The sequence below is a fragment of the Schistocerca cancellata genome, chromosome 4 (assembly GCF_023864275.1).
Source record: "Schistocerca cancellata isolate TAMUIC-IGC-003103 chromosome 4, iqSchCanc2.1, whole genome shotgun sequence".
NCBI lineage: Eukaryota > Metazoa > Arthropoda > Insecta > Orthoptera > Acrididae > Schistocerca > Schistocerca cancellata.
The window spans coordinates 787478200-787622378 of NC_064629.1; positions in this window are offsets into that span (position 1 = coordinate 787478200).

A 144179-nucleotide genomic window follows, 5' to 3' on the forward strand; every position below is an offset into this window, starting at 1 on the left:
TCGGTAGCGATTGTTCAAATGAACAATTATGTTATTCACGTGGTGCGTTTCTGATTATATGACGAGGATATGATGAGCACGTAACAATAAAAATACCGAAATTCTGTTGACAGTACGTCAGATTTACTTTTGTATTAGTAACTTCATAGCTTAATGAACACTAACATCTCGTTTCCCCAAGTGGAAGCATCCGATATACAGCTAAACCCAAAATGTATGTGTCAAATATGCTGAAAATCAGATTACGTGTAGAGCGCAAGGATCACTATTTATAATAAAAAATACAAGGCAGAGATCTGTTTGAATTCAAGCAATACTTGGAATGAATGATAATATGAAAACTCCATTCAGACAAACCCGAATACTGTAGTGTCCACGCACTGAAACTGCCTTAACTGACATGTGACCCATGAAATCTGTTTAACGATAGTCGTCAAAGCAGACAACGTTTTCTATCACAAGAGAAGTTACATGTCTCTCTCTTGTGATATGATCACAAACCCCGTTACCCCTGCTTTGGACAGATTTTTAATTTAAGTAAGCTACTGTCTACTTGTGTCTACAGTCAGAATTTTGTTAAAAGTGTCACAGGTGCCTCGATGTCGTTATTAGATTAGAATAATTATACCACCTTAGACTGAACATTCCTGACGTTATATAACATTAGGTTTTCATTTTCACTGAGTTTGGTGTAGGTCCAACAATTTTCAGCAGCATCCGAGCAAGGGTAGCACGTGTGTTTTGCAGGCAAACTCCCTTGGGGACAAATCACGTTGCTCCAGCATCCTACCAATGAACGAAAATCCACGACTGGCTTTACCTACAATACATATAATATGACCATTCCACTAAGTATCCCAATAAACAGTCAGAGACTGATATTTTGTGAGTCAATGAGTTGACTCATTCTAATTATCATTCACTGATATTGTATTGATATGACAAATTAACATTATTGCATTTTGTGAAATGCATAACCAGCAATGAACAACTACAGCAGTTTGACAATCAGTGCACCACTTTTAAATCCTATCGAGATCTGTTTAAATATGTATGCAGACTTATTCGGTCAGCACTTCATAACTGATAACCGCTACATCTGCTGAAATCCAGGTCACTGAAGTACAACATGAACGGCAAGGGTCCCAATACACTTCCCTGGCGTACGTCTGAAATTACGTCTGCCTAAGTCGATCAGTTTCCATCCAAGAAAACATACTGCGTCCTCTCTATCACGAAATGATCACTGCAGTCATAAATTTTTCTCATCGGTAGTTACGAAACACTCCATCCACCTTTTTCACTTTATCGAAGTCTTTCAGAATGTGTAATGAGAAATTGAGTTTCGCATAACCGTTGTTCCCGCATTCCATACTAGATGGCATGTTGGACACCTTTCTGCTCGAGATGCATCATCGGCGGTTGACAGTGACGTCTGTGGGCTATGCCCCCCTTTTAGACGGATGTGACATGTGTTTTGTTCTAAGTACCGGGAACAGTTTTTGATAGAGGGATGTTATATTAAAAGAAGGAGGAAACACAGTCGCAAATTTTGTAAAATATCTTATAGGAATTATTTATAGCCCTGAGACATCTTTAAATTTTAGTAATTTCAGTTGTTTCTCAGCATTGCTGTTACTAATATCTATATAACTTATCCGAGAAATTGTAATGGGACAGTTCTCGTGAAGACAGGAGTCAGCCCTAAAGTTGACGTAAAAGATTGCGAGCTGCGCTTCCACCTACTGGTGGAGTTAGCGAAATTAATCATTTTAGTCAGTCGCAGAGTGTAGGCGAGGGAAGTAAATAAGAAACGTAAGTAAAGCATCTTTGATTTTGTAATTTATGATGTAATAACTACTACATTTCTTTTTCAAGTGACTTCTAGCAACCGTTACATATTTGACAAATACATGAGACAAAGCTGTATTAATCTTTCTTTATTATGAAAACCGGTTTTGGTTAAGCATCACCAACACAATTTGAAAGAAGTCTAGTATTATTCACCTTTCATATCATATATTGACATGGAAATCCGCGTGAACTATACATTCATCATCATGGTGCATCCTTAGCATACTTGAATAACCAGTAACGATATCAGACTATCCTTCATGATATCGAACACATAATGACCTTGAATATCTCTGTCAACCAGTTTTTAGAAATATTTCACTGCAGTCGAACATACACTGAATTGCCAAAGAAACTGGTACACCTGCCTAATATCGTGTAGGGCCCCCGCGAGCACACAGAAGTGGCGCAACATGACGTGGCATGGAGTTGACTAATGTCAGAAGAAGTGCTGGAGGGAACTGACACCATGAATCCTTCACGACTGACCATAAATCAGGTAGAGTACGACGGGATGGAGATCTCTTCTGAACAGCACGTTGCAAGGCATCCCAGATATGCTAAATAATGTTTACGCCTGTGGAGTTTGGTGGCAAGCGGAAATGTTTAATCACAGAAGAGTGTTCCTGGAGCCATTCTGGAAGTGTGGGGTTTCACATTGTCCTGCTGGAACTGCCGAAGTCCTGCCGAATGCACAATGGACATGAATGGATGCAGGTGATCACTCAGAACGCTTACGTTCGTGTCACCTGTCAGAATCGTATCTAGAAGCACAGGGGTCCCATATCACTTCAACTGCACAAGTTCCACGCCATTACAGAGACTCCAACAGCTTGAACAGTCCCCTGCTGACATGCAGGGTTCGTGGATTCATGAGGTTGTCTCCATACCCGTACACACCCATCCGCTTGATACAATTTGAAACGAGACACGTCCTACCAGGCAACATGTTTCTGTTACCAACAGTCCTATCTCAGTGTTTACGCGCCTAGGCGAGGAGTAAAGCTTTGTGTCGTGCAGTCATCAAGGGTACACAAGTTGGCCTTCGGCATCGAAAGACCATATCGATCATGTTTCGTTGCATGGTTCGCACGCTGGTACTTGTTGATGGTTCAGCATTGAAATCTACAGCACTTTGCGGAAGGGTTGCACCTCTGTCACGATGAACGATACTCTTGAGTCGTCTTGGTCTCGTTCATGCGGGATCTCTTTTCTGCCGCAGCGATGTCGGAGATCTGATGTTTTACTGGATTCCTGATATTCGCGGTACACTCGTGAAATGGCAGTACGGGAAAATTCCCACTTCGTCGCTAACTCGGAGATGTTGTGTCCCATCACTCGTCCGCCGACTCTAACACCAAGCTCAAACTCACTTAAATTTTAATAACCCGCCTTTGTAGCAGCAGTAACCGATCGAACAACTGCGCCAGACACGCGTTGTCTTGTATAGTCGATTCTGACCGCACCGCCGTATTCTGCTGTTTACGTATCTCTGTATTTGAATATGGATGCCTATACCAGTTTCTTTGGCGATTCAGTGTATTTCAGTGTACTACAACTAACAGGCTTGTACAATTTTTCCCAGACTGCATGAATGGTCGTTCAACAAATGAAGACTTCCTGCATAAGGGCTCTTGTTGAAGGAATCATACAGGTATCCGGCAGGATTTGATTTAGAAAGCCTGTGGAAGCCTGTAAGTTGGCAAATAAACCTCTGACTACCCCGACAACCGACTATGAAAATGTTTCACGGATCGGCCACTTCCTCACATGCCAAAACTGTCACGATTTACAAATCCGCCGTTAATGACTGATGTCCTACGTGCAACGACGTGTGGGGAGACCCTTAAAAATTACTTAAAAATGTTATGATATCCTGTGCTTTGGATCACTTTCTGTTTATACGAAGACTGATCGCAGTTTAATGTTTCATCCATATCGATAGCAAATTGCCATCACACCAAGCCATACTTACAGAGAAAACCAATGCTGATTAAAAAACAATACCACCACCAATCAAAAGGGGTAGGGGTAATTGCTGGTACAGCTAGTTGATAGTGAATTTAATTTGAACTGAATATGGCTGAATTTAAATTTAATTTGCACTGAATAGAATTTGAACTCAGTGCGGAATTTAGTTTTACTTAAGTAATACTTACGTCACCTCATCAAAAGCGTTGTTGTCAATGTGGTGCAGCTAGTTGAGAATCTATGTTTATCCCTTTGTTTCCTGACATAAGAAAAAATTTACTTTTTGACATTTTCTTTGCAGAATTTATGCTATTGTGGCCTCAAATGACGGTAGGATTTTTTGTAAAATTTTATTTTATTTTTCACAACTTTTTTCTCTCCTGGTACTCAGAAGTACCGTCAGACTCCATGGACAGAATCACAACATGCGCAGAAAAATGCTCCAATTTTTATAAGTTGTACTTTATTCCACATAATTATTAAATATTTTTACATTATAAAATTAATTAACAGAAATATGATATTTCTGATTTTTTTTAAATTTCACATAGATTTAATCTAGAGCAACTTCACAATACATTGTAACTTAGCTACACATTTTTGACAGTATATGCATATCACATATTTAGTGATACCTCATGAAATTGTAGGAAACAGTTCTTTTTCTCATTGCAGCACAAATACACTTTACATGTACTACATTGTGAATGTGGTCTCGACTGAATTTTATTTTTCGCACACATTTCGCATCGTCCTCTTTTACAACTGAACACTACAAAATGGTTTCCTCTGTTGCCAAGACGTTCATCCTTCGGAACAGGAAAGTTATCCTTCCTTCTCTTTGGGAGAATTATTTCATCTTTACCAGAGTTTCTCTTTTTGAGATTTGGCACTTGCTGTTCATTCATTAGCCCCAGTGCCACAGCACGCCTGAATTCCAGCAGTGGCAGTGCCCTATGTAGATCACTGAAAATGACGTAAGCATTGACAAAAGCAATTTCTATTGCTCCCCAGAAGAGACGGTGCCACCATTTCTTTGATCGCTTGTCAAGACCATAAGTTGAACGTAATCTGTCTGCGTGATCCACATCACCCATGTTTTTATTGTAATCACATACAATATCTGGACATGGTATAGTCATACTAGTTCCATCTTTCTGTTTTCTTGTCACTACGCTCTGTTCAGTGCCATGGAAGTTTGACGCAAAATACACTACTTTATTTTCCTTCCATTGAAATATTGTTAGGTCTAAAGATGACTCTCTGTGATTTGATTTAGACATTTTTCTTTAGGTAAATTGCCTGGCAAACCTTTCCTGTTTGTTCTAATTGTTCCACAGGCAAAGGTATTTACCGGTTTCTATGTGAGAAAAAGTGGACAGAACAACTAGTGAGAGGTAACGCATTGTTGCTACAATAAAGTGTTCACACAACCTGACGGTACTAATAAGTCCGCCTTATATTTTCCACTTTATCTCATTCACATGTAACGTAATGCTTTAAACTATTATAAAAAAACAAAGAAGATAAGTACGTGCAATGGAAAACTCAACGGAAGTTTCAATAAATTGCGCACAAATTCAGGCAACACCATGGAAACAAGCACATACAATCTTCTGTTTTCACAGCAGCGCGCGAAAAACAATTTCAAGCTCTGATCGCCAGAGAGGTCTATGTATTGCACAATAACATCTATGAAACAGTAGAGCAGAGTTACTGTTACGTACCGACAGGCTCTCAGATCACGAAACTGCACCACGAGAAAATAATGAGAGTCAAAACTTACTGGTACTTTTAAGTACCGTCAGGCAACAAAGGGTTATTAATCTACTACTACTACTACCGTACTACCTACGTGGGAACTCATACTGGAAACTGTAGTATGAATCGCCATCTCATCTTTAAGAACTACTGTAGTGCTTTTTCTCACACACGAATCCTCATAATTTGCTGTGGTACAAGACTGAATCATGCTATAGTAGCTTGAGGACCAACCATATTGATGTTTCAGCCATCACTTTAGTTTGATCTGAATGCATAACCTGTCAGCTCATAACCTGTTATTTACGGGAGCTATGTTTAAACATACTAAGGCAGATACTTCTTGGGAAGACCGCTGTAGAACTGGTTCGTCTGCATGCTCGAACTGTCAACAGCACTAAACTTCTATGTGGAATGTCGTGTAAATCAGACCACTGTAGCATGTCCATCTGCTACTTTAGCCAGAAAATGATTTCCAATACATTTGTGTTGTAGGAGGAATCACACCTACATTTATCAAAAATGATTTAGAAATCCAACGGAAAGGTTTGATGTCTATGTGTGTGGCTTGTGTATATTGGGATGTGGGAGATCTGCAGTTTAGTGTCTGACACATGCAGTCATGAAAATCCTACTAGCCAATGCGTTAACTGTATACCACTTGGTGTAAGGGGCTGCGGTAATCTATACACGAGTTGCAGGGAATGCTCTACTGTGAGTATCTTCATGAAACCCATAAAAAGAATGTTCCACGTCACATCAAGTATACATCACAAATTCGACAAGCAAAAGTCTTCTAACGCTATCATGTTGTTGAAGTAATGACATCCACATTCATCAGAAATGATTGAGAATTTAGAAGGAAAAATGCGACACTTAATTCGCTACACATCGACTGCAACGCTTCCGAATGGATTTACAACGCTACCATCTATCAGCGATCTCAAATCAGTGACAGTTATCGTTGTTCATCAAGTATGTAGCTGGACGAGCCTTTTATCGATCGAAGGGGATACTGTTCCACATCTAGAGCTATTTGCAGCACTTGCGACGACAAGACTTTCATGCTACTTTGGTTAGCTTACGAACTGTGATCTTAGACATATTGAGTGACTGAAAGAACAAAAAGGACATCTCAATACTTCCACTGTCCTACTCCTTATGACAATATCACAGATCTACTCTCGCGAGGTCTATACATAAAGTACCTGTGTTCATCTCCCTTATAATGACATTAAGGTAATTGGCTCTCAATTAAACCTCGATGGATAGTACCACTATAAATCTGCTGAAGATGTTAGATGTTCTATGTACAATGCAAAACACAATTTAATTAAGGCATCGCTGAAGAGTTACGATGTTACCCTGAACTTTAGATCGCTTTCTGTTTATAGGAGATAACTGGATTTTAACGTACTTCTAAACGTGAGAAATTGTCGCATTATTCCAAAATAAATACATTCAGGCTGCTTCTGGTAACTAAAGACCTCAAAAAGCTACTACATGTACTCTGCAAGCCTTCACACACCATGTAGTGGAGTACATCGTATATCAATGCTAGTTCTTCCTTTGACAATTCCAGTCGCTAATGAAGCACTCGCGGAACGATTATGTGCTTCTGTACATTAGGTATTCTCTGTCAAGTAGTTCCATCTATGATGCGTGTGAAATGTATAGAGCGCTTATACTTGCAATTCCCAAACATTTGTGTAGTGCTCTCTGAATGATTTTACTTTAAAATATGAACACAAGGAGTGAGAGATGATGTTGAATTACGGTATCGTGTAAATTGTGAGTTCTGCATTCTCGTCTTATGAGCACACTAATGATTCGCCAGGAAATGTTTAAACCTGGATATATTTCACCCAAGAAAGATATAGAATGGCCTAACAGTTCAGAACATCATAGTTTCACTCACTTTCAGCCTGCCATAGACTTGTTCAATCCATGTCACGCTGTTTTGTGTGCGAAAGCTCGCAATATTTCGACAACTGTTTTCTTCTTAAAATGCTAAGGCTTCCGGCAATGGACTCTAGCATGCAGACAGGGCCATCAATGCCACGAGGCAGGACAAGCTTTCATCAGACAATACAACAGACATCCACCCTGTCCCGATTGACACTACTGAAGTCACAAATGGCTGTGGTGTGAGGTCAGTGGAATGTGTGCCACGTGGCCGCCCGGACCTCGGTACATTGGTACATTGAGTGCCAGTAATCATGTACATTGGCTACATTCCTACCAACGCTCTATGCAGTATCGCCGAAGGAAGATACAACTTCTTGTATCCCTATTACATAACGTCGATCAAACTCGGTGACGTGCTGATACTGACGTCTGAGTTCCCTTAAAGGGATTCTTCACAAACATCAACTCACCTCGTTCTATCTCAAAGGTAACTGAAGCTCACAACCGTTACAGTGTGTATTTAATATAAACCCGATTTGAATCTTCACAGTTGTGCTACTAGTGCCACTCTTAAGCTACTGGCGTGAAATCTTGCAGATGAAGAAAGATGCCTACTAACTATCGTTTATGTTGCACAACTTCTTCTTGGCGCTGAGATTTTTTTCCGTCAAGGTATATACTTCACAGTTGTATTTTAAACTTACTACAGTTTCTTCTCACATTCAGTTACTATATATACAATGAACTCGTCAACTAGGCAGAAATCACAACTGGGAGAGGGAATTAATTTTAACAAATATCTCGTTTCATCGGTATTCACGTGACCTTCTCTTGATCTGTTAACAGGTACTGGTATTGTGAGCGCCCATAACTGGTGAGAAGCAGAGTTACTAAACACAGCCTTCTGAAATGCCTTCACAAAAGAAGACGAAGTAAATATTCCAGACTTCGAATAGAGAACAGCTGCCAACATGAGTAACGTAGAAGTAAATATCCTCGGAGTAGCGAAGCAACTTAAATCACATAATAAAAGCAAGTGTTCTGGTCCAGACTGTATACCAATTAGGTTCCTTTCGGAGTATGCCGATGCATTAGCTTAACTTAACAATCATATACAACCGTTCGCTCGACGAAGGATCCGTACCCAAAGACTGGAAAGTTGCACAGGTCACACCAGTATTCAAGAAAGGTAGTAGGAGTAATCCACTAAATTACTGGCCCATATCATTAACGTCGATATGCAGTAGGATTTTAGAACATATATTGTGGTCGAACATTATGAATTACCTCGAAGAAAACTGTCTATTGACACACATAGGTTTAGAAAACATTGTTCCTGTGAAACGCAACTAGCTCTTTATTCACATGAAGTGTTGAGTGCTATAGACAAGAGATTTCAGATCGATTCCGTATTTCTGGGTTTCCGGAAGGCCTTTGACACTGTACCACACAAGCGGCTCGTACTGAAATTGCGTGCTTACGGAATATCGTCTTAGTTATGTGACTGAATTTGTGATTTCCTGTCAGAGAGGTCACAGTTCGTAGTAACTGACGGAGAGTCATCGAGTAAAACAAGTCATTTCTGGCGTTCCCAATACTAGTGTTATAGGCCCTTTGCTATTCCTTATCTCTATTAACGATTTGGGAGACAATCTGAGCAGCCGTCTTCGGTTGTTTGGAGATGACGCTGTCGTTTATCACCTAATAAAGTCATCAGAAGATCAAAACATACTGCAAAACGATTTAGAGGAAATATCGGAATGGTGCGAAAAGTGGCAGTTGACCAAAATAACGGAAAGTGTGAGGTCGTCCACATGAGTGCAGAAAGGAACTCGTTAAACTTCGGTTACATGATAAATCAGTCTAAACTAAAAGCCGTAATTTCAACTAAATACATAGGTATTACAATTACGATCAAGTTAAATTGGAAGGAACACATAGAAAATGTTGTGGGGAAGGCTAACCAAAGACTTCGTTTTAGAAAATGAAACAGACCTACTAAGGAGAGTGCCTACACTACACTTGTCCGTCGTCTTCAAGAGTACTGCTACGCGGTGTGTGATCCTTACCAGATAGAACTGACGGAGTACATCGAAAAAGTTCAGAGAAAGGCAGCTCGTTTTGTATTATCGCGAAATATGGGAGAGAGTGTCACAAAAATCAAAAAGGATTCGGGCTGGAAATCATTAAAAGAAAGGCGTTTTTCGTTGCGACGGAATCTTCTCTCAAAATTCCAATCATCAACTTTCTCCTCAGAATGAGAAAATATTTTGTTCACACCGACCTACATAGGGAGGAACGATCACCACGATAAAATAAGGGAAATCAGAGCTCGTACGGAAAGCTATAGGTGTTCGTTCTTTCCGCGCGCTGTACGAGATTGGAATAATAGAGAATTGTGAAGGTGGTTCGATGAACCCTCTGCCAAGAGCTTAAATATGATTTGCAGAGTATATATGTAGATGTAGTTGTAGAACTTGTACTTTCCCCAGAGATCATAAATGATTTCAGACCGTCTTTGCTCTTCTCTCTGCTCGGCGCTGCGAATATTAACGAAAAATTTTGCATAGTTGCTAAGTACTTAACAGATGCAAGCCGTGTGTTCAGCGTTAAGGCTATTCCATCTAGGAAGATGGTGGCCAAATGTATAGGGACTGTTGCCCCAACAGGTTAATTCTTCGGCGTAAAATTTCCTAGTGGCACACTGTCTTTGCTTATTCTGCTACTGTATTGGTCTGGACTGCTAACTGAGCTGTTGGGATTTCAAGCCACAGCGTTTGGGACACTGCGTTCTGTCTAAGGTACTGCCAGCGAGTGATTTCCCAGGTCTCGGGTGGAAAGCTGCCGATAGCACTCCCACTAGTCGCGAGGCTGTCGGAATTCGTTGAAATGCTGTGTGTTAATTTGTACATGCATGAGCGCTCAGTCTGGTGCGGTGTGGCGAATCTCGTATGCAGATGTCGGTGTGTGGCGAAGTTTGCATACAGATGAAAGGGATGAGGTCTGAATCACTGGATACTGTCGATTATTGTACTGCTCCCTATCGCGGAATTTTGATGTTTCGATCTGTGGGTCGTGATCTGACTAGTTGTCTGGTGGCGCTTGCTATACAAATACTTCTTTTTGTTTCTCTTCATGTAACCCACTGTATTTCACCATCATTACGTGTTAAGAGGAGAAAATAAATTTTCTTTGCTCGCTGAGATCCATGATCCGTGATTCACTTGAGTAGATCACCTCTAGGCGGGACAGTAACACAATACAATAATTATACACAGTTAAAATCATAGTAGAAGAATAATTCATCAGACCAAATATAATATAGGAACAGAAGATAACATTCTTCAGACATGGACAATTTATATTGCCGCCATAGATATCCAATACATTATTCGATTCGTGTAATGGAAGCAAACGTCCTTTAATTTCGTCATAAGACTTCGCACTCTGATGTATGACTTACGATATCCTCTAGCAGAACAGAAGTTTAACATTACTTAAGGAAACAATGGGAGACAGAATACAGAAAGAGAAACAATACAGTATACAGGGTGAAGAAAAATTCGTGCATTGCGACTTCGCAACGCGATTCCTCACATAGTGATAATACAAAAACATCTCTCACTAAATTTCGTCCTGTGCATATTTCGGGCGGTATATGGAAGTTAAAGACTGGCAAACTGGCAACACTGTAGTCACATGTTCTCTAACTAACTGATACAGCAGTCTTCGCAGTTGATGCAGTTGATAGCGTTTTGGGTTAGGGTGCTGGAGGTCGATGGTTTGATTCTAGGTAGATGCTTTTCTGTTTTTATTTGCTAAAAGTCGTCTGTGTGGTACGGAATTGGCTTTTTAATCGCCATACAGCGATTAAAGTGGGTCTTCTACAAAATATTTGCAGTTACGTACTACGAGCACAGAAATGGAGTGGAATCGTTTTCATTGATCAGCTTTTATAAAAAACTTTTGCACGTCATGGAGGCTAATTGTTTCGCGCCACTGCTTCTACTAGATTGCAAACCTGTTCTATGCGTACCCTTCCCGAATGAGCCCATCGAAATTATTTGCAAAGCACTTTGCTAGCCCCACTGATGACGTAACACCCAAACGAAGTGTAATGAATCTCAACGTGGCAAGAATAAATGTTCGTATTAATCGATGGGACCTTTGGGGGAGGGTACATACAAAACAAGTTTGACATCTAGTAGATGCAGTCGTGTGAAACTGATCGTGTCCACGATGTAGAAAACGTTTCTTTAAAAGCTGACCTAAGAAAAGGATTGTTTTTCGATTTCTTTGTTCGTAGTACATAACTGCAAATGTTTTGTAGAAGACCCACTGTTATCGCTGTATAAAGATTAAGACGCCAGATATCGTACAAAGCAGCCTACTTTTAGCAAATAAAAACAAATGAGCGTTGGTTCAGAATCGAAACCTCGACCTCCTGTAACCTAACCCAAAACGCTATCCACTGCACCAACTGCACAGCATCACTGCAGTTTCCTGACAAAGGTAGTTATCGCACACGTGATTACAATGTTGTCAGATTGCCAGTCTTTACTGACCGAAATATGCGGAGGCCGAAATTTTGTGAGAGAAATTTTTGTATTACTAGTATGTGAGGAATCGCGAGGCGAAGTCTGAGTGCGCGAATTTTGGTTCAAAATGGTTCAAATGGCTCTGAGCACTATGTGACTTAACTTCTGACGCCATCAGTAGCCTAGAACTTAGAACTAATTAAACCTAACTAACCTAAGGACATCACACACATCCATGCGCGAGGCAGGATTCGAACCTGCGACCGTAGCGGTCGCTCGGTTCCAGACTGTAGCGCCTAGAACCGCACGGCCACTCTGGCCGGCATGCGCGAATTTTCTTTACCGTGTGTATTCGGGTGACAACGGCGAGGATTGGCACATATTAACGCGGACACGTATATCGGCTGATCAGTGTACAGTGACAAAAAAGTGGTTCAAATGGCTCTGAGCACTATGGGACTCAACTGCTGTGGTCATAAGTCCCCTAGAACTTAGAACTACTTAAACCTAACTATCCTAAGGACATCACACATAGCCATGCCCGAGGCAGGATTCGAACCTGCGACCGTAGCGGTCGTGCGGTTCCAGACTGTAGCGCCTTTAACCGCTCGGCCACTCCGGACAGATGTGGATTTTATAACATAAGTAATATAAGAACAATAGAAACGACTATATAATCGTGAGTACGGGTTGTCGTCACCTACGTGCACCTCGTTTTGACATCAGTCACATCATGATCAGAGAATTTTACGTTTATAGTGGACCTATATGCTACGTGTAACTGTGATGAATACGAAATACGTTTTGTAGTGTGCAGCTGCTTGTTGACACAGCGTTAGGAACCTGTTTAGTACAGTATCACCTATGTTAGGCGCACATGAGGAAACTTTCAGTTGTGAGAGTAATTAACATTAATTGGAGATATTAAATGTAAACGATCCTCTTAGTGAGAGATTTTCCATCAGTACAAATAAAAGTGATAAATGCTCCAGTGGCATCAGTGAGATTAAAATACGTTATTGTAATCTTTATTTAAAGAAAGTTTGTGGTTTTTGGGCCACTGTGCATTGTTATCAATATGAAGACAACATTATGACCACTGTTTACAAGAAATTTCAGTGTTGCTTTTCTGAGTGTTAATTGTTATTATGCGGTCAATGAAACTTTTGGCAGATGGGCTTCTACTGGGAGCCAGTGTGACCCACTTTACCTCTTTTGGGGAAACCTGCTTTCTCCGGTGTCAGGAGGCAAGTGCATAAGGGTAGGCTTATCGATATATCAATCGTCGGCAGTTCGAACGTACGTCGAATGATGGTACTCCTGAGGAAAATGGCAGCAAGTGACAGGAAAGGACACAAGGTGCACTCAGTGTGTATACCTGGGGCTCTCATTCAGCATGTTGAATAGGCTATCCCGGCAACCATTGAGGGAACATGGTGTAACCATCTGCAGACTGTGGCGCACTTTGGAACAAATGATGCAGGTCGTCTGGTCACTGAGGTCATTCTTGGGTTATTCCAGCGACTGGTATAGATGGCTGAGAAGACCAACCTTGCACGTGGCGTTTCACCGAAGCTGACAATTTGCAGCATTGTCCCCAGAACTCATCGTGGCACTTTGATTCTGAGTCGAGTGGAAAGATTGAACCAAAGACATCGAAGGTTTTTTAACGAGCTAGGCTGCGACTTCCTGGACTTGAATCATAGGGTTGAGAACTGTAGGGTCCCCCTAAATAGGTTAGGAGCGCAGTACATATCAGAGGCTGCTACTCAGGTAGCTGACTTTGTGTGGTGTGCACACAAGGGTGTTTTAGATTAGGCGACTCTCTATCAAATCCAGATAATGACCGCTGCAGGAAACCCGGAAGAATCAGTGTAAGATCAAAGAAGTGCATCCCATAGGTGAGAGTATTAAAATCCTAACGGTAAACTCCCCAAGCATTCTAAGCAAAGTTACAGAGTTTGAGGCACCCATTAAAAGCCGTGAAGATCACATAGTACTATGTACAGAAAACTAGTTGAAACCTAAAAGTGATATCAGTGAGATTTTTGGGGAAACTTTACGTGTATATCGAAAGGAAAGGTAAATGGGAAATGAGATGGTGTATTCGTAGCAGTAGACAAGAAACTCAAATCAACCGAGACAGAAATTGAAACTCAATGTGAGATTATTTGGGCAAGGCCCAGTATCAGGTACGGACATAAAATGATAACTGGATCCTTCTATCGCCCAACAGACCCGTATCCTGATGAAATCGAAAACTTTAGAGGAAACCTAAATTCACTTGTATGTAAGTTCCCTAATCGTACTGTAAGCATCGGTGGAGACTTCAATCATCCAACAATTTATTGGGAAAATTAATTTTGTTAGTGGTGGGCGTGATAAGACAGTTTGTGAAACTGTTCTAAATGCGTGCCCTTAAAACTAACTAGAAGAGATAATTTGGAACCCCACTCATGAAGGAAATATGTTGGATGGCAACAAATATAGCTGACCTCTTTGAGGATGTCCACACCGAAATTGGTCTCAGTGACCGTGACGCGGTTGTGACAACAATGATTACCAAAGTACAATGGAAAACTAAAACAAGCAGAAAGATATGTATGTTCAGTAAATTAGATAAAATATCTGTAGTGCCATATTTCAGTAAGGAACTTGAAACTTTCAGTACAGGGCAGAAGCATGTACAGGAACTCTGGCTCAAGTTTAAAAAAATGGTTGACCATGCACTACATAGATAAGTATCCGGTAGTACAGTTTATAATGGGAAGTAACATCCATGGTATACAGCCACTGTAAAGGAAATTGTAAGGAAACAGAGATTACTGGGCAATAGATGTAAAACAAAGCAGATGGCTATAGATAGGGAGATGTTGAATGAAACGCGCTTGCGTATCAAGAGAGTAATGCATGATGCCTTCAATGACTACCGTAGCAGAATACCGTCAAGTCAACTTTCAAGGAGCCCAAAGAAGTTCTGGTCGTATATAGAGGCTGTTAGTGGCACCAAAGTTAGTGTCCAGTCCCTAGCGAATAAGACAGGAAGTGAAATTGATAGTAGCAAAGCAAAAGCTGAAATTCTTAACTCCGTTCTTCTCAAAAGTTCCTTTACAAAGCTAAGCTCCGGAGAATTGCCCCAATTTAATCTTCGCATCACTGAAAAGATGAATCAAATAATTATTACTCCCAGCCGTGTTGAATAACATTTGAAATCGTTTAAATTGCTCAGAGCTCCAGAAACCGATGGAATCCCTATCGGATTCTATGCTGAGTTTGTGGCTGGGCTAGTCCCTTTTCTAACTATCATGTGTCGTAGATCCCGCGAACAAAAATCCGTTCCCAGTTCTTGGAAAAATACGCAGGTCACACCCATCTACAAGAAGGGTAGTAGAAGTGATCCACAAAACTACAACATTCTTGATATCTGTTTGTTGTAGAATCTTAGAACATATTATGAGCCCAAACATAATGAGATATCTTGAACAGAACAACCTCCTCAGTGCCAGCCAGCATGGATTTCAAAACATCGATTACGTGAAGCCCAACTCGCGCTTTTCTCACAGGACATACTGAAAGCTTTGTTTCAAGGCAATCAGATAGATACAGTATTTCTTGATTTCCGAAAAGCATTTGACTCAGTACCACACCTACCCTTATTGTCAAAAGTACGATGATATGGGGTATGATGGCAAGGATTGAGGACTTTTTAGTAGGGAGGATACAGCATATTATCTTGGATTGAGAGTCATCATCAGATGTAGAAGTAACTTCAGGTGTGGCCCAAGAAAGTGTGTTGGGATCTTTGCTGTTGATGTTGTACATTAATGACCTTACAGACAATATTAATAGGAGAATCAGGGTTTTTGCAGATGGTGCAGTAATCTGTAATGAAGTACTGTCTGAAAGAATATGGGTAAATATTCAAACAAATCTTGATAAGATTTCATAGAGTTGCAAACATTGGCAACCTGATTTAAATGTTAAGAAATGTAAAATTTTGCATTTCAAAAAAGAAACGTAATATTCTCTGATTATAATATCAATGAGGCACTGCTGGAGTTCGCCACCTCGTGCAAATACCTGGGTGTAACACTTTCTAGGGACATGAAATGGAATGATCTCATAGGTTAAGTCGTGGGTAAAGCAGGTTCAAAATGGTTCAAATGGCTCTGAGCACTATGGGACTCAACTGCTGTGGTCATAAGTCCCCTAGAACCTAGAACTACTTAAACCTAACTAACCTAAGGACAGCACACAACACCCAGCCATCACGAGGCAGAGAAAATCCCTGACTCCGCCGGGAATCGAACCCGGGAACCCGGGCGTGGGAAGCGAGAACGCTACCGCACGACCACGAGATGCGGGCGGTAAAGCAGGTGGTAGAATTCGGTTTATTAATATAATACTGGGGAACTGCAATCAGTCTATAAAGGAGATTGCATAAAAATAACTCGTGCAACCGGTTCTCGGATATTGCTGAAGTGTGTGGGACCCGTACCAAGTAGAACTAACAGGGAAAAGTGAACGTACACAGAGGAGGGCAGCACGAATGATCAAAGGTTTGTTTGATCCGTGGGAGAGTGCCACAGAGATACTGAAGGAAATGGACTCGAAGACTCTTGAAGATAGACGGAAGCTATCCCGAGAGACACTGTTAAAAAGTTTCAAAAACCGGCTTTAAATGATCACTCTAGGAATATATTAAAACTCCCGCAGTACCCCTGACATAGTGGTCGTAAGGATAAGATTAGAATAATTACTGCACGGACACAAGCATTCAAATAATCATTCTTCCCGCGCTTCACACGTGAATGTACCAGGAAGACTCCTAATTACTGGTACAATGGGAGATACCCTCTCCCATCCACCTCACGATGCTTTTTCAGAGTATATATATAGATGCAGATGTAGACGTAGATGTAGATATTTTCCTTACCAATCATCTTATAGACGAGGAGATGACGCGGAGAAACTCGTAGACCTACATCAGAAGCTGTCAGCATTTGCAGGTGGTAATCATTGCTTGCGACTTGCTGAAACTGGCAGTTTACATCAACTAGTAACATATGGTTATCAGATACACTAATGACATATGTTTTAAGTGACGTCGCAGCATACGATGAACTGCCTCACATCACATGTAATAACAAAGTGATCCACTATTGTGGTGAGTCTTTGTCTTCTCTTCCTCCCACCATTCTGAATAATTTTCCATGACTTGGTTTAATCAGTTTCAATTTTTTGTCCCAACGATCGAATTAGTTGTTCAACTTCTTTCCTGTTAAAATCAATGCTGAGTAAGGTTAAGTTTACCAAATCTCTATGAAAAATCTGTAAACTCATGTTTTGTATATTTATATGCCTTAAAGTGTTTTTTCTCTGTCACAGTTGTCCATAGTGCAATATTTTTATGGAAGCGCCATCTCACGAACTGAGGCCTTGTCGTCAAGCTAGTTGCTTTTTTCGGTTTCCTGTGGAATCCTTTCTGCCATAACACCTAGTACTAAGAAAAGTAGAGCTTTGGAAAGAGGTGAGTAGTTGGGATGATTTAGTAGAAGGAATAAATAATGTCATTACCATTAAAAACTGTTTACTTAAGAAAATGAATAATTCGCTGGTGAGTTCATTACTGGCCCTCTGTCGCTGTTCTGGTAATTAAAGGGCAGATAAAAGGAAAATTGTCAGGAAATTTTGACCGAAATATAATAATAAATTCACCGGAAGCTAATAACAGAAAATACTGTATAATGTTTGGTGTCTGACATTGTACGAAGGACCGAAAAATATGACAAGACTGCAAAGCGAATAAGAACTTACTAGCGAAAATGGAAGTGCAAAGGTTTTGGATTCACACATGGACCAATCAGTATAGGAAAGTCGATCTAATATGTAGGAGCAAACAATTGCCCACAGTCAAATCAAATGGCTCTGAGCACTATGGGACTTAACTTCTAAGGTCATCAGTCCCCTAGAGCTTAGAACTACTTAAACTTAACTAACCTAAGGACATCACACACATCCATGCCCGAGGCAGGATTCGAACCTGCGACCGTAGCGGCCGCGCGGTTCCAGACTGTAGCGGCTTTAACCGCTTGGCCACCACGGCCGGCTGCCCACAGTCCAAAGGTTCATTTGAGTATCGCTTTGATTCACTATGTTTCTGCCAACAAGACATAGTACGCATTTACATTCCGTCGACTTTGGAACTGACATAACGTGGACTCCAAATCACGGTACAGCGTTGACATTTTCAAATTAATAGATCATTGCCAGAGGTGAAAGAAGGGATAAGAGACAGAGAAGATCCTAGGATCGATCGAGGATTGAACTCCAAAATTTCTACATCTACATGTACGGGATTACTCTGCTATTCACAATAAAGTGTCTGGCAGAGGGTTCAATTAACCACCTTCATTCTGTCTCTCTACCGTCCCACTCTCGAACGGCGATCGGGAAAAACAGATTTGTGTGACTTATCGTGTACTCGAAATTTAGCGGATTTCTTTTAGTACACATGTGAATAACTTCACACTTTTCTTTATTCAGGGTCAAATGCCACTTTTCGCAAAACTTCGGAATTTTTGTCACACAATTAGACTCGTAGCCACTGAGAGATGCAGACAGCTACAGCAAACAATTTCCAGAATTAACGGTCTACTTTGACACTACGTTCGTAACTGAGCTACAGTCGGAACTATCTCACGGAATTAAAGAACGACTAGTGTCTTTGCCAACCCATCTGTTCAATTAATGTTTGATTCACGGCAGAGTACGTACTATCTGGAAGGCAGCTGAGATGATTATTATCAAAAAAGGAAAAGACAGAGATCCCACAACCGCTCAATAGTACATACTATTTGCCGTCTCAAAACTCCGTGCAAAATACAGGAAGATCTCTTATGCGACCGGCTAATGGCACACAGAGACATAACTGGTCTAAATCGAACACTCCTGCATACCCAAAGCTAGTACCCTGGAACTGCACGGTCCTTCTGGTGCTTCCTTTCTAACATTCTGCGTGGTGTCTGTTTGTTCTAAGTCGTGTCTCCATACCACTTTCGCGCAACGACGCTCTGAACGTGTTTTTTAGGGAATTGACTAGTTTGAACCTGGGACCTGTTGCTGGTAAGGAGACGTCAGACCACACATGACATGTAGAGTTCAGAAGAGTTCAGTGAGACTAGCGATTATATAACCAAATACTTAACGATTTCAGCATCAGTTCCACTGCACTCCATGTAAAAGAATCTTAATACTAACTAAATTTAGTGAAAGGGGTTCAAGGCTTTCCTATTTTTAGTTAGCTGGTAAAATAACGTCGAAAAAGCAGTTAAATTTACCATTGAAAATTTTATTCTACTCACAAAACATTGTCTATAAATTCCACTATTGATAAAAGGAGATATATTAATACAGGATGGTAAAAACCAAGTGCGTTAAACAAAAATGTGAACGAATATTCCCTGAATGGGTTTCCAAGTTCTACAATGGATCGAAGGATGACCTATGCCATATCACATCTATAATCTACGTTTAAATTAAGTTTCACAAAAGAGAAAACTATCAAAATGGTCAACAGTGACCCTTAATTATCTTTAATTACTTATCTAACTTGTCGTAAATTACAGTGGCTGATGTGGCTTCTCAATAACTATATAACAGAAAAATCATCGCAAGTGGCAAATGTGAACACCATGAGCTTTAATTGACGATCGACTCTCGTATTACGCAAAAAGGGGGTGTAACAGATGAGACTTCTGCAGTTCTGAGTGAAGCTTTATGCCTGTTATGCGGCATCGCTTGCATTCATTACCTTGCCGGTGTTCGTCAGGGTGCGGCTGGCAGTACAGCTCCGCTTACCTCGTCGTCTCGGAAGCAACCCTCTCCTAACTTCTTCTTACTACAATTTACCGAAGTTGGTTTCAAAAAAAAGAAATTAGAACTACTTAAACCTAACTAACCTAAGGACGTCACACACATCCATGCCCGAGGCAGGATTCGAACCTGCGACAGTAGCGGTTGCGCGGTTCCAGACTGTAGCGCCTAGAACCGCTCGGCGACCCCGGCCGGCTTTGCTCATGGGTTGGCAATGTTTTTCGAAGGAGACTGTTAGCAGAGGAGACGTATAATCTACAATCATACTTATAACAAACAGCACACTAGACCGCTTTCTGGTAGAAAACGGCACTTGGACTGCAGACTTAGAAGTAACTAGACTGAGTTCACTTGCGGAGCGGATTGAGGCTAGCCTATGACGGAGAGATTCAGACTGCAGTGAGCTTTCCCACTGCTGTTGACGAGGCTGATTTGGCGGACAAGCTTCGGCGACATTCGTCTACAACCCTCAATCTACTCGTCCACAAGCACATAATGGTGACATTACCTAGCAGCATCAGCTGGTTAGGGCGGAATCGTGTTAAATGTTTCCTAATGCTTCATTAAATTTACGGTGGCTTTCCATGAGTTGGCGGACAGGAACAGTTGCACGTAATCTCATTTTCTCATTCGGACATTACCTTGGAATTGCGGCTATGTTGTACGTAATTAACACATCAAGAAGTTGACTTGCATCGACCCCGTATCCCTGTTAAATTATTATCTTCGCCAACAGTGCCACTTCTTGCTACTACTTAGCATCATGTCTCATTTTTAATATTTTTCTTTTTCGCTCCTTTAAAAAATCTGGTTGTCATCTTTATAAATTTGTGTATACGAATAATGTGAAATATATATAGAGGTACACCTGAGTTAGGCTTTGATTTTATAATTAGCACATCCCTTTCATAAAGTTAGTTAAAGGTAAATTATGGGAATACCAGTACCTGGAATTCGATGCTAGGGCCACCCTTTTCATTAATTGCGTTAATTAGATCCATTGCGTAACTATATTAAGCGTTTGAGTTTCTGATAGTGATCTGCTGCTGCCCTAGAATGGCATTGATTGGAATAAACTTGTCTTCAGTGATCAGTTCCACTTCGAACTGAGACCTGAGGTCCAGCGAAGACGTGCATGGAGACGCACCGGAAAGCGAAGGAATATCACGGTGTCTGTTGCCCGCTATAGGGCCCGACAGCCATGAGTGAACATCTGGGGTGCCATTTCTTCACATAGCAGGTCCCGTTTGGTTGACACCCGCGGCAGCCTCACAGCTCAACGGTAGATCGACGATACTCCACGCCCCGTTCTGTTGTCCTCCATGGCAAACCATCCTCGGCTTACATTTCAGCAATATAATGTCCGCCGGCACAAGCAAGAGATTCCACTAGTTGCCGAACCCTACCTTGGCCAGCATGGTCGCCGTATCTCTCCCCAGTTGAGAACGTTCGGAACATTATGGGCAGGGACCTCCAACCATTTCGGAATTTCGACGATCTAATGTGCCAGATGGACAGAATTTGGCAGAATATCCCTCAGGAGGACATTGAACAACTCTAGCAGTCAATACCAAATCGAATCAATACTTGCATGAAGGTCAAATGTGGACCAACGTGTTATTGAATTGCTCAATTTGTGGTGCCCTTTCTCTTAAATAAATCATACAAATTCTGAAATTATAATCGTGTGTTTGTATATGTACATCACATTTATCGAATTCCGTCCTATTCAGATAATTCCTTCGTGGTGTGTCGTTTTTCTCTGTCTTAGGGCTTCTATGACTTCAGTCAGGAATTATATTTTAATTGCAATTATAATTCAGCATATTGTATCGAGATTTCCTTTCAGAATGGTTACAGTTCGTAGTGGTTGACGGATAGTCATCGTGTAAAACAGGAGCGATGCCTGTTGTTCCCCAAGTAATTGTTATAGGCTCTCCACTGTCCCTAATCCATATAAATGATTTACGAGACAATCTGAGCATCCCTTCTAGATTATCTGCATCATTTACCACCTAGTGACGTCATCAGTAGAATAAATCCAATTGCAAAATAATTTAGACAACATATCTTTATAGTGTGAGAAGTACCAATTGACCATAAACTACGAAAAGCGTGGAGTCATCCACTTTACGACGTAAAGTCACCCACCGTTACGCCAGTCCGGAACAACAAAGAAGAGAAGACCGTGAGAAGTCAGCCAGTCACACGTTGACCGGACCTCCCTCCAGGACGACAACGCGACAGCAGCGGTCCCTATGTGAAGAGGTGTATCCCCCGCGACCGACTGGTGGCGGCCAAGTTCAAGAGCAGCTTCAAGGTTACCGACTTCGATAGCAGCGTCAACGCTAGTCACTTGGCTTGTGCTCTCTATGTAGCACAGACTTGGGATTGTCTATATTGAAGAAGACTGATTATTTTGTATGTCGTCCTTTGCGTGTGACACATCTGTGTAAGTTAAGTATTGTATCTTTTCTTATTGTAACAAAACTCATTAATATGAGTTGTTTGACTGTTCGTCTAGCAAACTGAGTATGCAGGCTTCCTAGACAATACAATCCACATGAGTACTAAAAGCAATCCGTTAAATTTCTGTTACGCGATAAACCACACAGCTGTCAATTCAACTAAACACCTAAGAATTGCTTTTACGAACACCTGTAGTTGGAAAGATCACATAAGTAAATTTACACTAAAGCGAATCAAAGGCTGCGTTTAAAAATTGGCAGTCAGAAGACCAAACAAATCGATTAAAGAGGCTGCCTACACGGCGGTTGTCCGTCCCCTGCTGGAAAATTGCTATGCGGTACCGTATCCATACCAGATACGACTGAAGGAGGACATTGAAAAAGTAGAAGGAAGCCAGCTCGGTTTGTATTATCGCGAAATGGAGGAGAGAGTGTCACGGACATGATATTCCAGTTGGTACCGGAACCATTAAGACAAAGGCAATTTTCGTTGCGGTGAGATTTTTCAACAAAATTTCAGTCACCACTTTCTTATCTGCAGGCGAAAATATTTTGTTTACGTCTGCCTACATATGGAGACACGAACATCGTAATAAAAATAAGAGATATCAGAGGTCTCTCGGAATGCTTCAGATGTTCGCCTTTCTCACGCACTCTACTAGATTGGAAGGACAGAAATTGTCAGAAAGTGGTTTGATGAACCCTCTGTCAGGCACTTAAGTGTGAATAGCAGAGTAGACATGTAGCTGCTGATACAGATGTGGATCGTCAGTGTTGCCAATGAAATAAATATGAGCATTATGAGTCCAAGGCGCTGCAGTCATGGACTGTGCGGCTGATCACGGCGGAGGTTCGAGTCCTCCCTCGGATATGGGTGTGTCTGTTTGTCCTTAGGCTAATTTAGGTTAAGTAGTGTGTAAGTTTAGGGACTGATGACCTTAGCAGGTAATTCCCATAAGATTTCACACACATTTGAATATTTTGATTTCTGAGCATTATGAAATTTGTGTATTAAGTAGTATACTCAGGAGCCAAAGAAATTGATATACCTGCTAAATATCGTGTAGGACCCCCGCGAGGACGCAGAAGTGCCACAACACAACTTGGCATGGACTCGACTAATGTCTGAAGTAGTGCTGGAGGGAACTGATGCCATGAATCCTGCAGGGCTATCCATAAATCCCTAAAAGTACGAGGGGCTGGAGATCTGTTTTAAACAGCACATTGCAAGGCGTCCCAGGTACGCTAAATAATGTTCATTTCTGGAGCGTTTGGTTTTCAGTGGAAGTGTTAAAACGCAGCACGGTGTTCCTGAAGCCATTCTGTAGCAATTCTGGACGTGTGGGGCGTCGCATCGTCCTGCTGGAAATTGCTTAAGTCCGTCGGAATGCACAATGGACATGAATGGATGCAGGCCATCAGACAGAATATTTACGTCCGTGTCACTTGACACAGTCGTATCTAGACGTATCAGGGATCCCATATCACTCCAACTACTCACGCCCCACACCATTACAGAGCCTACACCAGCTTGAACTGTCACCTGCTCACATGTAGGGTCCATGGTTTCATGAGGTTTTCTTCATACCCTTACACATCCATCCGCTCGATACAATTTCAAACGACACTCGTCCGACCAGGCAACACGTTTCCAGTCACTAGCAGTTCATTGTCAGTGTAGACGGATCCTGGCGAGGTTTAAAGCTTTGTGTCGTGCAGTCAACAAGAGTACCTGAGTTGGCTTTCGTCTCCGAAAGCCCATATCGATGATGTTTCGTCGAATTGTTCGCACGCTGACACTCGTGGATGGTCCAGCTTTCAAACCTGCTGCAGTTTGCGGAATGATTGCACTTCTGCCAAGTTGAATGATTCTCTTCAGTTGTCGTTGGTCTCGTTCATGCGGGATCTTCTTCCAGCCGCAGTAACGTTGGAGATTTGATGTTTCACTGGATTCCTGATATTCACGTTACATTCGTGAAATGGCAGTATGGGAAAATCCCCACTTCATCGCTACCTCGGGGATGCTGTGTCCCATCACTCGCACGCCGACTATTACACCAGGTTGAAACTGACTTAAATTTTGATAACCTGCCATTGTAGCAGCAATAACCGATCTAAAAACTGCGCCAGACCTTTGCTGTCTTATGTAGGTGTCGCCGACCGCAGCGCCGTATTCTGTCTGTTTACGTATTTCTGTATTTGAATACGCCTGCCTATACCAGTTTTTTGGCGGTTCAGTGTATATACATTAAAGGGACAGTGTATGAATCATAAAATATCTTACTTAATAGAAAAGAAAAAGAGTTTTATGATGGGAGTGCATCATGACATGATTTTTCATTTTAAAGAAAAAAAAACAAGAATTTAAACTTTAAAACGGCTAGATCAAATGTAATACGCTTTTGAAGGAGGTCGTATTGTAGAGCGTTAGAACATTGGTAGCGCTCTTCTTCCGGCAGAAGGATGTTAACGCTACTTATCATTTGCATGACGTCGTCAAAGTGGCTGCGACAGTGCGGCCATCGCCTCACTGCGGACACTAATCGACTCCAACAGATATAAACCGGAGTACGTGGCTCAGCGGAGCCGATCATCATAAATCTTAAAGTACGCGTTTGCAGCAAATCAGTTTTTCTCCTTTCCTTTTGCAACGTAGATTTCCATCGTAGAGATGTCTGCCTTTTTCCGTTTTGTGCATCATTTCCATTTGCTGTTTAATGCTACCTATGTTAAATTTCTCCTTGTCCAAATGTAAACCTAATGTCCTTTTACTGCTACAGTAAGTATTTCCTATAAATCGTATCTGGGATTACTATGATTACCCTGACCTTTTAATTAGTATCAAGGAATAAAAAGAATTCCTGCGATCTTGGCTACCAGTTTATTGTTTGACAACGTATATTATGTACTTTACATTAAATGTAGCCTACCATAACAGATATGAAACATATTTTATCTTATATTTATTTAAAAAAATACTTTTGTCAAGCTAAATAGATATGATTTTTAAATTAAATGTTTGTAATTTGGTTTTTATTTTTTTCGTTCTTTCTGAAGATCATAAGTAAAAGTTCGTGACTGCGTCAGAGAGAAAATTAAATATATTGTCAAAGACTCAGTCACGGTACACCGTACATCAAATGTCGTTTTATCCAGGAAGTGATCATGTTCTGTCTACGGATTTTTTATAATTAACCGAATCCCCTCAAAGTTTATCCACGCTTCGCAGTGACTAAATAGCAAACGTAAATTGACATGCGGGTGTGTTTAAAACCAGCTAATAAGCATGTCAATAGTTTACTTTTTTAATAAGTGAGTTACAATTTACATTTTGTACATTTTTCAAATACATCACGTAACACTCGGCCATTGAATTTATTCTAATTTTTGGCGATTGCTTTCAAATAAGCCCTGATGTCGCCTTTCCATACATTTTTACTACTTTTTCCAGCCTTCCATTAAGTTTCTAGTAGGTGGTTTTCTTTTTTTCGCTTTCCACACTTTACTCTGCCCTCATTATTGCACACGCCGAGTTCTCTGCTTTTGTGGTGCTATATTCAAACATGTCTTTAATTTTAGGATTCCGTTTTTGAAGCAAATTATTAAGCAACTGCTTTTTTGTGAATTTTGTGCACTGTTACATACTTACATTTATTCATTACTATCCAGCCACGTCCCATTCTGGATATCCCTTCCTCCTTTACCTACCACCTAATCTTCTGTTTGTACAATTCCTCTTGACAATCTCCCACTCGCACTGCTTTAGACAGTGGCACTTATCATCGATCCGCTGGAACCAGTTAGTAATCCTTGACAACTCACTTTTGCATGTTGCGTCATTATTTAAATTGTTGTCACTGGTTTCTTCCTCTCTTATGAATATGTCACGCTTTCTATAGTTACGGCATCGTTATCTAACGAAGCAGGTTCATTACAGTCTTCTATGGTGTTTTCATTTTTTTCTGCTGTCGTAACTACAGCTTCCATAAGGTCAGCTGGTTGATCGGATTTATTCTTTGGTGGTGGGCACTCTGTAGGCAAGGTAATACTCGTTCATTGCCTGCCTGCCGTACTCATTCCTGAACACACCTATCACTTCACTTGCAGCGGCCTGCGATGCTACGCAGTCTCTCTCTCGTGTACTTACTTCATTATGTCTACGCCGGTTCTGTTTCTTACGTTCAGGTCGCAAAAATATGTCCACGTTAGTTTGGCCAGCAACATACGCGGTCCTCAGTTTTCCATGTTGTTGGTGTTGTGGTATCGTCGTGGTGCAAATCCCCTTCTGCGAGTGGCTGAAGTACACCGGCCTTTACCCCTACCTCGTTGAACCACATTAACGTGATATCTATAGTCGCAGTTCTGATCACTGTCACTGTCTTTACCTCTGTCGTTCTTAGTATTGTGAAGGTAATCGCGATTTCCTCGCCGACAGTTTTCATGTTCTCTTTCTAGAAACGCATAAAAGTTTTTATGGTTGCTTCCTACGTACCTCTTCGAATCTTCTGGAAGTGTCTTCCATAGCTTCGATATAATTTCGAATTCCAATGTTCTATTCGTTAAGTGTGTCACTTTTCGGAACCATGATTCGCAAAACTTTTCCATGGTGTTTCTGATTGTCATACAATCTGGCCATTGTGAATTGCTCTGACCAATGTTTTTCGGTAAATTTTTGCTTAAATTCAATGAAAGTCATCTGATCTTTTTCCAGATGTAGTCCCCATCGTTTACCATCATCGGCTAATGCACCGATGATTACGTTAATCTTTTCGTGATGGGTTCGATATCCAGGATGAAATCATTTTGCAATTTTCCAAGGAATCCAGTGGTTACCAGCAAGTCTACAGAGTTAGGCTTGTCTCTAATTTTTTGTTCGAGGTCATAGACATTGCCGGGAATATGCGAAATGTTCTCAAATTGTTGTTTGTTTACCTTTTCAGAATCAGGTACTGCCATTCTCAAATGTGATATTTCATTTCTACAGTCGTCAGCAATCCAACTGTTCGTTGGATCTTTATGGTTTCTGTAACGAACCTTTCAGTTATATGATTGATCTGTCCTAAATAGTGCGGGCCGGGGTGGCCGAGCGATTCTACACTCTGGAACCGCGCGACTGCTACGGTCGCAGGCTCGAATCCTGCCTCGGGCATGGATGTGTGTGATGTCCTTAGGTTAGTTATGTTTTAGTTGTTCTAAGTTCTAGGGGACTGATGACCTTAGAAGTTAAGTCCCATAGAGCTCACAGACATTTGAACCATTAGTCCTAAATAGTAGCAACATTAGTATTTATGTTGTCTAGTTCGGTTTTAATGTCCTTAATTTTGTTACTCAAAACGCCTGCTTTTTTCCTACTTTGTCAATCTCTTGACTGATTTTAAGACCGTGTGCTTTCATTCGATCCTCAACTTTTGCCTTAATCTAGCAGCTAATTCCTAATTTATTCTCATGGCTATTATTTTAAGTTTAGATGCTGTTATCTTGTGCTTTAATTTGTGTAGATAAAAATTTTTGCCGATCATTCATGTTAATAGGTCTCTCACTGTCCTGCTCAACAGTATCTTCATGTACTGATTATACGTACTGTGCTTCGATTGGTTATTTCCCTATGTGTGCGTCTACCTGAACATGTTAACCGATTCATTCACCTAACCACTAACTTCCACCCAGTTCTTCTCATTTATTCCGTCCTTCAATTCCTGTTTTCTTTGTGACAACCTCGGTATCTGAATCTGATCATTTACGTCAGCGTGGTATTCCAAGTAAGCCAACTGCCGTTCTGTATCGCCACCTGTGTATTCATTTCGGTAACTGCTACCGTCTTCCATGATGTTTCTCGGTTCGCCCTGTACTCTCTCGTTTCGCTCGCTTCGATCTACTACTGCTCTTGTATCTATTTTAACGCTGAATGTGAATTACAGTTCATGCTCTAAACTCCCATATTATTCGCTATTATTTGTCTTATTGAATTTACTGCCAGTCATGACACTGGATATCCGTTGTTCGTAATATGTTTCTTTCACGCTTAGTACTTCTGCTGTGATCTGTATTTAACTGAACAAAATCTTAAAGGCTCTCCTGTCATGCGGCGCCAAGTATGACGACGTCCTGTCACGTCGGCAAGTGTAACACTACCGATTTTTGCTGCTAAATTAGCAATACACCAATAATGTTACTCCTTTGAAAGAAATGAGATTTGACCGTGACTGTGTACTAAACGTTAAGTCATTGGAAGAATTTTTTCGTTTCTCTAAAAGTATCTATGGAAATGTTATATTTGTAATAAATAGAGTAAACTGCAAAACGAAACGATCGCCAGCCTGATAAGGCAATGTTCTACCAATTACTGGTGCCGTTCATAAAGAAAGACAACTGTTGATATTTACTTTACCTAATACTGAAACGCTGTTTCTGCGTATAGGACATGAGACAGTAGCACACTTTAAGAAGCAGTATACGAGTGTTTAGCCATGAATAACACAGAAGACATATTAAAACGCTTTAGCAACAACCGGCTCTCAGTTACGCTTACAATCTTTATTATTCAATCAGAAAGCTAATAATCATTGCAAGTAAACGAATATTAATGGTTGAGCATAACTAACTTGGGCATGAGGTTTTGATATTGGCTTAATGATTGGGAAATACCATCAAGGAAATGGTTTTCTGATGATTTTATTCTCTATTCTGAACACCTTTTGCTCTCTCAAGCAGCATTACCCTCTTTATACTATATAGCTGAAACGGAATATGTGGTTCCTAGGTCTGTTACGGTTTGAACCGTGGTAGCCAGTTAATTACCATAGCACACACAAGTTATAAGAATCACTGCACATCTTTGCACTGTAATTGTAATATGTACAGCAAAAATGTCTCAGAAAATGGCGTGAGGTCCCCGAAACGGTTCTATAAACTGACTCATCATTGTTAATCACAAAACTGTAAGGTAATTATACCTTGTACTGGCTCTTAAAGTTCATTAGCTAGAATACCATTCCGAATAGCCCGTTTTATAAATTGGCTCTGAACACTATGGGACTTAACAGCTGAAGTCATCAGTCCCCTAGAACTTAGAAATACTTAAACCTAACTAACCTAAGGACGTCACACACATCCATGCCCGAGGCAGGATTCGAACCTGCGACCGTAGCGGCCACGCAGTTCCAGACTGAAGCGCCTAGAGCCGCTCGCCCACTCCGGCCGGCCCCAGTTATATAAATGTAGCTTTAATACTGTACTGGGATTTCCATAAGAAAAGCATTTAAGCAAAACAATTTAGATCATCTCCTTGAAGTTGTACTGTGGTGAAATTTTAACTGTACTTTTAGAAAAAAACGTGGAGTATGTAAGGAACTAGGCAAATGAATAATTATAAAATTTACTACTGCACGAAAGTTTTTAAATTGTTATAGACAATAATTATTTTTCAGTTCACTATCACATTACCTAACGCTTCTGAACATGAATTGCCAGCCTGTGTGGCCGAGCGGTTCTAGGCGCTTCAGTCTGGAACGTCACGACTGCTACGGTCGCAGGTTCGAATCCTGCCTCGGGTATGGATGTGTGTGCCGTCCTTAGGTTAGTTAAGTTTCAGTAGTTCTAAGTTCTAGGGGACTCACGACCTCCCATAGTGCTTAGAACCATTTGAACATGAATCACTATTAATAATAACGTACTGATTTACGTTTGCTGTAAACTCTTCATTCCAATCGTGTATATGCTCGGTTATTTCTTTTTCTCATGCTTAGTTTTTCTATCATCAGCGTAGAATTATGCAGAAGGCTTTCTGAAAGTCAAGATATATCGACTCAAAATGACTACGATATCTGCAGGCTATGGATCTCATGAACAAACTGAGGCCGCTGGCTTTGCTAGCGTAAATCATATTGATTCCTATAGAGGAGCTATTCAGACTCCATAAAAATCATCATATTGAAGTTTTCAACGTATTCCATAATTGTACAACGTATTTACGTCAGTGTAATAGGTTTATAGCTATGCTCAGCTATCCAGCGACTTTCCTTATAAACATGAATGACCTACGCCTACGTCATAGTGTGCTTAACGTTTTGCAAAACAGGGTCCAGTTCTTACAGATACTCCATAAAGAATGAAATAGATAACCTTGTCTCTTCTCTATTGAGCGACTTGAGTTAGATTTCATTTTCGCATTTGTATATATATTTCATACTACATATTTATGAGGTCGCTTTTTTGTCGATACAAATTTTGCGATTGATTTTAAACTATCCTCCTGGCGTGTGACTGAGGGTTCTTAGTTTACCACTGTCAATTTCCGATGAGCTGGAAACATTATACATTAAACTTAGCTCAGAACTGTATGAAAATGCGATATTAACCTGGTTTCTTGTCCGGTGTGAGGAAGAGGGTACTTTGTGTACCACTGCTATTTCGGTTCCAGACGCAAATGGTTTGCCGAAAGAATAATTGCTGGTAAGCTTCTATGTAAGCCCAAAATACTCTATTTTTTCCATCGAGGTCGGCTCCGGAGATGTATGTACGAAGGAGCAATATATAGGTTTAGTCAAGTAAAGAGAAACTCAAATAAACCTGAAATTTAACGCATCTCTTTGTTGGAATCTCATCACAATGTTTGAAATTGATTGAAATATTTCACTCACTCAAGACTAAAAAGAGGAAAATAACTGTTTAAACTATAAGACGTTTTAACATCACATTTAAAAAGTATTAAATGATTTCTCCTAGCCCCATACTGATTTCTAACCAGATAGAGATCGTTCGTTTGTAACTGTCAATTTTAATAGCTATGAAAAGACTTGTAAGATTTAAAACGAAAAACGTTGGGCATATGAAGTACATAATGTATGCATGAATAATTAAGCCTCGTTACTGGTATCTGTTGCATGTGCCCCAAATTTTTCGTTTTAAACCTTACAGTATATTCATACCTATTAAAAATTCGCAATCATAATTTCCCATTCCTATACTTGTGGGTTTAGGTACCTTTATGGAGCTAGGAGAATTGATTTTATACGTTTCACTTTGATTTAAACACGTGTTATATAAATTTGATATTTATGTTCTATTTATTTGTTCTGTTTCCCATTTTTTCGACGGACACAAGCAGGAGTGGCATCGTGATCTTTGGTGACGGAATTTCGGAAGACAGAATTTAGTATTTTGGCCTTCACTTTTTAATCTTCCTTTTGGAAGCCATCTTTTCTGTTCAGTATGTGGAAATAATGCTTTGTCATAGTGACTCGTGTTATATACAAAGAAAAAAAGTTTTAATTTTGGGCAGTAAAGTATATCGGATCCCGCTTTCAGACTCAGTGAACTCTCCTTACGTAGCTTTGCTAACCGACACGAATGTATCAAGGACGTGGCTTGTAATACATCTAAAATAACACCACAAATTTTCAGTTGACTGTTCAGGTTATTTTCTGATTACTTTCATGCTGCAATCCTTAAGGAGGGATGTCTTCTAAATTCTTAACAATTTTCTTGATGTTGGTGATCAGTAATTGTTATAACTACATTTACTGAACTGAAAAGTGTGAGCATCTTTGTTGCTCACAGAACCAAACAGGTCCATGTTATCAACAGCTCAACATAAATTTCGCAAGACAGGTTCAATACATAATCATATGCACTCGTGAACTGTCCCTGTCTTCTGGTCTTAATGCATGGGTATCCAAATTTGCAGGTTGCCGACTGGAATATTTCATAATCACTATGAAGTGGTCGAGAATATGTAAGCAACCCAATTCTTTACTAGATGTGAGTAGGAAGAAACAAGAATTCGATTTCATCCGAAGGCTCTATCTGAGTAGTCGTCTTCACCCAGACTATCTTGGTTTTGTTATTGTATCTCATTAGACGTTTCTGAGTTTTTAAGTCATTTAAATCTGTAGCCACAGTTGGATCCAATTTTTCCTTGTGGCCTGTATTTCATTCAGATTGTAACATTTAAATGGTGTTTACTTCCGGTTTCATCCTAGTGTCTGTTCCAGCTATTAGAAATCTTTGCTACTGTTTATGAGGTATAGTAATTTTGGGAAGTAATCCTAGACTATCCGGTATAGTTGGAATTGTTTGTATATGTCGGTTCCTTGTAATTTATCTTTCGTGTGTGCTGAGTTTCTTTACATGAACTTGACTACCATCGGCTTATGAGATCTGTTGTACAAGTACAGGAGAACTACTCAAGTCCCTTCTGTGTTGTATAAGTAGCAGTCAAATGATAACGGGTGGGACGGAGTAAGTAAGTAAACTGTTTATTAATTCAATGGAGAAGTTTTAAATTAAATATTGTACCGTTTTACTCATAAGCTAAATACAGTAGGTGTTACAGCACGGTGTTAGTCTATACGCTTGTTTCACTACTTACGTAACGACTTTCGCATGTGTGTTTGCTGTTCTTGTGTTGAATATAACCATGTGCTTATACCATTAAGAAATGTTGTCAGCATAGCAAACAAACTGCACACACCTTTCCATCACGATGCTATGTGTAGTGGTGCAAATTTGGAACATATTTATATGGTGACTGTTAAAGGTTTCATTTGTGTGTGTGTGTGTTTGGTAATTATTTCATACCTTTCGTGTGTCGTGAGTTACCATAAATGTGTATGTCATTATTTATTAGTTGCTTGCTCTCTGCTACGACCGTTTAAATGTGATTGTTCTCATACAGTGGAATGAAATATTTGTTTTGATGATTTATTTTGACAATTTTCGTCCCATGATCTACACTTGTTCTGCAAACAAGAACTGATTAGTGCTGTACTCACAACATCTCGTTCTAAAATTTCTAACGGTGATTCTTTTATACTCTGTATAGCAATCTCCCTTGGGTGTTGAGTTAATTAAATTTTCTGACAGAGTGTTTGTTACTTTATTTCCTATATAGGGACCTACTTATCGTAGAGTGTTTCCTAATTCATGTAGGTCTGTCACTGTATATCATTTCCTTTTCTTCTCAGCAGCGTATTCAGTGTGTGTGTGTGTGTGTGTGTGTGTGAGTGTGTGTGTGTGTATGTGTGTGTATGTGTGTGTGTGTGTGAGTGTGTGTGTGTGTGTATGTGTGTGTGTTCTATTTGTTCATGATCTATTTCTCTTTTTTGTATTTTCCTTAAATACGACTGTGTACCTCTCGCTCTAAAATGTCTGCTAGCAAATTTCTTTATATCGCTTGGATATCCTTCTCGTAATTTGTCTTTTTGAGGGGGATCTTACTTATTTTATTCAACATGTTTTCCAATGCAGCTCGTTAGTGGTTGTAGGGATGATTGCCGCGCGGGATCAGCCGAGCGGTCTCAGGCGCTGCAGTCATGGACTGTGCTGCTGATTCCGGCGGAGATTCGAGTCCTCCCTCGGGCATGGGTGTGTGCGTTCGTCCTTAGGATAATTTAGGTTAAGTAGTGTGTAAGCTTAGGGACTGATGACCTTAGAAGTTACGTCCCATAAGATTTCACACACATTTGAACAATTTGTAGGGATGATTGGATGTTTAGTGCAGTTCTGTGTCTGGGGCTGCAAATTTTCTGTACGTGTAATATGTGTGTACATGTTTTCTCTCTCTTACTTTTAAGTTGAGAAAGTTTGTCTCTCAGTTTCCTTTTAGAATGTGTACTTTATGTTTCTGTAGGTGCTTTTTGGATTAAAGTTCTAAATTTCCTTAGTGTTTTTTCTGTTTCATCTAGTAGACTGATTCTTTTAAAACGCTTATGATGATATTGGATAACGTTGCTGATAATGGAGAACCCGTGCAAGCCGGCCGAAGAGGCCGTGCGGTTCTAGGCGCTGCAGTCTGGAACTGCAAGACCACTACGGTCGCAGGTTCGAATCCTGCCTCGGGCATGGATGAGTGTGATGTCATTAGTTTAGTTAGGTTTAACTAGTTCTAAGTTCTAGGGCAGAAGTTGAGTCCCATAGTGCTCAGAGCCATTTGAACCATTTTTTGAACCCGTGGAAAGAGCTTTATTTTCCAGATAACATCCGATATCAAACCGAGAGTAATTCTGTTCTGCTGTGATGGCCACGAGTGGCAAGAAAGTGAATGCTATGCTTCCTAAGCAAACTTAATGCAAGTGAGGTGCAACAGGTGTCCTGAGATTTTGGAGCTAACGACTGTTTCGTCCAAACAGCCAGCCTAGCACGTAATTCAGTTTTAGAATGAGACTTGTTTCTTTATTTAGAAAGATATGTGCAATCTCCGAACTAATTGCGTCACAAAACTTTCTGCATTCATGTCCAACGATGGACACTGAGGCACACCCAGCGTTAACGGTAATAGAGAACTTGTGGCTCTAACCAGCCACAGGTTTGCTAAAACAGGGCCCAGACGGGTCTGACAATAATCATTGAGCTGGTGGTACTCCCCGACCACACCACCTGGGTAGTACATGTAGCTCAGTAAATTCTGCGGAAGTATGAAGCTTATCTCCCCAGTCTCAATAACAGTCACGTAATTCATGATTCACATCGATGAGGAATGTACATCATAATGATTTATTCTAGTCTAGCATTCTATTACAACCACATTATTTTAATAATTTGGCTTTTTAATTTGAAGAGATCTTAGGAAACTATTATGTGTGCGACTGTTGTTGTAAACTTCGTTTCCAGAATTATATATCGCTCTGGGAGTGACTGTAAACGAAGCTCTTCGTTAAGTAATTGGGTACTAACAATCAATTTAAATGAGTAAGGTATGATGGAAAATATAATATTTGAGACTGATGTCATATACTTTGTTGTCAGAAATAAATATCGCCCAAAAATGTAAATACACGCCACTCGTACTACGTGCGTCCTTTTGAACAGGATGCCGTACAGTACAAACATATCGACCGACACCGTTTCCTGGCTTCCCTTAGGATTTTCGCTTTGCGGCGCAGCTCGTGTTGCACGGTATTCACAGCGACAGTTCTTTGTTTGCGTGCAGACATTATTGAGCGTCTAACGCATTTGACGGGATTGTTTGCAGGCGGAAGTCCTCCGGGATGCGGCAGCCGTCCTAAAGTAAACATAGGGTGAAGCTCGGCGCAGCTCCCGCCCAGATGCGAAATGGACCGTAAAACTGGCAGCGGCGCGCAGCTGCGCGTGGTCACCCGTAAACCGAAGCTGGATAAGCACCCGTGCTATCATCCGGCCGCACACCGCGCCGCCAGCTGAATTTGTGAAACGCACGCAAGTGTTTGAACGGCGAGGAGCGGCATTTTCGCAGCTCGGCGACTCGGCCGGCTGTTCCGCAGAGACACGCTGTACACGTGCCTCTGACAGACCGCTGTCGGAACGGTATCTTGTATGTGCTTTCGCAAGCTTTTGTCCGCAGAGTGTTTAAATCTGAAGTTAAATACCCCAGCGTTCCCTGTCCACGCGAAATGGCTGTGTGTACATTTCGTAAATATTCACCAACACTGACGCCACGGTGTAGCCATTCAAGGTAAACGTCTAAACGGGGGAAAAGTTGTGTTGCTGGGAGACATGGTAAACTTCTGTAGCACGTACAACAACTATAACATAATCACTCACTCCACATAGTCGAAGGCCACATTTAGCATCCAAACTATTTTTATCTTTGCTTGCAAATTCGCTTAAAAACTGTGTTATACGTAATTTTATCAAGCCTCTCCAGATCATTCTCTGTAACATTATATTCTATCTTTTCACTGATTTAGAAATTGCCGGCCGCGGTGGTCGTGCGGTTCTAGGCGCTCCAGTCCGGAGCCGCGCTGCTGCTACGGTCGCAGGTTCGAATCATGCCTCGGGCATGGATGTCTGTGATGTCCTTAGATTAGTTAGGTTTAAGTAGTTCTAAGTTTAGGGGACTGATGACCCTAGCTGTTGAGTCCCATAGTGCTTAGAGCCATTTGAACCATTTTCGATTTTGAAATTACTTAAATCACACATCTATATGAGGAATTCCTTCATTTGTAATAACATTTGTTACTCATTTTTCCTAATTAAACTGTTTAACGCAAAGTGATTTAGTTTCAGTTTCAATCCGAATAGATTAATTGACTTTTACTAGAATAAGTTCATCGCAAAATTAAATAGTGCATTTCCAATAATGTCTAAATGATTTTTTTAACTTAGCGTAAACTAATCTGCAGTTACTGCAGAAACATTAACTAACTATTCCATACCTTATTTTAATTCTCTGCCTTCCGGCGACACCACAGTGGTGTCGTGCGCAAAATAGCGATCAGCGGCCGCCAACACCACAGTGGTGTGTGCATAGTACCGCTCAGTGGCCGGCGCCACCACAGTCGTGTCGTGAGCACAACATCGAGCAGTGGCCGGCGACAGCACTTTAGTATATTTTGCATTCTGTTGGTCTTTTGTTGAGGTAACAATAAGTTACTCACGTCAACAAGGTTTTTTTGTTTTGTTTTTATACGTACTTGTGCCCTTTCACCATAGCAGACGAAAGGGACGATACGATTATTTACGATGAAAGCGCGGAGCAAAACTTGGAGGTTGCCACTTCATCGCGTACGTCTCATTATGATCCGGTTGACAGACTTTCCGGTCACGTAAAACAACACCAACTAATAGGCCTAAGTAACTTCCTGACAGATTAAAACTGTGTGCCGGACCGAGACTCGATCTTGGGACCTGTGCCTTTCGCGGACAAGTGCTCTACCATCTGAGCTACCCAAGCACGACTCACGCTCCCTCCTCACAGCTTCACTTCTGCTACTAACTCATCTCCTACCTCCTTCGTGCTTGGGTAGCTCAGATGGTAGAGCACTTGCCCGCGAAAGGCAAAGGTCCTGAGTTCGAGTCCCGGTCCGACACACAGTTTAGATGTGTCAGGAAGTTTCATATCAGCGTACACTCCGCTGCAGAGTGAAAATCTCATTCTGGGTCTACGTATTTCCAAAACCAATAAACGTAAACGAAGAAACTGCCACGTATGTTACAAAAACAAGAAAAAGAACAATAAACTTAATTTGTAAGTCTTGTGAAGTTGCGTTACATCAGGGAGACTCTTTTGCTGCATATCATACTAAAGAGAAATACTAAGTACCAAAGACAATGCAAATAAACAATTATATGAAACAGACAAATTTTGTATTTATTTACGTATGTATATCTTAGAAATTTCGTGAAAGTAGGGGAGCGGGGTTGAGAACTTATGAGATTAGTAAAACATAACAATTTATAATCTCCCGATAAAGTCAAGAACCGCCAGCGACAAGCCAAGTAATCCATATTAGCGCTGCCTGCGCCAAGCGAGTAAATTTGTACGAGACGTGCGGACGGCAGAGTGTTTATTTATGGACATTATCAAGAATGGTGTAGAAACTACAAAAACACCTTCACGCCTCTTCAGTCCCCACCATTGTATCTTTCTCTTTAGGTACTCACCGACGTTTGTCAAATGAGGTGTGGTTAAACACGAGGGATGTTCAAGTGATGCAATATATTACTTTTCTCGGTCAGCTTCGGTTGAATAAATGCGGAATTTTTTAAGGGACATCGTGAAATATACCTGCTTCAGACACCATTTTTTCATGAAGTTCCAATAGGTTGCGGCTCCGTGACGGAGGTGCGTTCGAAGCAGAGAGCTGTCATTGAGTTCCTTTTGGAGGAAAACCAGAGCATTGCAAATATTCATAAGGGCTTCCAGATATCCTGCGGAGACCTAGCTGTGCACAAAAGCATGGTGACTCGTTGGGTGAGACGTCTGTCAGCATCACTGCAACGTCGGGCAAACCTCTCCGATCTCCCACGTGCCGACCGCCAACTCACAGCTGCGACTCTTTCAATCTTGCAACGTGCGGACACTCTCATTCTAGGTGATCAACGGATTACAGTCAAACACGTTGCTGCACAACTGGACGTCTCTGATGATAGTGCTGTTGACACTGGTTCCACTGGATGAGCGTGTGCCCGCCTGGTTACTCGCACCGGCCGTTGTGGTCGAGCGATTCTATTAGATACAGTCTGGAACCCCACGACAACTACGGTCGCAGGTTCGAATCCTGGCGATGAAACATAGCGTCATCTCTTCGCACCGGAAACAAAAGGGCAATCGATGGAGTTGCGCCACACCACCTCTCCTCCGAAGAAAAAGGTCAAAGCCGCACCCTCAGTCAGTGAAGTCTTGGCGACGGCCTTCTGTGAGTCTGAGGGGTTATTCTGATTGATGTTCTCCATCTTGGTGCGAGCATCAACTCTAAAGTGTATTGTGCTACCCTCAGGAACTGAAGAAACGACTTCAGCGTGTTGGTGACCACAAAAATGTAAATGAAACTCTCCTTCTCCAAAAAAAAAACGTAAGGCCTCACGCTCAAAATAATTCACTGGACAGTTTTCCTTCATATACCCTACACCCTACAGCCCTCCCAATGAAGGATGCACTGCGTGGGAAGCAGTGCGTGGATGATGGGGAGATTATGGCTGCAGCAGGACGTTGGCTGCTACGTCGACCAGTGGAGTGGTACCATGCGGGCATACAAGGCCCTTTCGGTTAAAATGGAATAAGGCGCTCGCATTGAAAGAAAATTAATTACAAAAATAGGTCTTTGTACCCAAAAAGAGTGAAGAACAATATGGTGTACTGGAATCCTGAATATAGCCATCCTACTTGCAGAAATAAATATGTGGCATTTCTTATTGAACGGCCATCGTATTACACATAAAGTGTCAGTATTCTTTTATTCATTTTTTAAATATTTATTGGACAAACTCTCGGTTCAAAAGAGAACGAGAAAATGACGAAAAGTAAAAGCTGGTAGAGATTCGTTCGTCTGTGAAAAGATCTATGACAGAAGCATACAACTACTATCACCGTCATAGCATAGAAAAAGATGTGGCAGAGAACCTCAGAAAATTATTGTTCTATGTAAAATCACTAAGTGGGTCTAAGGCTTCCATCCAGTCATTTGTTGAGCAGTCTGGTGTGGCAGCTGACGATAACAAAACAAAAGTCAGTTTTTAATATCACGTTCAAGAAATCGTTCTCGCAGGAGAATCGTACAAACGTATCATCGTTTGACAGTCGAACATACTCCCATATGGACGACGTAGTAATAAGCACCTCTGGCATAGAGAAACCACTGTAAGATTTGAATGCAATTAAATCACCAAATCCGGATAGAATGCCAATTCGGTTTTACAAGATTGGCCCCTTACTTAGCTCGTATTTATAGCGCATCTCTCGCCCAGCGCAAAGTCCCAAGCGACAGGAAAAAAAAGCGTAGATGGCTTCTGTATATAACAAGGGCAAAAGAACTGACTCGCAAAATTACTGACTAATATCCGTAACATCGTTTCGCTGCATAATCCTTGAACATATTCTCAGCTGTAATATAACAGATTTTCTTGAGACCGAGTAGCTTATGTGCCGGCCGTTGTGGCCGAGCGGTTCTAGGCTCTTCAGTCCGGAACCGTGATGCTGCTACGGTCGCAGGGTCGAATCCTGCTTCGGGCATGGATGTGTGTGATGTCCGTAGATTAGTTAGGTTTAAGTAGTTCTAAGTCTAGGGGACTGATGACCTCTGATGTTGCCGCGCGGGATTAGCCGAGCGGTCTAGGGCGCAGCAGTCATGGACTGTTCGGCTGGTCCCGGCGGAGGTTCGAGTCCTCCCTCAGGCATGGGTGTGTGTGTGTTTGTCCTTAGGATAATTTAGGTTAAGTAGTGTGTAAGCTTAGGGACTGATAACCTTAGCAGTTAAGTCCCATAAGATTTCACACACATAAGAACATAAGAACCTCAGATGTTAAGTCTCGTATGCTCAGAGCCATTTGAACCATTTTGAACCGCATAGCTTATGTCCGCGAATCAGCATGGTTTTAGAAACCATCGCTCGTGCGAAACTCAACTTGCCCTTTTCTCACATGATATGTTGTGAACTATGGATGAACGGCAAAAGGCAGATTCCATATTTCTAGATTTCCGGAGAGCGATTGACACGATGTCCCATTACAGCCTGTTAAAGAACCTAAGACCACATGGAATAGGTTCACAGATATGTGAGTGGCTCGAAGTCTTCCTTAAATTATAGAACCCAGTATGTTACCCTCGACGGCGAAGTGTTCATCAGAGACAAGAGTGCCGCGCGGAGTGGCCGCGCGGTTAGAGGCGTCATGTCACTGATTGCACTGCCACTCCAGCCGGAGATCGAGTCCTCCCTCGGGCATGGGTGTGTGTGTTGTTCTTAGCATAAGTTAGTTTAAGTAGCGTGTAAGTCTAGGGACCGATGACCTCAGCAGTTTGGACCCTTAGTAATCCACCCACATTTGAACAGAGACAAGAGTACCGTCAACAGTATCCCATGAAAGTGTAATAGAGCCGCTTGCTTTGATGCTGTGGTGTACGACAAGGTGTCAAAGCTGAGTGACTGTCGGAGACTGCAAAATGACTAAGACAGAAAATCTAGTTGGTGTGACAAATGACAGCTAGCTCCAAGTGTATAAAAATGTAAGGTAATGCAGATGAAAAGGAGAAACAAACCCGTAATGTTCGGATACTGTAGTAACCATGTAATACACTAAACCGATCAGTGTAACACAAATTAGGATTTATTCATAAACCTCTGAACAGTAACGAAAGTAAACCTCTCGCAGCTCCACACGTAACAAGACAAATGAATCATACGGAATGTGCAACGTAAGTAATACACAGAACAACTGATGTGAGCGGTGCAAACTAACGCAAGAGAACACCGTGACGCTGTTGCAGCCCTGCTCCGCGCGCGGTAGCGTTCTCGCTTCCCACGCCCGGGTTCCCGGGTTCGATTCCCGGCGGGGTCAGGGATTTTCTCTGCCTCGTGATGACTGGATGTTGTGTGATGTCCTTAGGTTAGTTAGGTTTAAGTAGTTCTAAGTTCTAGGGGACTGATGACCATAGCTGTTAAGTCCCATAGTGCTCAGAGCCATTTGAACCATTTTTTGGCTCCGCGCGTATACAGGCGCGGGTCGGCAATTGACGGCGCGGCGGAGATCGTGCTCTGTGCACGCTTGCTACAGGAGACCTCTAAGGACGGCCCACGCTGACAGAGTTGGCGGTCGATTTAAGTACTCACGCGCGGTGACACTATGCTCGGTGCACTCTCTCTCACACGCACTAGCAGCAGGATACAGCCGATACAGCATTAGTATTGTCCTGCTTGACACAGTCACGTCGTTTAAATGTTGTGCGCAACGGTGCAAAGCGATATGAAATGGAACGAGCACGTGACGATTGTGGTAGGAAAGGCGAGTGATCGACTTAGGTTTATTGAGAGAACTCTACGAATGTGTGGTTTATTTGTAAAGGAGACCGCTTATAGGACGCCAGTGGTACTTTTTCTTGAGCACTCCTCGAGTGTTTGAGACTCGTACCAGGTCAAATTAAAGGAAGACGTCGAGGAAATTCAGAGACCGGCTCCTAGATTTGTTACTGGTAGTTTGGAACTACACGTAAGTGTTACGGAGATGCTTCGGGAAGTGAAATAGGAGTCCCTGGAAGCAAAATGACGTTCTTTTCGAAGAACGCTATCGAGAAAATTTAAGGAACCGCCATTTGAAGCTGACTGCAGAAAAATTCTGTTATCTTCAACATACATTGCACGTAAGGACCACGAAGATCTGATATGAATAATCAGGACTCATACGCAGTCATACTGACAGTTGTTTCTTCCTCGTTCTATTTGCGAGTGGAACAGGAACGGTAGTGGTACGAGATACCCTCCGCCATGCGACGTAAGATGGTTCAAAAAAATGGCTCTGAGCACTATGGGACTTAACATCTGAGGTCATCATTCCCCTAGAACGTAGAACTACTTAAACCTAACTAACCTAAGGAAATTACACACATCCATGCCCGAGGCAGGATTCGAACCTGCGACCGTAGTGGTAGCGCGGTTCCAGACTGAAGCGCCTTGAAACGCTCGGCCACACCGGCCGGCGACGTAAGATGGATTGCGGAGTACATATGCAGATGTAGATGATAAAGAACGAATGAATTACACTATTCTTTACGCTAACACGACTGCAATATCCAGGGAGGACGCACTTCACGGGGTGAGTTGTGTCTCACTGGGGCTGTTCTGATGGTTGTGAACCATGCTGTGCTATCTTACAGCTTTGTTAACCACGACTTAATACCCTGAGCCACACAAATTAATATGTGATCAGCGAATCTTATGATGGGCATCCTCTCATCCTAAATTTTAGTCTCTCTCTTAGGTGTTGCGAAACAACTCAAATCTCTTAAGACAGGCAAGTCTTCTGGTCCAGATGGTATACCAATCAGGTTACTTTCAGAATATGCAGACACAATAGCGCCTTTCTTAGCAGTCATATACAACCGCTCACTTCACGAAAGGTCTGTACCTAAAGACTGGAAAGTAGCACAGGTCACACCAATATTCAAGAAGGGAAATAGGAGTAACCAATTGAATTACAGACCCACATCACTGATCTCAATTTGCAGTAGGATTCTGGAGCATATACAGGGCTATTAAAAATGATTGAAGCGATTTCATAAATTCACTGTAGCTCCATTCATTGACATATGGTCACGACACACTACAGATACGTAGAAAAACTCATGAAGTTTTGTTCGGCTGAATCGGCACTTCAGGTTTCTGCCGCCAGAGCGCTCGAGGGCGCAGTGAGACAAAATGACGACAGGAGCCGCGAAAGCGTATGTCGTGCTTGAAATGCACTCACATCAGTCAGTCATAACAGTGCAACGACAGTTCAGGACGAAATTCAACAAAGATCCACCAACTGCTAACTCCATTCGGCGATGGTATGCGCAGTTTAAAGCTTCTGGATGCCTCTGTAAGGGGAAATCAACGGGTCGGCCTGCAGTGAGCGAAGAAACGGTTGAACACGTGCGAACAAGTTTCACGCGTAGCCTGCGGAAGTCGGCTGGAGACCGACAGCGCCGACTTCATCTTTCAACAGGATGGTGCTCCACCGCACTTCCATCGTGATGTTCGGCATTTCTTAAACAGGAGATTGGAAAACCGATGGATCGGTTGTGGTGGAGATCATAATCAGCAATTCATGTCATGGCCTCCACGCTCTCCCGACTTAACCCCATGCGATTTCTTTCTGTGAGGTTATGTGAAAGATTCAGTGTTTAAACCTCCTCTACCAAGAAACGTGCCAGAACTGCGAGCTCGCATCAACGATGCTTTCGAACTCATTGATGGGGACATGCTGCGCCGAGTGTGGGAGGAACTTGATTATCGGCTTGATGTCTGCCGAATCACTAAAGGGGCACATATCGAACATTTGTGAATGCCCAAAAAAACTTTTTGAGTTTTTGTATGTGTGTGCAAAGCATTGTGAAAATATCTCAAATAATAAAGTTATTGTAGAGCTGTGAAATCGCTTCAATCATTTGTAATAACCCTGTACTGTACTCTAACATTATGAATCACCTTGAAGAAAATGACTTATTGATACATAACCAACACGGATTCCGAAAATATCGTTCTTGTGCAACCCAGCTAGCTCTTTATTCCAATGAAGTAATGGGTGCTGTCGACAAGGGATCTCAGATCGATTTCTTATTCCTAGATTTCCAGAAGGCTTATGATACCGTTCCTTAGAAGCGACTATACTATAATCAAATTACGTGCATATGGAGTATAGTCTCAGTTGTGTGGCTGGATTCATGATTTCCTCTCCGAGAGGTCACATTTCGTAGTGACGGTAAATCGTCGAGTAGAACAGAAGTGATATCTGGCGTTCAGCAAGATAGTGTCATTGGCCCACTGCTGTTCCTTATTTACATATTGATGTAGGTGATAATCTGAGCAGCCCCATTAGATTGTTTGCAGATGACGCTGTAATTTACCGTCTAGTAAAATAATCAGACGATGAATTCCAATTACAAAGTGAACTAGAGAGAATTTCTGTATAACGCGAAAAGTGGCAATTGGCACTAAACAAAGAAAAGTGCGTGGTCATCTACATGGGTACTGAAAGAAATCTGATAACTTTTGGGTATACGATAAATCGCTCAAATTTAAGGTCTGTCAAATCGACTAAATACCTAGGAATTACAATTATGAGCAACTTTTATTGGAAAGACCACATAGATAATATTGTGGGGAAGGCAAAACAAAGACAGCGCTTTGTTGGCCGAACACTTAGAAGATGCGACAAACACTCTAAAGAGAGAGCCTACATTACACTTGTCCGACCTCTGCTGGAATACTGCTGCTCAGTGTGGGATCCTTACCAGGTAGGATTGACGGAGGACATCGAAAAAGTGCAAAGAAGGGCAGCTCGTTTCGTGTTATCGCGCAATAGGGGTGAGAGTGTCATTGATATGATGCGAGAGTTGGGGTGACAGTCACTGAAACATAGGCGGTTTTCTTTGCGGAGAGATCTATTTACGAAATTTCAATCGCAAACTTTCTCTTCCGAAAGCGAAAATATTTTGTTGACACCCACCTGCGTACGGAGAAATCATCATCATAATAAAATAAGATAAATCAGAGCTCGAACGGAAAGATTTAGGTGTTTCTTTTTCCCACGCGCCATTCGAGAGTGGAATGGTAGAGAAGTAGTATGAAAATGGTTCGATGAACCCTCTGCCTGGCAGTTAAGTGTGAACTGCAGAGTAACCATGTAGATATAGATGTAGATGTTCTTTCTTTTATTTACCTTGTTAATTCTTTAGAGTGTAGATGGAACAGTTTGGTTCTTGTACACAATGTGTGTTACTCGTCCATCCCAATAGCTTGTATTTAGTTCGACGTATCCAGTACACGTGTCTTGATATTTTTGCTTCAGTCTTGCTTCCATTATGAATCACAACGTCGGAACACCCTCTCTGGTGTCTTTACCCTACTTAAAGCTAAAATGACAATCGTTTAAAAGATCCTCAAATCTACTCCATTCTTCTGCATACTACCTTGGTCATCAGCTGGGATGCATGAGCTGATACTCTGACTGTGCTATAGTTCTCACACTTCTCTGTCTTTGCTTTCTTCGGGTAACATTTTTGCGACAGTCCTATTGTACGCTACCAGTATCAGAGAGTCTACGCACCAAACGGAATGGTTGTTTTGTCGCCACCTCTGCCAATGATATTATAAATCCCGATGGAATTTGGTCTATCCCGTCTGCCTTATTTGACCCCAGGTCTTCCAGAGACTTCTTAAACTGTGACTCTCCTACTGGATTCCGTATGTTTTTCATACCGACTCCTAACTCTTCTTCTGTTACGTCATCGGAGAAGTCCTCCACCTCACAGAGATCTTCAATCTACACTTTCCACCCACCTTCTGTCTACTGTGTGTTTAACAGTGGAATTCCCATTGCACTTTTAATGTTACCATCTTTCCTTTTAGTTTCACCGAACGTTGTTTGGCTTCATCTGTATACTGCGACTGTCCTCCAGACGATTATTTCTTTTTCGAATCCTTGAGGTGTTTGCGCCGGCCTTTACGCCTTGGTTGCCCTGAGCTCCCTGTTTATTTCATTCCTTGGTGATTTATATTGCTGTATTCCTGTCTTTCCCTTATAATTTTGTACTTTCTTCTTCCTCCAACAGTCTGAAGTATTTCTTCTGTTACCCAAGGTCCCTTCACATTTACCTTCCTGGTATCTATGTTCGACTGTCCAGCATCTGTGTTTGCCTTTTTTTAAAATGTCTACTCCTCTTCAAATTAACTGTCGACTCTGGCATTCCTTATTTAAATATTCACAATCCAAGCGAACTTGAAACACGTCTCATCACACCTCAGTACTTCAGTATCCCACTTCCTCCAACATTGATTCTTCCGGATGATTCTATTTAACTTAAGTCTACTCTTTATTCCGTATTTTCTCCTCGTTACTCCTTATAATCTAATATCTGATTTCTGAATTTCTATTTGACCATGATGTAATCTATCTGTAATTTGTCACTGGTGCTTCCGATTTCTTACAGCTATCGCTACGTGGACTGGATGGTGAGTCACCTAATCGAAAAAATCCCTTGCGTGCACCCCACACACAATCAGCTATCTGAGTAGCTGCCTGTGTTTAAGACCCGAGTCATTTCGGAGGACCTTTACAGTTCTCAACGCAATGGCTCAAGTTCAGGAAGTTATATCCTAGCTTCTCACAGGTTTCAAGCCTTCCATTCGACTCCGAACCAGTGGACCACGATCTCTTCTGGGGAAAATAGTGAAGAGCGTGAGCCTCGTTGAAACTCCATGAGCAAATCTGGTATTGTCAGCCTCCTCTGCTAGTCACTGGATTGATTTATTATGACCACAAAGGCCAGACGAAGGCTACGTTTGTTCCAATGTGTGCCTCAATCGGCATTTGGTTGGACCCAGCGACTACTATAAAAAAGCTGCTACTGAAGGTACGCATGTTGATACGTTCCGCATGTTATCTTGAGAGGCTACCCCCTACATTGATACAATGATGAGTACAGTTCAGCAGTTAACGTCAGACATCGACTGACAGCAGAAGACTTCGCAGACTTTCAAGTAGTGCGGGCCATAGCTTCACGTACAAGGAGAGAAAAAACATCGTGGCTAGTGGTCTTGTACTATATCAACCGTTCCACTGACTCCACTCAAATGTTGGATACCAGAAGGAAAATATCCGACAGACTGAGTCGGTCACCTGTAACAGCTGTTTTCTATCAGGTCTCCCTACAGTATCTAGAGATGTCGCTTAGTGTCAGAGCAGCATAGTACTATGGTTGCTACGACTGTCAACTAGTAACCAGATCTCCACCGCTACAGTGGGAGCATTTAGAGGGATGAGTTGATACTCAAATCTATCAATTCTGAGTCATATAACTACTTCCTCTTCTTGAGCGCTGCGTTCGGTACAGTATGAGATTCATGATACTGGTAGTGGTCACTGTCGGATATAATATAGCATACTGGGTAAGGCTGTCAAAGGAAATCCTACTGGAATGTGATTCCTCATGGCCGACAGGATAATTTGCACACCCGTGGAGTGGGGGAACTTTGATAACTTCCCTCATACCACGAAAAGATTGTACATACACCAGTAGTTACAGAAACACCACCTGAAAGAGTTGTGTAGGAATTACCCTCATGCCAATTGCCAGTCTTCGTTTGATCTACCAACAGAGAATAGGTTCGTACCAATCTGTGGTTCCCCGAAATTTGGAACCAATTTTCTAAAGTCATTGATGAGCAACGACACCATGATACATGAACTGGCGACCACTGCTGTGGGTACAATATCACTCCACACTTAGCGTTAAAACCGCCTGCCATTTGGTAACCGAAGAGACTGTGAGCTACATTAGATTTAAGGAGACACAGGAGATGGTACAGTGCTGTATACGTTTCTAAAAGAACGTTTAATGAAATTTTAAAAGTGGTTAACAAAGATTTAAGGAGATTCAGGAGATGATGAAATGCTGTATACGTTTCTAATAGGACGTTTAATGAAATTTTAAAAGAGATTAACAAGAATTTAAGGTGACACAGAAGATAGTGCAATGCTATATACATTTCTAATAGAGCGTTTAAAGAAATTTTAAAAGGGGTTGACAACTATAGAGCTATAGGCGATTCTCCTGGCAGTTCTGTGCTTTTCTATGATCGTTTCATTTAAATTTTTTGATGTGTACGGTTCTGAATTACACGGAATCTTGAGAAGACTGGAAGAAGTTACATGTGCCATAGACACGGGTTCACAGGTAGATGCCGTGTTTCTTGACTTCCGCAAGGCGTTCGATACAGTTCCCCACAGTCGTCTAATGAACAAAGTAAGAGCATATGGACTATCAGACCAATTGTGTGATTGGATTGAGGAGTTCCTAGATAACAGGACGCAGCATGTTATTCTCAATGGAGAGAAGTCTTCCGAAGTAAGAGTGATTTCAGGTGTGCCGCAGGGGAGTGTCATAGGACCGTTGCTATTCACAATATACATAAATATCCTGGTGGATGACATCGGAAGTTCACTGAGGCTTTTTGCAGATGATGCTGTGGTGTATCGAGAGGTAGTAACAATGGAAAATTGTACTGAAATGCAGGAGTATCTGCAGCGAATTGACGCATGGTGCAGGGAATGGCAATTGAATCTCAATGTAGACAAGTGTAATGTGCTGCGAATGCACAGAAAGGTAGATCCTTTATCATTTAGCTACAAAATAGCAGGTCAGCAACTGGAAGCAGTTAATACCATAAATTATCTGGGAGTACGCATTAGGAGTGATTTAAAATGGAATGATCATATAATGTTGATCGTCGGTAAAGCAGATGCCAGACTGAGATTCATTGGAAGAATCCTAAGAAAATGCAATCCGAAACAAAGAAAGTACGTTACAGTACGCTTGTTCGCCCACTGCTTGAATACTGCTCAGCAGTGTGGGATCCGTACCAGATAGGGTTGAGACAAGACATAGAGAAGATCCAACGGAGAGCAGCGCGCTTCGTTACAGGATCATTTAGTAATCGCGAAAGCGTTACGGAGATGATAGATAAACTCCAGTGGAAGACTCTGCAGGAGAGACGCTCAGTAGCTCGGTACGGGCTTTTGTCAAAGTTTCGAGAACATACCTTCACCGAAGAGTCAAGCAGTATCTTGCCCCCTCCTACGTATATCTCACGAAGAGACCATGAGGATAAAATCAGAGAGATTAGAGCCCACACAGAGGCATACCGACAATCTTTCTTTCCACGAACAATACGAGACTGGAATAGAAGGGAGAACCGATAGAGGTACTGAAGGTACCCTCCCCCACACACCGTCAGATGGCTTGCGGAGTATGGATGTAGATGTAGATGTAGATGTGTTATTTTTACTACTATATAAAAACAAATCATTGTTTAACGTTGTAACCAAAAATCTCTAAATTTTCGTGGTCGATTTACTTCATATTTTTACATGTTACTACATTAAATTTTTGGAAGGACACAGGCTACAAATTTTTTAAATATATATGGTGTATAAATCAGTATATACTATGCGAAGGTGAAACGTTGTTAGCAAAAATCTCGAAAAGTTCTTGGGCAATTTACTTCAAATATTTAAGCGATACTCTAATAAAAGTTTGGACGGACAGAACCTATATATATTAGTATGTATGGTACATAAATACATGTATAATAATTAAAGGCGAAACGTTCTTAACAAAATCGTGGTAAGTTCTAGACTGATTTGCTTCATATTTTTAGACGATACTGTAATAAACATATGGACGGTTGGACGGACATGAGCTACATATATACTTAATATGGTATATAAATATAGATATAATAATGCATAATGGGGAAACATTGTTAGTGAAACTCTCGATAAGCTCTTGACCGATTTTTCGAACTTTTACATGATATTCTTATAAACGTTGGGACGGACATGGTCTAGGGGCTTATATACCTTTTTGGAAAATGTATAGATTTCGCGTTAAAAACGACTGGGAGACATAAAATACTCTGCCATGCTGTGCTGTGAAACGTGTGGTTTCGGTTTCTGTCCCACAATCAATGTTTTAGCTACAACAGCATGGGATTTAAACCATAGGATAATTTTTTTCTCCCAAATATATATTTTCTCCTTATCTATAATTTTAAACAAATACTGTATACACAGTTATGTGCTGTTTGGTTTTCTTCCTCGCACTCGGTTTTAACAGAAAACTGGGAATTTGTATAAATGGTCTATCAGCTTTTGATCGGAATACTCTTAAGGAAACTGAATCGTCTGAAATTTGGTAGTCCTACCCATTTTGAGACTAAAACTATGCGAAATACTGCCACTGGAGTTATTATCCTCACATATCTTGCAGCAGCGGAGGTCTAAAGTATCCGGATACTCCCAAAAACATACGTTTTTCATATTAGGTGCAATGTGCTACCACCTACTGGCAGGTACCCCATATCAGCGGCATCAGTAGTCATTAGACATCATGAGACATCAGAATGGAGCGCTCCGCGGAACTCACAGACTTCGAAAGTGGTAAAGTGATCGGTTGTCACTTGGGTCATACGTCTGTGCGCGAGATTTCCACACTCCTAAAGTTCCGTAAGTTCACTGTTACCGATGTGATGGTGAAATGGAAACGTGAAGGGACATGTACAGCACAAAAAAGTACAGACCGACGTCGTCTGGTAACTGACAGAGACCGCCGACAGTTGAAGAGAGTCGTAATGTTCAATAGGCAGACATCTATCCAGACCATCACACAGGAATTCCAGACTGCATCAGGATCCACTGCAAGTACTATGACAGTTGGGCGGGAGGTGAGGAAACTTGGATTTCATGGTCAAGCGGCTGCTCGTAAACCACGAATCACGCCGGTAAATGCCAAACGACACCTCGCTTGGTGTAAGAAGCGTAAAACGATTGAACAGTGGGAAAACGTTGTGTGGAATGACGAATCACGGTAGACAATGTGGCGATTCGACGGCATGGTGTGGGTGTGGCGAATGCCAGGTGAACGTCATCTGCCAGCGTCTTTAGAGCCTACAGTAAAATTCTGAGTCGGTGGTGTTTTGGTGTGGACGTGTTTTCGTGGAGGAGGCTTGCACCCCATGTTGTTTTGTGTAGCACTATCACAGCACAGGCCTACATTCATGTTTTAAGCACCTTCTTGCTTCCCACTGTTGAAGAGTGATTCGGGCATGGCGATTGCATATTTGAAATCGATCGAACACCTGTTCCTAATGCACGGCCTGTGGCGGCGTGGTTACACGACAATAACATCCCCGTAATGGACTGGCCTGCACAGAGTGCTAACCTGAATCATATGGAACACCTTTGGGATGTTTTGGATCGCTGACTTCGTACCAAGCCTCACCGACCGACATCGATACTTCTCCCCAGTGCAGCATTCCGTGAAGAAAGGACTGCCATTCCCGAAGAAACCTTCCAGCACCTGATTGAATGTATGCCTGCGATTGTGGAAGCTGCCATCAAGGCTAAGGGTGGGTCAACACCACACTGATTTCCAGCATTAACGATGGAGGGCACCTTGAACTTGTAAGTCAATTTCAGGCAGGTGTGCGGATACTTTTGATCACATAGTGTATGTCCAATTCCTGTACATACGTAGCACTTGTGAAACATTGTCAGGTTTTCCAGTGACTGCTAAATTCATTATCTACCACCGCTCCCTGAATTTTCTTCAGTCGCTATAAGGAATATACCAAACGGATATAGTAGCACGTAATATCCAGCACACCGTTCTCCGCCCACAAAGGTTTTGGAAAGAGCCGTAATTCTGCTGGGTACTTAAGCTCAGATGTAGCAGGCATGGGGGATTGTGTGTGATGACGAGGAAGGTCACTGTGGCGTCCCTCTACGTTGTGTTATCTATATGTTGAGTTGTGGTGTGTGAACACAAAAGATGAAAAGTGGCAAGATGTGACAGATAATAAGCAAAAGTTCTGAAGTCGACAACGCAGCCGTGGCGTATCTCCTTGAGCCACAGACTCGATTGTTCTTCTCACTCACCTACACATTGATACAATCCTACAATGCGTTCTTGCTGCAGTGAGAAGACTCTCTAGTGCTTCACGTATTTGTTGACTGGGCTTTATATTCAGACAAGATAGAAGCTGTTAATTAACGTGCTCATCTGCCCTTTGATTTAGCTGATAACAACAAATCATCACTTACTGCTAACTGCACAATATACATTTAATAATTTGGTTTAGTGAAACTGCCTCGTACATCAAATTACTTGGTTATTCGTGTTTGGAGATAACAGATATCTTTCTGAGGGAATGATATTTTTTTAAAAAGTTCTGAATTTGGTCTTCAACAGTAACAGCAGGGGACGTGCTACGTCTTTCACTTCTGCACCTTTTTCTTACCCTGCGCGTACAAAGACTGGCTGTCAGTTCTAGTTACACAGCAGAACAGTGCACAACAAGGAGTTATTTTGTGAAGTAAATTACTGCATAATGTTGAATCGAGTCGTCGGATTGGTGCATTTACAATTGTAAGCCGCCTCCGTTACGTAACTGCCTCGGATTTAAGATACTCCAGTAGTTCGCACCTGAAGTGCAGCAAGCATTTGAGTCAAGAACTGCAGTATGGCCAGCAGGAGCTATATTTTTGAAAATAACACGTGAAGATATTGTAAAATATTATCTGCTCAGCGTATAAATGTCTGTTCTTCAGTAAAAGGCAAGAATTAGAACTGTAACACGAGGATCGGCTGTGTCAGAGAAAGCTGTTGCTATTTAGTTCTCATCAGTGTAGATACTTCACATTTAATATCATGTGTTACTACTATCTGAAAGCTTATGTCCTTTCTGTTATGTCATCTTCCAAATTCATATTGTTGAGCGAAGCATAATTATTTACAATACAGATGTTTATGCAGTGTTACTAATACAAGCATAGATGAAATGCCAGCAGTATAGAAGAAATGGGGTTAGTTATTTTATAAATGCAGATTCCTATTATTCGGATTCTGAACAGGGAATCCTGCAGTTCTTGGTTGTTTTGGTTACCACAATCTTGCAAAATTAATGTAAAAAAACATCGTTAACGGGTGACATTATTTCTCTTTGAATTAGTACCGTAATGTTAGTTGAAGAGGTAGAGAAACAAATTTGCTGTTTCTTGCTTGATATGTTCACTAAAATCAAGTCGGAAAATGTCAAGGAAAATTCTGTTAGCGGTTTAGAGTGCAAATACAAGAGCAATTTTTAATTTTTTCCCCATCAGGACTGGCGACCGGTTTCTATAGCTAATAGTTTGCTCTTTCAGGTGGAAAACACAAGACAAGGTTGTACTTATCCTCGTCCGAGCATTCAGTACAAGCAATGTAGTTTAGAGGATATTTGAAAGTCACTTGAATAAAGATTAAGGTGCGGTGTGCGTAAAATGTTGTAGGACGATCGAACCTAACATCTATGAATTTATACTAAACAATAACAACCCAGTCAATTTTACGCCATGGTTAAACAACCTTAAAATCAATTTTTTTTAATTCATAGCTATTAACCATAGGTTAACTACTAAAATGTCTACTTGCCGTGATGTTTTCTCATTTGGGTTCCTGGTGAAACTTGATTAAAGTTAAAAGAATAGTTACGAAGAGTCGTGTTACGTACACAGAACTACAATACATTGATAGCAGAGAAGATTTCAGAAATGTGCTTTGTACCCTTGCATATGATACCATAGTTTTCAAAGTTATGTTGTTGAATTTCTCAAACAACGTGCTAATGTGATTCGACATCTCCATGAGAGGTAAATGTTAACGTATCGTCTGTGGACTAAATAATGCATCATGGAAAAATTCGTTTTGGGGATTACTCCAGCGTTCAGTTTTTGACACGTAACTGTTCTTCCTGTATACCAGTGCTGCTTCATCGGGTAGGCAGTCTTACATCTGGCGAGACGAGAACGTTAATGCACATCGTAAAGGTAATTTATCTGGATTTTAATAACAGTTTGGTACCTATTACTCATTGAATACGTGCATAAGGGTGTTTTTCACGCTTACTGTTAAACGTATCACTTTATTTCAGAAAAGGCGAAAAGATCATAAGGTTAGTTTGTACTCGTGTTTTTGTTTACGTCTGCGAGCAGTTAACTTAGAGAATCCCATCTATTTGCTCTTTTTTTCTTTACAGAAATTTAAACAGACCGTGTCAATTTTACTTGTCTCAAGGTGTCTTCAGAAGCTGGGCTTTTGTTAGAATCAGGATTCAGGCACGCTGATATGAAAGAAGTCAAAATAATAGGTGAGTCCAACAGAACGCTTAATAATGCACGGAAAAGTAAGGTTAGCTTACTTCATCAAAATGTTAGAGTATTAAGTAATAAGTCAGAAGAGCACTCTGTCTGAAAAATTTAGAGAGACCTTAAAATATAGTCATATCATGTCTATATGAGCATCACGTAACCATAGGCTTAGATAAGTTACGTATGAAGTAATACTCTCTAGCAGCATACTGATACACGACTAATATGGGAGAAAGGGGAGTTGTTACATAAATTAAGACACAAGCTCAGAACCTTGAGATAAGTAGATTGTAGTTATCAGCAAACAGATGTGCGTCCTTGAGAATTAAGACTGAAAAAATACTTTTACAGAAATTGTATATAGATCCGCACTGGGAAATTTAGAACTGTTTATGAGGATCAAAAATACAATTTCGTCAAATATTTCCCAACCAAATGCAGAAAATACACAACCGTCATAATCATCTGTCTTAGCACTGTCCATATAACGTGATGTGTCTTGGCACAATTAGAGTAAGTACTTCAATTGTGTCAAGGCACAACGTCTTTATATGGACTGTGTTAAGGATAAAGGGTAATTATAAATGGTGAAAAATCTAAATTTTTATGAATTTATTAAATTCTATGGTCTTTCCCGATTACATTGCTATTTACATTATAGGGTTTCAAAAGGAAAATGACCTATATACACCAAATTTTAAAGTAACGGTCATGTATGCCAACACGCCCCCTTTATTTCTGTTACAGAAACCATTATTATTTCGAAAAGAACTGTGGAATTCCTGTTTCCAGCGATTATACGTATGATACATTGTATATGTTGCTAATAGTGCAGGCTTCTTGTGTCTGTAAATGATTATCTTTGATAGTATTTACTTTTGTTTCGCCGTGGCAGTTTGTTCATGTGTTACTGAGTGTTTGTTGACCAACTGCTACATATATTTGTGGAAGTAGATATCCGTTAGTGTGCAATAAATACGAACTATGCCACGCATCACGAAATTAAATAAAAGGAAATTCCGTGGTCACCGGTTCACAACAAAGCAAGCCGCAATGTTGAAAGTAACCTATGTTTCAGTTCTTCAGGGAAGAAACTCCCACATGGCACGCCTCATGGTGATTCACATTTTTGTGTTAACAATGACGCTGTTTGTACTGGATTTGTTGTAGTTGATGTGGGCATCCTATCTTCTTTGATAAAGGAAGTGGCGAAATGTAAACAATGTGATGATGTAGGCTGTCTGGAAACAACTGAACAACGAAGTAGCAGGAAGGGTTTTGCGTAAAATTAAGTTGTTCTGTGTAGATCCTGCAATAAATCTAACTCGAAAATGACTTCGAACATTGTGCATAATTCACATGATGTGAATTTGAAGTTAATTCATGCAATGCATGTAATAGGAAAAGGAAAAAAAAGGCTTCTCAAACGTTTTGTGGTTTGATGGACCTTCCTCCTCCTCCCAATAGGTTCAGCAAGTACATAAAAATACTTTTAGGTGCCTTGACGGTTGTGTCTAAAGCATCGATGAAACGTGCGGTAGAAGAAACTGGAAATATTAATGGAAGCAGGGACATTGCTGTTGCACTTGATGGGACATGGCAACGTCGACGACATCGTACCTTGAATGGTGTAAGTGTTACTTCTCTGGAGAATGGAAAAGTTGTTGAAGTTGAGTGCTTATCTAAGTACTGTCACACCTGCCACGGTAACACTAAAGGACATATTGAACTTCAGTGTTCTAAGAATTATGATGGTTACAGTGAAGGTATGGAGAGTGAAATTATAGAAGAAATAAAATTTTATTGGGAAAATTTTAAAAATTAAAATACAAGATGTGATATTTTTTATCCTTGTAATATACATAATAGGTGGAATTAAATAGGTCTAGTACCTCAGCCGTCATGTCATGCATATCTAGTAAAATGTGGTCTCCTTAAAATGTAAAACATTGGATTAAATGGTACCACAATTTGAGTTAACGTTTTGGGAAAAAAATTGCATCAGTTTCTTTACAATTTTTTAGTGACCCTAAGAATGTTGATAAATATTCGAAATACTTATAATTTGTTTAGAAAGTGTGCTGCATTACCTGGTATCAACAAAAAATCTGTAAAACATATACATTATAAACAGTGCCTGAAAGAATAAGTGCTGATTTTTACATAATATTGAGATGGGAATGTACCCTGTATCCAGACGGACTATTATGACAGTTATTTGTGTCCTACATTTGGTAGGGTCATATTTAACGAAAATGTATTTTTGATCCATTGATGTAAACTGTTTTTCTCCTGTGAAGATGACTGTAATAATCGAAACCAATAGAGAATAAACATATAATATCCAAGAGATGTAGACAGCCACCTACTAAAAGATCTATGTTTATAAGGAATCTTGATTTCTCACTTTGCTGTCTGTTAGGCAGCAGCAAGCAGTTAATAGCCTGCTGTGACTTCAGTGTAGATTTTAGAAAGGATTCTAACAGAAAAGATGATGTAGAAACGTTATTTGGTTCCTACAATCTGAACTCAGTAATTAACTTTCACACACAGATGGATAAAGACAGTAGAAACCTAATTGATAATGTTTCCTTCTGTGAGGATCAAAGCAATAAAATAACTGTTTACCCAGCAACAACTGCTGGCTCTTATCATGATGCACAGCTAGAAGACAGTGGCTTGCAGTATGGATACTTCTCATAATAATTAAAGACTCCAGGACAAATTATTTTAAGAATAGTTTATATGAGGTCACCTGGGATGAAATATTTAATGCACCAAACCCTGACGCAGAAATTCATGTTCCATAGTAAATTCATATCATTATTTGGAAATAGCCTTACACCAAAGGTAATCAGAAAGGACATTAGAGAGTGAAAGGAAAAGCCAAATGTGTCTGTTCGAAAGAACAAGTGGTGTTTCTGCAATAGTTGCGCACTACATAAACTGTCCATAACTACCGAGAAAAGTTATTAAAAAATCAAAGAACGTGTACATACTTTCAGAAATTTGTAATTCCAACGACAGAATTCAGGCTATATCGAAGGTAGTGAGACGAGAGACAGAACAGCTAGCCGCAGAACAGGAAAGCCTCACTACTGAACGGTATGGAGGGGCTATAAATGATGAGTCGCAGGTAGTAAATGTACTTAGTAATCATTTCTAAAATGTAATAGAAAATACAAGAACAAATAGTTCTAGAGAAAAAAATCACAGCCGTATACTGAAAAGGCAACGCTCATAAAATTTCATTCATATGAATGTTTCACAAATTGTTTCCGTCTGAAATTAAGAAAATTGTATATTCTCTCAAAAATAGAAACTCATTTGAAAGAGTGAAATATGTCGTTGTCGAGCCTCTTTATAAGAAATGTGATAGGAGAGATGTCAATAACTACAGACCTGTTTCACTGCTGACATCAGTTTCTAAGGTTTTTGAGAGGGTGATGTATTCTAGTATCGTATCTCACCTGAGCAACAATAATATCCTCAGAAAATTAGAGTTTTGATTCGAGATGAGTCGCTCTGCTGCTACTGCCATTTTGAGTGTTCTTAGAGCACTTGTTTAGTTAAATCCGTCAAATCATTGTGTAGTTTCGTAATTAGCAGGGACAGATGTGCATTCTAATATCTGTGACGTGTAAAGTCGCGTAGTCGTATGTAATTTCTTTATTTCTTTCAATTAGTATTTGTACGTTACTGACAGTACAGTTAGCCTTCTGCCACAGAGCACTGTGTCAGCAGTGCGCAAGTAGCGGCATACTGCATTTACTAGGCAGTCTTGTATTTTAATAACCATTTAAATTATGTGTCGAATTGTTTGTGCTCTCTGTAGATTAGTTCAGACGTTCTTTGCGCAACAGTATTTAGCATGGATAGGGACTGCGACTGCTGTGTTCGGATGCTGGCTGAGTTGGCATCCCTTCGCTCCCAGCTTCAGGCAGTGTTGGCTTCGGTCACACAGCTTGAGGCTGTTGCCAATGGGCATCACTGTGGGGCTCTGGACGGGGGTTGTCGGGGACAGCCAGCTCGTCCCATGCATCCCCCGATCGGACTACGGCTATGGCTGCCCGGGATACTGCCCACACTGAGGCTGATCCCTCACCAGTGGTAGAGTGGGAAGTCGTCTCGAGGTGTGTCAGGTGGCGAAAGACATTCCGAACGGCTGAACGGTGGGCCTCTCCAGTTTGTTTGATGAACCAGTTTCAGGCTCTGTCTGTGGCTGATATTGATAATTGGCCGGACATGGCTGCTTGTCCTGTTCCAGAGGTTGCCCCTCAGTCTTCAAGATCTTGGCAGTCGCAGAGGGTGGGCTTACTGGTAGTGGGGAGCTCCAACGTCAGGCGTGTAATGGGGCCCCTTAGGGATATGGCTGCAATGGAGGGGAAGAAAATCAATGTGCACTCCGTGTGCATACCAGGGGGGTCATTCCAGACGTGGAAAGGGTCCTTCCGGATGCCATGAAGGGTACAGATTGCACCCATCTGCAGGTGGTCGGTCATGTCGGCACCAATGATGTGTTTCGCTATGGATCAGAGGAAACCCTATCTGGCTTCCGGTGGCTATCTGATTTGGTGAAGACTGCCAGTCTCGCAAGCGGGATGAAAGTAGAGCTCACCATCTGCTGCATCGTTGACAGGACTGACAGCGGACCTTTGGTACAGACCCGAGTGGAGGGTCTGAATCAGAGGCTGAGACGGTTCGGCGACCGTGTGCACTGCAGATTCCTTGACTTGCGCCGTAGGGTGATGGGGTTTCGGGTTCCACTTGATAGGTCAGGAGTCCACTGCACACAGCAGGCGGCTACACGGGTAGCAGGGTTGTGTGGCGTGGATTGGGCGGTTTTTTAGGTTAGATGGCCTCGGTAAAGTACAGAAAGGGCAACAGCCTCAAAGGGTGCGGGGCAAAGTCAGGTCATGCAGGGACCAAGCAGCAATCGGTATTGTAATTGTAAACTGTCGAAGCTGCGTTGGTAAAGTACCGGAACTTCAAGCGCTGATACAAAGCACCGAAGCTGAAATCGTTATAGGTACGGAAAGTTGGCTGAAACCAGAGATAAATACTGCCGAAATTTTTACAACGGCACAGACGGTGTTTAGAAAGGATAGTTTGCATGCAACCGGTGGTGGCGTGTTTGTCGCTGTTAGTAGTAGTTTATCCTGTAGTGAAATAGAAGTGAATAGTTCCTGTGAATTATTATGGCTGGAGGTTATACTCAACAACCGAGCTAGGTTAATAATTGGCTCCTTTTACCGACCTCCCTACTCAGCAGCAATAGTGGCAGAACAACTGAGAGAAAATCTGGAGTACATTTCACATAAATTTCCTCAGCGTGTTGTAGTCTTAGGTGGAGATTTCAAGTTACCAGATATAGACTAGGACACTCAGATGTTTAGGACGGGTGATAGGGACAGAGCATCGAGTGACATTATACTGAGTGCACTATCCGAAAATTACCTCGAGCAATTAAACAGAGAACCGACTCGTGGAGATAACGTCTTGGACCTACTGATAACAAACAGACCCGAACTTTTCCACTCTGTAAGCGCAGAACAGGGAATCAGTGATCATAAGGCCGTTGCAGCATTCCTGAAAATGGAAGTAAATAGGAATATAAAAAAAATGGAGGAAGGTTTATCTGTTTAGCAAGAGTAATAGAAGGCAGATTCAGACTACCTAAAAGATCAAAACGAAAATTTCTGTTCCGACACTGACAATGTTGAGTGTTTATGGAAAAAGTTCAAGGCAATCGTAAAATGCGTTTTAGACAGGTACGTGCCGAGTAGAACTGTGAGGGACGGGAAAAACCCACCGAGGTTCAACAACAAAATTAGGAAACTACTGCGAAAGCAAAGGGAGCTTCACTGCAAATTTAAACGCAGCCAAAACCTCTCAGACAACCAGAAGCTAACCGATGTCAAAGTAGCGTAAGGAGGACTATGCGTGAAGCGTTAAGTGAATTCGAAAGTAAAATTCTATGTACCGATTTGACAGTTAAATCAGTAAGTGGATCGAAACAGCATATCAAGACACTCAGGGATGATAATGGCATTCAAACAGAGGATGACACGCGTAAAGCTGAAATACTAAACACCTTTTTCCCAAGCTGTATTTCAGAGGAAGACCGCACTGCAGTTCCTTCTCTAAATCCTCGCACGAACGAAAAAATGGCTGACATCGAAATGAGTGTCCAAGGAATAGAAAAGCAACGGAAATCACTCAACAGAGGAAAGTCCACTGGACCTGACGGGATACCAATTCGATTCTACACAGAGTACGCGAAAGAACTTGCCCCCCCTCCTAAGAGCCGTGTACCGCAAGACTCTAGAGGAACGGAAGGTTCCAAATGATTGGAAAAGAGCACAGGTAGTTCTAGTTTTCAAGAAGGGTCGTCGAGCAGATGCGCAAAACTATAGTCCTGTATTTCTGATATCGACCTGTTGTCGAATTTTAGAACATGTTTTTTGCTCTCGTATCAATTCATTTCTGGAAACCCAGAATCTACTCTGTAGGAGTCAACATGGATTCCGGAAAGAGAGATCGTGTGAGACCCAACTCGCTTTATTTGTTCATGAGACGCAGAAAATATTTGATACAGGTTCCCAGGTAGATGCTATTTTCTTTGACTTCCGGAAGGCGTTCGATGCAGTTCCGCACTATCACCTGATAAACAAAGTAAGAGCCTACGGAATATCAGACCAGCTGTGTGGCTGGATTGAAGAGTTTTAGAAACCAGAACACAGCCTGTTGTTCTCAACGGAGAGACGTCTACAGACGTTAAAGTAACCCCTGGCGTGCCACATGGGAGTGTTATGTGACCATTGCTTTTCACAATATATATAAATGACCTAGTAGATAGTGTCGGAAATCCCATGCGGCTCTTCGCGGATGATACTGTAGTGTACAGAGAAGTTGCAGCATTAGAAAATTGGAACGAAATGATGGAAGATCTGTAGCGGATAGGCACTTGGTGCAGGGAGTGGCAACTGACCCTTAACATAGACAAATGTAATGTATTACGAATACATAGAAAGAAGGATCCTTTATTGTATGATTATATGATAGCGGAACAAACACCGGAAGCAGTTACTTCTGTAAAATATCTGGGAGTATGCGTACGGAACGATTTGAAGTGGAATGATCATATAAAATTAATTGTTGGTAAGGCGGGTGCCAGGTTGAGATTCATTGGGAGAGTCTTTAGAAAATGTAGTCCATCAACAAAGGAGGTGGCTTACAAAACAGTCGTTCGACCTATACTTGAGTATTGCTCATCAGTGTGGGATCCGTACCAAGTCGGGTTGACGGAGGAGATAGAGAAGGTCCAAAGAAGAGCGGCGCGTTTCGTCACAGGGTTATTTGGTGAGCGTGATAGCGTTACGGAGATGTTTAGCAAACTCAAGTGGCAGACTCTACAAGAGAGGCGCTCTGCATCATGGTATAGCTTGCTGTCCAGGTTTCGAGAGGGTGCGTTTCTGGATGAGGTATCGAATATATTGCTTCCCCCTACTTATACCTCCAGAGGAGATCACGATTGTAAAATTAGAGAGATTCGAGCGCGCACGGAGGCTTTCCGGCAGTAGTTCTTCCCGCGAACCATACCCGACTGGAACACGAAAGGGAGGTGTTGACAGTGGCACGTAAAGTGCCCTCCGCCACACACCGTTGGGTGGCTTGCGGAGTATGAATGTAGATGTAGATGTAAACGTTCACTTATCAATTCTACAAGCATTAAATAATAAAATTGCGCTGGTTGTTGTTTTTATGATCTATCTAAGGCGTTTGACTTCGTGAATCACTGTATTCCCTAGATAAACTAAAGTTTTATGGGGGCGATATATTCAATCAATGGGTAATATCATATCTAACAAAAAGAACGCAGGAAGTTGTAGTTAGTAATCTGACCAATGTCGTCTAGGGATGTTATTCTGGAGATCACATACAGGGTTTCTCAAGATTCAGCCTTAGGTCCAATATTGTTTCTCATATATGTAAACGATCTTCCATCTTCTGTACAAAAAGTAGAATTAGTTGATGACACTAACATTGTAATCAGTCCAAGCGTTCATACAGCAACAGAAGGGACGGCAAACTGTTCTTAAAATTATCATTCACTGTTTTTTTTTTTGCGATAGTCTCACCCTCTGTTTTATAAAGATACAACATTTTCAGTTCTGCACATCTGGGGGTACAACGCCGATCAAAGGTGTGGCACATGATGAACAAATAATAAATTGGATCGAAAGGACATTGTCCTTGGATGGGTATTTTGTCTGGAAAAAGTACGTTTCGGATATCCTACAGTGATTTAGTTCAGCCTCATATGCATTTACAATCACTGCAAATCTTGGGCAGAGACAAATAAGGTAGTTGACATATTTCAAATATTTTCATTGAATAATGTCATGTGGAATAATGTTCATCTACACCTACATCTACATAGATACTACGCAAGCCACCGTACGGTGCGTGCCGTAGGGCACCCTATAGTACTACTAACCATTTCCTTTCCTGTTCCATTCTCAAACAGAGCTTGGGAAAACGACTGTCTGTACATCTCTGTATGAGCACTAATTTCTCGAATCTTGTCTTCGTGGTACTTACGCGCAGTGCAAGTTCGCCGCACTACAATCGTTCTGCAGTCGGCTTCAAATGCCGGTTCTCTACATTTTCGCAGTTGCGTTCATCGAAAAGCACGTCGCCTTCCATCCAGAGATTCCCACTTGGGTTACCGAAGCATTTCCATAACACTTAACGTGTAGTTCGAACCTATCGATAACAATTTTCACAGCCCACCTCTAAATTGCTTCGAAGTCTTTCTTTAATCTGACATGGTACGGATCCCAAACAATCGAGCAGTACTCAAGAATAGGTCGCACCAGCGTGATATATGCAGTCTCCTTTACAGGTGAACCACTTTTTCCTAAACTTCTCCCAATAAACCTAAGTCGACCACTCGCCTTCCCTTCCACAGTTCTCACATGCTCGTTCCACTGCATGTCGCTTTGCAACGTTACCCGCAGATATTTGAACGACTTGACAATGTCAAGCTGGACACTATTAATACCAAACATTACACATTGTTTCATCGTACTCATCCGCATGAAGGGGCTCCGGAAAGTCTCAAAATCATGAAAAGTTCAATTTTTACTTTTTTGCGTTTTCTGAATCTGCAGACTATTACCTTTTAATAGATATATAATTTATTCAATTCCGAAGACTACAACTATTTTTAAATTTTTTTTGAAATGTGTTCTACATGGGCGTGACCCACTGTGGCGCAGTTAAACTGCTGTCAAATGGTGTTAGTATTAACGTCCGTGTTCATCAGGTACATTTTAGTGATGTGAGATAAAGTATGTGTTGTGGCTAACATGTGATGGTTCAATATATATCGCTGGTGGGATTGTCGATTGTCTCATGTTTATTTACTCTGTCGTTATCTCGAAAATATTCGTAATTAATTCTGTTTCTTGTGTCTCTGTTTTGTTGAAGTATAATAATGAGTAAAAGTAATGTTGTTGTTGCGACTTTCAATGATGGCAACATTGGAAGGTGCAAGGTATTTAGAAATATGGGAATGAAGATAGGTTCTAACATGGTACGAGCGATGCTTGCTTTAGACAAGGAACGCCTTCGGGCTGCAGACAGGGCTGTAAAGAGTCTAGAAATACAAGCAAGAGTAAACAGGAGGAGGAACAAGAGGAGCTGGAGGAGGAGTTTACAGAGGATGAAGATAATCCATCCTATGGACCTGGAATGCACTAAAAAGTTAATCCAATCTTTGTCGCTCGATTCCCAAAACTTTTATTTTCTCATACTAATTACATGTTTTCTAAGTATCTTCCAAACATATTTGTTTCAAACTTTCAGTAAATGTTACACAGTACCTTTTGCATAATTTAACACAGCCTTTTTCCAAAAAACTGTATATTTTTGAATATATAAATAAAAAATTGCAAAAAAATGTTGTGAATTTTCATTACAATTGAAAAAAAATCATTTTTAATAACTGAACTAAAATTTTGTAAAATACCTGTGTTAAGTTGTAGCCCATATTCCAATAAATAATCTGTAAAAAGTTCAACTTCCTACCTCAAATACTTTGTGAGGAAAGATGTAATTTATAAGCGTTATTTTAACATTGCAAGTATAGGGCGTTCCGGAGCCCCTTAACTTACATATTTCTACTTTCAGAGTTACTACCTGCCATTCATCACACCAACTACAAATTTTGTCCAAGTCGTATTGTATCTTTCTACAGTCACTCAACTTCGACGCCTTAACGTACACCACAGCGTTATCAACAAACAAACGAAGGCTGCTGCCCACCCTGTCCGCCAAATCTTTTATGTATACAGGTGCCCTGGGGCATTCCTAATGATACCTCTGTCTTTGATGAACATTAGCCGTCGAGGACAACATACTGGTTTCTATTACTTAAGAAATCTTCTAGCGACTCACATATCTGTGACTTTATTCCATATTATCGTACCTTCGCTTACAGCCTCCAATGAGGCACCAAGTCAAATGTTTTCTGGGAAACTAGGTATATGGAATCCGCCTGTTGCCCTTCATCCTTAGTTGGCAGTACATCATGTGAGGTGAGGGCAAGGTGAGTTTCGCACGAGAGATCCTTTCTAAAATCAAGCAGGTTCGTAGACATAAGCTTCTCAGGCTCAAGAAAATTTACAATATTTGAACTGAGAATGTGTTCAAGGATTCCGCAGCAAACTGATGTTAGGGATGTTTGTCTATAATTTTGGGGATCCTTTTTCTTACCCTTTTTATAAACTGGAGTCACCTGCTCTTTTTTCCACTCGCTTGGGATTTTGTGCTGTGCGAGAGATTTACGATAAATGCAAACTATGTAAGCAGCCATTGCCGTAGAGCACTCTTTGTAAAATCGAATTGAGATTTTATCCCGATCTGGTGATTCATTTACTTTCACGGCTTTCAGTTGTTTCTCTATTCCGGGGGTTCCTTATTAGTATGTCGTCCATACGGGAGTCCGTCCGATGGTCAAATGACGGTATGTTCTGGGGTAATTCATGTTTAAGAAATAAAGTCTCAATTGTTCGAAAATTTACTGTGAGAATAATACGTGATGCTCATCCACGATCATTTTATAGACCTCTGTTTACCGACTGGGACATTGTGACTACTGTTACAGAATACGTTTTTTCCCTCATGAATTTTATTATAAATAATTCACTGCAGTTCGTAAGTAACAGTGAATAATTATAACACCAGAAGGAAAAATGACATTCATTAGTCCACATTAAGGTTGTGTTTAGCCCAAAAAGAAATGTACGGTGTTGCAACAAAAATTTTTGATAACTTATCCAGTGACAAAATGTCTGATACACTGCAAAGTAAAATTTGAAAACAAACTGAAAAAGTTTCTCCACGACAACTCCTCCTACTCCGCAGAAGAATTTCTACTATCGTCATGTGTAAAAGGTGGTTAGTAGGAGTTACTAACTAACAAATTTATATATTCACACATCATTACGATTTATCGTGCAAATTATCCATGGAACATGAAAGTAACTAACATCTACAGTACACATTTGTAACTACGTTCGTTCTGACGAATTACAGCTATATCTAATTGCCATGCCTGAGAATATCATTTCTGTGGTATCAGGCAAGCTTTGATCAGTATCACGATGAGAACAAAACCTGGATTTCAAATTAAACCCAGATAAGTCGCAGGTATCCCACACATCTTACCAAGTGTTAGTGGTAAATATTTTCGGAAAGTATTTCTTCCTATACTATTTGATACTGCAATGTTACCGTATTGGAATTCAGTAAAAAGAGATCTGTACAATCTTAGGTACGTATGTAAACGAAGATGAACAGTCTGTAGCTACATGCAGTATATGTCTTTCGTGCCTACACACAATTCCAAGGTTTAGAAACGTATTACCATACACAAATTCGATTGTAGTATAATTTCGATCCGCCTCATGATCAGGAAGGGCGGAATCTATAGTATAAGCAACGCGATTTTCTAATGCTTTGTTTATCTCGACCGTTTCTTAGTCACTTGGGTCCTCAGTTTGTCTCCTGAACTTAGATAACTTTCATATTAACACGAGTTAGTACCATAGCAGAGACATCACTAGTTTCACATACTACACTGGAGAGTGTTAGTGATCAAGGGTGACTGTGTGTTGAGCATAATATCCAGAAATTCTGTATTCACCAAAATAAGTCTAGTACCTAACATAAACGGTAACAGGAAGAGAACACCATACCTCAGAAAAAAGTTGTACAAGGTAACTTGCTTGCATACCTGCTACCTGTTGGCCGTAAGGTGTTTAACTAGAACACAGATAAGATGGTCAACACAATAATAAACAAGTAAACAGCTTTTACTGAAATAATTTAATCTGAAATACTGAAGTCTGAGTGATATATGATTCGTCAAATGGTTCAAATAGCTCTGAGCACTATGGGACTTAACATCTGAGGTTATGAGTCCCCTAGAATTTAGAACTACTTAAACCTAACTAATCTAAGGACATCACACACATCCATGCTCGAGGCAGGATTCGAACCTGCGACTTAGCGGTGGCGAGGTTCCAGACTAAAGCGCTTAGAGCCGCTCGTCCACAGTGGCTAGCTTATGATTCGTCGCTCCGTAGTTAAAGTCCTGCAACCCAATCTAATACAATGAAACAGAACCGTCTAATCTATAGTTTAGGCTTGAGTACTGCATCTATAAGTTTTTTGTTAAGGCTCTAATCATAAATAACACTTTGACACTAAGCATTTAGTATCGGACAATCACTCGTTGATAGCGGCTGGTTATAGTGTCGGCAAGTGGTCGGTGACCGCTACTGGCAATGAATTGGCCGAATATTGCCGTGCGCCCTCATTTATCTGCCGTTGGCCGAAAGATGCCCATCAGTGATCTGTTTTACGAAGCAGGAAGTAGTTCCTGTTCTCAGCTCCGTGTCTGACGACTGACCTAATCATTGGCGGCTGGAGTGGACTCTTTGTGGAACTTGCAGGGAAGCATAAATAGATTCGCGTTTAAGAACGCCATTTACGTGGAGACTGATCAGAAGATAGTGGCGATTAGCTCAAAACTGCCTGGATGATGACACCCTCTGTGCCTATCGCTGTGCAACGATTGCGAGTGCATACACAGCAAATAACAATACAAGTAGCCATTAAACGAGTTCAGTAAATATGCTGCCGCCACATTAGTCACAGTTGTGTTTCAGTATTCGTAATGGCGAAATTTCTTGGCTGATTACAACCGTGCTCCGGACCGAAACCGTGGCTTTCATGGGCAGTGTACTCACTGACTAAGCTATATAGGAACAACACATGAGCAACTCCCACAGTTTGACGTATTCCAGTAACTCTCTTTTCCTTTATATACTTAAGGGAATAGTCCATTAAGGTTATAGTAAAGCCATTTCAGCGTAGTATGGTTTCTTCGAATACTCCTGGGCCTGATAAATATGCACGAAAGCGTCGGTGAAGTTTGGAAAGTAGTAAAGAAATATTGGCATCACTGAATCTGTGAAGGATGGTCGTGAGTCTTACCTGAGCAGCTCAGTTCCTCCCAATGGCTTTGTTCTTGGTTTGATTCCCGGTCGGGCACACATATTTAATGAGTCAGGATATTTCAACACCGAGAACTCTGCACTACACAGTGAAAGATTCTTACTCTAATACACGGTGAAATATTCTTACTCCGACACACAGTGGAAGATTATTCAGACTGCAGGGCGGAATTCGCTGAAATATGTTCACAAGTATGAGTGGAATGTGTTAAATACAGGGTGCCTATAATTAAACTTCACTACTTGACCCAGTGTAGACGAAAAACCATTTACCATATGAATACCAAATTTTACAGGAATGATGTTCAGACCGTGCGCTGCAGCATTTGCCTTGTTAGTAGTGTTAGTGCCATGACTGGCCGTCAGGTGCCGATACTGGTACGGCGTCGCAGGTTCAAACACAAGCGTCAGTGGGCATTACAGTTGCAGACAATGAATATGGTTCTGGAGAAGGTGAGCAGGACCTTACTCTTAAAGCTGTTTAGCAAAACAACACCAACAGTGCTGCTGCTCTTCGCGAATATATTATAGGAATACGGTGAGATCGTCTTTTCGCACAGTGGTTCAAGAACATGATTCGGAAGTTCGAATTAAATGACGATTTGAGGAATCCTCCTGAGAGACGGCGGCGGCCAATTGCGTCGAAAATTGCTAAATAATTTAATGTTGCCATGGTTGAGAACACTGGAAGAAATCGTAGATCTTCAAGCGGTGCACGAGTTGTCTCAATGCTCTTTCAGGCTGTCGTGGACGTAGACGGTGTTCACATACAGCAACGTTTGTAACCTGGAACAGAAATGTTGTACGTGATTAACAAATTAAAATGTGTTTCTTTCATTGGTTTATTCGCTATTTCTCTTCTGCATGTCCTTACAAACGTCTCCACAAAGTTTCTTTGTCCTACGCTCACTTGTCTTTCATGGGGATCCTCAAAGTAGTGAAAGTTTAATTATTGCCACACTGTACATGCGAACCATATGTGACTAGTGCGTATGCGGATAAAGCCGCGGGTAGAAAGCCCCTCCTACTCCGAAACGCTTGGACCGATTTCAGCTTAACCTGATCCATATACAATGCGCAAAAAAAGCATCACTTCTTCGAAACTCCCTAATTTTCTCCCTTTTAAATTTGGTTAAAAGGTACCTACAACTTTCTTGTGAAGCGTGGCTTCCATCTACGTTACCCTTGTGTTCGGTGACGTTTCAGAGTTTTCTCACATGCGAAAAAAAGGCCACAGCTGAGAAGTTTTTGTAAGGTATAAGGTGGGTTAATGACATCACACTGCCACCAAATATCACCATAATTCTGCCCAACGCCAGCGTGGATGAGTCACACGATGGGAAAGCCATCACGCTCCTTCTTGCTACATATCATCTCTTCTTTTGACACCTCTGCCATGGGGATGACTGCCGCGATACCTAGGGATGAAATCCTACGCTTTTCTTACGGGTGGCAGAGGAAAACACTGTAGACGCACAGCTGCTCGGAATAGACATGAAAAGCCATCAGGGGGTGGCTTAAAAGGTGTCAATGATACCAACCCCCCCCCCCTCCCTCGGAGTGTTGTTTAACACGTATTTCTCGGATGAAAACGACAGTTCACAGTTCTATGAGCAATAGCACGACGTTCTTCAGAACTTTCGACACTACTGACAAGCCCTACTCTAACTACATCGTGGGGCTGCAACCCCACTGAACGTGATGTGACCCATTAGGAGTGTCGGGCGACAGCAGTTTTTGCTCTGGTGTCCAAGGTGGGACGACTAGGGCCCGTGCAAGACCATTCGATGAAATTGTGATATGATCCGAACCAGCGAAAGTTGCTTATGCTGTTCCTGCCCTCCTGTTGCGCGCCCTACCGTGGCGTGATCAAGGAAGTGTGCAACATCAATATGTCAGTGAGTAAAGCGGTAAATGATTCCTCTAAGAAAAAAAATTGTAAATTTGTGGTAAGATCTTATGGGACTAAACTGCTTAGGTCATCGGTCCCTAAACTTCCACACTACTTAGTCTAACTTAAACTAACTTATGCTATGGACAACACAGATATCCATGGCTTAGGGAGGACTCGAACATCCGGCGGGGGGAGCCGCGTGGACCGTGACAAGACGCCCAAGACCGCGTGGGGTTCCTCTAAGACGTCCTCGAACACCCCCCCCCCCCCCCAATTTCAGTAATAACATCGGTGCCACGCACACACTTGCGTTAGACACGTTAAAGTTGCAACTGTCCGAGGCTTCGGCATCCATTCAGGAGGATGGTGTCACTGCTGGTCTAGGGCCCGAGGGCTGACATCTCCTGCAATAACTTCTTTATTGCAGCTTGTTTACATTCAGTGACCTGAAACTACAAGTAACGATTGTGGGCGAGGTGAATATCGCGGAATATCCTAGTGCGAGGTCCGTGGCTACTGATTGTGTTCCTCATGCTGCCACTACTGCTTCTGCGTCACCAGATTCCCAGATTCCCCAGACGGAGCCTGTGTGGCCGACGACTTTTTCTGTGAGGACTTTAGATAGCATCATGCTTCAGTGCCCTGAGTGCAGAGGTCTTCTGTTGATACCACGGTGAGAGCAGGAATGGCTGGACCCTTGTTTCATACTCAAGTGACAGCAGCAAAGTGTGGGGCTGCCTAGAAGCTCAGGCGGCAGACAGCGGTTCGTGCCCGTAGGTGGCAGTTGCGTCTGCGTCATCGGGACAGTGCTGAGCATCACAGACCCTTCGACATATACCTACCCAGCCATCCGAACGCTGACGGATTGGTTCGGATGGGCTTAAACGCTGGTGCTCACCTCTGACTTTGCGGAAGTCGCTGTGTTTGTGTGTCCTGCCCACGTGGCAGGAAACCGGCAACGACTGTCTGTAGTAACCGGCCGTAGATAGGCTCCACTTCTTTCTGGTGCCAGACCCAGTTTCATTTCACGGAAGGCTGTAACGCAGAAAAAGCTTTTGGCCATATGGTAGTCCAGTGATACAAATTATTCCTCTCTTACATCAGTAATTCTAATTTCGACGTTAGTTCTGTTTGGATTTTGTGTAATACTTCCAGGAATTGATGCGGTGGTAGCAGTATTGGCGTAACAGATTGTAACAAAGTTTCCTATAGTTTCGTGGTCTCAATGGCTGCTCAGTTATACTTTCGGCAAGGTTGCGGAGTAATTGCGTAGTCATTAACTGAGTGTCTATGCTATCTAGATGGCTTCAGAGTGTGCTCAAGTCATGATTAGCAGTGTCTACTGCTACCTGGATGTGGAAAATTACCGTTGAAACAAAGGCACCAAGTTCCTGATAGTGTTTATTAAATTGTTTTCCAGAAGGCAGAGCTGGGCAGAACGCAAGTTCGCTCTTTCCTGGTTGCCGTGTACATCCGACTGTTTTTCTTGTAATGCCTAAGTAATATTTTATAGGTCCTCTGAACCGGCTGTTCCGAAAACTATTTTCAAAATTCGACTGCCTGCGTCCAGCCAGTCTCTTTTTCTTCGCGAGTTTTCTTCCATAGTCTGACACAGTTGTGCCTGTAGACATGAAAAAGCTGAGCACAGCAACTGATACTCTCCCTGTGTCTGACTGAACTTTGTGTGTGTATATATCATGAGTTGTAATTTGTCAGACGTATCTACGTACCTCTGAATTTCGTCCTGAATGCCCAAACATTGCAGTCTAATCTTAGGATCCATTGACGGTTTGACGTTATCACAAACAGGACATCACCTATTAGAAAACATTCCTTGAGAGCTTCTGTCACCCTGAAAGAATATATTACGGTTATTACGATGAAGCGTCTTGTGTTACTTTTCCCTTCAGTCTCGATCCCATGCTTGGCACTGGAACTGCTTCAAATCATCCTGAGTTAGAGCCATATGCCCAAAAGGAAGAGAAAAGCCTCTTGTTAGTTTGGTGAGCTTGCCTGTGGCGTAAATGCTACAAGAGTTGGTGGGCTTTAACCCATGTGGATACAGAATGAAAAAGCGTTGAGCATGGTGGTGGGAGCCCATGAAGAGTGGTGGCCGCTAAATAGACAGCATCAGCGAATTACTCATTTATTAGCTTTAGTTTACAACTGAATTGTCTTCTCCACCACAGCAACGAGCAGGCCTGCGGATGCAGCATACAGAATGAACCTCCCTGACGAGCGTGCTTGGGGATCTCTTGACGCCACTCACATAGCCGAGTATAATAATGCAGGCAGCCTGCCCTGCTGGTTACAAGTGTTGGTCAAATGGAGCCGTCGTCCTACAGTTCGACGAGGCTTTTGACTAGGGCAGCTCTACATGGGACGGCTATGGTGGTGCCAAGTTGTGGCATGGTCTCTCCACCAGAGGAAGGCTGTGGACGCTAATTTCAGCTTACAGATGTGATTTGGGGGCAACAGCAGCTAGCCCGTCTCCCAGTAGGCTGTCAAGCACCATCAGTTCGGCTCCAGTGAGCCTCTGGTTGAGGGCCCTGAGTCTACACATCAGTAGATAAAAGTTTTTGCGGCTCAGTGGCTAAGCCAGATAGACTACGCTGGCTGCAATCTCGGAAGCAACAGTCATCTGATGAACGGTAGACAGCACATCACAGGTCCTGCGTCGATCCTGAATCACTGAAGCTTGACGATTGAGGGGCTCAGGGGCAAAAGTATTTATAATTCTCTGTCTGAGGCAATGACATTGTGTCTTGACAAGGGTGAGCGAATATGACATCGTTTTCTAGTTTCGTCAGCCGTCCTCATCACACCTTTGTGTCTCAGCTGTGACTTTCAGCTCATCAGCTTCGTGCTTTTCCGCACATCAGCAGGATGAAAAGCGTTCTCGTATAAGTTTCTGTGTAGTTATGGCGCTTCTTAGTGCTATCAAGTTGACGGTATGTTCCTTTCACAGTGAGGTCATCTTACTGAATTGGCGGTTCATAGCTCTCGCTCAAGCTATTTGTGGCAGTGACCTCTGTTGTGTGCCACGGTATTGAAGTATAGGCTCCCCTGCCTGTTTCTCATAGAAATTGCGACACTGCACTTTAGCCAGCCTTGCCATGGCTCGGCTCTGCCTAGGGAAAACTTTCATGAACCTTTATTTTCGCCCGGTATATTTTTCTGTCACAATAGTGCATAGCGATGTACCCTTTCCCTTCCTTCCGTTTTTCCTAGGTACTCCTCTCTCGTCTGCTGAAGACGCTGCCTACAGTCGAGGTACCACCTGTATGGTTTCCTTAAAAGGACAAATACCACTGACATGAAGCTCACATGGTGTGAGCAGGAAGATGCAGTTTTACATTCACAGGTGTCATTATTTCTATAATCTGAATGGGGCCTTGGAAAGTGTCACTAACGTTTTAGTTTTTCCATTTGGTGTATATGGGTTGGTCATATAACCGATCGGTCTCTGTGATATTCAGTAACAATGGTACAGGCCACAACAGGCTCTTCTTCAAATAAAGCAAATTCTTCACTAGCATTGCCCTCTGTTACATGGTGGCCATCAGCTAGCACAAAATCAGAATAAACATCAGAATAATAAAAAAATTTCGTTGTCTTTCCTATTTTCCTCTTCACCTATGTAACGTAATCGCTCTTGCACCCAAGCTTCAAAATCTGAATCAACTCAGACATCTTATTCCTCTTAGAAAGTCGCTCCATACCACAGCTGAAAACTAACATAAATCATGCACATAATAAAATTCTATAAAGTACGAAAATCTGAAGACACAATTAAAAGCAAAACACGCAGTAATTAGAAACACATGGTCTGTTAGATTTACCTACTTATTACAGGAAATGCGAAACACGTGGTCAACAAGCACCCAATCTCACACTCATTCCTAGGAACCGTACACTTTATTGCTAGTCTGGCCAAGCCAAGTTGATTGTTGAATGTTGGATTACACAGCATGTTTTAGAACAAAGATGCTGAAAGGGACAGACAGGGATTCTCTGCAGTGCTATCACACTCAGTGCTTAAAACTAACGATGGGTCTGAGAGACTGATGTTTCGGATTAAGGATTAATAAATATTTTAGCATTAGACACGCTGAAACACATTTCGTAGCAATTGATGGAAAGTCATCGAGTAAAACAGAAGTGATTTCTGGTGTTCCCCAAGGTAGTGTTGTAGGCCCTTTGCTATGTCGTATCTATATAAACGATTTGGGAGACAATCTGAGCAGCCATCTTCGGTTATTTGCAGATGACGTTGTCGTTTATCGACTAATAAAGTCATCAGGAGATCAAAACAAAATGCAAAACTGTTTAGAAAAGATATCTGAATGGTGCGAAAAGTGGCAGTTGACCCTAAATAACGAAAAATGTGAGGTCATCCACATTCGTGCTAAAAGGAACTCAAACTTCGGTTACACGATAAATCAATCTAATTTAAAAGCTATAAATTCAATTAAATACCTAGGAACTACAATGACGAACAACTTAAATTGGAAGGAACACATAGAAAATGTTGTGAGGAAGGCTAACCAAAGACTGCGTTTTATTGGCAGGACACATAGAAATTGTAACAGACCTACCAAGGAGACTGCCTACACTAGGCTTATCCATCCTCTTTTAGAATATTGGTACGCGGTGTGGGATCCTTACCAGGTAGGACTGACGGAGTACATCGAAAAAATTCAAAGAAAGGCAGCTCGTTTTGTATTATAGCGAAATATGCGAGAGAGTGTCACAGAAATGATACAGGATTTGGGCTCGGCATCATTAAAAGAAAGGTGGTTTTCATTGCGACGGAGTCTTCTCACGAAATTCCAATCACCAACTTTCTCCTCCGAATGCGAAAATATTTTGTTGACACCGACCTACATAGGTAGGAAATATCACCACGACAAAATAAGAGAAATCAGAGCTCGTACGGGAAGATCTAGGTGTTCATTCTTTCCGAGCGCTATACGAGATTGGAATAATAGAGAATTGTGAAGGTGGTTCGATGAACCCAATGCCAGGCACTTAAATGTGATTTGCAGAGTATACATGTAGATGTAGATGTAGATGAACTTTATTCTTTTCGTTAACAAATGTATGAGGGGGCTAGCAGTTTCAGCTAATTTTCGATTATAATTGACGAGACATGGAAATGCATGCAACTCCTATACTGTAATGTGTGTAGGGAAATTTTTTATAGCATCAAGGAGTCACGAATCTGCGCTACCACGATTTTGGCTGAAAATATGGCCCAAGTAACTTCTTGTAAAATGAAATAGAATTTTTGCAGGCTAAGTGTTAACCATGCTGCACATAGATGACCAGCAAATTCTTGTAAATTCACTACATTTACCTGAATCTCTTCGGGAATAAAATTATGTCATCTAAATAGACCATGTATTGCTTTGGTTTTAATATTTGCATTGCACCATCTAATAATTGCAATAAAGTAGCTGGTGTGTTTTGCAACCAAAAGACATGTTATTATATTGGCAATGACCCATTGGGATTGAGAATTCTGTCTTCTGATGATCTTCACGTGCTACCTCTAATTGATGATACCCCTTTAATGTTTCGCTTATATTTGGCATCAAGTAGGCATCCAATGTCGTCTTCTGATTTAAGAAGTGGCAGTCGCAACAGAACCAATATGCTTTGCTGCCATGTAATGATTTTTTGGGCACAATGACAATGTGTGCTGACCAGAGTCTGGTTTCTGTGGTCCTATCTTGAATTTGTTGAATAAGTTGTTCCATGACAAGCTGCAGGTTTTGAGGGACTCAGTACAACTTCTTAAAAACAGGCGTATCATTTCCAGTCGCAATATGAAGCTGAGCTGGTGGTACGACAGACAGTGGTACAGGAGGATTAAACAACTCTTTGTATTCTTCTATAGGACGTTCCATGGCTTCCTTGCCCTGTTTCTCTAGATGTGTGACTTACTTTCTTAGTGTGGTCAAACTAACAGATTAAACTGGTGTGTAATTTAACATGAAATTCCTGTCCAATTCATTTTCATCTAGTACCTCTAAATTAGCTCTCAGGGTACCATGTGGTTGATGTACGTCTGCAGGGCTAACGTTATCAGTACAGACAGGCATTACCTTGCTTCCTTCAGTTTCCTGTATGTATACACATCAAAAAAGGCTTTGCATTACCTCGGTTCCGAGAGTTCCGCAACCTGTACAGAAAATTGGAATATTGATTAACATAAACATCATTTCCGCCGTTTTATTGGTCATGAAAACCACACATTGCATGTTGTACCAGCATACAGCGAGACCTTGAGAGGTGGTGGTCTAGACTGCTGTACACACCGGTACCTCTAATACCCAGTGGCTCGTCCTATTGCATTGATGAATTTCCCTCCGTCTAAATTGGCGCTGCTCATGCTTGGTTATTTACATCTTTGGGCGGATTTAGTCACATCTCTGAACAGTCAAAGGGACTGTGTCTATGATACAATATCCACAGTCAAAGTCTATCTTCAGGAGTTCTGGGAACTGGGGTGATGCAAAACGTTTTTTGATGTATGTAGAATAAATTACGCCATCCAAAACATTTCATTATATGCAGTTCATCATTTTCAGACAAAGATTCAACAATACACAAATTATTCACTGGCAGATCATCTCCTCCATCACCTCAGTTATCTTTCCAGTTCCATTTGGAATGATATCACATGAGTTGACTTTAAGGGACCTCGTACACAGTTTAGGAGGCAAGTCCAATATTTTGTGTGTTTCTTGTGACAGTAAAGGTTTTCTGTCCATAGAACTAAGATGAAAAGGTACTCTTATCTATTACTACTATACACTGAGAAGACAAAAGTCATAGGATACTTCCCAGTATCGTGTTACACCTCCTTTGGCCTAGCCTATGCAGCAACTGAACGTGACATGGATTTTACATACTGGTGACACAGTGCATTGTCATCCAGAAAAATTTCATCGTTGTATGGGAACATGGAGCCCATGAATGGCTGCAGTTGGTCTCCAAGTAACTGAAAATAGCCATTTCCAGTCAACGATCGATTCATTTGGACCAGAGGACACAGTCCATTCCATATAAACACAGTCCACACCGTTATGGAGCCACTACCGGCCTCCACAGTGACTTGTTGACAACTTGGGTCCATGGCTTGGTGGGGTCTGCGCCACATTCAAACTTTACGATCAGCTCTTACCAACTGAAATTTGGAGTCATCTGTCCAGCCACAGTTTTAGAGTCGTCTAGTGTCCAACTGATCTGGTTACGAACACAGGAGAGGTGCTGTAAGCGGTGTTGTGCCGGTACAAAGGAACTCGCGCCAGTCGTCTGCTCCCACAGCCCATTAACGGCAAATTTTGCCACACTGTCGTAATTAATAGTTTCGTCGTACGTCGCATATTGATTTCCGTGGTTATTACAAGCGGTGTGGCTTTGCTGTTAGCACTGACAACTCTACACTAACGCCGCTGCTCTCGGTCGTTAAGCTAAGGCCGTTGGGAACTACGTTGTTCACGGTGAGACGTAATGTCTGAAGCCGAGCGGAGTGGCCGCGCGGTTAGAGGCACCATGTCACGGATTGGGCGGCCCCTCCCGCCGGAGGTTCAAGTCCTCCCTCGGGCGTGGGTTTGTGTGTGTTTTTCTTATCATAAGTTACTTTCAGTTAGTTTAAGTAGTGTGTAAGTGTAGGGACCGATGAACTCAGCAGTTTGGTCCCTCAGGAATTAACACACATTTGAAAATTTTCGTAATGTCTGAAATTTGGTATTCTGAGTACTCTCTTGTCACTGTGGATCTCAGAATATTGAATTGTCTAACGATTTCAGAAATAGGTGTCCTATGCGGAGAGATTTACAATTAAAATTTCGGGACAGCACTTCTCAGGAGGAGTCGGACAACATATTACTTCCCCCTACACACATCTCGCATATTGGCCACGAGGAGAAAATTCGTGGAATTAGGGCCAGCACAGGGGCTTACCGACAATCATTCTTCCCACGCACTATTAGCGAGTGGAACAGGGTTGGAGGGATCAGATAGCGGAACCGAAAGAACCCTCCGCCATACACCATTAGGTGGCTTGCAGAGTATGATATAGATATAGATGTAGATGCGTCTAGCTGCAACTACCACTCTGCGTTCGAGGTCTGTTAATTCCCGTTGTGCAGACATAATGACGTCGGAAGCATTTTCGCATGAATCAACCGAGAACAAATGACAGCTCTGCCAACCCACTGCCCTTTTATACCTGTGTATGCGATACTACCGCCATGTGTGTATGTGCATACTGCTAACCCAAAACTTTGGTCACATCAGTATACGTTATTCCAAGTCAGCTATGTGGTGATGTGCTGCCAGGATATCTAAACCGAGAATGATTTTATCGCCTTGGCACCCATGGGAAGAGCTTCTACATTAATCTGGAAGTTACCTTCCTCCCCTCGGAAACTTATTTCTGTTTGACTGAGCGAATCTCGATCTTATTTCTGTTTGACTGAGCGAATCTCGATCTTATTTCTGTTTGACTGAGCGAATCTCGATGACCCCCTCCTAAGCTACTAATTGCCCTGCGTGGCGGATGTTATTCTGCTTTATGAAATATACCCTTACTGGTCATAGATACCTGAGATCCAATATCTAATGAGAATTTACCCAGTTGCCGTATTACATATCCTGGAAATGGCAAGAAAGGTGTTTCTGAAGAAGAGAAATTTGTTAACATCGAATATAGTTTAAGTGCCAGGAAATCTTTTTCTGAAAGCATTGGTATGGAGTTTAGCCACATACGGAAGTGAAACACGGACGACGAACAGTTTAGACAAGAAGAGAATGGAAGCTTCTGAATCGTGGTGCTACAGAAAAGTGCTGAAAATTGGATGGGTTGATCACATGATTAATGAGGAGGTACTGAATAGACTAGGAGAGAAGAGAAATTTGTGGTACAACATGATTAGAAAAAGAGATCGGTTGACAGGACATCAAGGGCTCACCAGTGTAGTACTGGCGGGAGGTGTACTCGCGGGGGAGGGGGGGTTGTAAACATCGTAGAGGGATACCAAGAAATGAATACGGAAAGCAGAGATGGAGAGGCTTGCACAGGATAGAGTAGCGTGGAGAGGTACAGCAAGACAGACTCCAGACTGGAGACCACACAACAACAAAAACAACAACAACCAGTGAGAAAAGAGTCTTCCATTGATTTCTACATCTACATCTACATCTACATCTATACTCCGCGAGCCACCTTACGGTGTGTGGCGGAGGGTACTTATTGTACCACTATCTGATCCCCCCATCCCTGTTCCATTCACGAATTGTGCGTGGGAAGAACGACTGCTTGTAAGTCTCCGTATTTGCTCTAATTTCTCGGATCTTTTCGTTGTGATCATTACGCGAGATATATGTGGGCGGTAGTAATATGTTGCCCATCTCTTCCCGGAATGTGCTCTCTCGTAATTTCGATAATAAACCTCTCCGTATTGCGTAACGCCTTTCTTGAAGTGTCCGCCACTGGAGCTTGTTCAGCATCTCCGTAACGCTCTCGCGCTGACTAAATGTCCCCATGACGAATCGCGCTGCTTTTCGCTGGATCATGTCTATCTCTTCTATTAATCCAACCTGGTAAGGGTCCCATACTGATGAGCAATACTCCAGAATCGGACGAACAAGCGTTTTGTAAGCTACTTCTTTCGTCGATGAGTCACATTTTCTTAGAATTCTTCCTATGAATCTCAACCTGGCGCCTGCTTTTCCCACTATTTGTTTTATGTGATCATTCCACTTCAGATCGCTCCGGATAGTAACTCCTAAGTATTTTACGGTCGTTACCGCTTCCAATGATTTACCACCTATGGCATAATCGTACTGGAATGGATTTCTGCCCCTATGTATACGCATTATATTACATTTATCTACGTTTAGGGAAAGCTGCCAGCTGTCGCACCATGCATTAATCCTCTGCAGGTCTTCCTGGAGTACGTACGAGTCTTCTGATGTTGCTACTTTCTTGTAGACAGCCGTGTCATCTGCAAATAGCCTCACGGAGCTACCGATGTTGTCAACTAAGTCATTTATGTATATTGTAAACAATAAAGGTCCTATCACGCTTCCTTGCGGTACTCCCGAAATTACCTCTACATCTGCAGATTTTGAACCGTTAAGAATGACATGTTGTGTTCTTTCTTCTAGGAAATCCTGAATCCAATCACAAACCTGGTCCGATATTCCGTAAGCTCGTATTTTTTTCATTAAACGTAAGTGCGGAACCGTATCAAATGCCTTCCTGAAGTCCAGGAATACGGCATCAATCTGCTCGCCAGTGTCTACGGCACTGTGAATTTCTTGGGCAAATAGGGCGAGCTGAGTTTCACATGATCTCTGTTTGCGGAATCCATGTTGGTTATGATGAAGGATATTTGTATTATCTAAGAACGTCATAATACGAGAACACAAAACATGTTCCATTATTCTACAACAGATTGACGTAAGCGAAATAGGCCTATAATTATTCGCATCTGATTTATGACCCTTCTTGAAAATGGGAACGACCTGCGCTTTCTTCCAGTCGCTAGGTACTTTACGTTCTTCCAGCGATCTACGATAAATTGCTGATAGAAAGGGGGCAAGTTCTTTAGCATAATCACTGTAGAATCTTAAGGGTATCTCGTCTGGTCCGGATGCTTTTCCGCTACTAAGTGATAGCAGTTGTTTTTCAATTCCGATATCGTTTATTTCAATATTTTCCATTTTGGCGTCCGTGCGACGGCTGAAGTCAGGGACCGTGTTACGATTTTCCGCAGTGAAACAGTTTCGGAACACTGAATTCAGTATTTCTGCCTTTCTTCGGTCGTCCTCTGTTTCGGTGCCATCGTGGTCAACGAGTGACTGAATAGGGGATTTAGATCCGCTTACCGATTTTACATATGACCAAAACTTTTTAGGGTTCTTGTTTAGATTGTTTGCCAATGTTTTATGTTCGAATTCGTTGAATGCTCCTCTCATTGCTCTCTTTACGCTCTTTTTCGCTTCGTTCAGCTTTCCCTTATCAGCTATGATTCGACTACTCTTAAACCTATGATGAAGCTTTCTTTGTTTCCGTAGTACCTTTCGTACATGATTGTTATACCACGGTGGATCTTTCCCCTCGCTTTGGACCTTAGTCGGTACGAACTTATCTAAGGCGTACTGGACGATGTTTCTGAATTTTTTCCATTTTTGTTCCACATCCTCTTCCTCAGAAATGAACGTTTGATGGTGGTCACTCAGATATTCTGCGATTTGTGCCCTATCACTCTTGTTAAGCAAATATATTTTCCTTCCTTTCTTGGCATTTCTTATTACACTTGTAGTCATTGATGCAACCACTGACTTATGATCACTGATACCCTCTTCTACATTCACGGAGTCGAAAAGTTCCGGTCTATTTGTTGCTATGAGGTCTAAAACGTTAGCTTCACGAGTTGGTTCTCTAACTATCTGCTCGAAGTAATTCTCGGACAAGGCAGTCAGGATAATGTCACAAGAGTCTCTGTCCCTGGCTCCAGTTCTGATTGTGTGACTATCCCATTCTATACCTGGTAGATTGAAGTCTCCCCCTATTACAATAGTATGATCACGAAACTTCTTCACGACGTTCTGCAGGTTCTCTCTGAGGCGCTCAACTACTACGGTTGCTGATGCAGGTGGTCTATAGAAGCATCCGACTATCATATCTGACCCACCTTTGATACTTAGCTTAACCCAGATTATTTCACATTCGCATTCGCTAATAACTTCACTGGATATTATTGAATTCTTTACTGCTATAAATACTCCTCCACCATTGGCGTTTATCCTATCCTTGCGGTATATATTCCATTCTGTGTCTAGGATTTCGTTACTGTTCACTTCCGGTTTTAACCAACTTTCCGTTCCTAATACTATATGCGCACTATTTCCTTCAATAAGAGATACTAATTCAGGAACCTTGCCCTGGATACTCCTGCAGTTTACCAATATTACGTTAACTTTTCCTGTTTTTGGTCTCTGAGTACGGACGTTCTTTATCAACGATGATAATGTCCTCTCTGGTAAGCCGTCAGGTATTTTATCGTTTCGCCCAAGGGGGGGTCCCTCTAACCTAAAAAACCCCCGTGTGCACGCCACACGTACTCTGCTACCCTAGTAGCTGCTTCCGGTGTGTAGTGCACGCCTGACCTGTCTAGGGGGGCCCTACAGTTCTCCACCCAATAACGGAGGTCGATGAATTTGCAACCATTATAGTCGCAGAGTCGTCTGAGCCTCTGGTTTACACCCTCCACACGGCTCCAAACCAGAGGACCGCGATCGACTCTCACAGTTGAGGAACCCTTACTCGGAGCGCTGTATGATGGACACACTACATTTCAGTCTATGTAACGGTACGGTACGAAGTCAGCCCTGTGGCCATCTTCCATGTCTCTGCGAATTTCTGTTATTACAACTCCGTTCAGAATGTCCGAAACGTTTACATATCTGACTCTGTTGCTATCTGCAGTAACGGTTTACTGCTCTGTACGACCCCGTCTGAAACATTTTATACCCGTATTAAACAACACTTCCTACCGTGGCTTGTTAAGCACATTTATCTCATCATGTAGTTCCTTCGCAGTTTCGCCTGCTTCATTCGGAGTCATTGGGAATTCCATAAGAATTCTATGTGACATTTCTGGCTGGAAAACCCACAAACTCGTGTTAAGTGCGCCTGCTCAGCTTCCTGTAAAATCACGTTGTTAGTGATTGGTACTGACATGAATTTTGCGAAGAAAGTTTATGAAACTCTCTTGATTCCCTGTGATTTCGAAACACACGGTTAAGTTTCTCGTGGTATTATTTCGACGTATTTTTTTTATGTCTGGCCACTAACCATTGTCAGGACTCATCAAACTATTATGCTCCCCTCAACTTTGTGTGCCGCTTAACATACGTCCTAACACTGCCTGCTAGTTTCAGCTTGGCCACACTCAACAACTGCCAGTTTACCAACATAGCGATTGTGTCTAAATTTTCAAAAGTAGGAACACATCCTTCCCTGTTTTTCATGAAAAGAGCGTAATACAGCGGTGTTAGTGCCCAGGATAGGTGTACTAGGAAGCGACTATTCCCTAGTTTCCTCCATTGTTGCACTAAAGTAGCCTGAAACTGAGCTGTTTCATTTATGCTGAACAGCATCCTGAGCCGAAATTTTCTGTTCGATACTGCATGAAATTTACCAACGTAAGTGTAATATACACAAAGTCGAGTGAAAAAGAAGTACTAGAGAATCAAGCACACAGAATCAAAAGAACTTTAAAAACGTGGCTTACGCGTACTGCTGCGTAGCATGTCCCTTCTACAAAAGATCCATCGTTCTAACTGCCGTTTTCTGTTTTTCCATCTCCGGAAGTCCTTTTGAACCAAATCTAACAGGGCGTCTAGGATTCCTTAGCGTGGCTGTGATTCTCTGCAGAAGAATAACGAGGTGTGTAGCCGAATAAGGTCCGGTCATGGTTGCAATAAATTCTCTGTTGCATCTTTTTTAAAATCATTGCCTTCGATTAGCAAGTAACGATAATGAGTGACGTGAATGTCACGGCGTTACTCAGCGTGACGGTCCGCGGGTTCTGTGTGTGTGCCTCTGGTGCAGCTGTTCCTGCTACGTTGCCGGATTCCACGGATTCCCTGGCCGCAGGTAGTGTGGCGGTTGCTGAGAGGACGTCAGGCTGCATTACGCTCCAGTGCGCTCAGTGTAGAGGTCTTGCGTTGATACCCTAGCTAGGGCAGGGATGGCGGAACGCTCGCGTCGTAATCCTGGGACGGTGACAAAGTACGGGGCTTCCCCGACAACCGTATGCTGAGGCGTCGGGCAGTGGCTTGTGAGTCGGCGGTGACAGATGCGTGTGCGTCATCGGCTCTTTGCCGAGCAACGCAGGCTTGTCGTCAGATTACTACCAAGCAGACTGAATGCTGACAGGCTTATTCGGACTGGCTTAAACCCTGCTGCTCCCTGCTGATTTTTCTGTAGTCACAGCGTTTCTATATCACGCCAAATTACCTCTCAAAGGGGCAAATAGATAGAAGCACTGTGGCTGTAGTTATTCTTGGTGACCGGCCTGGTTTCGTTACGTGGAAGGCTGCGATGCAGAGAAGTTTGTTAACTCAGAACAAGGGTAGCTGATCAGTGCTTGGCTGAATTCAGTGTGATATAATTACTGTCGAGGCACAACATTACTGGCATTAAAACCTGTTACGTTTAACCTTTACAACGATAAGTAGTGGATTATTAGTGTCAACTTGCAGAAAATAATACGGAAGTAGTATTAGCAACCCAACCTGGCGCTTGTTCCCTCGTGCCCGCATCTCGTGGTCGTGCGGTAGCGTTCTCGCTTCCCACGCCCGGGTTCCCGGGTTCGATTCCCGGCGGGGTCAGGGATTTTCTCTGCCTCGTGATGGCTGGGTGTTGTGTGCTGTCCTTAGGTTAGTTAGGTTTAAGTAGTTCTAAGTTCTAGGGGACTGATGACCATAGATGTTAAGTCCCATAGTGCTCAGAGCCATTTGAACCATTTTTGTTCCCTCGAACGTAGTGGAACCGAAAGCTGCTCACAGACAAGAAGTAATTTGACGATGGAAAAAGTGAACTATGTACAGACATCACTGTCGGCCACCGTGGCCGAGCGGTTCTAGGCGCTTCAGGCCGGAACTTCACAACTGCTACGGTCGCAGGTTCGAATCTCGCCTCGGGCATGGATGTGTATGATGTCCTTAGGTTAGTTAGTGCTTACAGCCATTTGAACCATTATCCTGCAACAGTATGCTGCTGCCTGTGAACATTCCTGAGGTAGGACGTCAAACGGGCCGACTTGGAGCAGGAGAGGCACCACACGACATTTTAATTTCACTGTCTATACTTTTACAAATAAGTTCATAAAACTTTGTCAACATGACCAGGAGGGATTCAAAATTCACACTCTTAGGTATGTAAGTTCAACAATATAACAAAGTAATTTTTTTACGTGTGAAATTTCATCGTTTTTTCACTTACTGTTGGCCCATTTGTTACTGTAGGTACACTGTTCTTGATAAGTAAGAGAGATTATTCGATGAATTTTGCACAGCATACAAACCATACTTACAGGTATATGAAACCCTATAATTTATTTAATTAATGAAAAAATGAATGAGCTGTTACATTTTAAACTTCATGTTTATACAAAACTCAAATTTTATGGTTAATTATCTCAGTTTTTACCACAGTTTTTAATAGATTTGGAAAATTTTAGAGTTTCATACACCTGTAAGTATGGTTTGTGTGCTGTGCAAAATTCATCGAAGTATCTCTCTGACTTTCAAAGAAAAGTGTACCTATAGCAACAAATGCAGCCAATAGTAAGTGAAAAATGATGAAATTTCACACGTATTTTGTTATATTTTTGAGCTTAAATTGCTAAGGGTGTGAATTCTGTATCCCTCCTGGTCATGTCGACAAAGTTTTATGAATTTATTTGTAAAAGAGTAGAGAGTGGAAATTAAAATGTCGTGTGGTGCCTCTCCTGCTCCAAGTCGACCCATTTGACGTTCTACACCCCACCCCCCCTTAAGTAGTTCTAAGTTCTAGGGAACTGATGAACTCAGATGTTAAGTCCCATAGTGCTCAGAGCAATTTGAACCATTTGAACAGACATCACTGTGTTGAGCCAACTGATACTGAAGTCGAACATAAAAGGAGAATAGTGCAAAGGACAAAGTGACACAGTGAGTTGTAGTGGTAACGTGAACTGTTAGTAGTTACAGAGAAACCAGTGGTTATATTTCCAGCAAAAACTGAGGGTAGACTTTTTTTGCATAGAGGGGAGGCATTTAAGGGAATGAAGTTATAACAGGACATGTGGCCAGCGATGGAGCACTAGGACTGTAGCCAGATCACACTGGAGTCAGCCAAGCACTGACCAGGGGCCCTCCTACTAAGTGGACCAACACTTTTCCCACATCACAGCCTTCCACATGACAAAAGCAGGCACGTCACCAGGAAGAACTACAGCCTTCCTGCTGCCGGTGATGGAAGCCGGTCGCTACCCTCAGTCCCTCACAGAATACTACAATAGTATCTAGGCTTGGCGTTATTGAAGGATTAGGGATAGGTCACCCAAAGGATGTAGGGAATCCCACGAGTAAGTATTTACGTTCAGGCTGTGACCTGTATATGTTGCTGCCCCTGTTGAATCACTGTTTTCTGTTTTATCACATCAGCATGGTGTGTACTTTCTTCATCTTCACTGACCAGTCAGTCTCCAGATAATGCCGTTTCTGTCACCAAAATGTTGGAAGCGTGAGCCAGATATTCCTCGTTGGGCACCAAAATGTGGAAGTCAGATGCAGCTGTGTAGAAATGTAAGTGAAATATCAACAGTTCATGCTGGTTAGGAAGCACTCGACACATCATTGGGAGTTGTAGGGTTTGTAGATGGGTACAGAGACAAGTGTGACGTGCGGGAGGGCTGTAGATAAATTCACAGTGATCATAAAACAGTTTTTCGTTTACTCTTTCAATTTAATCCCATCATGCAAGTGATCGGAAGTGATTGCAGACATGATAATAAATACAAAGAAGTCTTTGATTAACCCACCCAATACCTGGCACCAGGAGCAGCAACACCAACATGACGTTGTTACTTGATGGCAGTGGCCAAACACAGCACGTGGCCCAGCCACAAGGTAACGGGGACAAGACATTGACGTCTTGTAGTTTGGAATAGGTTATGGTGTCCCAGTGGTATGAAGATGGTGTTTCCCAGATATGAAGTCTGTACCGATGACAGAAGATCACGAGGGGTTAGTTTTTGTAGTGTTGGCTGCCAGTGCTGGGCAGACGGCGGAGTGACGCTGGTGACATAGTTATGACACAGACTCTAGGTCCATGTAAGTAGAATTCATAGTGACGATAGACACATAGCTGGCTCCATGTATGGGCTTGCCATACCGATCATGACGTACTCGGCTGAGCCGGTGTTGAAATGCAGCTGCTGCGTGAAGACTTCTCTGAAGGTTGGCATTAATGTGTCATCCTGCAGATGTCTGGAACAGGGTCGGCGACTGGCGTCTGTCTGTTGTCAGGTGGCAGCGTGTCAAAGTGCAGAATTTCCCTGGAGGGTGGCCAGCGTCCCAGCTTCTGTCGACGGTCGCTGCAGACGTTCCATGTGCAAAAGTAGCATTGGCTGTAGCTCATGCTGTTACGCATCACATTCGCTGAGTTGTAGTTGAAGAGGGTGGCAGACTTTAGTTTACTGACTACGTACTGGAAAAGTGCAATAGGCCTGCAAAAGCCACTGCTTACAAATCACTAGTTCGTGTCATCATGGAATTATGTTTGTTAATGTGGGTAACATCCATACCAACAGGACTAACATGAAGTATTGAATGAATTCAAAGAGGGGCAGCACAGAAGATCGTACGTATGTCTCACTCACTGGATAAGCTGTAAAACTAAACTGGCAGACACTTTCAGAAAGAGGGAAATATTAGCCCTCTAAATCCTGCTTACTAAATTTCGAAAACCTGTGACAAGTGAAGAATCCAACAATACACTTCAGCGTCCCGCGTACCACTTTCGCAAGGAACATGAAGACAAGATTAGACCAATTACAATGCGCTTAGAGGAATTTATGCAGCCATTCATTCTGCACCCCATATGTGACAGGATTGAGGAGAAACTCTTTTATTGGAATACCAAGTACCCTTCGCCATTCATATCACAGTAGATTGCTCAGTATATATTTAGACTATGTATATAGATTAAAATGAATTGCGGTAATAGAAACAACTTCCTATTTTTTTGTAATGAAACCACTGTATTACAACGTACCATTCCTGTACAAGTTATTACCTCTCAGAAGAGTGGAAAATTTGGATGTCAGAGACACAAGGCGTGTGTTTATCTGTAACGTGGCAGCTTCCGTCAGATGAATGAATCTGTAACGAATATCGTTACTGTCATTTACAAGGCAGAAACAAGTTTAAAGCGATGCAATGAAAGAGGCCAGTTTACGTAGCATGAGAGCTGAGCAGTATATAGTGGATGTGTCCTACCAGTTTCAATAAAGACGGTCATAATTGGGAGTACAGTGAGCTGAGTGTGTAAAAGCATCTCAGCTCACTTGTTCCGAATCATAGCTAACTATTGGGGAGAAAACTTTTATGCCCCGCGAAATATCTAGTTGATTTGTTATCAGTTATTACGTAGCATCGCTGATTCGCTGATGAGCCACAGATTTGTTTAATTGAAGTTTAAACGTAGAAAGTATTTAGTTATTAGGGAATGGCTGCATGTGCCTGAGTACGTTTGCGTGTATATGTGTTTGTAATTGCGTTTTAATGAGTTTCCAATTTGTTTTTATCAACTTTAATTGGAATCGCCTCGTATGTAATATTACGAAGTGTTATTAATCTTTCTGTCACAAGTCGTAAGCGTTAATCATCGCTATTAACACGAAGACAAGGAGGTAGAGAAGATGTTTTAGAATTCAGATATTTTCAACTTAAATAAATATAATGAAATTATTCTTGTTTTCTCACTCATACGAGGATTAAAAAGTGGGAATGTCCAGAAGGGCTTCCAATGGAAATCTGAAAATATCATGTGTGCCAGTCTAATTTTTTCAGTTCTTCTGTAAGCTTCGTTCAGAATGGAAACAACACAGGATAAGGTTTGTTATTCAAGTGGAAATCTCATTCCTGTTGAGAGTTCATTTGATGAACACTGCAATCCATCTAGACTTAGCCGATATTACTACCATAATATTCCGTGAGGGTGCAAATGCACACTGAAGCCATTAAAACTGCAACACCCGGAAGGATGTAAAATACGACATTTTAGCTATAGGTGGTATACAGTAGAGGACGAAGAATGCTTAATTAAATTTGTAGGTGATTTTGTGCCGTACAGGGTGCAAAATGCTCTGGCAGCAACAAAAGCTGTAACCGGTCTGGGTACTGAATACAACTGGAATGCGATCACAGATACGTGTACGTGATTCCATACTACTTGAGCTACACTGATAAGCCATAACATTATGACGACCTGCTTCATAGCGTGTTGGTCCTCCTTTTGAAACGTCCCCTTAGAAAAATTATACATTACTGTGTTTAAACTGACACACATTATTTTTTAGCGCAACGCAACCTGACTTTCAGTAATTCCTACAAAAGAATGGCCCTGACTAACATTAACAATGTATTTACCTTAATAGTCATAATATACAGGGTGTTACAAAACTTTCAGGAAACATTCCTCACACACAAATAAAGAAAAGATGTTATGTGGACACGTATCCGGAAACGCTTAATTTCCATGTTAGAGCTCATTTTAGTTTAGTTCTTCCACCTACGCTCAATGGAGCACGTTATCATGATTGCATTCGGGTTACTCTACCTGTGCTGCTAGAACATGCGCCTTTATAAGTACGACATAACATGGACGATGGAGCTCCTGCACATTTCAGTCGAAGTATTCGTACGCTTCTCAACAACAGATTGGATGACCGATGGATTGGTAGAGGTGGGCCAATTCCATGGCCTCCACGCTCTCCTGACCTCAACCCTCTTGACTTTCATTTATGGGGGCCTTTGAAAGCTCTTGTCTACGCAACCCCGGCACCAAATGTAGAGACTCTTCGTGCTTATATTGTGGACGGTGTGATACAATACAGTGCTGCATCAGCGCATCAGGGATTCCATGCGACGGATGGTGGATGCATATATCCTCGCTAACGGAGGACATTTTGAACATTTCCTGTAACAAAGTGTTTGAAGTCACGCTGGTACGTTCTGTTGCTGTGTGTTTCCATTCCATGATTAATGTGATTTGAAGAGAAGTAATAAAATGAGCTCTAACATGGAAAGTAAGCGTTTCCGGACACATGTTCACATAGCATATTTTCTTTCTTTGTGTGTGAGGAATGTTTCCTGAAAGTTTGGCCGTAACTTTTTGTAACACCCTGTATATAGCAGTTCATGACACCCATTCTTACAAATGTACTGTTTCTGATGGACACACCTCCAGATTATCCATTCTCAAAAATCCGCCACCTCACTTCCCCACATCCACCACTGCTGGCGGCTCACCTCCACCTGCGCAACGCTACGCGCTGTTAACATCCAGCTGCCCAACACTACAATGGCAGACAACAATGCAAACTAGCCACAGACTGCACACAGCACAGCCAGTGATTTTCACACAGAGCGCTACGTGGCGTTACCAATAAGAAAACCTAAACAGCCTACTTACTCTTTGGAAGGCAATACAACAGTGATTCGGCATGACCCGGTATCGACAGGTCCTTGGTGGTTTCTGGAGTCATGTAAATCCAGGTATCTACGAATAAGTCTCACAATTCACATAAATTACGGCGAATGGATTCTGTGCCCAGAGCAGGTGCTTGACAGGGTTGCAGATGTGTTCCATCGTGCTTAGACGAGACGTATTTGGCGAACAAGATATCAAAGTACATTCACCATCAAACTGCTTAATATACTGAAGCATATTCTAGACCTGTGACACGGACAGTTATCCGTCTGAAGGATGCCATCGTCATAGGGAAAGCAATCAAGCTTGGCCATTTTCAGCAGTCTAAGGCGCTTTAGTCATGGACTGTGCGACTGGTCCCGGCGGAGGTTCCGAGTCCTCCCTCGGGCATGGGTATATGTTTGTTCAAATGGTTCAAATGGCTCTGAGCACTATGGAACTTAACTTCTGAGGTCATCAGTCCCCTAGAACTTCGAACTACTTAAACCTAACTAACCTAAGGACATCACACACATCCATGCCCGAGGCAGGATTCGAACCTGCGACCGTAGCGGTCACGCGGCCCCAGAGTATAGCGCCTAGAACCGCTGGGCCACTCCGGCCGGCGTGTGTGTTTGTCGTTAGTATAATTTAGGTTAAGTAGTGTATAAGCTTAGGGACTGATGACCTTAGCAGTTAATTCCCATAAGATTTCACACACATTTGAACATTTTTTTTTACCGTTTTAATATGTCCCGAAATAACGTTCGCGTAATCCACTGCGGATACTGTGCCTTCGATTACCACCAAAGATCCCGTAGAAACTCAGGTGAGTATGTCTCATAGCAAAATGCTAACCACCATCAGCCTCTGCCCGTCGCGCAATATTGTTTCCACCTGTCGTTCACCTGGACGATGTGTATGCACACACCTGGTGTAAGAAGGGACCGGTCGATAATTAATCCGACCAACTGATACGTTTCCACTGATCCACGATCGCAACCCAGTGATTTACGTCTACATCTACACAGATACTATGCAAGCCACCGTACGGTGCGTGGCGGAGGATACCCTGTACCACTGGTAGTCATTTCCTTTCTTAGGCGCATTGTATGTTGGCGGCAGTAAAATCGTTTGGCAGTCAGCTTCAAATGCCAATTCTCTAAATTTTCTCGGTAGTGTTTCTCGAAAAGAACGTCGCCTTCTTCCCAGGGTTCCCATTTGAGTTCCTAAAGCATCTCCGTAAGACCTATATCTTGTTAAAACCTACTGGTAACAGATCTAGCAGCCCGCCTCTGAATTGCTTCGACGTTGTCCTACAGTTCTACATGGTACGGATTCAAACACTCCATAGTACTCAAGAACAGGTCTCACCAGTGCCCTATATGCGGTCTGCTTTACAGGTAAATCACTCTTTCCTAAAATTTTAGCAATAAGCCGAAGTCGACCTTTCGTCTTCGCTACCGCAGTTCTCACATGCTCGTTCCATTTCATATCCCTTTGCAACGTTACGCCCAGATATTTAAACGACTTGACTGTGTCAAGTAGGACAGTAGTAATACTGTAACCGAACATTACAGGTTGGTGTTTCCTACTCATCCGCATCAACTTACAAATTTCCACGCATATAGGTACCTGTCTTTCAGAATACCCACTAGAAATTTCCTTTAAGTCTTCTCCTATCTGCCTACAGTCACTCCACTTCGACACCTTACCGTACACCACAGTATAATCAGTAAACAACTACAGATTGTCCGAAAAATCATTTATGTATAAAAAGGATAATAGGTGTCCAGTCACACTTCCCTGCTGCACTACTGACGACACCCTTGTCTCTGATGAACACTCGCCGTCGAAGACAACGTACTGGTTTCTGTTACTTAAGGAGTCTTCCAGCCACTCACATGTCTGTGAACTTATTCCATATGTTCGTGCCTCCGTTAACAGATTTGCGCGTTTTCAAAAAACTACTCACCCTCTGACTTATACAATATGAATAGATACATGAATCGATGGTCGAAGGTTCCTATCACTCGGCAGTTGCGAATTTTGAAAGTAACATAGACGTTTATAAATGAAAGTTTGCAATTAAATAGAATCTGAAGGTGCTATCTTAACGACTTCAGATGATTAGTACGATAGTAGAAGTGCTTTTCTGAATGTAGTATATTTCTGCAAAACATTTATTGGTGTCGATGGTCCAGCAATTAAATAAAATAGAAGTTGAATAACTGGGAACAATGGATTCCTACTACACGTAATTAGTTATCAACAACGAATATAGCTCACGAGAATTTTGCTTCTAAACGCCCACTATGTCCTCACTGCAGAAGCCACGGGAATCACACAAGAGCACAGGTCGGCACTCCCAAATATTTCTATCCTCCGCGACCACGCGCAAACTGCTCCACTGTCCAACTCTTTCCGCCGACTGTGCATCCGTCGCGCTATACTGTCCGCGTCCAGCACTCACTCCCGTGTCCTGTCCGTACTGTCCAGAACTGCCAATCCCGCGAACTGCCCTTGTGTCCTGTCTCGAAACGATCCTCAATCCCCACTTCCATACAGTCTCACCATTAACGAGCGCTGTGATTGGCTAGAGCGCTCCCTCCATGTCTCCAAGCCAACGTACATTCACAAACATATTTAAGCACACACGAGAAACTGGATTTACATTTAAATACTTGAAATTAAATAAATATTCCTACCGCTGCACCATAAACAGGCTCTAACACATATTATTAAATACATAAAGAAATTAAATAAACATGTATCAAATGAATAGCAACAAAAGGTAGGCCAGTAGCCTAATGTCTCAAATTTTTCATGAATAATATATATCGGATATAAACAAAGACGTAGATAAATAATACACTATTGGCCATTAAAATTGCTACACCAAAAAGTAATGCAGGTGATAAACGGTTATTCATTGGACAAATATATTATACTAAAACTGACATGTGATTACATTCTCATGCAATTTCGGTGCATAGATCCTGAAAAATCAGCACCCAGAACAACTACCTCTGGCCGTAATAACGGGCTTGATACGCCTGGGCATTGAGTCAGACAGTGCTTGAATGGTCAGTACAGGTACAGCTGCCCATGCGGCTTCAACATGATACCACAATTCATCAAGAGTAGTGACTGGCGTATTGTGACGAACCAGTTGCTCGGCCACCATTGACCAGACGTTTTCAGTTGGTGAGAGATCTGGAGAATGTGCTGGCCAGAGCAGCAGTCGAACATTTTCTGTATCCAGAAAGGCCGGTACAAGACCTGCAACATGCGGTCGTGCATTATCCTGCTGAAATGTAGGGTTTCGCAGGGATCAAATGAAGGGTAGAGCCACTGGTCGTAACACATCTGAAATGTAACGTCCACTGTTCAAAGTGCCGTCAATGCGAACGAAAGGTGACCGAGACGTGTAACCAATGGCACCCCATACCATTACGCCTGGTGACGAATACATGCTTCCAATGTGCGTTCACCGCGATGTCGTCAAACACGGATGCGACCATCATGATGCTGTAAACAGAACCTGAATTCATCCGAATAAATAACGTTTTGCCATTCGTGCACCCAGGTTCATCGTTAAGTACACCATCGAAGGCGCTCCTGTCTGTGATGCAGCGTCAAGGGTAACCGCAGCCATGCTCTCCGAGCTGTTAGTCCATGCTGCTGCAAACGTCGTCGAACTGTTCCTGCAGATAGTTGTTGTCTTGCAAACGTCCCCATATGTTGACTCAGGGATCGAGACATAGCTGCACGATCCGTTACAGCCACGCGGATTAGACGCCTGTCATCTCGACTGCAAGTGATACGAGGCCGTTGGGATCCACCACGGCGTTCCGCATTATCCTCCTGAGCCCACGGATTCCATATTCTGTTAACAGTCATTGGATCTCGACCAATGCGAGTAGCAACGTCGTGATACGATAAACCGCAATCGCGATAGGCTACAATCCGACCTTTATCAAAGTCGTAAACGTGATGGTATGCATTTCTCCTCTTTACACGAGGCATCACAACAACGTTTCACCAGGCAACACCGATCAACTGCTGTTTGTGTATGAGAAATCGGTTGGATACTTTGCTCATGTCTGCTCAATTGAGGACTGATTGGAAACCTTAGACCCGCCCAGCCAATTTGCATAGAACCACAACTTTCTCTGGTTCTCTGCCAGATCGTTTGCTAAGATGTGACGGTGGCAGTTGTATGTTTCGCACATAGATCTCTTCATAGACGCAAGAATCTCTACTAACCTTCGCTTGTCGTCATATGTGCGTCCTGTTTTGAACCGAGAGTGCAACAACCTCTGATTTTTCAGTACATAACTCTCCACCTCACGATTTACAATGTGCTTCAACTTTGTCCACAATTCCTCTACATTTACCTTACTAGAACTGAGTGATGTCTATTCATCGTTTAAGCGAGACACTAACAACTTTTTATCTGCCCTATCTCGTGCTACCCGCAGTCATAAATGACAATGCGTTGGGTCAAAATGGGAACGCTGTGGGATAATCAGCTGCGGAGCCCCACGTTCAACGATGTGTTGTCATATCAAAAACAAACAACATTCAGCGGCAACTTCTAGCATGAGCAACCCGCTGCAAAATCTTTTCTTTGACACAAAATGTAAATGCCATCATTCCTACCAACAATGAGTTGTTGCGCTGAAATGCTATTATTTTATACATTTAGGCATGTAGTACACTCCATGCAGATCTGCCTGCCGGTGTGGCCGAGCGGTTCTAGGAGCTTCAGTCTGGAACCGCGTGACTGCTACGGAAGCAGATTCGAATCCCGCCTCGGCCATGGATGTGTGTGATGTCCTTAGGGTAGTTAGCTTTAAGTAGCTCTACGTCTAGGGGACAAATGACCTCAGATGTTAAGCCCCGTAGTGCCCAGAGCCACTTCAACCATCTGCCAATGTGACATTTGTTGGATGAAATTTCATGTTGTTACAAATTTAACGATCTGTTGGGTACCTTGTATATATATGTAGTTGCTTAAAGAATGTCCATCACAAAGACGTTCCACAGACACCAATGATGGTTTTGGCCGCCTCTGTGGACAAAGGATGAACTTTGCGAACGCTGTCAGTTGTACCCAAATAGGGTGACCGGAGTGGCCTAGCGGTTCTAGGTGCTTCAGTGTGGAACCGCGCAGTCGCTACGGTCGCAGGTTCGAATCCTGCCTCGAGTATGGATGTTTGTGATTTCCTTAGGTTAGTTATGTTTAACTAGTTCTAAGTTCTAGGGGACTGATGACCGCAGATGTAAATTCCCATAGTGCTCAGAGCCATTTGAACCATTTGTAACAAAATACGGTATCTGGCAAAAACACAGCCGAGGTAATAGCCGTGTGGTAGCATTCGCTTCCAGAATGAGATTTTCACTCTGCGGCGGAGTGTGCGCTGATATGAAACTTCCTGGCAGATTAAAACTGTGTGTTGGACCAAGACTCGAACTCGGGACCTTTGCATTTCGCGCGCTCTACCAACTGAGTTACCCAAGCACGACTCAGGAGCCGTCCTCACAGCTTCAGTTCTGCCAGTATCTCGTCTCCTACCTTCCACACTTAACACAAGCTCTTCTGCTAACCTTGCAGAACTAGCACTCCCGGAAGAAAGAATATTGCAAAGGCAAAGGTCCTTAGTTCGAGTCTTGGTCCGGCACACAATTTTAATTTGCCAGGAAGTTTCATATCAGCGCACACTCCGCTGCAGAGTGAAAATCTCATTCTGGAAACATCCCCCTGGCTGTGGCTAAGCCATGTCTCCGCAATATCCTTTCTTCCGGGAGTGCTAGTTCTGCAAGGTTCGCAGAAGTGCTTCTGAGAAGTTTGGAAGGTAGGAGACGAGGTACTGGCAGAACTGAAGCTGTGAGGACGGGTCGTGAGTCGAGCTTGGGAAGAGCAGTTGGTGCCGGCACGGGAGCTCAGTGTGTTCGGTCAGAGAGCCGGTTGGCCTCTGTAATAAAGAAACTGAGTGGTAGGATCAACAAACGAACTTGAACGGATGCCATTGTGACGTCCGCAACGACCAAACACAACGAATAACAACGAACAAAATGAAAAAAGAAATTGGTAGAGCACTTGCCCGCGAAAGGCAAAAGTCCCGATTTCGAGTCTCGGTCCGGCACACGGTTGTAATCTACCAGAAGGTACCATGTATTGTATTGTATTGTATGTTAACCGGGGACCTAGAAACGACGGAGAGGCTCCGTCCCCGCCGCAGCCGCAGTGGTCCACAACCCCACGACGACTACCGACGTCCACTTCACCCCTCCCCTTCCCCACACCGAACCCAGGGTTATTGTGCGGTTCGGCCCCCGGTGGACCCCCCAGGGAACGTCTCACACCAGACGACTGTAACCCCTATGTTTGCGTGGTAGTGTAATGGTGGTGTACGCGTACGTGGAGAACTTGTTTGCGCAGCAATTGCTGACATAGTGTAACTCAGGCGGAATAAGGGGAACCAGCGCGCATTCGCCGAGGCAGATGGAAAACCGCCTAAAAACCAACCACAGACTGGCCGGTTCACCGGAGCTCGACACAAATCGGCCGGGCGGATTCGTGCCGGAGACCAGGCGCTCCTTCCCGCCCGGAAAGCCGTACGTTAGAGCGCACGGCCAACCGGGCGGCCTTAAGTACCATTCACTTGTTTCTTTAAGCAAACATCTGCATTAACGTACGCGTTCATTAATGGGTCTTATCTCTAAGTTAAAATATATAGTAACGATCTGGAAAATATACTAGGGATATGATTTTGTGGAAGACACTTCTACAGTAATAATAATAATAATAACACAAAACTTAACAGCCATATGACAATGAAATCTAATAATTAGTGACCTAAATCATGGAATTTTTAGTAATGCGATGTGTTCCTTCCTGGGGTGATGGGAAGATCGAGTAAAATCGTGAATGAAAGACATAAACTTCTCGGGATGTTAAATAATTTTAGAAGAGTATTCAAAATAGTTTTAAAGTCGGTAGATGCTGTACATAAAGCAATTAAACCATTCACTACACAGAGAGGCTGTAAACATTGAACTACATTCATGGGAACCATGTATTCTGCAGTTTTTGCTGCGACACCTATACCAACGGTTGAATAAGCTACCTGGAACTCAGTTTTCGTTATCAGTGTCACGGCACGTGTACTTTATCGATATCAGTTTGGTACTGAATCCGGATTTAGGAGCGAAATATTATCTCCTACATATAAGGCTATATTCTATGACCCCACACTGAAAGACCGCAAACTTGGAAGATGAAGGAGGCTGCAGAACTTTCGAAAACGTGAGACATGGAACTAACTGAAACCAAACATTTACTTCCGAAAGACAAATTCGTATTCAAAAATTTGTATCCACTAAAATGTCAGTTCACTTCCTATGCAAGTTTCTTACTTCCGTCCATATGATAAGACCCGCCAGTCACTTCATCTGCACACACAAACTGAAGCCAAGCGAGAACGACAGCTTGAAAAGCTAGAGATCCTGTGCTAGAGAGTGCCGACAATTCGCCTTCTGTTAGCCATTCCTCAGCTCCTCTTGACGAGCAACTTAAGGAGAAGTCTCTCTTAAAGGGGCTTTCCCTCAAGGCTGCTGACGACATGCCGTACAATTTGGTGAGAGAAGTTGGACACTTTGCTACAGATGGCCGGCAGACAATTTGCTCGGGTGACAGGGCTGTCGGCGCCGGCATCCCGGGGGGGGGGGGGGGGGGAGGGCAGCTCCTCCCCCTCCCCCGCCTACGCCCTCGCCGCCGGCGACGTCCACTTTGATTAGCGGCGCCTTGTCCGTGTTGATTAGCGCAGGGCCACTTCAAAAGCGGGCCGCCCCCGGCCGCGTCTCATTACCGCTTAAGCGCGTCGCACAAGTCGCCGCCCATATTAGCTGCACCTTAATTGCCCCCAGGGACATTCGGTGGCAGTTTCCGATGGAACATGAGACTGGCACGTCCCTATCTTGCGGCAGATAGTCGAACCGTTAACGAGACGTCCAGGTACGGTGGGGTCGTCACTGCCATCATTACACTGTGCGCCCTTATTAGCAAATGAGAGCAGATCCATCACCTCGTGCTTTCAGTACTTGCCTTCCTAAAGTTACCCCACATTATTAAACTTTCCTGTTCTTTCTCTCGTCACTCGGCGTTCCGAAAAGGACAGTCATTTAGCTAATAGGAACCTACTCTTGCAGCCGTTACAGCGTTTGATATTTGATGAAGACATTGCCCTAAATTTTGATCCAGTGGAGATGGTATTTGTTCTCAGTCGTTCCGGAGCATGGTAAATAGTTACCTGGCGAATTGAAGTGCCACATAACCAGCTCTTTCGTTAGACCTACAGTCGTTCAGTGGAGTTAAAATCCATTGCTTTTCAGGTAGGAGAATTACTTTTATCAAACCGATAAAGAAATGATTCGCATTTTTCTCTTGCCACAATATACAAGCCATACTACTCCACAAAAGGAGATAATTGTGCACACTGATATACCTTAAAACTAACGGGCTGAGGGGTTACTGGGAAAAACAAAAAGCCACAAACCCATCACTTCCACCTGTTTTCACTGTATCCACAGTAAATTCTAGTAGCCCTAAATACTGGTCGCCAGATATCCACATGACCCACACTGTGGCGAAAGAATCGTTGTATCATTTTAAGAGGTACAGAGGCGATCGGGTGTGCCAGGGCTTACCACAGTTCACTACTACTAGCACCACATCATCATAACGCGCTTGTGCATAGCATACAAAGGACTGAACCATAATGTAATAATGAAATTAAAAATTAAAATAACTTTTTCAAACTTTGTCAGTCTATGCTTCAGTAAGATGAAAATGCTCAGAAAGACGAAAATTCGTATGCAGCCTTAGTTTGATATAAAAACATTAACTAGGTGATACTTGGAAGATACCTCTACCAGTTTTCAAGTTATTTACTAAAAACTGAATTTGGAACGGAAATGTCTTTATTCATAATAGATTAAATATCATTTGTATTTGTTAATACTAAGTTCTATTTAGAACAATACAAGGAATCTTAAAGAAGCAGTTCAGAAAACATGTTACACTTTCCGTTCCATTCTAAAAATTCTAGCCGGCAAAGTTCAACAGGAATCGAACTAAAACTCTTTGAGTAACTAAATCCAATTTAATTCCATTCGTATAAAAATGAAGAAGACTGTAAATTGTTAAAAGACAGAGATATTAGTTACTACATGTCCGAGAAAGGGGACCATTTAGATGCTGCACCCTATGCCTAGCGCGGTTGATAGCAGATGTTCCGTTTCGCGATCCACTGCGTCCATATACAGGGTGTTACAAAAAGGTACGGCCAAACTTTCAGGAAACATACCTCACACACAAAGAAAGAAAATATGTAATGTGGACATGTGTCCGGAAACGCTTGCATTCCATGTTACAGCTCATTTTATTACTTCTCTTCAAATCACATTAATCATGGAATGGAAACACACAGCAACAGAACGTACAAGCGTGACTTCAAACACTTTGTTACAGGAAATGTTCGAAAGGTCCTCCGTAACCGAGGAGACATGCATCCACCCTCGGTCGCATGGAATCCCTGATGCGCTGATGCAGCCCTGGAGAATGGCGTATTGTATCAAAGCCGTCCACAATACGAGCACGAAGAGTCTCTTCATTTGGTACCGGCGTTGCGTAGACAAGAGCTTTCAAATGCCCTCATAAATGAAAGTCAAGATGGTTGAGGTCAGGAGAGCGTGGAGGCCATGGAAATTGGTCCGCCTCTACCAATCCACCGGTCACCGAATCTGTTGTTGAGAAGCGTACGAATACTTCGACTGAAATGTGCAGGAGCTCCATCGCGCATGAACCACCTGTTGTGTCGTACTTGTAAAGGCACATGTTCTAGCAGCACAGGTAGAGTATCCCATATGAAATCGTGATAACGTGCTCCATTGAGTGTAGGTGGAAGAACAAACTAAAATGAGCTCGAACATGGAAATTAAGCGTTTCCGGACACATGTCCACATTACATCTTTTCTTTATTTGTGTGTGAGGAATGTTTCCTGAAAGTTTGGCCGTAACTTTTTGTAACACCCTGTATAAAGACGGCCAGAGGCAGTGAAAAGAGATACTTCGCACCCAGATAAGGTATCAATTTGTCTGCGTCAGTCAAAGTCCTGCGTGATCTGTGCCTTGGATGACGTCAGAGCTAGTCACCTACCAAAAGTTTTTCAGTAAAAGTAGGAAGTGGACTCACAAGGACTTTGCACTGTCCTGGAAGTAAGTTTCATGGAAGGAAGTGTTTGTATGCCCGCCTGGTTAGTCGTGCGGTCTATCGCACGGCTTTCCGGATAGGGAAAGAGCGCCTGATCCCCGGCACGAATCCGCCCGGCGGACTTGTGTCCATGTCCGGTGAGCCTGCCAGTCTGTGGATGGCTTCTACTCGTAGGCCGTTTCCTTTCTGCCTCGGCGAATGGGGGCTGGTTCCCCTTATTCCGCCTCAGATACACTATGTCGGCAATTGCTGAGCAAACTAGTTCTCCACGTACGCGTGGACCACCATTACTCTACCACGGGGAGGGGAGGGGCGGGAGGGTGCCAAACCGCACAATAACCCTGAAAGAGTGGTTCGGTGTGGAATGTGGGACGGCGGAGGGGTGAAGTGGATTGCGGTAGTCGTCGTGGCGTTGTGGACACTGCGGCTGCGGCGGGACGGAGCCTCTCCGTCATTTCTAGGCCCCCAGTTAACACACAATACAATACATACAACACAACTGTTTGTGTACCGCCCGTTATGTTGACAAAACCACGTGGCAAGTGGAAAGGTTATTTTCCACTTTTAGGGCAGCAAATAACTTTTGTGATTACAAGTCAGGGCGATAGACCATTTTACCTGCAACTTCCCATAGAGGTCGCCTCTTAACTGTTATTAATGTTGTTTCCAACAGAGATAATAGTTACAATAAAATATTTTGTGCGTGTGAACACCTTAATGAGTAAATCAATAACTTAAAACTCGAAACTTATATTGTAATCATAGTTTCTAATCCCACTGAGTAAATAGCAAGTAGAAGCATTTTCTGTCCGTGCATACCAAGAGTAATGTGGAGTTACAGACTAGGAATTATGGTCAGTCTGGTCTCTATTGCTTTCTGGGTGACCGCAAAAATACTTTCCAGGCTCTTGTAAATGGTGAAGGTAGGTGTAAAGCAGGCACGCATAGACAGTTTAAGTGTTTCTTCACGTTAACTACATAACAAAAAGTAAAGGCCAGTTAGGTCAATTGCCCACCACCCCACACATTTTGCATCGGCTGGGAATCTGAACTGTGGTAGTGATCAGTACAAAACAGGGAACACAGGTAGGCACTAACAGGTTACCGAAATGATATATGCCGAAGCCAGCGTGATACAAGTTCAAAGATTTGCGTGCGAGTGTGAAAACTAATTGTAATTGTTAGCCACAGCAACCTTGAACGTAGCGGAAGGAGGTAAGATAACACTACATCACAGCTACCACCGGCACTGAGATTAGAAGACAGAGCATCATCATGGAACTGCGTGGACCTACAAGTTACCTGTAAGTTACTGCTTGCGCTCATTGGTTCCCAGCCCTCCTGTCCCCCCCCCCCCCCCCCCGTTTCCCCTGGAGCTACTGCAGTAGGCGCTACTCACCGACATCCACACGACCATAGCGGCTTCTGCTGCCAGCAATACGTAGCAATGCGTCGTATCACGCATGCTGTGACACCACATCGCTCGTCGAGGTCAAGCAGTTAAGCGTATTTCAAGTATTTGTTGATTGCTTCTAACAGGCTATTAAAATAGAATCAATTGATAAGGATACTGTAAAAGTTAAAATGGAACCATTCTCTGAAGATAAATCCTCAGAATTCGAAATTGAACTAACAAATATGGTTCCATGAAAGTAATAAACAAAATCTCAAGAAGATCTGTCAAAAGTAAAACAGGAGGTAAAATTCAGTGTTACCTAGAAGCCAGAACCATTTTCTGAGGATGATGTAACTGAAGTATAAGTCAAAAACGAAAAAGTATAATTAAGAGAGTTATCAGATAATTCTGATTGAATTCAATATTTCTGACATTCCGCCTGTTCAGATAATGCTAGAAACTGCTTTAAAACCGGTGTAAATGCCAAGTGGCAAGGTAGAGGCACCAAATTCGATGCAATTACTGTTTCTTAAACTTGAATCGTATCATAAACAACTAAATTATAGTAGTAAAGAACTGAACAGTCCGCAGCTCGTGGTCGTGCGGTAGCGTTCGCGCTTAACGCGCCCGGGTTCCCGGGTTCGATTCCAGGCGGGGGTCAGGGATTTTCTCTGCGTCGCGATGAGTGGGTGTTGTGTGATGTCCTTAGGTTAGTTAGGTTTAAGTAGTTCTAAGTTCTAGGGGACTGATGACCATAGATGTTAAGTCCCATAGTGCTCAGAGCCATTTGAACCACTTTTGAAAGAACTGGACAATAAAATGGAATCCAATAGTAAACAATAATAATTAAACTCTAAGATTGAATCTAGAAATACAGGACAAAAGGATATCAGTAAAGAACTAAAGGATAGTAGTAAGGAACTAAAGGATGAAATAACGTGAAAACTGAATAGCTTAAATTATTAAATTTATTTTAACTAACACGATCTGCAAGTCAAAGTAGAGCAACAGCTAACTAATTTGCATAGCACTTTCAAAACTGAAATTGGTGAAGTTCGTAAAGATTTTGAAGATGCAAATGACCTTATGGGAGGTTGTTATAAAGAAAAGGCAATGACTCCCAACTTTGCTCTAATCGATTTAAGGAAGTAACTAATAAAGTAAATGCTAGTCAGATGGATATTAAGAAAGTAAAGTTTTTTTGTCTGAAGCTGTGTGAGGATGTTGACAAAAAGTTTCTGACACAGTGGAAGCAGTAGAGCTCCAAGTAGAAGAAATAAGTGCTAGTATTACTAACATAGAAAATAAAGTAACCGCTGGTAGCTCTTGCAATATTACAGTACAGCATGTTGCTTCAGTTGATACAGCTTTCATTGGATGTCGTCAATTTCACGTATTGATCACGGCGAACAAATTCACCCATTACAGTTCTAGAATGATTTTGAGGATGTTTTACAAAATGTATGGTCAGAACGTGAGAAAATTTCATTCGTAAACAGTTATTTGTCAGGAGATTCTTTGCTATGGGCAGCTGACGTAATGATTAGACGCAAAACTCTTTGGTGAATTTAAAACTGCATTTCTTAATGATTACTGGTCTCACAACAAACAAAACGATGTTTTTAAGGAATTTCGGAATGGTAAAATGTTTGCTCTAGGCCGTGAATCAGTTACACAGTTGTCTAGGAAGTGCCTTTCACGGCTGTCACTTCTGACAGAAAAGATGAAACTGAAAACGGCAGTCATGGGACCAGAAGGTAAGTTGCCTTGGTATTGGCAGAAAAGAATCATTCCGCACCTAGATGTAATGTGGACAGGTCCACTGATTATGTGGAGCGAGTGGAATGAGTAGCTGCTGTTGAGGAGCTGGTGCAGAACACTAAAAGGTCCTCCAACAGTCATATAAACGTCCGAAATAATAACAGTGGGAGTGTGAATGTTGTAAGTATGGAAGTTCAGAATATACGATGTAATTATCGTGGTCAATGCCGTGGTAGAGAAAGAGGAGGTAAACAGCAGCCATGCTTTCGCAGTAAGTATTATGACGGAGGCAGAAGTGTAAATAAGTGCTATTGAGGCAAGACGGACAACCAAATGCTACCCGATCTGATTCTGAATCAAATGATCACAATAGGTCATATGTAGGAAACTAAGTCCCTATACAACTGGCAGCATTTTGGATCTATTAGAAAAAATGTGTTAAGAAGTAAAAAGAAAACACTGCAGATAATAGGGAGGAACAAATTAACTCTTCTGATCAGACGAGGACGAAGGTGAAGTAAAGGCTCATATATCTGAGAACAGTGGCAATCTGAAGGATGAAATTTCGGTAGAGGAAGTAGTGCCAGTTTTGCTAGGTTCTGAAGAGGGGGAGTTGTTAGATGAAGGGGGTACAACAACAATGATGTCGGGGAACCGATTAGCTGTATCGACTACCAACAAACTGTAAAAGCCGACGACAGTATAACAGATAGCAATGTTGCACAGGGACGCAGATGCTCAGAAGTATAGAGTAATTTAGCTGATGTTCAACAAACGAAAGTATAGGAGCTCATTAAGTGCTTTCATTTAAAATTGGTGGACAGTTTAGAAAATACAGCTCCCAATGTAGAACTGGATGACCCCGTGAATCTAAGTGTAAATGTACTTGCAACTAACCAAAATTACTTCAGCTGGCGACAGATTGAAAATGATATATTAGTAGACTTTTATGAGGAACCTGTTCAAACTAGAATAACTCAACCTAAAGCTAACATCTCAGGCATAACACTGCTGTCTCTTCATGGTTGTGGCAGTGAAGCAAATGCTTTGTCCCAAGCATTCTTTGATTCTATTCCTAACAAGTGTGAGTTAACGATCATGAAAGTAAGTGATTTGGGAATAATAGGTGATACTGGAAAAGTTTCTACATCAATACAGTAAGAAGCTTTAATAGCAATTGGTATAGGTAACATAATAATAGATCATTCTTGTTTAATTGTGCTCGGTTTTAGTGTCCAATTGTTGACTGGTACAGATCTTTTAACGAAATATCAAGAAAAGGTTGACTTTGATCAGAGGCACTTATTACTAACTTTGCCAGAACCTGGAATGATTACTGAGCCTTTCATTATAAATTATGTGGGAAGTAATAATGAAGCATGGGAACTACCTATTTGAGTAATAAAAAATAAGGCATACTTGCAGGAAGATATTAAACTCGGAAATAATGTGCAAGATGCTAAAGTGAAAGAGAACCATAACCTCGAAGAACCAGAAACTAACGGATAATCAGTAGATCAAATTTCTCATAAAAGAGCTTTGGACAGAAAAAGATCGCATGACACGAAATCTTCCCCCTCAAGTTTTCACATTGGGGAACAAGTGTTAGTCAAAACTAAAGAAAAATCTAAGAAAATATCTAAGGAAAGGAATAAGTTTTGCATGTTCGTCAAGGAACATTCAGAATAATAGGTAAGCCTCATGCGAAGGCTTACTGTTTGGAATACCCGAAAAGTAAGAGAGAAATAGGTCTACGAAACACTTTAAATCTGAAGCCTTTCAAAGCTGCCAGTAATTACATACTGTAGGGGTTAAGTAAGGACTATTTACCTTCATGTTGTACAAATGCTGTTAGTTTGTAATGTCTTCCTTGTAAGTAAGAATGATTCCCACAAATGACTATACCCGAATAATGACTTATAAGAATGTATTAGAGATAGTTTGCAATAATAAATTCTAAATTTTAAAATAAAAAATGAGCAACTTATGAGCACCAATGACAGAAAATTAATGGCTAAAGTTAACACATGATAAATAAGATCCAGGAAACGGATTGTTGTTGTTGTGTTCTTCAGTCGAGAGACAGGTTTGATGCAGGTCTCCATGCTACTCCACCCTGTGCAAGCTTCTTCATCTCCCAATATCTACTGCAACCTACATCCTTCCGAATCTGTTTAGGGTATTCATCTCTTGGTCAGCATCTAAGACTTTTACCCTCCGCGCTGCTCTCCAATAATAAACTGGTGTTCCCTTGATGCCTCAGAATATGTCCTACCAACCGATCCCTTCTTCTAGTCAAGTTGTGCAACATATTTCTCTTCTCCCCAATTCTGTTCAGTACCTCCTCATTAGTTATGCGATCTTCAGCATTCTTCTGTAGCACCACATTTTGAAAGCTTCTATTCTCTTTTTGTCTAAACAATTACCGTCCACGTCTCACTTCCATACATGGCTACACTCCATACAAATACTTTCAGTAAATACTTCCTGACACTTAAATCTATACTCGATGTTAACAAATTTCTCTTCTTCAGAAACGCTTTCCTTGCCATTGCCAGTCTACATTTTATATCCTCTCTACTTCGACCATCATCAGTTATTTTGCTCCCCGAATAGCAAAACTCATTTACTACTTTATGTGTCTCATTTCCTAATCTAATACCCTCGGCATCACCCGATTTACTCTGACTACATTCCATTGTCCTCATTTTGCTTTTGTTGATGTTCATCTTATATCCTCCTTTGAAGACGCTGTCCATTCCCTTCATCTGCTCTTCCAGGTCCTTTGCTGTCTCTGACAGAATTACAATGTCATCGGAAAACCTCAAAGTTTTTATTTTTTCTCCATGGATTTTAATTCCTAGTCCGAATTCTTCTTAGTTTTCTTTACTGTTTGCTCAATACAGGGTTATTACAAATGATTGAAGCGATTTCACAGCTCTACAATAACTTTATTATTTGAGATATTTTCACAACGTTTTGCACACACATACAAAAACTCAAAAAGTGTTTTTAGGCATTCACAAATGTTCGATCTGTGCCCCTTTAGTGATTCGGCAGACATCAAGCCGATAATCAAGTTCCTCCCACACTCGGCGCAGCATGTCCCCATCAATGAGTTCGAAAGCATTGTTGATGCGAGCTCGCAGTTCTGGCACGTTTCTTGGTAGAGGAGGTTTAAACACTGAATCTTTCACATAACCCCACAGAAAGAAATCGCATCGGGTTAAGTCGGGAGAGCGTGGAGGCCATGACATAAATTGCTGATCACGATCTCCACCACGACCGATCCATCGGTTTTCCAATCTCCTGTTTAAGAAATGCCGAACATCATGATGGAAGTGCGGTGGAGCACCATCCTGTTGAAAGATGAAGTCGGCGCTGTCGGTCTCCAGTTGTGGCATGAGCCAATTTTCCAGCATGTCCAGATACACGTGTCCTGTAACGTTTTTTTCGCAGAAGAAAAAGGGGCCGTAAACTTTAAACCGTGAGATTGCACAAAACACGTTAACTTTTGGTGAATTGCGAATTTGCTGCACAAATGCGTGAGGATTCTCTACTGCCCAGGTTCGCACATTGTGTCTGTTCACTTCACCATTAAGAAAAAAATGTTGCTTCATCACTGAAAACAAGTTTCGCACTGAACGCATCCTCTTCCATGAGCTGTTGGAACCGCGCCGAAAATTCAAAGCGTTTGACTTTGTCATCGGGTGTCAGGGCTTGTAGCAATCGTAAACGGCAAGGCTTCTGCTTTAGCCTTTTCCGTAAGATTTTCCAAACCGTCGTCTGTGGTACGTTTAGCTCCCTGCTTGCTTTATTCGTCGACTTCCGCGGGCTACGCGTGAAACTTGCCCGCACGCGTTCAACCGTTTCTTCGCTCACTGCAGGCCGACCCGTTGATTTCCCCTTACAGAGGCATGCAGAAGCTTTAAACTGCGCATACCATCGCCGAATGGAGTTAGCAGTTGGTGGATCTTTGTTGAACTTCGTCCTGAAGTGTCGTTGCACTGTTATGACCAGCGCCGGCTTTAGGGTGTGGCGACTCGGGCGGTCGCCCAGGTCGCCGGGGCCCAAGGGGCGCCACGTACTAAACGCATGTAAAAAAAAAATTACAATTTACAATCACCCATTTCGCGAAACTAAAATATTATTCAGTCTCATTCAACATACGTCGCTAATCTCACGAATGCGCGATGAATTCGGGATAGCAGAAGAGAAATCATGCTGAATGCAATCTTCGTATTGTCTGCAACCATCCATGTTTGACGCGGGCTAGCACGGGCTCTACCAAAGCGCCTCTCTTATTTGTTTCAAGAACTGCAACAAGGAAGACCCCATGCAGCCGCACCATCTCTCGTTTACAACAGAAACTACCGGTCGCTCCAAATAAAAGAAAATACAGACTGTGAAATATACATTACATTATGATTTAATTAATACGAATGTATTTATATCGAATATTTGTGACTTAATGACTCATGTACATTAATTAATAGATCATGCAATGCGTGCACTGCATTCATAGAGAATTCTCCCCTAACTTACTGAAATAATACAGCGCCACACAATGTTTGTTAGACTGCATATGTTGGCAGCGCTACGATTTGCACCCGCATGTCAGTAATTGTCAGTAAGAGTCGGAGGCAGCGGTCATGTTTTCGTGACTGAATAATTGTGAGTGAAACGAGTGTCGTGACTGTGTCAACATTTTAATTTTCTGGTAGGTGCGAAAAACATTTTTATCTTTCAGTTCAGGTTTTTTTCTAGTTACGTCTACTGATAGGTGAATTTCTTTATTTGTTATAGATCGAATATTGTGGTCGCGAAATAGAGCAGTGTCCAAGCAATAATTTGTCTAATTATTAAATAATGCCAGAAGAGAAGGAAATGATTAAAAAAAAAACTTTCTGGTTCAGAAAATCGGAAAAGAAAAGCTGAAAAAGAAAAAGTTCTTGAAGAAACTAAAAAGCACATGAATATTTATAAGTACCTTAAAGGAAATTCTAAGGCAAAACTTCAGATATTGAATCAAAAGTCAATGTATCAGCAAATATTTCTTCAGACTTGAACAATTATACACAAAAAATATACAATCACCTATTGAAGGTGATCATATTGAACAGCGCAGTACATCTTTGCATGAATCCTTTGATATTTCTCCAAGTGAAAATCAACACATGACGTCTGTGGTCGATTAAAGTATCAATGTTCTTGCAATAAAAGAATACAATGTTCCTGATGTAGGTACGTGGCCAAAAGTACTTAATACTAGAGATATAGATCGCATTATAATATGTGGACCCTCACAAGTATGTATAAATAGCTTTCCAAAAGATAAAAATGGGCGTCATTTCTCTTCAAATCATTACACAAGAAAACTATCAAACGAAGAAACTATCAGACGACGGTGGCTAGTTTATTCTGTATCAAACGACAGTGTCTTTTGCTTTTGTTGTCGACTGTTTGATTTAAAGTCAACTACTAATTTGACTACCACTGTGGGCTTCAGAAATTGGAAACATTTAAGTGAAGCTCTGAAACTGCATGAAAATAGTCCTAACCACAAAAAAGCATTTACTCAATGGACTGAAGCTGAAATCAGGTTTAAAGCTGGATTAACTATTGACAAGGAAGAACAAAAGCTAAATTCTAAAGAAAGTTTACGATGGAGCAATGTGCTTCAAAGATTGATGCACATTACTTTGTATTTGGCTGAAAATAATATGGCATTCAGAGGGTTATCAGATAAATTATTTACCCCATAAATGGAAAATTCTTAGGTCTTGTACAGATATTGGCAAAGTTTGATACAACCATGGAAGAGCACGTCAGACTGGCATTGAATGGTGATTTGGCTGACCATTATTGCGGCAAAAATATACAAAATGAATTAATAGAACTCATGGCATCACACGTTATGTCTACAATCGTATCCCGCATAAAGGGTTCAAAGTATTATGCAATCATAGCTGACTGTACTCCAGATATAAGCCACAAAGAACAACTTTCGATAACTTTAAGATGCGCCGACATAACAGAGGATGGCGTAAGTGTAAAAGAACATTTCATCTCATTTCTGCAAATAGATGATACAACCGGTGAAGGCCTCACAGAAAGCATTTTAAAAACATTGAGTGATCTTGACCTTAACATTAATGACTGCAGAGGACAGGGCTACGATAACGGCGCGAACATGAAGGGGAAAAATAAAGGCGTCCAGAACAGAATTAAGAAGTTAAATCCACTAGCTTTTTTTGTGCCATGTGGATGCCATAGTTATAATTTGGTATTGTGTGATGCGGCAAAATCATCAGTAAAATCCATGACATTGTTCGGAATGTTACAAAAAATGTTTAATCTATTTGCTGGATCGGTAAATAGATGGAAAATTTTGACCGACCATTTGAAGATATACACCCTGAAAAATGTAAGTGACACGCTGGGAAGCTCGAATTGATAGAGTCAAAGCGGTTCGTTATCAATTATGCGAAATGCATGACGCTTTGGTTTCCTTGGCCGATGCTACTGAACAAAGCGATGCTGCGGTGTCACACGAAGCGACAACACTAGGAGGACAACTAAAAGACTTCAGCTTCATTGTTTCTCTCGTGACATGGTATGATGTTCTGTTTCAAATTAACGTTGTGAGTAAAGCAAGTCAGTCACCCACAATCAACTTTGTCGAGTTTATGGGAATCCTTGATAAATGTTGCTCTTATTTGGAAACATATGGACAAACAGGTTTCGAACAAGCTATTGTAACAGCAACTGAACTGGCTTCGGATCTTGATACGCAGCCATTATTTAAACCACAAATGCGATTAAGACGTATTAAACGCAGGCCGGGTGAAGAGGCTGTTGATGATCAAATAACTGACCCAAAAAAGAAGTTTAAAGTAGTTTTTCAATGCACTGTTGGACACCGTGCACATATCCATGAAAGAAAGATTTGAACAGATGCAAGAATTTTCTGCGACGTGGAGTTTCTTGTTTGACATTAAAAAAAATCCAAATAAAGAAGAACTAATACAATGCTTTTCTAAATTACAAGAAAAGTTAACTGTCAACATGAAGTCAGATATTGATGGAAATTTGCTGTGCGACGAAATTTTAGGCCTGCAACACTATCTCGAAGACAGCCAGGCAACGCCTATTGAAGCCTTAAACTTCATAAAAAAGCATAATCTTCAAGAGTTATATCCCAACATCTGGATAACGTTACGTATTTTGCTAACAATACCAGTGACTGTCGTAAGCGGCGAACGCAGTTTTTCCAAACTGAAGTTGATAAAAACGTACTTGCGGTCTACAATGTCTCAAACAAGACTAACCAGTTTGGCCTCACTGTCCATTGAAAATGAATTGCAGAAAACCTGGACTTTGCTAATCTGATCAGAGACTTTGCCGACAGAAAAGCGAGAAAAGTAAAATTTTAGTCGTTTATAATTATTTTTCATTAGGCGTAATATGTTTTGTGTTCAGATGACTGACAGAAAATATAGGTTTATGGCTTACAGTTATATTAAATTCAATAAAAATATGGTACCCAATTCAAAATTAGTGTTTTTTCGTTATACATATTACCTCCTATATATGAAAATCAATTGTTGTGTGTTAGTCTCACCAAAACAAAGAAATGGCTTGACCAATTTGAAAAATTTTTGTTTTGTTTTGTTCGCTTTAGTACAGGGGTGCTTCAGAAAAGAAAAGAAATATTTGGGATATACGAGCCTGTTTCAACCACATTTTACGCATCTTTTCTTTGTTTGGAACACGCAAAAACAATTTTCTGGAGTTGTTGTAGATGTACAGTGCAGTACTACGCAATATTTTTAGACAATTTCCCAAAACGTGAATGCCCAAACAATATATCACTGCTATACTGACTGTTACGGCAGCGACAGCAGCATGCTGGACTGACGTCACAGGGTACACAAGACTCACATGGAGCGTCTTAGCGGGCTTTCAGATTATTTGGATTTCATTTCCATTTAAAAAAATAAAATACTCAAATTTACGATGGAAAAAAACATGTTATGATCATAAGATGACGCCATTAACCACTTAAGACGATTTCTAGAAAACAGTCAAATACCGTGTTGCAAAGCACTGCCAGGTTCGCTATTTATACAATAAAGGGCGCCAACTGGACGACTCGCCCGGGGCACCTGGATGGCTAAGGCCGGCCCTGGTTATGACTGACTGATGTGAGTGCATTTCAAGCACGACATACGCTTTCTCGGTTCCTGTCGAAATTTTGTCTCACTGCGCTCTCGAGCGCTCTGGCGCCAGAAACCTGAAGTGCGGCTTCAGCCGAACAAAACTTTATGAGTTTTTCTATATATCTGTAGTGTGTCGTGACCACATGTCAGTGGATGGAGCTACAGTGAATTTATGAAATCGCTTCAATCATTTGTAATAGCCCTGTATATGGATTGAATAACATCGGGGATAGGCTACAACCCTGTCTCACTCCATTCCCAACCACTGCTTCCCTTTCATGCCCCTCGACTCTTATAACTGCCATCTGGTTTCTGTACAAATTGTAAATAGCCTTTCGATCCCTGTATTTTAATCCTGCCACCTTCAGAATTTGAAAGAGAGTATTCCAGTCAACATTTTCAAAAGCTTTCTGTAGGTCTACAAATGCTAGAAACGTAGGTTTGCCTTTCCTTAATCTATTTTCAAGGGTAAGTCGTAGGGTCAGTATTGCCTCACGTGTTACAACATTTCTACGGAATCCAAACTGATCTTCCCCGAGGTCGGCTTCTACCAGTTTTTCCATTCGTCTGTAAGAAATTCGTGTTAGTATTTTCCAGCCGTGGCTTATTAAACTGATAATTCGGTAATTTTCACATCTGTCAACACCTGCTTTTTTTTGGGATTGGAATTGTTATATTCTTCTTGAAGTCCGAGGGTATTTCGCCTGTATTATACATCTTGCTCACCAGATGGTAGAGGTTTGACAGTGTTGGCTCCCCCAAGGCTATCGGTAGTTCTAATGGAATGTTGTCTACTCCCGGGGCCTTGTTTCGACTTTCAGTGCTCTGTCAGACTCTTCACGCAGTATCATATGTCCCATTTCATCTTCATCTACATCCTCTCCCATTTCTATAATATTATCCTCAAGAACGTCGCCCTTGTATAGACCCTCTGTATACTACTTCCACCTTTCCGCTTTCTCATCTTTTCTTGGAACTGTGTTTCCGTCTGAGCTCTTCATGCAAGTATTTCTCTTTTCTCCAAAGGTCTCTTTTCCTGTAGGCAGTATCTGTCTTACCACTAGTGATGGATGCCTCTACATCCTTACATGTGTCCTCTAGATCCCCGCTTACCCATTTTGCACTTCCTGTTAATCTCATTTTTGATACGTGTGTATTCCTTTTTGCTTGCTTCGTTTATTGCATTTTTGTATTATCTCCTTTCGTCAATTAAATTCAGTATCTCTTCTATTACCCGAGGATTTCTATGAGCCCTCGCCTTTTTGCCTACTTGATCCTCTCCTGCCTTCACTTTTTAATCTTTCAAAGCTACCCATTCTTCTCCTACTGCATTTCTTTCCCCCATTCTTGTCAATCTTTTCCTAATGCTCTCCCTAAAACTCTCTACAACCTCTGGTTCTATCAGTTTATCCAGGTCCCATCTCCTTAAATTCCCACCTTTTTGCAGTTTCTTCAGTTTTAATCTACAGTTCATAATCAATACATTGTGGTCAGAGTCCACATCTGCCCCTGTAAATGTCTTACAATTTAAAACCTGGTTCCTAAATTTCTGTCTTACCATTATATAATCTATATGAAGCCTTTCAGTATCTCCACGCTTCTTCCATGTATACAACCTTCTTTTATGACTCTTGAACCAAGTTTTAGCTATGATTAAGTTATGCTCTGTGCAGAATTCTACCGTGCGGCTTCCTTTTTCGTTCCTTACCCTCAATCCATATTCTCCTACTACGTTTCCTTCTCTTCCTTTTCCTACTATAGAATTACAGTCACTCATGACTACTAAATTTTCTAATCCATACGATAATTGTGCCATAGGAAGATATAACTTACGAAGATTATTCAATTTTCTAAGCAAAGCAACATCTAACAAGAGAATGGTCCAATTATACGTGTCAAAACCTACCCTGAAATTTTTTACACAGGGAGAAAACAACGAAAGAAATGCATTGCCAAAATTTTAGCTGATAAGAGGCACTGGAAGTATTTTGTAAAAAATGCTCAAGTTACACATTTTTGCCGCACGAAGAGCAGCTTATAACAGTGGATTGTACTACCCTGCCCGCCTAGCGCGTGACTCGGCGAAACACTCGCGCAGCGCCTCGTAGCGGAATTATCCGGAGTTCCTAGACTCCAATTTTAAGCACCGAAAGCCTGGTTTACAATAGAGTGATTGGAAGCGAACACGTGCGAATGAGCATTTGGTGAAAATTCGTAACCATTCGGTTGTATATGTGTAGCATCTTTTCTACTAGAGGGAACGGAAGAGAACACGAGGGGGCGAATATTGCCTCTGAACGCCGTGTTATTAGATTTTCGTTCTTGGTGCTAATACTCGCCGTACAGTGTACAACTCTATCTTGTTAGGGCCACAATGCTAAACTTTGCTATTCAGTGAGGATTATTTTCATGGCGAGCGCACTGTTCTTGACGGAGTATGCAAAATGGCGCAGGAAGGAAAAATTTAAGTGTCTCAATTTGTATGAAAGCGTGACATGCGTGAAGATCGTGCATTTTACATCCAATTAGATCTCCATCTGTCCTTAGCACTCGTCCAAAATTTTCCTTGTATATCCGCTGCCATTTTTCCCTGGTTTCTCATTTGCACTGAGGGGAAAATTATAAACAGAACACTAATTACCGACGTCGATCATCTCAAGAGGTGACACAGCTGGCGTTTCCACTACGCATGTAAGGTTTTCTTTTTATCTGGAACAAAAACGGTCTAGTGACGCTTCGTGATCCAGAGAACGCGGGATCAAATCCCGTTCAGAGCACAACTTTTTCACTATGGTTTTGAACCAAGCATTCACTACTCACAGATGTTGGAGTGGCCACGAAAGACATCTGGTTCGGATTCCAAGTTAAACGGCAAGTCTCCATTTTCCGTTTAGGTAAAAGGAGAAGGTTAGGGACATTAAGCAGCTGCAGTGGCATCCAGTTCAAAGACCTGCAAGAGGCATACCAGGTACACAAAACGGAAGTCTCTTTTGCTCGTGCTTGTTAACTTGTTTGCTCCGGTGAAAACCTGACTTAAACTATACAAACAATGTTTTGAATAACTTCATACCGACAGTTCCATTCTTGCACATGCAGTTCTGTTGAAAGTGGCTAGCAGAGACACATGCAGTTCTGAGAAAAGTGGCTAGCAGGGAAAATAAAATCATGACAGTGTTTGATGTCGTAGACGACTTCCATCAATGAGGACTTGTAATTTGTTGAAATGAAATATGTCTTGCAGTACTACATTTTATAACATTTCCTGTAGGCAATTCCTTTTAACAATGTTTGAATATTGTACATTTGACTATCAATAAAACAGTTCTTTGTTTATTACCTGTAGTTGCCACAAAAATGCGAAGTATCTATTGAATGACAAAAACAAATCTTTTTCTGGCATCAGGCACACCGGGGAAAGGAAAAAATTGATGCAGTCAGGAACGTAGCAGCAATGACTAGTTTTACTTAGACAGAACTGGGATGGGGTTAGAAATGGTCCCGGCCGTTGTTCTACATATTGCGCTGCATACTAGCCATACTTGATCAAATTCGTAAAGCGTGTCGCAGCAAATTGATAATCCACAGATGACTGGAGCTTAAGAATACTGTTTACCTGATGAACTTGAAATGCGAGAGCGGTATCAGAAATTATGTGGTCTAATAATTTCCTGAAAACTGCTTTCCACTGCCGAAAAGGTTCTTTATCGAGAGGTTGAATCGCACCAGTAGTTCCAGGGAGAATCCACATTACATCTACAGATATTTCGTCGTCGTCCACAAAAACAGAGGTGTCGTTACGTCCAGTCCATGAATCCAACAAAAGCAATGAATAAGTTCTGCAGCTGGTAAGAATACATTTCAAACTAGATGTTGAAAATTATTCTTTCCCATTTTTCCAGACTTTTATACATCGATTACAAGTTTTTTTCAGCTAAACTCTGTACCCATATACTGCTAGAGAGACAGTGAAAACATTCGCATAGAGATATCAATCTGTCCGTGTCAGTCAAACGCCTGCGTGAGCTGTGCCTAGGATGACGTCAGAGCTAGTCACCTAGCAAAAGCGTTTTCAGTAAAAGTTGGAAGTGAACTCACAAGGACTGTACACACTCATGGAACGCTTACGTCTATGTATCCTAGCATGCTAATTAGAATGTTGTTTACTTAAATGTGTATTTTTATTTTCGTTCTTGCCTTTTTGTCTTTATAGTAATAATGCTGGAAGCGCGGACGCTATTATGTATATGTATTCAAAGACTTCACTCTACCAATTAAGAGCAAACTATGTATACAGTAATCTTGAATTTACTACGACGTCTATCTTATTTGAACTAAAATACTTCAATAGTTAGTGAAATAAACTTATATTCACCTCAAAGAAGCTACGTAAAGTTAACACTGTTATATGTAGTCAATATGGATTTGAGTATAGGTTATTTTAAATAGTTTTGCATAGTGACTAATGTAATGCAATCGGTATATGAATACGTTGCAGCTGCATAGGAAAGGATGCTTTCTTACTTATATGATTTAAAGGCACACTTAATACTACACTGTACAACATGAATCTTTTAAACGATTAACTCTGTTCCAGACGAACATGAAGCAACAGCTTCTTTAATAGAGAATAACGGCTTTCCTTCTGTGAAGCAGCATTAATATTCGGTTGTATAAGTAGACCGATTGTCCACACCACTTTACGTACACACTGAGAAATACTATGGAGAAAATTACAATTCAGTCTTTGACGATGAAGACCACAAACTTTTTGCTTTTCTGTATACTGAACACTATAAGTGAAGAGAATAATCTACACCTTATGATAAAGATAACTAAATACAGCGCTTAGATATTGCTTTGGGTGGTTAAAGCCATGGAGTTCCTGTAGATTTAATAACTGCCACTGAATCTGGCTTCATTTGGTACAAATCACGTACTCATTGCACACTCTTCCTCTCTAGGTGTGACATCATGTGCAGTTCGTTGCCCACTAGTTGTACGTGACATACCTTAGACGTGTAATTGTTTATTATGAGGTACGTTCAATACGTAATGAAACACATATTTCCCTCGGCCAATTTTGGATAGAAAAAATGCGAACTTTGTTATGGGACACTATGGAATATTCTCGCTTCAGCCCCTTTAGTCTCATGAAGTTACGAAAGATGGTGGCACTACATGTAGCCTTCAAAATGGCTTCTGTAACACACGTGCTTTCCAAGCAGAGAGCTGTCATTGAGTTTTTTTTTTTTTTTTTTTTTTTTTTTTTTTTTTTTTTTTTTTTTTTTTTTTTTTTTTTTTGGTGGAAAGCCACAGCATTGCAGATATTCACAGACCCTTGCAGAATGTCTACGGAGACCTTGAGTGTGACAGACGTACTGTAAGTCGTTTGTGCGAGGCGTCTGTCATCATCCTAACAAGGTCGCCCAAAACCCCGTCCCATCTTTCGGCGTGGCGGCCAGCTGCATACACCTGTGACTACTGAAATGTTGGAACATGCGGATATTCTCACTCGAGGCGATCGCCGGATTACAATCAAACTCCTCGTTGGAGAATTTAAAGGTGTGTACCCGCTGCGATGGCTCAAATGGTTCAAATGCCTCTGAGCACTATGGGACTTAACATCTGTGGTCATTAGTCCCCTAGAACTTAGAACTACTTAAACCTAACTAACCTAAGGACATCACACACATCCATGCCCGAGGCAGGATTCGAACCTGCGACCGTAGCAGTCGCGCGGTTCCGGACTGAGCGCCTAGAACCGCTAGACCACCGCGGCCGGCGTACCCGCTGCAATCCTCGCAGCTTGACAGAAGACCATAAAGAGCAACGAGGGCACTCTATGCGGTATTGCTTGCGCGTTGTAAGCCTGATATTGACTATCTTTGGTCTAACATCGTCTCAGGTGTAGAAATATGGGTTCATCACTTCGAACCAGAAAGAAAACGGAAATTCGTATAGTGGCGCGACACCATCTTCCTTCCAAATAAAAAGTCTAAGCGGGTAAAGCCATAGTGACGGTGTTCTGATACTCTGGAGGCTTTATCCTATTTGATGTCCTCACTCATGATTAAACGATGGCCGGCCGGAGTGGCCGAGCGGTTAAAGGCTCTACAGTCTGGAACCGCACGACCGCTACGGTCGCAGGTTCGAATCCTGCCTCGGGCATGGATGTGTGTGATGTCCTTAGGTTAGTTAGGTGTAAGTAGTTCTAAGTTCTAGGGGACTTATGACCACAGCAGTTGAGTCCCATAGTGCTCAGAGCCATTTGAACCATTTGATTAAACGATGAACTCTCAGGTGTATTGTGCTTCCTTCAGGATTTTGGAGAAACGTCTTAAGCCTTTTTGTCGGCACAAAAATGCAAATGAACTTCTTAGTCTCCACGACAACGCAAGACCTTACGCTAGACTGTGCACCCGAGAAGAGCTCACTAAACTTTATTGGACTATTCTTTCTCATCTACCCTACAGCTCACGTGTCGTACCTCCCGATTTCCATCTGTTTGGCCCAATGAAAGATACACACTGCGGGAAGCAGTAGGTGGAGGTTACTGAGGCAGCAAGGCGTTGGTTCAGACGTCGACTACTAGAGTCGTACCATGCGGAAATACATGTCCTCCCAGTGAGGTGGCCTAAGCCCGTCGCATTGAACGGAGTTTATGCAAAATATCTGTGTTCTGTAACCGAAACTGTGGGGAATAATATAGTGTGTTGAAATTATGAATAACCAACCTGCTGTCAGAAAAAAGTATATTGCACTACTTAGTGAACACTTCTCGTATATTTTAGAGCAATGCACGTCCATTTTCGTATGCTCTAATATTATTCTCGCTTCGTGTCTCCAAAAAACCACAACATCGCACAGAACACATTGTCCGTTCTATCACTACATGTAACTTTCTACCAACAATATTAACCACTGAGCGCTGTCCGTTATCTCTCAGAGTCCCTATGACGTGCTAGTAGAAACCGACTCACGTATTAGTGGTAATAATTAATGCAGAGCATTGTTCATATTAGCACGGTTTGCTTACCACTGTGCTAAACATACGACTTACGACTCGCTAGCTGTCTACCGATTGTCTAATACTGTGTCTCTCTAACGGAAACGGTTCCTCCATGTCATTGATACATCCTATCTAAACGGATATAACTTTAAACTCTAGTCTGGGTGGGATTTTATACAATAGTTTACAACATGGATTACACTTACAAATTTTTGCATTATTCTACTTTAAGAAATTTACATGCAATATATCAGGAATGACTTATATTATAATCATTACTTAACTTAAATATCATTTTAAATAGTTTAACTAAAGAATTTTAAAAATTAGAGCTGACATAAGTGTCAAAAACAATCATACTTCAGTATATTTCTTAGGTCTGTATTTAGAGTGGATACGTTACAAGATACTGTCCTTACGGTGTGAAGAAATCCCGTATATATATATATATATATATATATATATATATATATATATATATATATATATATATATATATATATATATATCTGGAACACTGTGGGTCATCCTGGATGGGTACATCGTCATCTGCTTCTTTTGGTATTGCACAGTCGTCTGCTCTCATCAGAGCAGGACTCTTCCTGCCTGCTCATAACCACTTACATGTCCTTCATCCTGACTTACGCAAATCTTCCCAAGGTTCCCCATTTTTAGGATATGGATGAACCACACAATACTCATATGCTGCCAGTCTTAGATAGCCGACATTGCAAAATGAACTAGCAAGTGCATTCAGGTGCGGTCGGTGTTGGCATCCATTGACTCAGGATGTTAGTAGAGCGATAAGATTTTCTCTTACTGGAATTCAACGAATTCCAGCGTAACTGGGAGCTTTTCCAGTATCTGACGTAAGATGGGCAGAAATTGGCATAGTGGTAGCAAGATAGGGGTTAAATGCGTGTCCACCACATTGAATATGACTTTCTGTAACTCCACATCATCAACACGGAAATCCCTCACACTATCGTCAAGAGTCCACAAGAGCGTTTCCACAGCCAACCACATATCCCATAGGTCTAGACAGCCATGTATCTTCGTACATTGAACCGATTGTCATACTTATGTAGCTACGTAGAAAGTCAGCTGCGCTTATAAACCCTACAGAAGTCTGGTATTATTTAACACACCCTGTTTCACATTTGGTAGTTGGTAGTGTGCCACTCCGCTAGGATCCTATAGTTTCCAGCTTCCCTCTGTAACTAATCCACTGTATCATTCATGTCTCTTATTCCGTCATCATCCACTGTTCGGAACACAGTCTTTAACAACCAACCTCCTGCAAACATCGGACCTCGTTTCTGTCGTTTCAGAGTTAAGGTACCAAGTCCACGGTATAAAAGGAAAAACTTATAGCTGTAATTGAAGCCATAGATGGAGGCTCAAACAAGGTAATCGGGTCATGCTGGAATCAACCAGCCCTCCTCAGCGACCCATATGCTGAGTGGACCTCAACATGTTTCACATTACAGATCTCTGCGTGACTAAACTAAGCCAATCACGATGACGTAATATGACATAATTCGCTGCTGGTTACTACAGCCGGGCATTCCTTTCATTCCAGATAATTCGGTGTCCCACACAAGCGCCATGACTCCCACAAAGTCGGCAAGCAGCAGCATCATTTAAGATAGACAAAGGCAGCTCGACAGCATTCTGCCAGCTGAGCAGTACGTTACACCCAGCTTATATAAACCAGAGTCCTCGCAATAAATTGCTTTCACCGGGTTACAAGCGAGGGACTTCAGTCTTTCTGCCCAACCCTGACAGCCAGCAGTCTGATAGCTGCAAGCCACTGAGCTACAACTGTCGGTCCAGTCTTCGACTCTGGGCAACACCACCGCTGTGCAACCGGAGTGCCGTGACCGTCCATCAAGTGTCGCTACACTACCAGGGCTGTCCTACTGAGTCAGCGCACGGAGTCGGTATTCCACTGTGTCAGGACCTCGGGCCCCCTGAACCTAAGTCCATTGCGGCAACTGCCACTGCAACGCTAAAATGTTATTTGTGGACCGAAAGACACTTGAGTGACTGTTGGGTATGGGTGGATTAATAAGACTTGTGTGTGTTCTTTCCCATGCCTGTCCACATCCATTTCCAACCAGTTACATGATGGAGATAAGCTGAATGAATTAATAAACAACTTTTTTATGATCACGTTGATTCGTCTCCAGCTTCCTCATATATTACACCTTTCTTCCGAGCGATCTACGAAGCCTAAAATGCCAATGGAAACTGATGCACATCACGAAAATCAAGAACTATTCATCTTCGACTCATGTTTCTCCGTATCTACTCCTGACCGCTGCATTTGGGTGCCCCAGGGGTAACATCTTGCACTCGCTCGCAATTGTTTGGTGGCAGAAGTGGGACAGTGTGGAGACGATAAACGATGATGAAGAAAGTACACATCATGCTGATGGCAGAGACTGAAGGTGGTGATTCAATAGGGACTGCAATTTATGTAACTAGCAGCATGAACTTTAATTTTCACTCGTGGGATTCCCTACATCCTATGGTCTGAACTCTCCCCTATTTTCCCAAAATGTCTGTGGTAGATACCACTTTAATGTTTGCTAAAAGAAGAAGGACGGAACCGTTAAGTCCTGTAATAATTGATGTGATTCTTGAGTTTCTCCCGGCGTATTTGATAATCAAAATATCCACGGGTGTGCTGCCGGTCTATAGTGTCAAACGGGCACAATATTTCGGCGATCATACATGTAGCCCTCATCAGGTGAACTGACGGACTGAGTTCCTGTGAACGTGCCGGCACGGAGATCCGTACGCTATGGCTGCTCAGAGGGAAGTGGGTTCGGTCGCGGCGGCGGCCGATTTAAATACCCTCCGCCCGCGGCACGCTCCCTCCGCCGTCCGCGCCCCGCGCCACGGTCGCGCGGTGGAACAGATTGCGACGGCGTCTGAGATGACGTCGGTGTGATGGCTCTGTCCGCCGTGGTCGTCACAACTATACGTTTGCTCGATTTACTCTTGATTAACCCAATCGCTGGTTCCCAAGCCTTGCTAAGATTATAGCCACCGTCACGGTTTATGAGGTCGTCATTGGTGCGAATTTCGATGGACTCTCTAACGCTGTCCCAGTATCTCGACGTCTGTACCAGAATCCTCGTGCGGTCATACTCCATGCCGTGATTTTCCGACAAACAATGTTCAGCGACCGCCGACTTGCTCGGATACATCAGTCGAGTGTGCCTCTGGTGTTCACGGGATCGATCCTCGACGGTACGCATCGTCTGACCAATATACGACTTGCCACATTGACACGGAATCTGGTACACGCCGGTCTTCCTCAAACCGAGGTCATCTTTGGCGCTCCCCACCAGTGCACGAGTTTTATTTGGAGGACAAAACACAGTTCCGACTTGGTGTTTCTTCAAAATGCGGGCGATTTTCCCCGAGAGTGCGCATGTGTATGGAATAAATGCAGTGCCTACATCCTCCCTCGTGACTTCATCCATCTCAACAGGTTGTGCTGCAGTGGTTGGGCGGAGAGCACGTTGAATCTGCACTCTGAGTACCCATTTTTTCGAAATACAGTTCTCAGGTGTTCCAATTCCTGGGGTAGACTCTCTGCGTCAGAAATTGTGCGCGCCCTATGTACTAGAGTTTTAAGTACCCCGTTCCTCTGTGAAGGGTGGTGGCAGCTGTCTGGTGCAAATACAGATCAGTGTGCGTTGTCTTCCGATACACCCCATGACCTAGGGTGCCGTCAGCCCTTCTCTTGACCAAGACGTCAAGGAAATGTAATTTACCCCCGTTTCAGTCTCCATAGTGAATTTGATATTGGGGTGTATGGAGTTTAGATGTGTAAGGAAGTCAAGGAGTTTATCCATACCATGTGGCCAGATGACGAACGTGTAGTCCACGTAACGGAAAAAGCAAGTAGGTTTCCATACGGATGACGACAGGGCTTCCTCCTCGAATTTCTCCATGTACAAATTCGCTACCACTGGTGAGAGTGGGCTACCCATGGCGACTCCCTCTGTTTGTTCATAGTATTCTCCATTAAAAAGAAAATACGTGGAGGTCAAGACATGCCTAAAAAGTTCAGTGGTCTTCTCGTCAAACTTCTGACTAATCAATTCTAGTGACTCTCGAAGGGGTACCCTCGTAAACAAGGAAACGACGTCAAAACTCACCATGATATCTGACTCATCCAACCTGAAGCTATCAAGGCGTTTAACAAAATCCACGGAATTACGGATGTGATGAGGGCATTTACCCACATAAGGACTTAATATTCCCGTCAGGTATTTGGCCAACAAATATATGGGTGCCCTGGTGTTGCTGACAATGGGGCGTAATGGTGCCCCCTGTTTGTGAACCTTCGGGAGTCCATATTGTCTAGACGGTACCGGACCTTGGGATAACAATTTCTTAGCGTCACTCTCCGGTAAATCTGCGTCCTTGAGAAGCGCCCTCGTCTTGTTCTCCACCTTTTTTGTAGGGTCAACGCTGATCTTCCGGTAGGAATCGTCATTTAGCAGGCTCTGCATCTTATCAGTGTAGTCCTTATGGGAGACAACAACTGTAGCATTGCCTTTGTCAGCCGGTAAGACAACAATTTCAGAGCGCTCCCTCAGATCACGAATGGCCGCCCTCTCTTTACTGCTGATATTTGACTTCATCGGCTTGGATTTCGTCAACGCACGACAAGTTTCACGACGTATTTCCTCGGCTGATTCTGGCGGAAGTCGAGCTGCAACCAAGTTCACTCCGGTCGCAGAAATTGTTAGTGCTGGTGAACAGGTTGCAGCTCGACTTCCGCCAGAATCAGCCGAGGAAATACGTCGTGAAACTTACAGTACATTTCCTGTTGGGATTCTCGGCTACATCACCAGCGTCTCTGGCAGAGATCAATAATGATTAAACATGTCCTCTACTTTAGTAACTATTCCTCCAGTGTTAGTTTTGCCGTTCATTCTAAATTTTTCACTTTATCCCATACTGCAGCTACAATGGTGGCTTATTCTTAGTCCAAATTTATCCTATCCTGATCATCTTCACCCAAAATATTAAAATTTGCAACCATCAAACCCTGCCCTCGGCAGCAACGTAATCTATTCAGACGGACGCTACCTGCTAATCTGCTATCTTCCATAGTTGTCCAAGTCTCCTCTGAACAAAACACTTAACTTTATCTAATTCATCATTTTCTCTTAGTGTTTCGACCACACAGAAAATATTCACCGATAAATCAGTCCTGCACCTTGCAATATTTTGTATCGGAGGCTGATGCTTAGTGACCTTGCACGTGGCTTAAATGGCTCCGGGAGAAACGAACCTTGCAGCAGTGTGGGACTGGGAACACTTTATTCCAGATGAAACGATGTTCTATTATATGTTGACCTAGGTAAATTTCACGTGTTAGTTTTATAGGCAATCTAAGGTCGTGAAGTAGTCATCATCGATACGAGAAAAAATTTCCCTTAATTCCCAGAAATGTTACCTACGATCCCAGCGAATACCCGTCATTATCAACCACTTCACATAAATTATACCAAGCTGGATTACACTGCTTTTCATCCACGAGTCTTCACTTGTGTGTCCAACAATAACTTGTGTACTCTTCCAGCCACCAAGTACATTAAAAAAAATTATTCTCCTGTGCATGCATTTCAGTCGTGCAGAAATTTATTTCGAGCACCGATCAGTGGCCCTGGGGCCACAATTTTAGTTTAGCGGTTGATTATTCCATTTTTATATATCCATATCGTGCCCTAATAGTCTAATTGTAGATTCTCCCCATTCTCCCTGTTGGCACCGTTAGGTCGATGTTAGCAGCTTTTCATGTACGTATCTGAAGTGAGTAGTTCAAGTATCACGTCTTGTGGTAGCGGGCCTCGTTCAACTGTCACACAGCTAAGATACTGCAGAGATTTATCATTAGTGTCTGCGATCCACCTGAGAGAGGTACGGAAGTTATGCAGATGATCACTTACATTGTTGCTTCATCAGCTAGAGTTGACACGACAATACAAGTGTGCCGGCGGTGGCAGAACTGCAGTTGTGCTACCTCACCATTCAGCACTCTGAAGGCTGCCCTACAGCAAGCTGCGTTTCTACACACCGAAACCATGGGCAGCATTCGAGTCAATGACATAACAACATACATAAAGAAAATTAGAGATCCAATAGCACTAACTTGTATGCGAGATGCTACTTCTACTTCTTACGAAGTCTCCGCGTTGAAACAACTTTCTAAGTTCTGTACAATGGTGGTCTATTATGCTGGTTTATTATGCTAGATACACAAGGAATGATGTTAAGTAGCGTTCCTTCTCGTAAAATATGTTTCATGGTGAGGTTTTCGACTGACGTGTAAGCTTTTGACATTTTTGACAGTGTTTTGCTAGTTTCACCAGTGTAAATAACATCACAGTCGGACAAACGTATTTTATGGACATACAAAGTTGAGATTTGGCTCAGCTATTCTTAAGTCAGAAATTGAATAGTAAAGTTGTATTATTACGGAAATGTGTTCTGATTTTGACCACTGTCGCAAAAATTACGAAAGTCATTTACCTAGGATATAGGTAGATGGATAGTTGGTAAGCAGGTAATTATTCGGTGCTTATGTTGTATTAAATGTAGACATTTATCGACTAGAAGTAGATACTATTTGAAGTTACCGCATGGTTATATTTATTTCCTGATCAAGATTGTCTTTTTTGGATACTAGTGATTACGAAGTTGAGGAAAACTTCTGATTCCGATTACAGTAGCAGGAGGTACTGCTAGTGACAGTATTGTATCAAGACAGCTTGCGATGCGCAGTAAAGCAGTGATTATTGTTGACACAGGTGACGGAGAGACCTAGGAAATTTCAATTATTTTAGGCTATATTGAGTGTCACGTAGTTAAGTTAATCTTACTTCACATGCACTTCAAGTTATTAGCTAACCAACTGATGTCATGATTTCTTCCTCTGACAATAATAAGAGTTCAGTTTATAACTGGGTCTATGCTACGTCGTCTGATTGATGTGCAGTTTTCAAGTACTTATTTTCATTAACGTTGTGTCTACAAGTGATATCCCATGGATAAGCTATCACGTGTCATACAACTATGAATGTGCGGAAGTGTTAATATCTCAATTAGTTTTAGTATATTTCGAAGCTCTGTGAATCACTGAGTTCTTTTAACTAAGGAAGTGCACACATTTGTGAAGTAAAACGATTAAAGTTTCCAGAATGAGATTTTCACTCTGCAGCGGAGTGTGCGCTGATATGAAACTTCCTGGCAGATTAAAACTGTGTGCCCGACCGAGACTCGAACTCGGGACCTTTGCCTTTCGCGGGCAAGAGCACTTGCCCGCGAAAGGCAAAGGTCCCGAGTTCGAGTCTCGGTCGGGCACACAGTTTTAATCTGCCAGGAAGTTTCGATTAAAGTTTATCTCCATCAGGAATATTATGCATTCAACTGGGCTAACTGAAAAACGTATTTAATCTAGTTATATTTTTAGGAAGACATCCTGTCTTAGATTTGGCTCACTTAGTTTCTTGAGAAGTCTGTAGCCTATACTACTGAACACATTAACTAGTGATCTAACTGTGCTGCAAACTGTATTCTAAGCAATGGAAGATTTGGTTTTTTCATTCTAAGGTAGTACTTTTAGTAAGAATAGAAGTGAATTTTACTGGCCTTAGTTACCTTATTGATGATTTTGTTCACATTATAAAATTTGCTAGGAAGAATTTATATTGCCATAGTCTAGAACAGGGGTTCCGAAAATTTTCCTTTCACGGATCACTTTGAGAATCCTTGTGCTTTTTATAGAACTCACTGTTAACTTCGAAAGTTATTAAAATTTTGAAGAATGGAAAGAACTTGTTTTATTACATATACCTTCAATTTTAAATCTCAACTAATATCACCAATATCATAACAAAATTTTAAAAGGTAATTAATAGCGTTGAAATGTCGAAAAAACGTAATATTATTAATAATATTATGAAAAGGATAGTTGCTACTCACCATATAGTAGAGATGCTGAGTCGCATATAGGCCTAACAAAAAGACTGTCAGAAAACGAGCTTTCGGCCGACAGGGCCTTCGTCGGAGATAGAATATAAAGACACACACATACGGAAACTCAACTTACACACATATGAGCGCAGTCTCTGGCTACTGAGGCCTCACTGCCAGAGACTGCAGTCATGTGTTTGTGAGCTCAGTTTGCATGTGTGTGTGTGTGTGTGTGTGTGTGTGTGTGTGTGTGTGTGTGTGCGCGCGCGCGTGGATATGGCAAAGCATCCCAGGCTCGTCCAAATACTAACTTAGGCCTAAACCCATTAGTCTGTTCACTGAGTTGGTGCGGCTGCTACAAATAAGTCTTGATCAAGTCTTTAAAATTTCTGATCTCCAAAGAGATCACCATAACCACCATCAACTTGTAAAAAATCGTGATGGAACAACAGGAAAAATATCCACTATCCCAGGCCGCAGTAGATATACTGAACTTTCCTGGTCAACGGATTCTGGGGGACCAGGAACATCATGGGAAGGAGAAGAATCGGAGATTCTCGAAACATCTTCGCAATCATTACATTAGTACACTCAACGGAATCCGTTAGTTAAGATAGGCTAACTCAAACAGCTTACGGATTTTACGGAAAAATTTTAACATCCAAATCCTCTCAGTACAACCATACGCATTTCACAAACTAAAACCACTTCAACCTAGAAAACTACAGGATGTACAAAGGAAAACCTGCTGTCCGAAGAGGAACACCGACAGTGTTTGGTACAAGATTTTCGGTACGCAAATCAGTCGTAGGCAACATCGTAGATTTCAATTCATTGTCTGAAAATTTCTCACAATAACCTTAAAATCAGGAAACAAAAGATACACAGTCATCACTGGACATGCACCGAGAAAAGGCCACAAAGGAAAGAAACAACAAGAAGTCGAAGACTTTTGGGAAGACGGCGAAAAATAACAAATAAAACATCAAAAAGACATGTTAAAATTATATAGGAGATTTTAGTTCACAACTAGGCAAAGAGAAGTACAAGCAAATAACAGGTCCATACACAGCACACTAACGCACCAACAAGAACTGGGAAGATCTCAAGCTTCACTGACAAAATTTTAGCTTACAAATTATGTCAAAGCAATTTCAAAAGTCAAGAGCAAAACTCTCAATTTGGAAAATGCTCAAAATCTATTAGCCATCACAAGCAAAAAAACAAAACAAAAAAAAAAAAACGAAAAGCGGAATTCTGACTGTGAGGACACGACAAGGTATCTTCGAGACGGATCATCACTTGCTACAAATAAAAATTAGACCAGTCCCAAGTAACAGAATGACAACAGAGAATAAAAGAATAGGACCGGACCCACATACTTCAAGATAAGCAGAGACATTATTATTGAAGAAATTAATTAAAGTTCAACAGAATGCAATGTGTTGCAGTCAGACTCCCAGGAAACGAAAACATAGAAGATTTCCACAAAGTCCAGAAACAATCCTGGAAAGTTGCTGGAAGAGTGAAAACCACGTAGGGAAAAAATGAACTAAATAAAATAGTGGAAGACTTCAAGATAAATAACACGAGAAATTTCTACGGAATTTTCAAGGAAAACATAAAGGGTTACCAGACTCCAAACATTTGCTTCAAAACAACATACGGATCTCTAGAAACAAATACTAAAGAAAACTGCAAATTCTTAAAAATTATTTTCATAAACTCCTCAATAGCGAGTAGCCTAAAGCAAAATTACAATAAAAGAGTACCATACCCTTATCAAAAGATGGCTTTTGTAACAGAAGTAGAAGAGATTATGAAACAACTGAAAAAAAACAGAGCCCCAGAAGAAGACAACATTATCTCCGAGGTCTGGAAACTCAAAGACCAAACCATCACAATGAAAATCCATGAAACTCTTATAGAAATATGGAATACAGAGAAAATATCACAGGAATAGAAATGTGCATTGATTCACCCACTCCACAAAAAGAGCGACAATACAAACCATTACAACTACAAAGCTGTCTCATTACTACCGGTCTCCTACAAAAATTTCTCCAGGCTGTTACTCAAAAGACTAGAACCACAATCTTATACAAAACACCACCTAGGCTTCAGAAAGAGTAGGTCCTGTACTGAACGAATTTGGAACCTGCGAACATCCTGAAAATCAGACACATGAGGAACGCTATGGTCACATTCGTGTACTTAAATTAGACCTACGATTCCATAGACAAGCAGTGTCTTTTTGATGCGTTGCTAGAATATGGAACGGAGCGAAAAACTGGGACACTTATACAACTGGTGTTCGCGGAAACCACATCCATAATAAAATTTATGGGAGGAATCTCAGACCCATTCGAGATACATACAGAGGTCAGACAAGGAGATAGTCTCTTACCGATTTTATTCATCGTGGTTTTGGACAAGATTATCAAACAATAGGGAGAAATAGTTAAGTTAATTTAGTTACGAAGAACGTGTGCAAACAAGACGATTATAAAATCCTTGACTTTGGCAGATGACCTGGCAATACTCATTAACAATTCAATAGACAAGAAACACTGGAATACTTACATGAACTCTCTGCGAAAACAGGTCTACAGATATGTACGAGAAGATGCGATACATGGAAAGAATGAACAACAACAATCAAGCCATGTACACAAAATACGGAAACGTTGGGGAATATATACATATAGGAGGATGAAACAAGGTATTCAACATACAAAGAACAGGACAAACTTCAGAAAACCTACCAACTGACATGGACGCTCTTTAATGAAAGAAATATTTCAGACAGAATAGGCTCAGGCACTACAGTACAGTTGTACTACCAGAAGCACTCTACGCATCAGAAACAACCACAATCAGAGCATCGGGCATCACGGAGACTGAGAAAACAGAACGAAAAATCATCAAAATAATTTTTGGAGTAATAGACGGAGATGGTGTATCGATGAAGAGACCAACCGAATAATTATATGAATACACAGACAGGCTCACAGACGTGATCAGAAAATGCCGACTAACATTCAGTGGATTCATACTGAGAATGAACAGCAACAGACTCACTAAAGGGATTTTTGATGTAGTAAACAGTTCAATAAAAAAAACCAATTGGTTTCCAGAAATAGAAGACGCGCTAAAACAAACAGGATCAGTTCTGAAATGATAAATGAAAGAGGCAAATTCAAAAACAAAATTATGGACACGATATCTGAAGTAAAAGAAAGGAAGAAAACATGAAAAATATATACAGAGCAAAGGAAACAGGAAAACAGCCAAAGAATGAAGAGGTTTTGGGAGGACAAAGAGAAGACGGAAACAAGAAAAAATGAATAATCATGTAATATTCAAGTTAACCACTGTCCTTTAGGCAAAAATGTGTAATTATATACCAGCATTCTTGCCAATTCTTTAAAATTACGTCAGTAGTTATGAAAATTTGAGAACTAAATATCCTGTTCTTGTTCGGGTACTTCCGAATGTCAACAGCTTTTAGTAAATGCTACATTCTCATATTAAGTGTTATTAATTTACGTAAAAATGTATTATACATTCTCACTAGCAACACAAATATACTTAAAATGTAGTGGAAACATGAACTGACATATAACAAAACATGCATAGCAACAGGGCAGATAATCCACAAATAATGAAATTCTGTGGCGTTATCGCTATTGCGGTTATCTGCCCATTATAGCGTCTAAGGTGTCCTGTACCGCAGTGCGAGTCGTTATGATAACTGTAGTCTGGTTTCATCTTTATAGCATGACCAATTTACATTTTTTGTGAAATTCGTATCCTCTGAATATATTGCAAGTAAGAAGTAATTGTCAAACAAAATATGTTTGCTTTGAATCAGAGCTATCCCGCATATGGGTGTGTACCCTGTCCACAATGCGTTAGAGGCTGGAGATCTGTAGGGCCACATAACACCTGTAATAATATTCCAGTGTTGTAACAACACTTGAAATGTAGATCTACAAACACTAGACGCCAGTACTCGGGCTGAAGCTCTATGGACACTCAGCGATGAAGGTGCTTGGTCAATCACTGCCATACAGTACATATGTTTGTTATCGTACAGTACTGAGATTCTCATCAGTTCAGTTATGGTTTTATGATTCCACCAGTTCTGTTCCCTTGACGTCTTTTGTATTTACATTTACGATATACCTTCATTCACTTTCTGAGCAATCTGGCTACTATAAGCCAGTAAACGTTCAAGAAGGCTAACGTTTCTCGCCATTGTAAATACAGACCGATCATACTGCTTCTATTGTCGCCTACGAGTCATGATAGTATATAATGAAAAATTCACCTTACGTCAGCGTAGAGTTAGGTTTGTTCGCTTTGACTTATAGAAATTAGTTAGTTCCTTATTTCCATGACCATTAGTACGATTTCTGTTGCAGTTTTGCTCAACGAGTAAATGCACAAGATTTGCATACCTAATTTGTTGCTTTGTGTGCCAGTAAGCTGGCCATTAGCAGTTTGTTAAACACAAAAATGGCAAAAGTTTACCAGAGTTAAGATACTCGTCTTTGACACTATTCGTGCTGTTAGTCAAATGTAATTGTCTATAACGACAAAGGAAAACATTTTCGTCTGCTGTGCTTCATATACTGTTATTACTAACTCTTCAAAAGCTGATCTATAAATTTAAAGCAGTTGTCGATAAAATGCTATACTTAGCACAACTGCAGTGGTCTTCCGTTTGCAGTCTCGTCCCAGTTTTTAATGACAAAATTTTCACCGAGGACTGCTCTACTTATTGCTATACATACAATGGCAACTTCGATTTCTCAGTAATTTTCAAGCGGGTAAGGTGCAGAAACGCAACAGTTATCAACATTAGTAAATTAAATAAAAAGATGCAGCACAGGTTAGCATGCGTCACAAACATCAACAGTATGCAACATACAGTAATAAATCTCGGGAAACCGGATTCCTAGTTTCCACACTTGTCGAAAACCTACTCTCTAGTAGTCAAAAAGAGGCGGGAACAAATTTTCGTTAGCGAGCACATTGCCAAAGATCATATGACATAATGATATATGATCTTCGAGGGACTGACGGCCTTAATTATGTTTTCACTCTACCACGGGAACTAACAAGAGACCGCCATCCAATTGACAAAACTATTTCACATAGTCATGATTCTTTTCTTGTTAACACGTTGAAGAATATTTGGACTCAGAACTGAGAAGCCATAGAAACTATGCCGGATGAAGATTGCAGCTTAATGCAAATGTTTTCCATGTTTCATTCGCTTTTTGGATTTTACAGCAGTCCTACAAGCCACGAATTAAGACCAACTGTGTTTAACCTAAAAAGATAACTCTATTTCAACCAACTTAGTTCTGGCTCAAAACCCTTGGAAGTGAAAACTGCCTCTGTACCATTTGGTTACAATAGCACGTTATTTAGAACACTGATGAATTACGAGAAACGCCTAAATGATGACTGACCCTTGCCTCGTTGAGCCATTATTTACTTTATCAGTTTTTCTCATGAACGATGATTCATATCCTTACCAAAATATCACGACCTAAAATATGAATTGGGCAAATTAGACTACAACTAATCACAATTTTTGACAATTATTTGCTTAAATATACACATAGCAAAATTAGTGACAGACATGCGCTTTATAAGATACTGAAAATGAGAATATTGTAATTATCTAATATCTGACGTACTTCTGTCTTACTCATATGTAATTACAGAATTATACTAAATCACACGTAAATCATATTTAACAATCGCCTAGGAACATCCCATCAGCCTTTTCAGTTGGTTATTAAGGATATCGTGTGGTTCTTGACGATTCTGAATGAAGATTGTCATTTCCGCAGAAAATCAGTGTTGTGTCTCATATGTTTGTAACTGGCAAAGTGGGTGGCAATTATTGACTGGCTTATATTTAGTCTGGACACTTCCGCAGATTCTCCATTGCTGTATGATGTGCAATCGTTATAAATTTCATATAAACTCATTTATTTTTTCATTGCAGTTTTCAAAGCCTGCTATTAGTCCTAACGTTTATTTTAGTCTAAGCCTAGCGAATCAAGTTCGGTATGTAATGGGACATGCTCCCTAGAGAATGGATAGTAGCAGTGTGCTCCGGGAACAACCACAGGCAGGACTTCACAATCAGTCGAGGTTCGTGCCGGAGATCCGTCAACGAATTCCGTCTGCTGAATATCAGAAAACTGCTGGCGTGGCATTCTGCAATACGGCAGTCTGTCGCAGCAGTGAGCTAGATATTCACATATGGTGATACAAGACGTCTCTTTCATCGCCATCTATAATATAGGAAGAGGATTTTCGTTCACAGCTTAGCTGATCAGAGCTGCTCCTAAATGCTCGCTACCAAGCCTTCACCAATATTTGTCCTTCGGCTAGATCTTTGACTTCTGATTAAAGCTGACGTCATGACAGTCTCCATGCCAGACCTCAATCCAATGCGTGCCAAGCAGCTTCACCCTCTCCAATCAGCGTCATCAGCTAGCCACTGCTCTACAAGTTGCTGCTAGTGCTATGGTTCTAGGTCTTAAACTGGTGGCACCGAGTGAAGACCACATCTAATATGTCTTCGTCCAGAACTGTGGGAGGCTCGCAGGATTCTTGGTTCGGGGCAGGGCTTCTGCGTGTCTGACCAGCCTTTACTCTCCCGGTAAGGCACCAAGCATACATACACATTCGCTGATGCAGAGCCAAGCAAGCCACCTGTAGTTACGCTTAGGTAACTACATACGCTGCCGAGACGCCGATAACAATCCCTTGTGTGAAAGTCATGCTGAAGAAAGGATATTTACTGTGAATGAGCTCTCCTGAGACTGTATGAAATGTAGGCGAGTAGAGCATCGGAAAGAAGACGGCTGACAAAGGCCCAATAACGGACTTGAATGAAATTTTCACTCTGCAGCGGAGTGTGCGCTGATGTGAAACTTCCTGGAAGATTAAAAGCCGGCCGGGGTGGCCGAGCGGTTCTAGGCGCTATAGTCTGGAACCGCGTCGCAGCTACGGTCGCAGGTTCGAATCCTGCCTCGGGCGTGGGTGTGTGTGATGTCCTTAGGTTAGTTAGGTTTAAGTAGTTCTAAGTTCTAGGGGACTGACGACCGCTGAAGTTAAGTCCCATAGTCCTCAGAGCCATTTAAACCATTTTTGAAGATTAAAACTGTGTGTCTGACCGATACTCGAACTCTCGACCTTTGCCTTAGGCGAGGAAGTGTTGCGCCAACTGTGCTACACAAGCACGAGTCACGACCCGTCCTCACAGCCGCCATTACCTTGTCTCCTACCTTCCAAACTTCACAGAAGCTCTCCTTGCAGAACTAGCACTCCTGGAAGAAATGATGTTGTGAATACATGGCTTAGCCACAGCCTGGGGGATGTTTCCAGAATGAGATTTTCACTCTGCATCGGAGTGTGGGCTGATGTGAAACTTACTGGCAGGGACCACCGCTGATATGCGTCGTGGCTGTGAAACGGTATGCATGTGCCAGTAGGTTGTATGGACACAGCTCAGTGAGTGGATACTTTACAGAATGACAGAAAGAAGCTCTCGCATTTGAATGTACCCATGACCACTTGGTGAGTGAAGTTGCCCAAAACCTTGGTTCTTGGTGCATCAACATGGACTATCCAACCTGTCTTAAGCGAATGGCGCATCACTCACAGCTCTGTAGGATGGCGTAAGTACAGTGGTTGTGAAAATGTCTTAATTACAAGGACAAAAGACGGATGCAGATCCATTTCCAACCATTACCAACCGAACATTGCGATTGTACGTGTTTGTAGTGGACTTTAGATATCGGTTGCTTTGCGAAGTCCATTACTCACAGTGGTACATAAAGCTGCCACGAACAAGACAAGAACTATACAGTACCTGACTGAATGATTGTAGTCTGGTTTGATAAGTCACATTTTTACCTATTTCCCAACGATGTAAGTCGTCTAGTGGTTCTCTTCGTTTCGTAAACATTTCGGTGTCTTTTACCTCAATATTCGTTACTCTCTCCATAAACACGATGCTAAAATGTAGCGGCACAAGGTGCAGATAATAATGTTCTTGTGACACCCCCATCTGACAATGAGCCTGCTGTAGTTTGAAAAGTATTTAATGGTAAAGTCAAAATGGTATCAAATTTCACAAGCGACTGGTTACAAAGAAGTACTCATTCTTAGGGTTTACTTTGTTCAGTATTGGTAACAGTTCTATTGTTCTAAAGCCCACTGGTGCATCATGTGAAGAGCACTTGCTCAAATACACAGTGCTCCTTTATGGACTGGGAACTTGTAGCCAGAACACACAACGTGTTGAAAGACAGACTGTCATTTATTCCAACAAGCTCATACACAAAGATCTGAAATATAGAATACTATGTCGTATTCATTGACAACTATCCATTTCTTAAATTTGTTGCTGGTGTTATTTAGTCGGTTTGCGTTGACCTGAGTATGACATTTTCGAGTAATGTTCATTGCAGGGAATCACTAAAGAATAATTTGACATTATTATTGTCAATTTCTTCCTCTGTTATCACCCTGTTGTACTACCACCTCATAATAATTTAACAACATTACTGTCCACTTCTTCTTTTCATATCGCCATATTGTATCATATATAACGGCTGTGTCATTGATTAGAGGTGGTAACCCTAATTAATGTGTGTTAAATGCAAAGTAAGTAATGTATGGAATAAGAGTGAACTTAAAATTGACCCCTTTAGTCATCTATTCATGACTTTTACCATTAATTCTATTTTCTCCCCTTCTGGCATCATTTGAATAGTTCAGTACCACTTTTGTAGTCCTTTTATTATATGTGAACACAACCTTTGTGTTTATAAAATTCTCACAGCGACTTTGAAGAGAGTATCACAATCTATTCATTTAAACACATTGAAAACATCCTTAAATCATAGGTTTGCTATCGCCCTATTGTATCATATACAACGGCTGTGTCATTTATTAGACGTGGTAACTTTAATTAATGTGTGTTAATGCTAAGTTAGTAATTTATGTATTAGAAGTGAACTTACAATTGACCCTTATAGTAATCTATTCATGACTTTCATCGTTAATAATATTTTCTCCCCTTCTGGCATCATTTGAATAGTTCAGTATCACTTTTGTACTTCTTTTATTCTATGTGATCTTAACGTTGGTGTTTATAAATTTATTACTGCGACAAATTTTAAGCTCTTTGAAAAGAGTATCACCATCTATATATTTAAACACGATGAAAATATCCTTAGATCACAGGATAGTAGTAGTTCGTTACTTAAGCCTGAAAAGTTTTGGTGGTTGTGTAAATTGATCTCATTTGATCAACCCTTCATGAACACTAACTATTACCTAGTAGGAAAATTAATACATCTATTTGTAAGTTATGATACTATTCAAAAGATTACACTCTGCAGTACTACAAGAAACATCCTAGTATATAAAAAGAAAAGTAATTTTACATCCGCTCATTTACTCTTCTTATAAGAATGTTTAGTAATGAACTGTGTACATTTTAATGTCTCTGAGAATTTTCCCAGTCTGAGTGAAGGACTGTAAGTACCACACTTCCTTGAATTATGAAGTTAAAATATTAGTCAGAGCTCATTATCAGACTCTATTGATACTATTTGAGCAGCTTTTTTCCAGAATTTATGCCATTTGTTGCCACATTCAGTTTTTATATGTTTTATGGTGTATTATTCTGAATATATTACATTCGTTCTTCGATGTAACTACTGTGCCCTATTTATGTTTATTGAAACTACTTGCAACTTGTGAATTATCAGTTACTATGTAGTCATTATATTAAATTACGATTATTGTGCCCTGGCTGTTTGCTACTATATCATTTCTCGGAATTCTTTACAGTTTTGTATATGCTAACTGCATCTCGTTATAGCTACTATATAAATTCTCTCTCTCTCCGTTTGAACAGGTCTCAGAAGACTCACCGGTACTGACCGACCGCCGTGTCATCGTCAGTCTATAGGCGTCAGTGGATGCAGATGATCAGGGGCGTGTGGTCAGTACACCACTCTCCCGGCGATTGTCAGTTTCCGAGACAGGAGCCGCTACTTCCCAGTCAAGTAGCTCCTTAATTAGCCTCAAAAGGACTGAGTGCACCCCAGTTGCCAACACCCTCGGTAGACCGGACGGTTGCCCATCGAAGTACTAACCAAGACCGACAGCGCTTAACATCGGTCATCTGACGTGCACCGGTGTCATACTGCCCAAAGGTCGCTGTTACTGTATAACTCACCTTTTCACATTTACTTATCTGTGGTGGTTTGATGGCTTAGTGGGTTAGTGGGTTATCCAGAAAAAACTTTTAGGGGTCTTACCTTCAAATATTTACACAATGTTCGTAATTAATGTACTGAATTTGGCATCAGCCTCCTGTTTCTTGGGTACCTCTCCCGTTATACCTTTCTCGGTTACGGTAAACCTTTTGTAGTTATTAAATTTCTTAATGAAATACAGCTGACTAGTATAAATATGTGTAAGAGCTAAACAGTGTTATATTGTTAGTTTTAAATTATTTTGATATCATGTTTTGACCTTTAATTGGCAATATGGTGTTAACTAATTTTATAGCTTTTTCTGTTACCTATGATAAGGTAATCAGTCAAGATCTTTCTATTTTGCCGTTCACAAACTACAGAGCTAACTACTGAAACAAGATTCTGGCAGTTGCTAACAATTATAGATATTTTTCACTTACGGGTGTCGATAATGAAATCTCCCCAAACAAGTAAATCCTACTCTTCGTTCGATAAGCATGTCTACGATGAGTCTGTAATTTGCATAAAATAATGATAGTTATGCCGTGAAGATTGTACACAGACGCTATTAAATCTCAATAGCATATGCTTTCGGTTTCTGATTCACACCAAATCTGCCTGCATCAGTACTTCGGATCCAAACCTGTAAGCATACAAATTTAGCCTCTGTGTCCCTTTGGTTACAAGGTGCTCAAAAAGGTGTACTGCAGCTGTCACTTTAAAACTCTGGAAATCAGCAAAAGTTGATTTATTTTCTTCTTATTTCCTACATGATCCTATAAAAGCAAACTAACCTTAGTGACTGTCCGTACTCCCATGTGTAATACCCACAAGCAATTGACTTAGTAGTAGCAGCACAGTAGTATGTAGCAACCCATTCTTCCCAGTTGACGACGGTGAAAGTCCTTGATTTACACTCCACGTGAAACGGAAGGCAACGGAGAGATGTCCTTAATCATGACCGCTCAAACTGCCTTACGTAATTAGGTGTGTAAGACATGGATTGAAAGTGCACATTTTTTTCATCTAGTGCATCGATGGCGCACTGCGTAGAACTTAGATCACTTTGTCTGCCTGTATTGTGGTAATAGCCATGGTGTATTACAAAAATCATTATGACACAATTCGGAAGCGAGGCTCAAAGGCGCTGTCCTGTCGAAGGTCCAACTGGGTGTTGTTTGCGCCCACACAGATGCACATGATCAAATGGTTCAAATGGCTCTGAGCACTATGGGACTTAATCAGTCCCCTAGAACTTAGAGCTATTTAAACCTATCTAAGCTAGGAACATCATACACATTCATGCCCGAGGCAGGATTCGGACCTGCGACCGTAGCAGTCGTGCGGTTCCGGACTGAAGCGCCTAGAACCGCTCGGCCACCACGGCCAGCTATTCACATGATCGAATAGTTTATTCCCATCCCGCTAACCAGTGACTGACGACAACATACGTATCAGTAGCTGAATTTTATCACATATTATGTCTCCTAACACTGCGAAAATACCTAGCTTCACCCTGAATGCACAGTGCAATGCGTTATGTCGTTTTCGGCGGACTCGCTCCCGGCGTTGACGAATACAGAGATATACCGCAACTCATCAATTCAGGCCAATGTTTTTTATGTTCACAGTGCTCAAATCAGAGATTGCTTCCGCTATGCTCAATCCTGTGGACTACGACATGTGGTGAGTAAGGGTACAAGTGTCAGACTGGAGCCCCTCCACCCCATAACGTGGAAGTCATTTCGGATGGTGTAGATGCTCTTCAGCTGTTCTCGGGCACTCTATTGGCTTGTAATTTACTACATTCTGAACTTTCCCCTCCTTGATGGAGTGGGCGATAGCAGGAAAAAACTGCTTTTATCAACAAGCGGTTGCTCAAGTTGATTGAATTAGACGATGGCGGTTTTCAACGAGACGAGTTAATACTAACACACACTTGACAGGGTGGCAGGTGAAATGTCAGTAACTACACGATCAAAAAGATGATGTGTACCACGCATCGGGGATCCAAGACCTGACTGCTATCCATTAAAGTAATATCGTGTGTGTAGCCCATTTTTTCATCACATCTCACCGACGGCCAGAGAAAGTTTGGGCAGCATCAGAGTCACTTGACATGGCGATGTTTTCCATTTTCCGCAGACGCTGGAGTGCTCACTCTCAGGCCTAGCAGTTATCACTAAGGAAACTCTAATCATTGTACTATCAGCGGAGTAAGAAATAGAAGGAACCTTGGATTAGGACCATAATCTCATTTGATCTGGCTGGTGATAGTTCTTTACAGAATAATTAATATCATGAGATGTCAGGGAAGGAATTCGCATCTGTGGTAATTCGTTGTTAATTAATTAAGGTATTCAAAATTAGTCATTACACACTGAAATTTGTTTAAACTACAAGACGGAAATATTAAAACTTGTGTCAAAAAGAAGCCATTGCAATGTTAATACCCTCTGGTGACGCGGTGGCAGATGTCGGTCGATGGCTCGTCGGACAACGTCTGCTCAGCAGGCAATTACCCAAGACACACATCAGTCGCGACGGATAGGTTTCATCTGTCGAGTGGGGTTTCGCTGAAGGTCTGTCCCATTGGTTGTAATTGAGCGTTCTTTGTTCAGTTTGACGAATTCTCTGACAGGTCATGACGCTGACTCACTACAGAGTAACAGCTCAAGACGGGTTCTTTTTATCAGGCAACTAACTTAGAAGGTGTGAATGTCAGCAACCAACGTGCGATAAGCTCGTTATATGTACTCAGAAGGTAAGTGGTATAGATTGGGAACTAATACATATACAGAAATTAGAGCGCATTACTCTAAAATGGAACATGACTGGTACTCGAAAATACGTAGATTGTCAGAGTGGACGATATTTCAGGTTCTTCTCAAATTAAACGTTGTTGCCTCTCCCTTTCATGAAAAGGTATAATTCTCATTTCTAGGTGCTAAGAAAATTTTATGGTTTCCAACGACAGTAAAATTTCTTTTATGATCCTTCACCGCTTTAGATATGGTTCTTGAGGGTCTCATATCTCCTGTTTTGGTATTTGATGCTCATGGCTAATAGCAACAGTGAAATTTTCCTGATTACACAAATGTACATAAATTAATCGTATTTCAGCGAAATATGGGTTTTGCCCGTAGTCCTAGCCATGTGACCAGGAGAATGGCTCTCATTAGACAGTTTATTATGCACCTGTGTATCAGAGGCATTCTAGGACTCTCTGTGCGCACAGCATCTACAGCTTCCACAGGAAATAGTTTTGTGCTAGTTCCCTCTGCTAAATTTGCTAATTGGCTGTGTTGTCCTTTTAGCCGTTAGACGTAGGTCTCTGACGCAGTATTCCATGTTTTCTATGTATTTGTCTTCGATAACAGGATTTCCACACCAGGCGGAATCTGTGGGGTGTTGCTCGTCCTACACGGTATTTCCCCAAGTCAATAGCCGGCCGATGTGGCCGTGCGGTTCTAGGCGCTTCAGTCTGGAACCGCGTGACCGCTACGGTCGCAGGTTCGAATCCTGCCTCGGGCATGGATGTGTGTGATGTCCTTAGGTTAGTTAGGTTTAAGTAGTTCTAAGTTCTAGGGGACTGATGACCTTAGTAGTTAAGTCCCATAGTGCTCAGAGCCATTTGAGCCCCAAGTCAATAATACGTTGGTTGATAGAAGGCGAACCCCACAAATATATCACATAACGACGTTTATCTGGAAACTATAGGATGTTTTTTAGGCCTCTTGCACTGCAATATCTTTCAAGACTGTCAATAAGTATAGTTTCTCTATCCTAAAAGGATGTGCACATTTCATCCAGTGATCATAGTTATTTTGAAAGGTTATATGATGGCTATAGTAACACGTCTTCCAGCACTTTTGCTAGTGTGCCCCCCTCCTCTTCTGTTGAGAAATGTATTTAACTGTTGCATACCGAGCACAAATGCGAGTCTTCGCTGTAGTGACTGTAAAATCTTTCTTCACATGGTCATCGCGTATTGTGAAAAATGGTTCAAATGGCTCTGAGCACTATGGGACTTAACATCTGAGGTCATCAGTCCCCTAGAACTTAGAACTATTTAAACCTAACCAACCTAAGGACATCACACACATCCATGCCCGAGGCAGGATTCGAACCTGCGACCGTAGCGGTCGCGCGGTTCCAGACTGAAGGGCCTAGAACCGCTCGGCTACATCGGCCGGCGCGTATTCTAACGTAGGACCGATCATGAAAATGTGAAGCTTCCACAAAATACAAAGTTATGTTGGTGAATATAATATTTCGTTAAAACTTTCGCTGCCAGTTGTTGAAAGAAAAAAATCTTTGCGGAAAACTACTTCTCCTGTAGTCCATCAACACTAACTACACTTCTAGAGGACCCGTATTTTTCTGTTATTAACATGTAGCACATCCCGCACATCCTATCTGCTTAGCTTTCGTCTCCTCCCTCAGTAGAAAATGAATGTTTTCCTTATATTTTTGCTTAACAGACGCTCTTTGCATAGTGAACATCAACATCGAGTGTAAAGCACATGTGTCAAGTTCAAACTGAGTTTACGAATAGCGCCAAAGTGATTTATTTACAATATATAAGCCGCTTACACTGCAATAGTTTATACATCGTCTTAAAAAAAGGGTAGGGATCACAACATAAAGAATCGTGTTCACTGGAACCATAATATGTAAACACAGTCTCACCTCATATAGAGTTAAATGCGGGAACATTATCATGTTTTTACCAACGAAACGACAGATAAAGTGGCTCTAAAAATTCAAACATTCTTGTGCAGTGCAGGAGCAGATGACACGCTGCTGACCAAAACATAAATGTATTTGGAAATATTAGCCATCTAAAGATGGGCATGACAGCCCGAAGCCGAATATGGCATTGAAGCAAAGCATTTAAAAGTGTTTGTGCCTGCTAACGCTATTCGCCAACAATCATTAACGTGCATAAAATAACATCTAAAGTTACGTGTTCTTTGCTACTCGTATTCCATACAGAAAATTATTAAGGCTATATTCTGAGTTGTTTGCAAAGCTAAAGCTAGTTTCCACGTTATATGTTACCTAAATAAACCTACGACATGGTTTCATGTGGCCTGTCACCTGTTATTCCATGCTTAGCTTTTCTTGTAGCACTTCACCTACACAACCACTATGTACCAGAAAAGGGCTTTCCTTCTTACTGTACTTTATTAAGATTCTGACCCCGATGTAGTCTTGCGGAATCTTAATTCCCACTAAAGCTGGATGAGTTTACGCGCATCTAGTTGCAGATACTACATGGCACTGGTTCCTTACCAGAACTACAAAGACTTTTGTATTTTCTTTCGTATCATATATTACTCATTTCTAGTTTACAGCTAAAGTAAATCAGGTCAGATTAAATCATTATGCTCACTGAGGGATACAGTTGTGCCTCCTTACTGCAATATTCTCTTAAGTCGCCTGTATAATCTAAAGGTTCAAGGTAATGACTCGTGATGTGCTTTATTATTCTGACTATAGTTACATGAGAGAAAAACCAAATTACAGACCTTACATTTCGCTGTCAGGCTGCCTCACCTACAAATATATCCAAATTAATCTTTATGACACAAATTTTATAGCAGAAAATAATAACAAACTTCAAATATAAACTAACGGAAGATAACAGGGAATACATTAAAGAGTATTTATCTGTCAATGAGTTTCAGAGAAAAGTCACTACGGTTAGGAGGTGGAAGGAAAACAGTAACAAAGATATTAACCTCAAGTGAGCTACATCACTCAATGAACACGAAATGAATGTAAAATAACTTTCACCATAGCCTCGACAACACTATTAAAAACAAATTAGCAATTTAACTAAATTGCCTTAATTAATCAAAAACTTAAAGAGCCTTCTGTTCCGAGGTCGACTGCTGATTACTTATATCAAAGTGTGTTTAAATCGCCTAAGACGTTTGGCACCCGTAATTGTTTTCCTTAAACGATACATATTTAAAATAAATAATTTCAGATTAATTTCTACAAAATTAAAATGTGCAGTTATATTGATGGCCTTTAACGACGACTAATGTTTGTGGCTGTGCTCAGTGGGCAAACAAGTTTCTGTGGTTCAACGGACTCTCTGCTGACCGACAGTCTTAAACTCGTGACCGCGCCCCACCTACGCTAACGGGAAAATATGTAAATTTGGACTTGTAATATTAACCTAATTGTGAATAATAAGTGATTATCGCAACTCTCGTTACTCATTACAATCCTAACTATACGAACAATACGAACTATTATACAGTCTTCCTAAATTCGTAGTTGATTGTTAGATCTGGGGGAGGGGACCAAACAGCGAGGCCATCGGTCCCGTCGGAGTAGGAATGCACCATCCCGGCATTTGCCTGAAGCAATTTAGGGAAATCACGGGAAACCCAAATTAGGGTGTCCGGACGCGGTTTTGAGCTGTCGGTCTCCTGAACGCGAGTCCAGTGTGGTAGCCACTGCGGAACCTCGCTCGGTCCTAAATCTATGATAATCAACAATATTTACGCCTTACATTTTCGTCTGTAGGCACTAACATTTTGATCCTTCTGGGCCGCACTGGGATGGATTCGACGAGGTAGTGTGCAGCGGCAGCCAACCATCGACGGAACGGCAGCGACGAGTTTCAACGGATCATCACGGAGACGCATCCATAGGTATCGACACGACGCATCTAAAAGCTAAGTAGCTGATCTGACTGTCCTGCATCCCTTAATTCCTACATACTGTAACAACAGCTTCTGCTGTTACCTGCCACCGCTGGCTTTCCATAATGGACGGAGTCTTAAGAAATATACTAATAACCACACACTTCGTGGCAAAAGCAAGCCTCATGCAGTTGACGAAGTTCACAAACCGATTAGACGTAACTTGGGAATCGGAAATTTTGGATACTGCTGTCAGGATAGAACAGTTGCCAAATATCGTGGAGAAGTATGACGACGCGAAGTCACAGCTCCAATTGTTTGAAGATGTACAGATCTATGCCAAGGACAGAGAAACCTTAGAAAATATGGTCTTCCAGGTTAGGAAAGACAAAGAGTGATTCGGATGTGTCACGTCCACGCAGCTGACAAGGTTTCGTTAGCTGCTGTGTTTCCTTTGAGTGATTTGAAACTTTGCATCAAGCAGCTCAACATAAAACTGCCATAATTTAACGGCTATGTAATGCAGTTCTGGCATTTTTGCGACACGTTTGTGAGTCTCGTTAATACTGAGGAACTAGAGTTTATTGTTAAGCACGATCATTTCCTGATTTCATTGAGAAGTACAGCATACAATATAATTACTCGTCTTCCAGTGACTACTGTTAAATTTAAGGTAGCCTTTGTTTTGATCTGTAACAGATATAACAGTCCGCGGTTGATTGCATCTCTACGTTGAAAGAAACTGTCAAAGCAGCCGTCAGAGACAAAGG